The sequence below is a fragment of the Chlorocebus sabaeus genome, chromosome 10 (genome assembly GCF_047675955.1).
Source record: "Chlorocebus sabaeus isolate Y175 chromosome 10, mChlSab1.0.hap1, whole genome shotgun sequence".
Lineage (NCBI taxonomy): Eukaryota > Metazoa > Chordata > Mammalia > Primates > Cercopithecidae > Chlorocebus > Chlorocebus sabaeus.
In genome coordinates, this window is record NC_132913.1 from 98,510,515 (window position 1) to 98,654,693 (window position 144,179).

General features: G+C 35.4%; 1 pseudogene; it reads right to left on the bottom strand.

Moving 5' to 3' along the window:
- Positions 1–7,282: 7,282 nt before the first annotated feature.
- LOC140712650 (uncharacterized) lies at positions 7,283–117,592 on the bottom strand (annotated as a pseudogene).
- Between the last annotated feature and the right edge of the window lie 26,587 nt (positions 117,593–144,179).

Below are 144,179 nucleotides of genomic sequence, written 5' to 3' on the forward strand. Positions count from 1 at the left end.
CAAATTTACATTCCCACTAGCAGTGTATAAGCATTCCCTTTTCTCTGAAACCTCACTAGCATTTGTTATTTTATTTTTTTTTTTATTTTTTAATAATATCCATTCTGACTAGTGTGAGATGGTATCTCATTGTGGTTTTGATTGGTATTTCTCTAATGATTAGTGACCTTGAGCATTTTTTCATATGATTATTGGCCACATGCATGTCTTCTTTGGAAAAGTGTCTTTTCAAGACCTTTGCCCACTTGTTAATGGGGTTGTTTCATGTGTGTTGATTTGTTTAAGTTTCTTATAGATTCTTGATATTAGATCTTTGTCAGATCCATACTTTCCAAACATTTTCTCCCATTCTCTAGGTTGTCTGTTCACTCTGTTGATAGTTTCTTTTGTGGTGCAGAAACTCTTTAGTGTAATTAGGTCCCATTTGTCCATTTATGTTTTTGTCGTAATTGCTTTTGGCATCTTTGTCATGAAATCTTTGCCAGGGCCTATGTCCAGAATAGTATTTCCTGGGTTTTCTTCCAGGGTTTTTGTAGTTTTAGGTTTTACATTTAAATCTTTAATCCATTTTGAGTTGATTTTTATATATGGTGTAAGGAAGGAGTCCAGTTTCAGTCTTCTGCATATGGCTAGTCAGTTATCCCAGTACAATTTATTAAATGGCTCCTTTCTCATTTGCTTATTTTTTACCAGGTTTGTTGAAGATCAGATTGTTGTAGGTGTACAGCACTATTTCTGGTCTCTCTAGTCTGTGTCACTGGTGTATGAGTCTGTTTTTGTACCAGTACCATGCTTTTTTGGTTACTGCGGCCTTAGAGTGTAATTTAAATTTGGGTGTGATAGATTTAAATTAGAGTGTAATTTAAATTTAAATGTGATACACCCAGCTTTGTTCTTTTTGCTTAGGATTGCCTTGGCTGTTAGAGAACACAGGTCCTCTATTCATGCAAAAACCAAAAAATTTGTGTGACTTACTCTATTGAGATATTTGCTTTATTGCAGTGGCCTGGAACTGAACTTCCAATATCTCTGAGATATGCCTGTATTTAGAGGAATGGGCAGGTTACTAGCATTCAAGCACCCCGGCAAAAAAACCATCATTTTTCTAGAGTATTGCTGAGAAATGAGTTCAGGGTTATACTCCATAACAATTGCTTTCTGGAGAGTTATTCTATGTTGGCTGTGGAGCAGATGGTTACTCTGGCCATTGTTAAAGTGGAGGAAATGAAAAGATGAAGCATAACTGCCATTACACACTGACAACATGATTGTGAATGTAAAAAAATACAAAGAAATTTACAAACTATAAGAACTAGTAAGTGAATTCAGCCAGGTCACAGGATACAAGATCAGTTGTATTTTTATAAACTAGCAACAAACAATTATATAATATGAAATTTTTAAATAGTATTTATAATTTAACTGACACCATAAAATATCTAAGAATAAAATTAATAAACTATATGCAAGAGTTTTCCACAAACTATAGTCAAAATGAATATTGCTCAAATAAATCAAATATCTCAATAAATAGAAAAATATGTCATGTTCATAGAATAAAAGGCTCTAAACTGCTAGATTGTATTAGACTGTTCTCATACTGCTATTAAGAAATACCTCAGACTGGGTAATTTATAAAGAAAAGAGGTTTAATTAACTTACAGTGTTTTATGGCTGGTGAGGCCTCAGGAAACTCAAAAATCATGGCATGAGGGGAAGCAGGCATGTCTTACATGGTGGTAGGTGAGAGAAGAGAAAACTAAGGGGGAAGAGCAGCTTATAAAAGCATCAGATCTCATGAGAACTCACTCCTATCATGAGAACAGCATGAGGGAAACTGCCCCTATGATCCAATCACCTTTCTCCCTTGACACATGAGGATTACAATTTGAGATGAGATTTGGGTGGAGACACAAAGACCAACCATATCATAGATGTAAATTTTCTTCAAATAAAGTCCATGTAATCCCAGCAGATTTTTTGTTAAAGTATATAAGGACAATTCCAAAAGTTATATGAGAAGATAAAAGACACAGAGAGGCTACAACCTAACCTCTTAAAACAAACGTCTTATATTTTTGTAAGGAGAAAAGATATATGAAAGGAACAGAAGAGAGTGCAGAAATGGACCTCACGTACACAACCTCTTGATTTACACCAGAAGCACCAATGTAATTCAGAGGGAAAATACATATCTTCAAAATAAATGGTATTGGAGTCATGGGATAGTCATAAAAATTATAAATAAATAAATAAACCCTGTATGCTCCTTCACATTACACAGCAAAATTAAGTTGACTTAATTGTAGTAGTTAAAGGTATAATTTTAGCGTAAAACATAAGAGAATATCTTCATGGAATTAGATTGACAAAGATTTCTTATACAAGGCAACAAAATCCCTAGCTATGAAAAGAAAAAATAACCTGGTAAATTGTAATTTACCCAACTTATACATGTTGTCATCAAAAGATACCATTAAGAAAGTAAAAATGTAAGCATTAGACTGGGGAAAATACATGTTAGACAAAGAACTGCATACATAATATATATTAAACTTACAATATGAAAAAAGACCAAAAATGGCCAAAAGAGAATATCCCAATGGATAATAAACATATGAAAATATGCTTAATATAATTAATCAGGAATATATTAATTAAAAGCATAATATACTACTAAACACCCATCAAAATGGCTCAAAGATGTTTGGATAGCAAATAAACATATTAATAGATGTGCAACGCTATTAGTAGGAAACTGCAAAACAAAAATTACAGTGAGGTACCACTATACACCTGTGAAAATGGGTACAATTAAGATTGGCCATACCAAGTGTTGATAAGGATGTGGAAGAATTGAAACTCTTATACCACAAGTGGTGGAAAAATAAAATGTTACAAGTACTTTAGAATATCATTGGGCAGTTTCTAAGAACATTAAACATATATCTACATTATGACCCAGCTACTGTAATTCTAGGTATATAATGAAGAAAAATAAGTAAAACTGTTTGCGGTCAGTGGCAACATATACTCTGGATTACATGATTACACACACACTTATATACATTTGCTTGTACATATAATATCTCTGTATTTATATAAGGAACTCTTTTACTTCCCTGCATGGGTAGGGGACTGATTGGGAGACAAGATGAGAGAGGAAATATTTTTCCACTGAATATCACTTACCATATTTGAGTTGTGTACTACGTACATGTATTACCCATTTTAAAAATGAACCAATTTTTTTTTTAAACTCAATCAGGTCTACTCCAGCACACATATGGAGTCCTATTTTATTATGGTATATTGTTCTACTATTTTATTATTATTGCCATTTATCTGTTGCTGTTCATAATTTATAAATTAAAGTTTATTATATGTATGTATAGGAAAAAACTATATATAAGGCTTAGGACTATTTATGGTTTCAAGTACCAACTGGAGGTCTTAGAATGTATTTCCTGAAACTATGGGAGGACTACTATAATTCATAACAAAAAAGCCAGTTAGTGGTAAAATACAACAATAGCATTATATCATTAACTTGCTGAGAAGCAAGGTTGAGTAAACTTGGAATGAATATATTAGATTGTATGATGTAATCACCATACATTTAGTTGCACATCTTCTATGCTTCTTCCCACAAGTATTTTTTGCAAGGTTCTCCTCCACCTGTTTCTTCATCAAAGTTTAATTTCTTTTTGTTTAAGAGCCCAAGTTATCATTTTTTGCTTTCTTTCTTTTTGTTTTTTTATATTTGTTTGTAATGTCTATCTCTTCAATACAAACAACCAGAAGTATCACGATATGATACATATTTTTTAGACTAGACAATCTCAGGGATACAGCAGAATACAATTTATAACCATGACTAAAATTATCCTCAGAAAACAAAAGATATTAACATTGCCTTAAGCCACAGCTATTTGTGTTAATTTATCACAAATTACCCTTGCATATTGCACTTGCAAGAAATAAATGAATTATTTTCATTTGTTCAATATATTTATGACTGTACTGAATACTGTGGGCAATTTCAACACAACACTAAGTATTTGTGTATCTAAACATAGAAAAGGTACGGTAAAAATATGGTATTATAATCTTACCACTTTCATGTATGTGGTCTGTCTTTCACCAAAATGGCATTTGGCATATGACTGGACCTATGTTGAGACTATAGATAGCAGCTAGAAAAGTCAGAAGTTTGATTCTGGAATATTGAATTTCCTATTAGAAATGCAAATGGATTGAGTGGAAGTTGAATGGAGATGAAATACAGGTTTAGATTTGAAGGAAAATATCTCTGCTGGTGCTACAAATTTGGGAATCATCAATATATAGAAAGTAGGTTATGTTATGTTAAAGCTATGATACAGGATGAAATCACTAAGAGAATAAGAGTAGGTAGAAAACAGTAGGTCCAAGTACTGCACCCTGAAATGTTAAAACACTGAGAGGCAGTAGACATAAAGAGGAGATTGATAAGAAAAGGCAAAAAGAATATGAATAAAGCCCAGGGAGTTTAGTGTCCCAGAAGCCAAATGGAGAAAATATTTCAAGGAAGAGAGAAGAGTCAACTGTGTCAAATGCTTCTGATAAGCAAGAAAAATGAGGAGCTGGCTATTAGATTTTGCAGTGTGGAAGATACTCATGATAACACTTTAGGTGGAGTAGTTTGAAAATCTGATTCAGGTGGTTTTAAGAGAGAATGAGAAAGAAAAATTGGAGACATCAAGTTTATATAAACTATTCCAAGATAATGACACGAGTATATAATGATAATTTCAATCTCAGATAACAAATTCTTGTTCACAAGAAATAGGCCTTTCCTAATATTCCCTATAATTTAACATAGTATTATGTTGAATTAATACACAAAGTTTATTGAAGCATTGTGTGCAATAGTAAAACATTGAATAAACTTGGCTAACAAGTAATTATTGGTCAAATAAAACATGGTTTGCTGAGTGTGGTGTGTATAGTATGGAGTACTACAAAGCTGTTGGAGAAAAATGGTAAATCCTACATGTTTTGACATTGAAATATCTCCAAGATATTTTTGGTGAACAAAGCTCATGATATAGCATCTATAATACAATTCTTATAGTGTGTGTCTGCGTGTGGTTTAATTACTTAGTTGAACTTGACAGACTGCAGTCATGAAAAAATTATTTTGGTCAATGCTACTATACTACTGAAGTATCAGAATAGTCTGATTTGGGGGTGTTAAAATATTCAGTGTGATCCAAGTCAGAACTTTCATCTCACACCAAATTAAAAGTTGCTCCTGTTCCTCAGCACTCAGCTGCTCAGGGAGGCATGTTCTGCCTTTTCTATTTTTCTCTCTCTCTCTGCCCCACAGCTAGCTGCTGCTTTGACTCCTCCAGCACGGGCATGGAATGGAAAGAAACTCACAAAATCACCCTGGCTGATTCTGTTCTACTTTGGTATCAGTGTTCCAAATGCTGGCCTACTTCCAAATGCTGGCTCTTTTCCTCATAAAATGCTCACGTGGCTTCTTCAAAGACTTACCCATTGTGAATCACATATCGCTGTTCTTTGACATGAGCAAGCACTCACTAGTTGGCCTCTGTAACCCCCGACTTTAGCTTCTGCTCTGACACCCCTGCAGCTTCTCTCTTCTAGTTGACCTCTTTCTGGCAGGACATCATGTTAGGGAGTGTTAAACAAGCCAATGTGGTCATACACAATATTTAAGTTCTTTTTGGTAAACAATGGGTGCATCTCCCAAAGAACTGTGAGAACTATCTCTGCTCTGTCCTGCTCTGCTATATCTACCTCTATCTTACTGTACCCTTGCTGTCAGGTTTTACTGAAAATAAGTCACAGAAAAATTACACTAAACAGATATTTATTAAGCAAATATTCAGAAGCAAGCAACACAAAATAGTTCTTACAAGGTTCTCTGAAAGTTCAATGACGGTCTAGCTCTCTGAACTTTTAAGTGCTCCTAAAAGCATCTTCCTAAAAAGGTGTATTCATGGCAGACAAACTAACATTAAGAAGTAGTTTTCTGTCAATTGTAGAGTGGGCATAAGAGAACTAGAAGCCTTCTTAAACCAATGGTTGGACACAGAACTATTTAGGAATAAAGCCGTGAGAATGATCCCTAGAATAAATGAAGAGTTTCATTGACTATTTTATCTGAATTATTAAGGATGTTTCTAAAATATTTTAGCCAATAAATACACCTTGGTTATCTCTCGAAAGCCTCCTGTACTAGTGGATCTCACAGAACCTGGAGAAACATATCCTAAGAGAGAAAAAGACATTCGTTGTCAGAGCCACCTGGTGGCCCCTGTGAAACAGCTGTTCTTTATCATGGCAGTGCTCTCAGCTTCAGGGACAAAAGGGTGTAGCATGTGGTGGGCTCTGATTGGCACCAGCTCTGCAAATGTGGTTATCATCAAGGAAGACAAACCCAACTTTTTCACTGACCACCACAAGTCTTTCAGAAAATTCAATGAGAAGGGACCACATCATCTGCCTGGAAAAGGGCACCACCTATAGACAGAAGATCGTGCTAGACTTCCTGCACCCGAGGAAATGGCACCCCTCTCCCCATTCTCTACTCTACTCTTTGGAGACCATCACTGCTGTGACCCAGCAGATGTCGAGCTGTGTGAGATCTGCATCATCAACACCCAGTGGTCCCTACACTTCCTGACCAGGCTGCAGGTATTCACCCACCCACCTGCCGGGCTCGTGCAGACCCACTCAGGTGCAGAGCCCCAGCAGGTGCCGGCTGCACAGAGGAAGGAGAGGCAGGAGCTGAGAAGCACTAGCAAGGCTCTGTTAGATGCTCAGTTTGAGAGCATCTGCCTCAGCTTCCACAAACTCCTTACTTCTTATCTCACCCCATGTGCTTCTCTGACCTGTACATGGCCTTGCTCAGTGGCCTTCTCTATGCATGTAGACTTCACCCACTATCTTCACTGCCCATCCCTGCAGTACCAGGCGCCTCGCAATGGCCAAAGTCTGCACCAACTTCATGAAGATGCCCTTCCCTGATGGCAATGGGGGAGCGGGAAGAATAACTACCCTAGGTTTACAAAGTGTAAACTAATGAATGGAAACAAAATGTCACTCAGTCATCCTAACTGGCTAGTGGTTTAAGATGACTCCAACCCAGCTCTCTTGCATAGTGTTGTGAGGAAAGTGTCTCTACCATGTCCTGAAAGCCCGGTCTTCCCCACAACAACTTTCTTGCTCTCTTCTTGCTATCAAAGCAGCTGCAATAAGCCTCTTTCCGTCAGACTTTCCCGGAGTGAGCCATGTGAGTCCACCCACTGGGATCCCTAAGTTCCAGGGTACATTGTTCAAATTCTGCCAAGAAATCTGAAAACTTCTGCTCTGGTTCCATGGCCTGCAGCTTAGCAACTATCCAGCCAGGAGGCTCATCAAGAACTAAGTTCTCCTTTGGCAAAAAAAAAAAAAAAAACACCTCTTGTTTCACTTAGGATTTTCTTGGAGCTCTCTGGGCTTGAGATGAGGGTGGGGCCTGGGAGCTATAGAAGGTGAGGTGGTGGGTGTTGGAAAGCAGGCCCCTCCTCTCTCCAAGGAATGAAAGGGGCAATGGCACAACCCTTCCTAATGAAAAGTAGGCGATTCTCTTGCTCCTGTGTACCCCAAATCCTCCAGATATGAATTGGGGAGCATTTATTGCATGTCCTGAAGATTTCCCAGAACTTTTCTTAGGCATATGAAATTACTGCTCCTATGGGTGTTAGAATTCAAAAAATATTCACATTTAAACTAAAACTCTCAATTAAAATTCAACAAATATATTTTGTGCTAATTTAATAAATACTTATTGGGTGCCTTCTTTATGGCAGTCACTGTTTTTGGCATAGAATGTGTTTAGGATACAGTCTTCAGTGTCCACTAGTTACCCCTAGGGAATGGGTGGTCGTTTCTTTTTTTTTTACCTTTTTCTCTCATACAGTTCTATACTGTGAGAATTTTTTAAACAAAATTCATTTTTTTAAGTTTATAAATTATTTTCAAAATGATAGGAAACCCTTCTGTATTCTTCTCTAAATACATGTTTATAATTTATTTACCCAATATAAAATTCAGTTACTGTATTCTGAAAATTCAGAATGCCAGTCATCTTTCCCTTTAGGTTTATGATATTCTGTGAGCATTGCTTACAAGCTTGAGAGATAAGTTAAAAAAAAAAAAAAAAAGAAAAAGAAAAAAAAATCACTGCTGTCCTAGTGATTTGCTCTATTTAGTAAGTGTAAATGCCCCTTTGTAAAGCAGTGATTAAACTTTAGAACTTAAAAGGTCAGATGTAGATTTATGCAAGATAAGACCACGTCTTACTTGCCAGCTCCTTTAAAAATGACATTTCTACCTACCTTGTCCTTCTTTGTGTCCCTAAAAAGATCTCTTCGGGATTTATAATAACCAATTAGAAACATATATCCCAGATCTCCTGAGAGTCTCACTCATCCAGAGCAATTAAATGTTCACTACATTCCCTGAAATAATTAATAAATAATTACTTAAATTTTGATAGTTGCAGGAAGTGGAAAAGAGAGTTCACATCAAATACTACATTGATATGCTCAACCAAATACTTATGCATTTGTTATATGTTTCTGTGTAACAAATTACTCCAAAACCCAAATAACTACTTTTTCCAAAACTTAAATAACTACTTTTATTTTCTCGTAGTTTTTATGAGTCAGGTATCTGGATATGGCTTACTGCGGTGCCTTTGTTTTGTGATCTCTCATAAGTTTAGAATAAAGATGTTGACTGAGAGAGAGTAATCTCAATGCTCAACCAGGGAAGGGTGTTGGGCTGTGCTTGCACTGCTGTAAAGAAATACCTGAGACTGGGTAATTTATTTAACAAAAGAGGTTGAATTAGCTTATGGTTCTGCAGGCTGCACAGGAAATATGGCGCTGGCATCTGCTGAGCTTCTAGTGAAGCCTCGGGAGCTTTCAGTCACGACAGAAGGTGAAGTGGGAACAGGCAGGTCACATGACAAAAGCAGGAGCAAGAGAGTAGTGGGCAGGTGCCACATGCTTTTAAATAACCAGATTTTGAGAGAATTTACTATTGCAAAGACAGCCCTAAGCCATGGAGGGTTCTACCCCCGTAACTCAAACACCTTACACCAGACTCCACCCCCAGCATTGGGGATTACAATTCTACATGAGATATGGGCAGAGACAAATACTCAAACAATATCAGGAAGGATCTGCTTCCAAGCTTAGTCATGTGGTTGCTGGCAGGTTCTCACTGACCACTGTCCAGATAAATCATTTCTGTGCCATGTAGGTCTCTTCATAGGCCTGTTTACAGCATGCAACTGGATTCCCTAAGTCCAAGAGAAAAGAGGGAGAGGTCCCTCAAAATGAAAGCCACAGTCTTTCCATAACCTAGTCTTGGAATTGATGTCCCATCACTTTATTGTAGTCTGTTAGAAGTGAGTCACTAAATGAGTCCACCTTAAAGGGGAGGAGATTACACAAATGTGTCAATACTAGGAGTCGGAGATCACTTGAGAACATTCTGTAGGTCTGCCTACAACATTTTTAACCTTTCTATTCTCTTCTCCTACCATCCCCACTCTCCCAAGAGTCCTACTCTTAGCCAATAACAGTATACCTCTCCTTCTTTTCTTCTTCCACCAGACTATAATTCCTTCTCCTTCCCATTGTAGAATTTCTCCTCAGTTTGAACACCCCTGTTTAAAGAAAGAAAAACCCATTAAGCAGAATGTAGACACTCCATTGTTTTTTTCGATACGTATCTTAAAGGATCTCAGTAGTATCAATAGAACTATGTAAACTTACTATAATGTTGTACTTAGAATTAATTATTTTATATAATGATATTGCAATTAGGTTTCATTATTATAACATACTTTTAATAGTTTCAGTAATCAAATGTATTAGGAAAGAAGCTGTGTTCAATGAAGTCTATATTATAATATTTATAACAAGACTTCTCTTAATGAATTGTGAGTCTCAAAAATTTTGTTTTTTTTAAAAGACAAATTTTATTCAAAATGTGTGTTTGTTTCCAAAGTCTTGTCTTAATATTTGAGTGCTCAGTACAAGTTCAATTACAGAGAAGAGGAAAACAAATCTTTTGACATTTTGGCCAAGAACAATGTTGGTTATTAAACTCAATCTTACCTTGGAAAAAGCTGCCTTCTCAGAAAAAGTTTTGTTATCTTTTCCTTTTCTGCAGAATCAGTGTCGAATAATGCTGTATAGCCTTGAGTGCTCAGTGAACAAATGATGCCTTTGAAGAGGTTTCATGGCTTAGTGGCTTTTTCTTTTCACTCTTGATACTGTGATTTTTGCTGTTGTTGTTTTTGGTACTAAGTTAAATTTAAACCCTTTCTGAGTTATCCAAAAATTCCAAAGGGAATAAACTTTATGTAATATCTTTGACGCAAGCTTTTAACTATTTTCAACTTTTCTCTCTAAGGTTTGGAGACAGATTCTTCCTGATCTCTGTAAGAAGAGAAATAATCTAATCAGTCCTCTAACCATCTACAACTTGACTTGATCGTTCTAGGATTGTCTTGTCCAGGAAGATGAAATCTCAAATAACTTTCATTGGTTGTTTAAGATCTTTACGAAAGTCCATTTTTCTGAGCATTAGACTACTCAGTCAGCCTTCGTGGAAGGACTCAGGACCATAGCTAGCTCAATCAGACTCATCAAATGACTATTTACTTTTCAAGACAGGGAACGCTGGCCTCACTCTGTCCACAATCCTATATTATTATGTCATTTTTTTTTTTCCGCCAGTACAAACAGGCTTTCACGATGAATGAACTACATTAAGCCAGACACCCAAAATCTCATATTTTGTCTTTGTTCTCTCCCTATCTCCAGACACTATTAAGACTCTATCGATGAAATAATATTCTTTAATTTGGTAAGCAATAATCTTTTACTTTTTCTTCCTTTATCAAAAATATAAGAATATACTCAATTTGCATTATTTACAAATGATGAGAGAACCATGTCAAGGAAAAGTAAGAAAAATGCCTCAAAAAAAGTACATAAAGTTCAGCAATAATATTTAATATTACCTGAGATGAAATATGAGATAATTTGGAAGTCAGGCAAGCAGAGAGTTGGAGGACTGAGAGCTAAAGCTATGTTGTGTGTGTGTGCTCCTTTCATCAGCTATGTAGGAAGAAAGTAACATAGACTTGTAGAGTTGATTTAAAGAGAGTGGCTGGACACGGTGGCTCACACCTGTAATCCTAGCACTTTGGGAGGCCGAGACAGGTGGATCATGAGGTCAGGAGTTTGGGACCCTGGCCAACATGGTGAAACCTTGTCTCTACTAAAAATACAAAAAATTAGCTGGGTGCTGTGGTGGGCACCTGTAATCCCAGCTACTCAGGAGGTCGAGGCAGGAGAATCGCTTGAACCCAGGAGGCAGAGGTTGCAGTGAGCAGAGATCATGCCAGTGCACTGCAGCCTGGGTGACAGAGCAAGACTCCATCTCAAAAAAAAAAAAAAAAAAAGAGCTTCTGCACACATGCAAATTCCATGGTCTACAACGAGGGTGTTTGCTTTGCATTGAATGTGAACCTGAATGATAATAACTTCAGGAAATCTCACCAAAATGTTTGCTATCAGAAAGTTAAAAGCATGAAATGTACCACATTGGCCATATTTGTGTTTATAAAAATCAGTGTGGATACAATATACTGTCCCTTTAAGCATGGCTGTTGAGTACAAAATCCCTTTCCAGATATAGATATGCATTTTCATTGCTGCAGCATCTCTAACAACTCTGATGATCAATTATCTGTCTTCTTCAATTAGAAAAGAAAGATATCACCCCTGTCCTGTTTGCTAAAGTTGTCCTTGAACACCAAGCTACTGCTCTTCAGAGGTGGTCTTACCATCATTGGATACTTGCCACCTTAGTAACCAACACCCTATCCATTCAGCATCGTGGCATGTGTTTAAACCCAGTGAACTTCATTTATGTTCAAAATAGAAGAGCATTCAAAGTTCTTTTTATAAAATTCTTGGCCTTCCTTGACAAGAAAACAAAGCAATGATAGACTGAATCTCAGGTAACATGAAGTGAGGCTTCAGGAAGCAACATAAGCAGCAATTGAGTGGTCTCCTCTTCACATTACAGTAAGAAGTAAAAAGAAGTACTTTTAATATTCTTCCCTTTCATTTTTCTTGTTTTTTGAGGCAGAGTCTTGCTCTGTCGCCCAGTCTGGAGTGTAGTGGTGCCATCTCGGCTCACTGCAAGCTCCGCTTCCTGGGTTCCCGCCATTCTCCTGCCTCAGCCTCCTGAGTAGCTGGGACTACAGGTGCCCACCATCACGCCTGGCTAATTTTTTGTATTTTTAGTAGAGATGGGGTTTCACTGTATTAGCTAGGATGGTCTTCATCTCCTGACCTCATGATCTGCCCGCCTCGGCCTCCCAAAGTGCTGGGATTACAGGCGTGAGTCATCACGCCCAGCCCTATTCTTCCCTTTCTTTTTGTATTATTTTATTTTAATAGAAGACACACAAATAAGGTTATCTACTATTATTTGGTACTATAATATTTAAAGTCCGACTGTGCCATCAATTTGCCATTTTATGAAGTTAAGGAAGTTAAAACATATAACTTGGCAAGTGGGCTGCCAGCAGTCTAGCAACTACCTTTACATCAGCAGTATGAATGTATAGGAATCTTTGTTACAGAATTATGGTAATCTTATCTTTCTGTTTACCATTTTCATTTGGAATAACATAGATTTTTACCTTTTGATGCTAGTTCAGTTCCTAGAGGTGTCAAAACTATTTCCAATTCACACATCCATACCAAATGCAATTTCCACATTAAAATACCCATACCTTCATCTATCATAAGATTTAGAGAGATTAAATAAGTCAAAAGAATGCATGTGCATTTTTAAAAGTTGATTTTTAATCTGAAAAAGACTTACCTATTCTGATTTTAAACTAATTGGTTTTTATTTAATTTGTGCATAGTATACATAGACATTTTTAAAATGTCATAATAATGCAAAAACTATCCTTAATCCCAACATTCCTTTTATGGTACACATAGATATTTCCCATTAGTCTTTTCTGGATATATTTTAGAGAATTACTAAAATACTCACTTCTAAATGAAAATCCTAATGATGTTATTTTCTTGTCAAAGCTGTATCAGTGATCAATTTTCTATTGCTGCATAACAGATCACCCCAAAAATTAGTAGTTAAAAACAATGTATTTGCACATAGGCTCTTCATTTCAGTCTGGGCTCAAGTGTGTGATTCTTTAGCAGAAGTTTCCTGGGTTACCTATATAGCTTCAGTCAGGAGACAGAAAAGCTGATAGCTGGTAGTCCTGAATGACCTCATTCATATGTTGAGAGAATCAGCAGGAATAAGTGAGAATAGCTGGAATGACTCTTCACGTGAAGAAGGCAGCATCCTAGAAGGAAAAAACAAAAACTGCAAGGTTTTTGGTTTTGCTCAGAAGTCATGTGACCTCTTTCTAGGGAACCTGGGTCCAGATAGCTGGATTCCTCATTAGACACAAGAGGTGTCAGTCAGCTCTACTCGGCAAACAGCTGAGAATTGTGGGTGTACCTAAATTTTATTTATTTTTTTATTTTGGGGGGAATACCAAATTTGTTTGAAGGAATGGTACAAATCAAAGAACTTAAGTGTTTGTTTTGATACAATGTATCTTTGCTTTTGTTTAATTGTATCAATCAGTCAAAATCATCTTAGATTCAAGGGGTAGGAAAACATATTCTGTATCTTGATAGAGGAGATTTTCACAATTTGTGGCAGTTTTAAACCCATTACAGGTAGTGTCAACGATATTATATGTAAAATAAGATTAGAACTTCAGTTGAATATTAATAAAAGTGTGTTTTTAAAACTATTTCTTCTAAAAGGAAGAAGCTAACTTTAATATTATAATTTTATTGCTGGTAAAATATTCAACCCAAATGATAATTATTCATATTTTAATTTGCCTGCAGAATGTCTGATCAGGTGTTAAATACATAGATGTCAGAATATTCAGGATTTCTATTAAAAATTTAAGTAGAACACAACAGGTTTTTATTTTTAACTTTTACAGGGGTACAAATTTGGGTTTGTTACATAGGCAAACCTGTGTCATGGGGTTTGTTGTAAAGATTGTTTTATTACCCAGGTATTAAGCCTAGTACCCATTAGTTATTTTTCCTGATCCTCTTTTTTACAAAGTGTTTAAATAGAGTAAAAAATGACTATTGGCATAGATAACTTATTTTAGAATTTATGATAGTGACAGTGAAGCCGAAATCCGAAAAAGTGATACATGAGTATCTCCTTGAATAAGAAATATAATGCAAGAAGTTCAGGTAGCCCAAAGTTCTAAGGCTAAATGCTTGGACTAAAGGAAGTGGATGGAAGTGGAACAGAAAAAAGCAGTGGCTAGCATATGCCTACTCTCCTAAGAAACATGGTTACACTTCTGTGTCAGCAAGCACCCAGGTGCAAATTGGATTATTTTCCCTCAGATAAAGTAAACCCTTTCAGTATGTTATCTCTAGAAGCTATATCAAGTGATCCCAAGTTTTCAATTTCCTCCGACTCACCTTCCCTCAAAATAGAGTTCAATCTTAGGGTTAAATTCACTTTATTCTCTAGTATAAACCAACCTTCCTTTTTTCCTCTTATCTTATTTACTTATTGATTAATTAATTAATTTTATTTGCTTGTCTGCATTCCATTTTAGAAAGGAAATCCTAAAGCTTCAGTGTTCCAAATAAAGTTAATAAACCCTCTGTTTGCCTGGAAATCGTCAGAACATTTCAAACGTCTTTTTGTTACTACTAAGAAGACACAAATGGTTATATAATCTGAGCCAAAGTAAAAGTGAGAAAATTGTTAGTAATCTTCTGTAATTCCTCCAGTAGTCCATGCCTAAGCATTGTACTGAGGACTATTCATTATGAAAAAAATTAAATTCTGTATTTCCCCCCCCCCACTTGAGTTTCAGAGTTGCTGGATTTATTCTCAGATTTTCAGTGAAAGCACTTTAGTGATTTCTGCTTTCTTTGCTGCTGTGACCAGATGGAAGCACTACTTTCTTTTCCAGAAAGTCTATGAACAGGCAGAGTAAAGGTGACAGCTCACATGGAGTAGGGCCAGATGCTCTTGTTTATTCCAGAGAGTTAGGGGATATTTATTGGCATAAGTTCAATGGCTTTTTGGAGGATTTTCAAAAGCATCTCATTTTGGGGGGTGAAAAATCTGCTTCTGTGTGCAGCCCAATAAGGGAAACATAGTTTGCCCACTAGACTTGGCTTCGTTTTCTTGGCTTACATTCTTCCCCCAAAAGACAAGAAGGTTTTTTTTTTTTATTATTATTATTGTTATTCCAAGAGTATTCATTTCATGGGAATTCAACATTATTGTCTACATGCTCTCCTTAAGAAAATAGGAAATTGGTACCCAAAGCTGTCAATTTGCCATATTTTAGTTTTCCTCCTTAGTTTCTAAAACTAAGTCATAATTATGTTGAATGAAAGTAAATGTTACCAAAAATACTGAATGCATGATCATAAATGCCAAGCCTGTTTATTTTACCATAAACTCAAGCTGTGCGAAGACCGGGAAGCATATCTATTCCAGCTTGTTGAATCAGCAAGTGTGTTATACTACCATGGAAAAGGCAGTATTGTTAGTTCTTAAGAGCATGGGCTCTGGGTTCCAGTTTCTCAAGCTTATAAGTAATATCACCCTGGCAAAGTTATTTAACTTCTCTATGCCTCGATTTTCTCCTGTGTGAGATCATCATTGTAATGGTACCCATCTTATAGGACCATTGGGAAGGCTAAGTGAAGTTTTGCATCAAACGTATTTAGAAAAGTGCATGACACATAAGTACTCAATAAATGTTAGTTTACTATTGTGTCCGCTGTCATTATTACTCTCCAATCACTTTATTTTCATCCATTACATTATGAAATGTATATTCTTCTTTCTTGGGCAATTGCAGCTGGTGTTAGGGAAAAATGTGTCAAAATATTGTATTAGAGATGACAAGAAACTGAAAAGATTATCTATCCAAACTCAGCTTTCACAAATAAGCCAAAGACAAAATGAATAGAGTTTGTTTGTTTGGGAGCTTTCCCAGGAAACTGACACTAGTGTTTCCTTTTTGTCGTTTTTTAATTGTTAATTTTTAATCACCCTTATAAGCAATAAAACTCATATCTAATTTTATGATTTTGTACGTATATAGTTTTTCTCATGGCACTATTCACTAATAAGTATCTTTCTACAAAGTTAAAAATGATTTTTTTAAAATGAGAAGACTTTTTGTCCATATTTACATATTGCATTAAATTATAAATTTATTTCCTCATACAAGTATCCCTTCACTTTGGAGTAAAACAGCTTGAGACATACACACATAGCTATATATAAAATAAGATACTTCATCAGATAAACTATTTTTAAAATATCTCTGTCTCTTAATTCCCAAAGTGTGGGTTTCAAATCCCAGATGACAGTAGAACAAGATCAATGTAATATTTTAAAAGCTAAAATTTAGTTAACCATAGAGCTATTGGTGATATTGGAATTTGCCTAAGTTGGGGTACTTTGTCAAAATGAATCAGATTTTGAATATTTAGAATACTTGTATTACATGAAGGGAACCAATTGATTCATAAATGGTAAAACACAGTTGTTAAAAATGTAGTACACTTGGCTGCAAATTGCAATCTGAAAGTATGTGATGCAATCAATTGCTTATATGTAAATCACATTTTTTACTCTCATTAACTGTTTTGGGACAATAATAAGTACATCTTGAAAGAATAAACTCAAGAGCATTTGGAGAGAATCTTCAGATCTCAGGTGTAGTGACTGCAATTATTGATGGTTCCCCTTCTGCATAACTGAATGCGTAAGTCACACCCACATTTGTTCCCAGCTCTGGCCATATGGCAATTCTTCCTGAATGATTTGGCTTCTCCCTTGTCTTTCTCTATCATTACATTATTATGGCTTGATTCTCTTCAACTCTTGCCAGCTGGGAAACAAAAAGTATTATTTTTGCCTCATTTATTATTGATGCCGTTTTGAATATCCACAGTCACCTTAAATATGAACTTCATACTGTTTATATTTACAATTTAAATAATTCAGTTTGAAGAATCTGTCCTATTACATGAATTTAAGAATCTACATTTCTCTAATACATTCAACTTATCAAATGTTTTTAAGGTGGAGGCTGAGGAGTGGAGATTTAAATTCCTTGGGGTACAAATAATTGTGTGTGTGTGTGTGTGTATATATATATAAATATAAATACATATATAAATATATATACATATATATATAAAAATAAAAAACCTAGAAAACTGTCAATGTCTACTTTAAAGGGCAGTCTTCTGACTATAAATCACATTTGGGTTGGCTCTTCATTGCCAAAATAATATTCCTATTATGGATGTTTGTGACTCGGTTTCTTTTTACAGCCACATGTAGAAATATATGCCAAAAGATTAGGCATATTGAATATTATAACCTACTTCAGGAAAGGTAATACATACATTTTGCATTTTGCATTTTGTAAATATGAAAGTTTTTTTTTTTTTCTGAAAATTTTAACCTGAACCCAGAAGCAGGAGACTGATGGCTCCCATTGTGAGAGTAAAAAGTCTCTGCTTGTTCATCACAACCAACCCAGCCTTAAATAAACACATTCACATCAGAGAGAACCTTGTGAATACTTTGGGGGAAGGACTTGGAGTGATTCACAGTTTACTGCACTTGGGTCACCTGGATATTACTGATATTTTATCACACAAGGCTGCAGTTGTTCTAGAGTCTTATCCTCCCACAATCATGTATGAATTCATTTTAAGTTCTCAAATGTGTTCTTTGAAAATAACACCTATTTAAAATAATGACAGGCTCAGGTTTTTAATTTTTGTTTGGGGAATAAGGAAGAGAACGATATTGATTTAGGAAAAAGGAATGCATAAGAAATTATCTTGATTGTCATAAAATATAAATTATGTCATAATTTATTTATCCAAGGGTTCAAAAAAGGAATATTTTTTCTTGGTAATTGAGTCTATACTTATAGAGGTATTTATTTAATAGCTGATTTAGTATAATATTTGTAATATTCTGCCAAAGCCACAGGAAGTCTTTGAATATTCTAATCTATTTCTAAATAGTCTGCAATCAAGAAATGCTTATGGGATAAAATATTGTACTCTTGAAGGATATGTTGAATAAATGTTCTGTGGTAAACCATGGCTTGTCAATAAAGATGTGCACAAAAATAGGTAATCACTATCCTAGATTTTTCAATTATCAAAGCATCTTAACCACTTGAAATAGAAATAAAATGAAAGGACCTACATTTCTATGGTTATCTCATCTAGTAAATGCATGTTTTGTTGTCTAGATTGTAACTTCATGCAAATTGTCAATCTCATCTAAATTTTCACATAATCTGACAGATTGGTAACAATGACAAAGCTCATTATGTAAGTACATATAGCCTTAGCTAGTTGGGCTGATTTTGAGTATATGATATTTTTATTTTTTCATTTTGAGAATTCAAAACACTTTCTTATGTACGAAATGTAACTATAATACTTTAATTTTATAACGTTTTTATAATTGAAGGCTAAGTGTGGCTTCTATTTAAAATATGACTTCCTAAATTCTGACATTTTGTTTCTCTTAATTAGGTAACATACAAAACTAGTTATTAGATTTAATCTATAAATAGAATACTGGGCCATAACTGTCTATATATCTCTTTTTCTTCATCTTTAAAATTAAAATTATAATAGCTAACTTGCAATCTGTTTTAAAGATTAAATGCAATGTGTTATATCTGTTTACATAAAGTACATACCAGAATGCCTAGTGCATGGAGGTGGTTGTTATAGTTGTCACCACTGATAAAGATCATAGAAAATATTTTTTAAAACCTGATTAATATTTATTTTGTATTAATCAGAGATGCAGGAAACAAGTGGTCCAAATGGTCTTTAAGTATGTTTCTTTTTTCTTGTTAGGATCCTTTTGTTTGAAAAAAGAAAAATTCCACTCAAATGGCTTAAGAGCCTTCATTATTTCATCAAGCTGATACATTCAACGGAAGTACTGGCTTTAGGCATGACTTATTGCAGGAGCTTCAACATTGTCCCTCAACCCTATTATCTCTTATTTCTCTTGACTCACTCTCTTCCATGTTGTCTTCATTCTCATTTCCCATACACTAATAAGGCAGCTGCCAACAACACTAGATCGATCTCTTTGTCAGGTTCAAATGATATGAAAAAGAAGGGATACTTCTCTATGTATGTTGCATTGGCCACGATTGGACCATTTGTTCAACCTTTAATCATTTATAATGTCTAGAGGAATGTGATACTCAACTGGCCAGGTATGTTTGCAACCTTAGGGACCCAAGGTAAATGGAATGATAGTAAAGCAAGAATGGGTCTTTAGATAAATGTTGTGGTAAGCTTACTCAAAGGAAAAATACATAGATTCAGACCATGTATACAACATGCTGAAAAAATTAGAATGCATTCAAAGAATGCTGCTGACTATTTTTTTTCTATTTTGCCAGGTGTCTTTTCTTTTTACCTTTTTGGACATGGGTATATCCCATATCTAGATTTGTTCTCCTGTGTGCACACTTCTCTCTCTCTCTGATATTTCAGTGGCACTTTTCAGTCTGTCATCTAAGTAGACTCATAAATGTATTTTGAGCTCCATTTTTAGTATCAGTTAGCTTTTATTGTACAACATACCCCTCTTAATGATTCTGAAGGCTGGCAACTTTGGCTGGACTCAGCTAATAAGATCCTCTGGTCTTGGCTAAGGTCAATCATACATCTCAGTCAACTTCCACTCTGGTTAAGCTGAAGTACTTTACAGAACACATAAGAGGAGTCACAAATTATTATGGTTGCCACTGATAATATTTTTTTCCAAATGACAAAAGGAGTTTCTCTTTCTTTGTCTAAGTACAACTCTCTTTATAAAAGCAAAAGCTTTAAGTATTTTTTCTGTAGCAACACTATAAATACGTAACACCAGTTTCATTACTATAAATATCCTAATAAACTGTGTAATCTAGGGCTACATTGGAATATCATTAACAATATCTTATATTTACTTGCTATGACTATTGCTACTGCCTATGCTACTGCTAGTTAAACACTACATGTTAATCATATCAATATTTTTCAACTATGTGTTGTGTCCTCTGGAAAACACTCAGAACATCTAATACTGCCCAGATGACCAATGTTTTAGATGTTTAAATGTCTGCTTGTAAAAAGACTTCTTTCAGAATATATTTGATTTAGTTCCCCATTCCCAACCATTCTTGGCTATATTTGATCTCAACTTTAACAGTGAACATTATATTAGTGCTATGATTTGAGTGTTTGTCTTTTTCAAAACTCATGTTGAAACTTAATCCTCTATGAGACAGTGTTGAGAGGTAGAACCCTTATGAGGTGATTAAACCATGGGGGTTCTGCCTTCATGAGTGGATTAATACATTCATGGATTAATGAATTAATAGATTAATAGATTAGTGAGTTAGCAGGGAGTGGGACTGGTGGCTTCATAAGAAGAGGAACAGAGACCTGAGTTAGTACACTCAGCCCCCTCTCCATAAGATAACCTGAGCTCTTTTGGGACTCTGTAGAGAGTCCATGCCATCAGATGACACTCCTCAATCTTAGATTTTCTGTCCTCCAGAATGTAAAAAATAATATTTTTTTTCTTTCTATGTTACCCAGTTTCAAGTATTCTGTTATAAGCAACAGAAAATGAATACACACACACACACACACACACACACACACACAGAGAGAGAGGGAAATGGAGAGAGAGATAGAGGTATGATGAGACAATATTGCTAACTCAAAGACTGAAATAATTGGGGAGGAGTTCCAATTCTGGGTTTATTTTTTGCTCTTACAAGAAAGATTCTGGTTAGTAAATGTATAGGCTAAATGTGAAAGACTAAGTTATCATGTGAATTAAAATCATGCATTATAATCAAATATTTTATCATGGAATTATTCCTTACCACCATCTTCTCTTCCTATGAAAAAAAGCAAAAATTAAAATGTTTCTAAAACATGAAAATTATAGCCACAAACTATATGCGTATTAAGGAATGTAGCAAAGTCATTGAATAAAAAATGATACTGCTATATAGACAGTGTCATATTCTTCTTTCTGGTGTATATGTAAAGACTTCTATCATATTCTTTGATACATTTTCTATCTGTAGTCTTGGTTATTAGCTGTAAATGGAGCCATGTCCACCAGTCTAAAGGCATACATTTATGTTCTTTCCATTTTTGTGGGTATCACTTGGGTGTCTAAAATTTGAAGTTGTTCTCTGGTATTATCTGGAATCCTGTTCTAATATGTGACCAAAATAACTGCCTCAAAATTATGATTCAGGAAAAAATTCATCAATTATGATTGAGGAACTGTTAGAAATCTAGAGGTGAGTTGTAAATGAATGTTAATTATAGAAAGTATAGTTGGAATATGTCTATCTTTGTAGCCCTTCATAACTTTATAATCACTAGCATAAGTAAATAATACTCTTCGTTGAATGAATGAATGAGTCAATGGATTAATTGATTAACATTGACCAACCATATTATTTTCTAGAAAATTTAAGTTTATGACAAACTACCTCCCCACCATATACCAATCATATAACGTCCGAGGAAGCAGATTTCCACTTTAAAGATTCAGAAAATAGACAGTTAATTTTAACCATGCAAAGGATATTTGAAGAACATCAAGAAGGCCAGTATAGTTGGGATAAAAGGGAGTTAGAGAGGTAAGGAGCATCTAGATTAAGTGCCTTTCAGGGTATGAAAATGTCTAATGAGTTATTGGAGGTATTGAGAAAAGGAGTGACATAATCTGATCCATGTAATTTTATGACTTTTCAAAGAATATTCTGGCTGTGAGGAGAAAATGAAAGGGGAGGGGAGCAACACTTGAATAGAGGGATAAGTTGTCAGTGGGGGCCAAGTATTGTCCAGGAAAGAGATGCTAATGGCTTAAAATAGGGCAGAGGCAGTGGAGGTGGTTTAAAGGAGTCAAGTCAGTAATTTTTTCAAAAAAGAGAATAAACTAGTCTTGACCAACAGATTCAATGTTGATTGTGCAAGAAAGAGATGAGTCAAGGATGATCAACTAGGATCTTTTTAAAGAAATGGAGAAGACTGGAGAGGATCAAGTTTAAAGAACTTGATCATATATATAACTTCAACAGTTATATTTTGAACCCACTAAATTTGAGAGCCCTATGATAAATAAGATTGGGGCTCTAAGTTTGGGCTATTTCTTCCTAGCTGAGTAAGCAACCTGACATTTTTGTATCTCATTTATATCCTCTACTAAATAGAATTATAATAATAAGATCTACCTCCTAAGGTTCTCATGAGGATTAAATTAGTTAATCCATATAAAAATCTTAGAATAGTTTCCAGCACATTGTAAGCATTTATTGTTATCATTCTAGTAGAAATGTAGCTTGTTATGTGAGTGTGGAACTCATTGATAAGCCAGAATTAAAGCTATAGATAGGATGTAAAGCCATGAGGCAGATAAGCCCGTATGTGAGCACATATAGGGCAAAGAAAAACACCAGAAACAGAGCCCTGGGATAGTCTTCCAGGTCGGGAAGAGGAAAAAGAGTTAGCAAAGGAGACTCAGAAAGATTGGCTAGGGCAGTTAGAGGAGAACCAGGAGTGTGTGATGTTCTACAAGCCAAGGAAAAGTGTTGTTATAATGAAGGAATAATCATGTCTGTCGGATGGAAATTAATAAATGAACATTGGATTGACTAAGAAGGAAGTTGTTGGCAACCTTGTCCCCATCCTTTAGTACAGTTGTTAAAATAGAAACATGAATATACTGACTTAATGTGAAAATGACTGAAAAAAATGAGTTAGAATAAATTCTTTTTTAGAAGTTTTGCTTTTTGTGGAGCAGATAAGTGTGATAGGATACTGGAGGTGAATGGAGATTGAGGGTGAATTATGATTCAGATGGGAGATATTTCAGCATGTTTGCAGGTTGATGGGAATAATCTTACCATAGACATTAAGGGAATTCTCTTAGTCTCATTTGTACCGCAACAAATTTGAAATGGAATGAAGGTGCATTCGGATAAAGCAAAAATTATCTACCTGCCTCCAAACAGAGAAGCAGCAATTTCCCCCATAGAGAGTAAAAATAAGATTTTGATTATACTACTTTCCATAGTCTATTTGTGTAAACATAAAAAAGACCCCTTTTATTTTAACATAGAGAATATAGGACGGATACTCTAAGGAGAAGTTTTGTGGTATTACTAAATTGGTTTTTGTCTTTTACAAAAGAGACATATTGATCTTTTATTACTAAATTAAAAATAATTTTATTCTCAATTGGGATAAAATAATGTCATGAAGCATATGGGATATCTACATATCATATTACTAATATTGTTCCTAAGCTCCAAACAGTTAAATTTTTAATGTATTATGATAGCCGTAAGTTGGTCCATTTATTTCAGGTTCCCCATTCTGTTCCTTCAGTCAAGCTAGGTCCAATCTTTCACTGAATATTTATGCATCTTGCTTCCTCTAGACTGAGTTCTCTTTATAGAAGTGATAACTTTCCAGGATCCTTGCAGCCTAAGAATGTATGACTTTACTATCGCTCCAATATCCTTTCCATTTTACATAAAATTAGGTCAAATAAAATTTTTAATGCTTTCCTGACAACTAACTTTTTTCAAATGTGTTTCCGGGCTGGGCGTGGTGGCTCATTCCTGTAATCCCAGTACTTTGGGAGGCCAAGGCTGGCAGATCACAAGGTCAGGAGATCGAGACCATCCTGGCTAACATGGTGAAACCCCATCTCTACTGAAAATACAAAAAATTAGCCAGGTGTGGTGACAGGTGCCTGTAGTCCCAGCTACTTGGGAGGCTGAGGCAGGAGGATGGCATGAACCGGGGAGGCGGAGCTTGCAGTGAGCCGAGACGGCACCACTGCACTCCAGCCTGGGCAACGGAGCAAGACTCCGTCTCAAAAAAAAAAAAAAGAGAAGTGTTTCCTAAGTTAGTATTAGTCTGTTCTGAGCATTTGTCTTTGCTCCATATTTTCTAATCATTTGCATTTGCAGTAATAAATTTGAGCATTTAATATATGTTAATGGGCTCTTTCTAAGAGCTATATGTTGCTTTCTTATAAATAAATAAATGATTGACTCAAATATCGCCAGAGTAGAGACTCCCCATGTTAAGTTGGTGTTGCTGGTTTATAGGCACAAAATATCTAGAGGGTCCCCATCGTCTAAATTTTTGGACAGAATGCTGTCTTGGGAAGTAGCTTTTTATTAAAAGGAGAATTAAGTAAAGATTAAGGATGGCTGTGACCATTATTACCACTGGTAAAAAAAAATCCTCAAGAATAATTACTACTTTCAAAGAGCGGCACCCTTCCCATCATTGTGACCACATTCACTCATGTGTTCAGTATTTATTGACCACCTACTGTATTAACACCATGTGGGATGCTCAATAAAAAAATTGAAAATTGGAAAACAGTCATGGCTACCAGAAAATTGTCGAATGAAAAATAAACACATTGTGCATCTTCGCAGCACTGGTTGATAAGTCCTATAATAATGATGTAAAGTGTTCAATGGGAACAAAAAAGGATGGAGCTTTACATTGTAATAGTTATAATGAGTAATCAGGAAAGCAAGCCTTCTTAAGAAAGTTACTATTTTCTCAATTTTGAGGAATTAGATGTTAGTTAGAAAACAAAATAAATCAGAAAGTGAAATCCCTCTATGAGTAATTTTATATTAGATTTAATACAAACGTGTGTATGTGCACGTGTGCATGTGGGAGTGTTTGGTGCTTATGTGTGCATATGTATGTGTGCCTGGGTGTGTGTTTAGTGTGAGGAGAGGCAAGCATGCTGGAGAGGAGGGGAGTGAAAGAAGTAGGAGAGGATTTTTAGAAGGGGACTTATGTATTGAGCTAAACTATGTGCATTCCATACTGAATATTATGGGGAAGGTACCTAAGAATTTTAAAGAGGGTCTGTAGAATCATATTTGCATCTCTGAATGTAGCAGTGGAGGCTACTTTTAAGAAGGTTAGGCGTGCATCCGGCACACTGTGGGCCTACAGTATTGTCAGACATGCAAGCATGAGGGCCTACATTAAGGCAGTTAAAGGGAACCAGGCATTGTCTATAACACATGCAATTTTTAAATGAATCTTTGCCCTTAGGAGTATAAAAACAAATTGCCTTCTTAATTAAAAAAAAAAAAAAAAAAAAGAGGTCTTCCCTCTCTTCTTTTATAAACTTTATAGTTTTTTTTTGTTGTTGTTGTAACTAGTAGGAAGAACAACATACAACTATTATTTTACAGTTCTGGATGTCAGAAGTCTGAAATGGATATTCCGGGGTAAAACCAAGGTGTCCACGGAGCTGTGTGCCTTCTGGAACTGCTAAGGGACACTCTGTTTCCTTGCCTTTTCCAATTTCTAGAGACTGTATTCCTTGCCATATGGCTCCTCCTTTTATTGTCTAAATGCTGCTTCTGGCATCCTATCTTCTGTCTCTGACTTAACCCTCTTGTCTCCCTCTTATAAGAATCCTTGTGATTACAATGGCCCATTTGATTTTTGTTATTGTTGTCGCAAAAAACAAAACAAAACAAACAAAAAAAACACCTTAGACTGGGTAATTTATAAGCAATAGAAATTTATTTCTCACAGTTCTGGAGGCTGGAAAGTCCAATATCAAGGTGCCAGCAGACTCAGTGTCTGGTGAAGGCTGCTCTCTGCTTCCAAGATGGTGCTTTCTTGCTGTGTCCTCACATGATGGAAGAGGCAGAAAGACAAAAAAAGGGACTAAATCTCTCTCTCAAGGCCCTTTAGAACAGCACTAATCCATCCATGAGGGTGAAGCTCTCCTGACCTAATCACCTCCTCAGGGCCCCACCTCTTAATACCACCACGTTGGAAGTTAAACTTACAACATGTGAATTTTGGAAGAATGCACACATTCAAATCATAGCAGCCCCACCCATATAATTAAGCGTAACCTCCCCATTTCACAATTTTTGATCATATCCACGAAGTCCTTTTTTCCATGTAATGTATTTATAGGTTCCCCAAATTAAGATACGTAAATCTCAGAAGAGCTTTTATTCTGACTGCCACATAAAATATCTGTTAACCATTGTTTAACTCCTACCTAGCTGTGAAATAGTTCAGTTTCTTTGTGTATACAGGACTGAGAAATCACTAGAATCTTACTTCTGCCCCTCTTTAGCCCTATGATATGCCCCTCTTTAGCCCCTCTTTAGCCTATAATCATTCATTGGTTTAGCATAAGTGAAGAAAAGGCAAAAGCTATTTTTGCTACTATAAATACTCTTAACCTCCTTTTTCCACTCCATGGTAAATATGAGTTGCTGGGTCAGAATATGTTTTATATGAGCAGCTCTCACTTGTATGTATTAGGCAAGTGAAAGATTGGGGTCAAAAGGGGTTTGTTTAAAATATCCTCTTATTGAAATTTGCTCTGCAGATAGTTTCAAATTTAAATTCATGCCAATAAGTGACAATAGATACCAGAAAATGATTCCATTTTTTTCTCATTTTTAAAATAAATTCATATTTAAAGAAAACTTTAAAATTATTATTATTGCACAATTCTCTCAAGAATGCAGTGAGAATATTCATGTTCTTTATTATCTTCACCTTCTAGATAATAGAGGAATTGAAAAATTGAGATTTTGCCAATTTCAAAATATACACAGAATCAGTGCTAACAGCATGCTGTTTCTTCTGCTAGTGTTCTGCTTTTAATGTGTGTGAATCTTTTTTATTCCTTTTTTATTTAACCCCCTCAAAAAAATGTTCTGTACAATCTGATTATGCTGTGTTTACTCCTGACAAATAATCAGAAAGGATTACTTGGACTTTCTTAACCATGAAAGGAAACAAACATTAGCAGTACCCAAAGACATTCACAATCCTACTGAAGAAAAATTACAGATTTGGGCCATAGCCATTCAAAGTCATTTCTCTCCCTGAGCTCATGTTTATCCAAAAATGAATACAGTTTGGGCATGTTGTCTATGATAAATATGCAACATGTTGTCAGTGATGTTTCAAGGCACACACTGGTTATGTTTTGGCTTCTCTCAGCGTCTTCCTATTTACTAAAAAAGAAACTCAAATATTTAGGTGCATTGCATGCTTTTGGTTGTTATTGTTTGTTTCTGGTTTTTATGGGTGTTTTTTTAAGAGAGAAATTGAAGTTTATCATTTTCATACTTGTTGAATAAGAACATTGGATTTATTTTTTGAATTTACCCTTTTGGTAAGCCCTCCTTTCAGTACACCTAGGTGAACTGATTTTTAAGATATACAGTAAATTTTTTGAATGCTGCGGCCTAGTGTTGAAGTCCATTAGATCCTAAAATCAGGAAACGTACATCTGTCATTGGCTTTGAGGAGAGTTTAAAGCATGTTTCTTGGCAAATCATAATTACACATAACTGCTTATTTCATGCAAATTCTGACACATGTGGGACTATTAATGTGGTAATGCCCTCAATGAAATTCTACAGCTGCTACTAAAGGGCAAAACTGGGAAAGATGCAATGTATTTTAATAATCTATGTGGACAAGTCAGTGAAGGGAATGATCCTATAGCACTCGTTCAGTTTCACAAAAAAAAAACAGAAGTTCATCTAATCAAAACCCTGACATTTTATTACTTTTTATTTGGAATGAATTACGAATACCTTTAAGCAAACAATTCCGATTTTAAATGTGTTTCACAAAGGTTTTAGAATGCTTATCTCTGGAGCTCTGATTTAATTAACAAACCTTTCTACATTTCTATAGTCGTTGTGGCACTATGGTGAAATTAACACTGGTTTCCGTGTTATATTGTGCTTTCTGAAACATTTATCTACAATCAGAGTAGTTGCATCTAAACTTGTCTATCACTGTATTTTTACTTTATGGTTGCTGCCTTAGCATTAGAACAAAAAAGATCACGTGTGTGTGTGTGTGTGTGTGTGTGTGTTTAAACATGTTCAAATACTGTAGTTTTAAGTTTGCCAAGTTAGTCCACTGCTAAGATGATAACTAGAATAACTGCTGTAGATAAGACAGAAATACATTTCTCTTTCAGTAACTGTCCAAACTGAAGCAGTGCATGGCTGGATTGGTAGCTGCAATGCTGGCGACCTAAGTTCTTTTTCTCTTGTTCTGCCATCCTCAACATGCAGCTTCCATTTTGTGGTTAAAATGGCTTCTCTAGGCAGTAACAGCAAAGAGAGAAAAGGGTCAGTGGAGGGCGCAAAATTTCCTTTTAAAACGCATGGCCAAGAAGTTGCTCGTATCATTTACTCTTGCCTCCCATTAACAAGAAGTTAATCCTTTGACCACATCTAACTACAAGGAAGACTGGGAAAGACTGGGAAATTCTAAAATTAGAATTTCTAATACTAAAGAAGGGAAGAATGGGTATTGGTATTCAATCAGCAGCCTCTGCCATACACTCTAGCATTGCTTTGGAGTGCTTTCAAAATTACTATATATAGGAGATTCAAAGACATAGTAGCACACCAGTGAACATTTTTTTCATTGCTAAATGGGGCTGCTTTTCTTCCTTGTTGCCTTTCTTCCTTCTTTTTCCTCTCCTTCCTCCAATTCATTTCCGGTATTTCGTTCTTTTAGCAGCTTCTATGTGTCAGAGATTGTCCTATGCACTAAAGTTCAGAATTGAAAAAGGCGTTTTCTCTCTCTCTCACTTAATCATATAGGGGAAAGCAAGATACCAGCAAGATGGTGAGTGCTATTTTAACAGTGTGCTGTAGGGACAGAAAAGAAAATTGTCCTAGGTAGGTCAGGAAGTCACCAATAGGGTGACATTTGAATTTGATCTTCAGAATGCTTCTCGATGCTTTGACCTGTTCCTTCTCTTTGTTTTGTTCAGCTCCAATCGTATCTAAAGAATTTATTGAAGGCCAGGCATGGTGCCTCAAACCTGTAATCCCAGAATTTTGGGAGGCCAAGGCAGGCGGATCACAAGGTCCAGAGTTCAAGACCAGCCTGGCCAGTATGGTAAAACCCCGTCTCTACTAAAAATACAAAAATTAGCTGGATGTGGTGGCGGGTGCCTGTAATCCCAGCTACTTGGGAGGCTGAGACAGGAGAATCGCTTGAACCTGGGAGGCGGAGGTTGCAGTGAGCTAAGATTGCGCCACTGCACTCCAGCTTGGGTGACAGAGTAAAACTCCATCTCAGAAAAAAAAAAAAAAAAAAGAGCGACTTTGTTGATAGCTAGGGTGCCGAAGTCTGGTATTGTAGACACTAAGACTGCTCACCATTATTTCCAATTCATCTCCTTCCATGCATAAACTAAGAGTGCACTTATTCACTCAAAGTTAGAAGTAGCCATGTGACTTGCTTTGGCTAAAGATACGTGAGCACAGTGAGAAATATTACTTATGAGTGAATGCATTTAAAAGTTGGTGTGCTAGCCTTCATCGTATCTCTCTTTCCAGCTGCAATGATAGTGGAAGCATAGTTTGATATGGAGATACAGAACTGAGCTATCACATGCAGATCAGCTATACTGGAGAACTGCCCAGACCTGAAGTACACTCCCAGAAAGATAAATTTTTGCTGCTTTAAGACATAGAGATTTGTGAGCTATTTGTTAAGCAAAAAAATCTAGCTTCCTGTTAACTATATAATAACTAATTCTTCCTTCAGTCCACTCCTCTCACATGCTCTTTCTTTCATATTCACACTCTCATCCAAGAACAAAATGATAGTGATGATGTATGATCAAGGGTAGAACATTAGAAAATTCTGAATTTTCCTCAATGAAATTAATTCCTAATTATTTTTAGATAGTATTGTTATTAAACATTTTTTCTTTGTACACTTCATTGGGGTGCATTTTAGATTGGTAGAGTTTGATTTATCCTCTTTAAAAAGACCCCAAAAATTATCAGTTCAATAAGAAAGCAAAATACTGGGAATTCACTGAAAACACAAGCTTTTATAATAACAAATAACAAAATAGATCCATTTTATTTTTTGCTAAAATAGGCATCTCTGTATTTATACAATTTAATATAATCAATTCATAATAAAAATCTATTGAGATTTAATATCTTTTGCAATTTTCATCCTGTATGGCATAGTTTTCTCTTTTACCTGCATAGAGTCTAAGATATTAGAACATATAATTATCAAAACATGGCCTAGCAGAAATATATATCAGGCAGGGAACAGTAGGGAAACGTGCCCTTGGTAATTGACCATGAGAAACTGATCCAACTTCACCTGATGTATTAGTAAGCCTTGAGGAATGTGCTAGAGCTATTACCAGTGTGAGCATGCAGAGACTAAAGGAATCTCAAAATCAGTCAGAGAAGTCAGGAGGCTATTAATGATAAAAGAGCAGAGAGAATGGTAAAGAGGACTTGAAGGGGTCTTCACCAAGTCGATATGTATCATGGGATGCTCTGTAGGGATTTAGCTAATGATGCTTGTCCCTCTCAAAGAATACAGCTCTCTTGTTTTCTACAGTCATGCTCAGAGTTAAATATTTATCTGTTTTTCTTACATTAAAAGTACTTGTGTGATTTTCTTGTATTTGTTGGTATGTTTTAATCACCATTCACACTACTTAACATTACCTTCACAAAGTCGCATATTACAAAAGTCAGCAAACCTATATAAAATTGAATGTATGGAAACTTATCCTTTTTAAATATTAGGTGTGTGCATATAATACTACAAATTTAAACACATAAATTGTCTACCCAATTTACTAAAAGTATTTAACTTATAAAAACTAAAATATGTATGTCTGTCATTGTTGTTATTGGTTTAAAATGTTCACAGTTAAGCAATGCAAAAGGATAAACTATGAAAATTCACCAGTGAAACAGTATATATAAAATTTAGGATAGTGTTTGATTTAGGATGGGATATGGTAGAAAAGGAGATGTGATTAGGGAGAAGGATTTTCTATTTTCTTTTTTTTTTTTTTTTTTTTTTTTTTTGAGACGGAGTCTTGCCCTGTTCCCCAGGCTGGAGTGCAGTGGCGCGATCTCGGCTCACTGCAAGCTCCGCCTCCTGGGTTTAGGCCATTCTCCTGCCTCAGCCTCCCGAGTAGCTGGGACTACAGGCGCCCGCCACCTCGCCCGGCTAGTTTTTTGTATTTTTAGTAGAGACGGGGTTTCACCGTGTTAGCCAGGATGGTCTCGATCTCCTGACCTTGTGATCCGCCCGCCTCGGCCTCCCAAAGTGCTGGGATTACAGGCTTGAGCCACCGCGCCCGGCCCAGGATTTTCTATTTTCATAAAGTTTTATTTCTCAAGCTGGACTGAGGATTGATTGGTACATGGGTTTTGTCATAACATTTACACAATTTTGAGTGTCTGAAATATTTTATAATAATTTTTCAAATGTCATACTCTCTCAAACCCCCTTTCCCTATTTCATTTTTCCAAAAGTTACAGGAGTTTTAAAAAATGAAGATAATAAATCTCTTTTTAAAAATATTTGTTCCAATCATTCATTTTCTTTGCTCTGATTGAATCCATGTGTTCCCTCATGGTTTCAGCTACTTCTGAACCCATTTGATGACTTTTGACATAAATGCATTAGCACACTTGTATAAATACATTTCTTGTTGACTATCAAGAACATTTCTTTATTTTGATATAGTAAAATTAAAAGACAAGTTACAGAATTATACTGATATAATTATATATATGTTATATAATATATATAATTAATATAATATAAATGGCTTGCACTTGGGATTTTAGATTTTAGACTAAGTTTTATATAATATACATTCCAATAAAAATTAGAATGATTATAATTCTATATTATATAGAATTATGTATTATAATCTATATTATATAATATCAGTATTATATAATATATAAAATTATATATATAAGATTGTACATTTTTCCTTTTTACAGGTAATTTTGGAAGAAAGTAGTGATATGAGGTTTGGGGGCCTGAATTTTCCAAATAAATGCAATAACTGCATTTTACTTTGCCATTATAGATCTAAACAATGATATCACTAGTTGAGGAGGATGTAGTTTTGATTTTCATTTTATTGTTTTTATCTGTTCATCTGCTTTCGTCAACTGAGAAGCCATATAATAGGTTATGTTTTCTGATGACAGAGATTACCTCAGTTAAGTGTTTCCTGTGGGCTAAGATAAATGGGTCATGTTTTGAATATTTATGAAAAATCTGTGCAGACAGTGGATATTTTAAGTGTATTTTCTTGTATTAAATTGTGATTTATAACGTCTTATTAATATGGAAAAGTGATCTGTTATTTCCATCGAACCATGTTTGTTTCTCAGGTGCTGCCCTGACTTGCTCTGTTTACAGATTTTTGTACCCTCAGTGTGTGTACCTCTCTAACTTCAGGGCTTTCTTTGTAAAAGAAGGGTCAGAACTTGTCACAGAGTCACAAAACATGTCAGATTTCAGGCCATTTCTCTGAGCTTGTGTGGGTGCAAAGCATGCACATTTGCATGGTGACCTTTGCAAAACCAAACAGAGAAGGTGATGTGAGGGTCATTTCCTAAGCCCAGCTAATGAACTGATTATCCCCAAATGCCTGGTAGTCTGCATAACAATGAAGAGTGGAAAGTTCACTTCAAATCCAGAGGGACACAATAAATCTCGGAAGTAGAATTTTTAATAAACCAATTGTATATTAGCATCAGTATTTTAATTATTTGCTACTGAACCACCCAATACCTAGAGATCAAATTGTTTACTAGAAAGAGATATTGTCTTGCTTTCCAATACACTTTAATCTCTAATTTTTAATTATTTTGTTGTCCCTGAAGTATTGTTCTTTAAAAAGTCCCCTTTTTTATGGATGAAGGTGGGGTATGATTAACAAACATTTTCCAGAACATTTCTAGAAAGAAAATTTGCAGGCATTTTCGGTTAAGCTTTATTTTTTCTCTAGGGCTAATTGGTATATAAACAAATTACGGATATGTTTATTATTATTCTCTCCCCATATGTATAATTTCTACACAAGCATGTGGTATAATATTTCCAAATAGGTATCATTGTTATAATTAGTTACAATGGAAATGATGTTAACAATATTTCATTAGGTAAATCTTCCCTGTCAGAGCAGTTTTTAAAAGAGGAGAAATGGCTTACACTTGGGATTTTAGATTTTACACTTCAAGTTTTAAACTTGTGTGGCCTCAATATTTGTTAAAGGTAATGTCTGAACCAGAGATACGAATATGTAATAGAGGGGACACCATTTTATATCCATGGCTACTTGATGTTGATGTTCACTGACTGATTAATGTTGAATAATGTTAACATTAACAGATTTTCCATTTATTTTCCAGGCAACTTTTTTCCACCACTTTCTCCATTAACTAGCTGTTTCATTCAAATATCAGTCAGTCTGGCCTAGTTGTAGCATTATTGATAAAGAGTTCGTGTATTTGCTATCTGTGTTCTAAATCTTATTCTTTGAAAAATCAGTAAATAAAAGGGCATGGCACTCAGGGCCCCCTAGTATTATATTTATTTAGTATTTAAGCATATGGAGGAGATGACAATAGTCTTACAACTTTGAGAAAGTGGACTTATTCTCCTTTTAAAAACTTTGCTGATACCTAGTCTGTATTTCCCTGAATCTCTTCTCTATGGCGTCTGGTCTATGTCCTCTTTCTCTGCCTGCATCTTGAATTTCAGTGTTCAATGAAATTGTCTCCATGATACCCCTTTTTTTCTTCCCAGTTTGCATTATCTTTGGGCATTCTCATCTACTCCTCTTTCTTCAACTGATATCACCCATATATATATCACAACCCTGTCTTTCAAATGTTGACCAATGTTTTAAATTCTATTAGCTACTTCCAACTATCACAGGTATTCTAAATTCATGTGTCTAAAACTGGGTCCATTATGTTCATTCTCAGAGCCTCTTCTCCTTTTATTCTTTTATTCTAATGGAATAGTCAATACTCACCTAGTAAATTAGGTAGAAAATTGTCTCTATCTTTCTTTACCACTTCCCCAGGATCCTATAAGTCATCAAGTATTGGTTATTCAACCCAAGAAACAGCACCTGAATTTGTATTCCATTCTGCATTTAATAACCACTAAATTAATTTTCTCCCTCATTATTTCTAAGTATGTTATCTTAAGGACATCCTCTGTAGTCTATCCTTTAAATCCATCCTTAATTGATGTAAAACAGAAATAGATTTCTGTTTATTTCAGATTGCTTATATCACTTCTTTTTCGTAATTAAATACCATTGATAATTCACATTAAATCCTTGGCCAATGAGAAAAATTCCAAACTCCTTAGCTTGCTCAAACTATCACATCATGCATTTCCAGACTCATTCCGTGTGACTTTCCCCACTCATCTATGCTGGTCACCTAGACAATACAACTTTGACAAAGAACAGTTTCTGCATAAAATACTTCCCAAGCTGCATTTCGTGAGCAGAATGATCTTTTTCTCAATGCTCCATTGTCTTTTGGACAATATATAGTTCAGTACACTTGCCTAATTAAAGATTTAGAACTCTAAATTTCCCATTAAACATGGCTCTAAGAGCATATCACAAGTTATGATGTTACATTTTTATTATCTTTTGATAAAAATATTTTTAATCTTCCATTGTGATTACTTTTGACACATGCATTATTTAGAATTGTGGAAATACTACATACCTGGTAAATATTTAAGAATTTTCAATTACATATTTTAGAATTAATTCCTAGCTTAGCTCTCCTGGGGTCAGGGAAAGTACTTTGAGTAACTTAAGTTTTTGTGGTCAAATATTTTAATAGGCAATTCTGGTAAATATTTTATGTGATCTTGGAAAGAGTGCATATTCCTATGATGTTAGTCATACCATTTTAGACATTTTAGACATTAATTGTGCTATTCATATCTTCATATACTTACTGATTGTTTTATCTGTTTATCTCATCAGTTTCAGGAAGAGGTGTATTAAAATGACATTCTGTGTTTGTGTATATCAATTTGTCATTTTAGATCTATCAGTTTTTGCTTTATTTTGAGGCTAGATTAAATAGAACATACAAATATATTTCTTAGAAATGTTTCTTGCCTTAAAATTGATGTGTTCTTATATTAGTACAGCACCTCCAGATTGCTTTTGGTTTGTGTTTACAAGGTATATCTTTTTCTAATCTTTTACATTCAAGGTATCTATGTCCTTACATTAAGGGATGTCTATTTGGAAGTAGCGTATAGTTGAATCATCTTTTGAACTCCAACCTGAAAATTGTTGTATCTTAATTGAAATGTTTTTACTGTGTACCTTTATTATACCATGGATGTATCTGTTTATATCTACCATCTCACTATTTGCTCTCCACTGGTTCCACCTGTTCTAGTCTTCTTTTTCTTTACTCTTTTGAGCCTTCTTGTGGATTAATCAATTATTTTCAGCTATCACAAATGTTTCCTCTATTAGCTTGTATTTACGTTTTCTTCTCTTTAACTATTAACCTAGAAATCACAGCATATTTTTTCCTTAAAATAGAGTATATTTACAATTTTCCAGATAATGTTAGACTCTTAGTAGAGTTCCATCTTTTTAAATTCTTCTTCCTTTGATATTATTTTTGTCATACATTTAATTCTACCTATAATTTAATCCCATAAGATATTATTATATTGTTTTTATAGTCAAGATTTATTTAAATGTATCTACATATTTATTGGTACTTTCTATTGCTTTTCATTCTTTCTCCATTTCTTATTTTTTATATATAGTTCATTTTCCTTTTAAAGTAAAGAACTACAATCCCCTTGATATTGTTTATATTGGAGGTCTCCTAGTTCAAATTATCTCATTTTTCTGAAAATGTCTATATTTTGCTTTTTGGCTACTGCAATGGTTAATACTGAATGTCAACTTGATTGGATTGTAATATGCAAAGTATTAATCCTGGGTGTGTCTGTTAGAGTATTACCAAAGGAGATTAACATTTGAGTCAGTGGGTTGGGGAAGGCAGACTCACCCTTAATCTGGATGGACACCATCTAATCAACTGCCAGCAAATATAAAACAGGCAGGAAGAAATATGAAGAGGCTAGACTGGCTTAGTCTCCCAGTCTACATTTTTTTTTTTTCCCATGCTGGATGCTTCCTGCCCTCAAACATGAGTGGGACTTCTTGGACTGGCTTCCTTGTTCCTCAGCTTGCAGCTGGCCTACTGTGTGATGTTGTGATCTTGTGAGTTAATACTACTTAATAAACTACCCCTTATATTTATATCCCCTTTATGTATTATATATAAAGGGGAGTTTACATATAAAGGGTTCTCTAGAGGGACAGAACTAATAAGATATATTATATATATTATGTTATATATAAAATATATAATGTGTTATATATAAAATAACATATATAATGTATATCTTTTATGTTATATATAAAATAAGATATATAACTTATATGTTATGTATAAGATATTATATGTCTTATTATATATAATAAGATATATATTATATATCTTATATATTATATATAAAATAAAATATATATCTTATATAGATAATATATCTTATGTAGATATATGTTATATATAATTATTATATACAAGATATATAAGATATATAATTATATACTATATATCTTATATAAAATAAAATATATATCCTATATATTATATATAAAATAAGATATATATCTTATCTATTATATATAAAATAAGATATATTATATAGCTTATCTATTATATATAAAATAAGATATATATATAATATATAATATATATATGACCCACAACCCACACTGCCATCAACCTTTCCACCTTTGTCTGAGGAGATAAACCTTCGCTGCCTGAGGCAACAGTTATGACCTGCCTGAGGCAGTTGCCAGGCAAGATAACGCTGATTCTTCTCAGGAGCCACCCACAACACCCCTGTTTGCTTCTAGACCTGTAACTACACTAAAGTCCCTATGGGCCCCTAGAGGCAAGTTTCAGAATGTGACCCATGTGGAGGTGTGCTACATTCCAAAAGAACTGCCTGAATTTTCTAATTTACAGAAACAGAAATCTGGAGAACAGGCACGGGAATGGATACTAAGGATGTGAGATAATGGTGGAAGGAACATAAATTTGAGTTAGGCTGAATGTATTGATTTAGACCCACTAAGTAGGGATTCTGCATTTAATGTTGCAGCTTGGGAAATTAAAAAAGGTTCTAATAATGTATTTGCTTGGTTAGCTGAAATATAGATTAAAAGATGGCCCACTGTGACCAACCTGGAAATGCCTGATCTCCCTTGGGTTAATGTGGAAGAAAGGATCCAAAACCTTAAGGAGATAGGGATAGTGAAGTAGATTATTCACTTTAGACCTACTCATCCCAGCTGGGAGGGTCCAGAAGATATACCCATGACCAATGCTTTGTGAAATAGATTTGTGAGGGTAGCACCTATATTTTTTAAGAGCTCTATAATTGCTCTTTTCTATACATCAGATCTAACAGTGGAAACCACAGTCACTCAACTACAAAACTTAAATACAGTGAGAATAATTAGTTTCCTAAGTTTTCATAGATTAATTAGCTGTAAATCTAAATTCCACTATTACATGGAGAAAATGCTATGGCTTAAAAATTCTGATAGAAGAATACTTTCCTTATCTCGAGCCAAGGCTTTTGATAGTGACAGGAGGCAGACACATCCTAGGCAGACAGGGACAGGTTCCTGGTAAAACCCCACCATCAAGCTGAAGACAGTTGAAAACCTAGCTTCAAGTCCTGGGGTAAATCCATGGACTGGATTGACAATGTCTCTTCCTGTTTGGCACACTTTCCTCTGATGGATACCCACCCTTCACCTATTTTACATATACCTACTCTTTCCTGATTGTTTTGTTACACTGTCATGTCAACCTTTGAGTGGAGCCTTTGTTTTAGCCTTTTTTTTTGCATACTCACAAACCAAGCAACACACACCCCCCATTCTGAGCACATAAAAGTACCAGACTCAGCCACACTGTGGGAAGAAACCAATCGACTTCAGGTGGTAGACAACCCTCATGTCCCCTCTCCACTGAGAGTTCAATAGAATTCTTCTCTGCTTTTCTCACCCTTCAGTTGTCAGTGTATCCTCATTCTTCTTGGATGTGGAACAAGAACTTGAGACCCACTGAACATGAGTACAAAGAAAGCAGTAACACTGTGGCCCTCTGATCTCTGCGAGTGGAGGGCAGCTGCCCTGTATGATGGGAAGCAGCAGTAGGGCCGAGCCAGCCCCAGAGCTGTGGCCCACAGAAGGGTAACGGGGCTGACAGAGCTGTTAACACACTGTCATCTGCCTGGGCAGGGGCATTGACAGACAGAGGTCTCTGGCTGGCAAAGTGACTGAGAAAAATCCTTCATCATTTCAATAGTAAGTTTTCTGGTCACCTTTTGGAAAGCAAGTAATTTTAATTTTTTAAAACTTTTTACTAAAAGAAGCTCTTTAACAGATTCAGATATATTCAGTGGTCTTGGTTTCAACTTTGCAACTAATATAGATAGTTCTCATTCCCCTAGCCTACGCCTATGTGTTACTCACATCAGCAAATGTCCTCAAGGCAGATGCCTTGGAAAACTAATCCTAATCACTGTTGTTTCCCGTTACGTTTTCATGTATTTGTTTCCATATTATTAAAATATCAGATATACATTTCAAAAAATATTTGGAAGGCCTGATGTGGTATTTCCAGGTGCTTATTATAAAAGAATTTTTCAGGATATCTAATCTACCACATTATAAAAATAGATTGATTTCCAACATTTCACATGGATATTTTTATCTGTTTACAGATCTGTCTTTTCTAGAGGGATAATAAATTTCCTGAAGGCAGAAAGGGTATGGTATTCATTGTTACATATCCTGAACCTAGCATGTGTCTGATTAATATATAGTAAATGCTAAATAAATGATTGTTGAATTAATGTCTCCTTTCTTAAGATAGATATCTCTTTAACCTAATATCAAGTTAGGTTACATCTATTGTCATATTTACCCAAATTCTGTTATAAATTATGTCATAATATATTAAGAATGAAAGCCTATATAGTTACATTTTGATGATTGATGTCATTATTTTTATCTAACAGCTGTTAGATAATCAATATAGATTTATTCTTCTATCATTTCATGTTAACATCATACTTTTTAAATATCAGTGATTATATCTTGTATATCATAATCATTAATATTTTATGTCAATCACAGTAAAACACATGAGTAATTCTATATGTCAAAACTAAAGCAAATCAATGGTACAAATTTAATCATTCTCAGTTATTTCAATTCTCCAGTTTCTTTGAAAGAAACAATTATCTATGGAGCATTTATCTAAGTACCTTGCCACTGTAATTAAACATACATTTAAAAAATATTTTTAATAATAGAAAAAAAGGCTAATCTTCCTCATATAAAGTGAAGAATTATGGAAATATAAAAACATTTAATAAATAATATAGTTTTTATAGTCATGATGGAACATTTACAAAGGAAAGAAAACTAAGTATAGAGAATGGACTACACGTCATTATTAGTGGGGTTCTTTTTTATAGTCTATTCCTTTGCACGGTTTTGGACATTTTTCTAAATTTTTCTATTTTATTTATGAAATTGGGAAGATCTTTCTTGAAGAAAGATGCAAAAGACAACAAATAGAATTATCATTAAACAAAATACCGAGGCTACACCAGTGCCTACTGGAATACAGTATAACTAATTTTAGATTTAACTCCCCTCTAAATTCTACAAATTTGGGCAGATTTTTAATATGCCTCAAAGTTCTCTTTTTGTTGAGTAATATCAAGTTAGGTTACATCTATTGTCATGATAGACTCACTGAGATTATTGGTTCTCTTTAATTATAAAGTCCCCTTAGAGGGGAAAACAGAAATTTAGGTGAATTATCAGTGTCTGAAGTGTTGGGTACAACAATAATACAAAATGACATGCTCAGGACTGTTGATTCATTTCAAAGAATGTTTGGCATTTTTTCTCTGCAATTGAAATTTGAAAGTAATTAATCACTTAGGCTAGAAATAGAGATTCCAATTATTCAAAAATCCTTATTGGGCACATGCTGTGTTCTTGGTCCATAACACAGACCATAACAAACAACTTCCACTCAAATGTACAAACAATTCTATTTTGTCATTGGAACCCAGGCATATATAAATAGGCATATTTGCTGGGCCCCAAAGAAAGTGAATTATGAATGGAAATAGTCCTATGAGAAGAAATTGATCATATGTGAAAAGTGGAACACAAGGTCTGTTATAATGAGTTAAATTGATGCAGAGAATAAATTACTTCAGTGAAAGTAACCGGATCCGGGTAAAGCATGACTTTTATCAGGCAAAATCCTTTGTGGTTTGGAAACTAAAATAGCATGTGGCACCTGAAATAAAAGGAGCTGTCTTACTAAACTTTAAAACGTTTTAGGAGTCTGAACCCCTCCTCACACCAGTAACTGTGAATAACAAATAGAAGGGAGGAAGTCATTCATCTTCTTCCCAAGATACTGCAAAACTTATGTATCAGTTTAATATTTGAAAACATTGGTACCTCTAGTAATAGTTCCTTAAATAAAACCAAAGTCAGTGGAAGTAATGATGGTGGTTCTGAGTCGGGTCATCAGCAAATGGCAGCATGTGTTGATTTGTATATGCAAATAAGATATCCTTTCCAGGAAACTTGAAAAACCTAGCGCAGACAATGAAGTTGATAATAAACAATTTGTTGTTATGCATTTAAAGCCTAGGAACAATGGTAATGTGGACATCGAGTTATAAGAGGCTTCATATTTACCCAAATTCTGTTAAGGCCAGGATATATTTGAATTGCATATATGACCTGCCTGATTTTCATCTCACTCCTAATGATGAACATCTATTGCACACAATAGTTGGTTATAAAATAATCCTTTGCATACAGCACCAAAGTATTCCTATAGCTATATCAAAAGAGCCGAATCAAAGTACTCTCTATGTAAGGATATTGCAGCGATATATTCAGCCTTGGTATGCATAAGAAGATGCTTCATAGGAAACATGACATTGAGCAATCTTTCGAAAAATACGAGCATTCTTACTACTTCCTTTTATCCAAGAAAAAGTCAAGTTTTATTAAAGAGACAGTATAATGTGCAAGCTGTGTGTGTGTGTGTGTGTGTATATATGTGACGCTATGCTATGCAAGATATATATATACACACACATATATATACACTCACATATATAAAACAGGTTAAGACTACGTTGGCATATTACTTTAGAATAAAAACTGAGGAAGACACAATTTACGGTAAACCCAATCACATATACAAATTAATGAACATATTAAACACCAATTTTGATAAATATGGTTTTCTCATAATTGTTTGGCATATACATCAGTGATACTGGTGTTTGTTTTTTGATGGTTTCCTAAATACATCAAAAAATGAGACTACTGTGCTTCCCCGTTTGCCACCTAGAGTAAAATACTATCTTACAAATAAAGGTCTGCAAAATTGACAGTGGTGTGCAAATCCTCCTTTAGCTATTGTATCCATGAGTGTTAATTAAAGATTCTCTTAGAAAGAGGTTCAAGATTAAAATATTATTATCTTTTCAAATTAAATTTTTCAAATACAAAAAGACAAAATTGTATAAATAGCCATAAAGGAAAAATATTTACTCTTAGTCTAGTCTAGCATTCCATACCCTGGCACTATTGACATTTATGTCTAGAGGCCATTTTCTTGTTGAGGGACTAGCTACCCTTTGCATTTCTAATATGTTTTGCCGCATCAATGGCCTCAACCAACTAAATACCAATAGCATTCTTTCCCCATTTGTGACCAACAAAACTGTCTCCAGACATTGTGAAATGTCCCGAGGGAAATATTGCTTCTAATTAAGAGCCCTTATTTAGTTTTACCTTTCCCACCCACCAATTGACAGTGCCCTCAAAAAATTAGCTCTATTAATTCTGAGTATGCTTCTAGAGTTTCTTCATGTAAAAATCTTTTTTTTCTTTTTCTTTTACATGTTCTCATCCTTGTTTTGTCATTTAAAGATTTCTGGCACATTTTACAAATTTAGGGAATTATAATTTTTAATCTTTTAATGAACACTTGGATTGCTTCCAATTCTTTTGTTATAGATGTCTTAAAATGGATAAATTTATGTCTCCATCATTTATATGTGTACAAGTAATAGTAAAATAAATTCATAGTAGTGTATATATATACACACACTATTTATATACTATTTAATACTATATATTTACACTGTCGTCAACATTATAGTTTCACTAAAAATAGTATTTGTATGTTAGCTGTAATTCTTGTTCTCTATTTTGCTTTGCTTGATTGGCAGGATAAAAAGGCTTAAGATATTGAACTACACTACTGTCATATTCATACTATAGTTTCTTTTATAAAATTTAAACTTGGTGGGCCAGGCGTGGTGGCTCACACCTGTAATCCCAGCACTTTGGGAGGCTGAGGTGGGCAGATCACGAGATCAGGAGTTCGAGACCAGCCTGGCCAACATAGTGAAACCCTGTCTCTAGTAAAAGATACAAAAAGTTAGCCGGGCGTGATGGTGCGTGCCTGTAATCCCAGCTACTCAGGAGACAGAGACAAGAGAATTGCTTGAACCTGGGAGGCAGAGTTTGCAGTGAGCCGAAATTGCGCCACTGCACTCCAGCCTGGATGACAGAGTGAGACACTGTCTCAAGAAAAAAAAAAAAAAAGTGGAAACCAATTAAAGTGATAGTAAAACTTTAGTGAGGTAATTTAGAAAAACAATTATTTTTTAGAGAGACAGAGGAAAGTGATAAAGTCTAATGTGCTAACGTCATTGGCCTCTAGAGATGTAGATAAAATACTCTTATATTCTGTATATCCATCAAGAAAGGGTGATAATCCCACTGGTCCTAAGCATTATTAACTACAAGAACAGTTTAAGTATGGAATTTCAGAGTCATAAAGCTATTAAGAATTTCACTGGCTTTCTTAAGCAAGATTAGGGTAATAGAAACTTCTGTGGAGAAGGAAGAAAACCCTGCATGATCATTTTCAATATAAATATGGAACTCGATAGGTGACATCTGTGATACTTTTGGATAAAGTTTAATGAGTCAACAGTATTCATCTACTTAGAGAGGTGATACATATTATCTTTCATTACCCCTATTGTTTTTAAGTATGATTTTTAAAATGAGCCTAACTGGTCGCCATCTGCCCTCATTCAATGAAAATCTACTCATTATAGAAACTGCATACAGACCGCTTCCCTTTATTCATTTGATGCAGAAAAAAGATCATCATGTAGGGGCATCATTTTGAATCTTAATTAACCAAAGATTTAATTTTGTTCAGAAAATGTGAACTCATCAGGTATACTTAAGTGATGCTTGTTAACATCTAGTGCTTTGCCTATTAGAATAAAAGCCATTCTCCTTGTATTTGAATTCAATTATTTACTATGGATGATTTGAAAGGTTTATAATATTGTACCTACTGGAACTCACAGCACCAAAGTATTCATTTTCATGTCTGTAAAATGCAATTCTTTATATATGATTATGCTCTTTCAAATATCTTCTCCCAGCCAAGACAATATTAAAGTCATCAGGTAGTCAACACTGATGGCATATGAGGAGCTCTAAAACTATGAACATGACAGAGTACTTTTTATGTCTATAAATCTGAAACTACTTAGAAGACTCTCGAATTTATGACTACTTTAGGTATTATAAATTTTTATCAAGTGTGGCCTTTAAAACTAAAGTTTTTATTCATGTTAGATGAGATTTTTACACAGTTTATCTTGCCTAAAACCAACTTTCCATATGAACATTGATTGCCAGATACCAGCTTATTTGATAATCATATGTCCTAAAAAGCCATCGCTTTGAGCTTAGTTCAAGAATAAGTGGAATTAATTAGTAATCACTTGCTAAATGACTCCCATGGGAGAGGAGAAAGAAAAGATGCGGCAACTTAAGATCTTTTCCTCTCTGAACCTCGATGGCTTTAACTTTCAGTATGTCTCTCCAAATCGATTCCCTCTGAGATAACATTGTTGGAACACCTTCCTCTTCCAGGAAAGTAGAAACAAAGTAGAGTTGACCTGATGGATAAAAAATTGACCTTTATTAAACAAAAAAAAAATTGTATAAATTTTGCTTTATGCATCCTGCTGTATTTTGGCTAGGTCCTGGGGAATCTTCTTGGCATAGTTTACTTCCTCTCTTAGAAGACACAGCACTTCCTAAATTATGTTTGAATTTAATGTCATTTGTTTATCTATTGTTCAGGAATGGGGAAAGATCTTGAGGGGGCTCGTTTTTTTCTAGTAAAGCAGAGTCCTCCACCTTCTCTCCAAACAAAAAGAAATAAGCACACACCTTGTACCAAGAGAAGAAACACCTCCACATGTCCAAGGGTTCAGGGAGGCCTGTAAATCCACAAAGGTTGAGTGCATGCCCCCATCTCATGTCTGTAAGTCCCACTCTCTAACAATCAGAGACCTCCTTTAATACATAGTCCTGATACAGCCAATTTTCTAGTGTTGATAATTTTATCTTCTCTGAAGCTCTGCTATTATTTACATCAGTTCTAGTTCTGATCCTTAGCTTTTCTTGCCTTCTGGATGTCCGACATGATAGTCTATTTCTATGCTCCCAAATTTATCCTTTCTTAGTTTTTATAATATATTCATCCTTAAAATGATGATTAACGGGCCAGGCGCAGGGGCTCACACCTGTAATCCCAGCACTTTGGGAGGCCGAGGCGGGTGGATCACAAGGTCAAGAGATCAAGACCCTCGTGGCCAACATGGTGAAACTCTGTCTCTACTAAAAATACAAAAACTAGCTGAGCATGGCGGTATGTGCCTGTAATCCCAGCTACTCAGGAGGCTGAGGCAGGAGAATCACTTGAATCCAGGAGCCGGAGGTTGCAGTCAGCAGAGATTGTGCCACTGCACTCCAGCCTGGCCACAGAGTGAGACTGCATCTAAAAGAAAGAAAAAAAAAAAAGAAAAGAAAAAAAGACGATTAACCTACCTCAGTCTTTCATTGCCCTTAAACAATGCACCCATTTTTCAGAGTAGGGGCCATCTGATTTCATAATTTTTATAATTATAACTTCATTCTGATCTCTCAAAAAGCAGAGAGAGTGTGCCTTCCAGCACATTTCCTTTAACTTCTATGCTAGTTAACCACAAATACGAGACTGAACAGTTGCACTGTTACCTTGTGCAAGGGTCTGGTGCTCCTTCGACCACTGGTAATAGTTCCTCCCCTGTCAGCAGTCAGAAGGTGAATCTAACTTCAGAATCCGTCTTAGATTCTACATCCTAGGTAGGATACTCCTGGTATCAAATATCCTAAGTTGGGTTTCCTGGCAAACAGGATCTGAGACAGAGATTTGCATACAAGCATTATATTGAATAGTGTTCTTAGGAATAACACTTGTGAGGAAGTGAGGGAAGCAGGATTAGAAGGAGGAACAAATGAAACTGTTAAATAGTATCAACTGAGAACTCAGCTGATCACACTGGGACCTTTGGAGCTGGTATTTCTTTCTCTCTCTCTCTCTCACAGACACACACACACACACTGTTATGCACACACACATAAGCACACACAAATGCAAACATATTTATGTTCTAAAACTTTCTTGTATTTAAAAAACCTAAGAGTCAGAGTCATATTGACTTGTTATTACATGTCTGTCTTTGTCCAAGTTATTCAAAGGAGACTGTCTTTGAGTCTATGTTTTGTATTTGAAAATTGAAGAGACAGTACATCTCTCATGGAGTAATTGTCAGAAATTGGTGAGACAATGTAAAACACTGGCCTAGAGTGGGATCTCATATATAATACTTGCTTTTTAAAATATTATGATTTTTCCCACTCTTTCCTCATTTTGCTGTTAATTCGCAGGTCTAGAGATTATTTCCTGTCTACAGTTATTTCTATGCTAGTTTTTTTTTTTTTTTTTTCTTTGGAGACTGTGTCTTGCTCTGTCACCCAGGCTGGAGTGCAGTGGTGCGATCTCGGCTCACTGCAAGCTCCGCCTCCCGGGTTCGCGCCATTCTCCCGCCTCAGCCTCCAGAGTAGCTGGGACTACAGGCACCCGCCACCACGCCCGGATAATTTTTTGTATTTTTAGTAGAGACGGGGTTTCACAGTGTTAGCCAGGATGGTCTTGATCTCCTGACCTCGTGATCCACCCGCCTTGGATTCCCAAAGTGCTGGGATTACAGGCGTGAACCACCGCGCCCTACCTCTATGCTAGTTTTGATAAAGAATATATATTTGATTTGACAGCTATAAAGTTATATAGCTTTTATTAGTAATATAGCAGCAATTTGAATTAGGTTTTTTGAAAAAAACTAGTCAATAGCTGATCTTGGAAAGTGCATAATTATAATAGCACTTACATATCATTTGATGAAAAGACAGGTATGCACCTTAACTCTTAAATGAGTAACTGGGAAGTAAACAACCATATCTCAAATAAAAATTACAATACAGAATGACTATTGCTCTTATGTCGAGCAAACAGTCCTCAATTCTTACTATTTCTGGAGCATTTTCCCCATGACAAATCTATTTTGTGCAATTTGAGAGGGCTACCTCACAGCCTCCTCTCCCCATCTAATCCCTCCACAGCAGTAAATGTGTAACCCAGGGACAGCCAGTCAGATCCTTCTTTCCCAAGTGAGTGGTTGAGGGACGGTCCATAGCAGGACAAATTAGAGCTTCCTCTAAGATTTATGGTGCTGAAAGAGAAAATGTATCTTATTCTTGGCTCACAAAGCAATAGAAATGTAAACTTGAGGCTATCAGCGACCTCCTTTTCTGCCATGCAGAATAAGCCTATGCAAAGAGCAAATCTATTCAAAGAGGAAAGCATCCATTGTGGAGATGGAAAAAGACTCTGAAAACAATATTTAACATTAAGCTATGACCTACCAGATCCATCTTTGGACTTTTCAGTCGTATGAGCGAAATTCTTCTCCCTTTTAAAAATTATTTTTTTATTTTTTTAATTGACAAATAATAATTGTATATGTTTATGGGGTACACAATGATGTTTTGATACATATAATGTATAATGATTAGGTCAGGGTAATTAATATATATATCATCTCAAGCATTTATTATTTCTTGGTGTTAGAAATGTTCAATAGCCTCCTTTTAGAAATTTTAAACTAATACATTACTGTTAACTGTAGACATCTTACAGTGGTACAGGACACTATAACTTATTCCTCCTGTCTGGATGTAAGAACCATTTTAAGTAAGATTTCTGTTACTTTCAACCAAACAAGTCATAATAAAAAATATACAAACTATTAATTATTTTTGAAGCACTATTGACTATATTGGAGAACTTAACTTCTGATTATAAATCATCTGTGTTGCATCTTCATTGCCTAGAATTACGCCTAGCATAGCATAGGCATTCAACAGGCATTAGCGGAATTCATAAACCAAAAATTGACCTCAAAATGTGTCACATAATAGTGCTAACGGAAGAGAAAGATGAGAGTCTGTGTGTGTGTGTGTGTGTATATTCATTGGGAGAAAAACTACAGTAAGGTATAACCATTGTCCCTCTTTTTTAAAGTTCATAGCTACTTTCTCTTTCCTGAAGCAATTTAAATTTTAAAATTTTAAAGAAATGAAAATGTTCAGGATGTGATTACTTAGTTTCATTTCTGGCTCTACCAATGTTTTGATAAATATCTCAAATCTCAGTTTCCATACTTTATCAAGAATAGTTGTTTTTGATATTCTTGCCTGAACTATGCATTTCAGGTTGAATTTAAATAATTTCTGTTCTTTTATAACAATTTCCAATTCTAAATTTTTAATTCAAAAATAATTTTTGGAAATTGAAAGTCATATACTTTGGGGAACAGTGTGGATGGCCACAGGGAATAAGTGAGAAGCGTACTAGCTAGCATCTCTAGAGGCATTAGCAAAGCACTTGAGGAATGAAAGTAGCAGTTTTTCTGTAAATATCTAGAATATCTTCATACAAACAAATTTTTTTTTTTTTTTTTTTTTGAGATGGAGTCTTACTCTGTCACCCAGGCTGGAGTGCAGTGGCATGGTCTCGACTCACTGCAACCTCCGCCTCCAGGGTTCAAGCAATTCTCCTGCCTCAGCCTCCCAAGTAGCTGGGATTACAGGCATAGATCTCCATGCCTGGCTAATTTTTTGTATTTTCATAGAGACGGGGTTTCTGTGTTGCCCAGGCTGGTCGCTAACATTTGAGCTCAGGCAATCCTCCCGCCTCGGCCTCCTGTGTTGCATATCTGTAAGGTGAAGATTTATTCACTCAAAGATACTTTGTTAGTCATTTAATATAATTACACACTCAAAATATAAATTATTTCAAAAGCAATAATTTTTTTAATGCTTTTAAAGGCTAAGTAAATGTTTTGAGAAATACTCAGATGAGTCCCGCTTGAAAAACTGTATTTATTGTACTTACTACAAAACAACATATGCTTTTAAATAACTTGTTTATTAGGAAAAGCAACTGGTGACTCTCCAGCTCATTCAGAACACTTTTAGGAAAACGGACAGTAATTTGATAAAGAGAGCCCTTGCCACACACTGAACTGGGAATGGGATTGAAAACTGGAATGGGATTTGCAGACTTGGCAATTGTGATTCCATGCACCACTGATAAGTTTTGCATCCATCCCATTTTTCCTTGGTCTTTTCTTTTGCTTTCTCATTTTTTGGTACCTGAAAAGGTCTTTCATTTTCATATAATAAAGAATGGTTGATATAATAGCACCTAAAATTTTCAGATTCATCTTAGAGTCTCTCATTAATTTTTTTATTTATTTGACCTTAAGCACAAATAAATATTTTCTGAGAAGATTTTCTTCTCTTAAGCAGTAATCATGAGAGCTGCTTGAATGTATTGAGGCAACCTACACTGAGGTGATTCTATCCCAATGTAATTGCTGTTTAGTAATCACTTAAAATTTAGTTTTGAGTTACTATAAGAATTTGGGCTTGTATTATTAAAACCTAAGTAATGGTATGATAATTGGATAATATCTGAATTAAAACTTAATTCTTATGCATATATCAAATTTGCTAATATAATTAATTTATAGTTCATAGTTCATTGATCTTTCATAGGTGAGAACAGGAAAAGAGTTTCCATCAAATAAATACTTAACAAGATTATTTAGATAATTTGAAAAATGAATCCTGGTTATTTTTAACATCTCTGCCAGAAGATGGCCAGAAATTAAGAATTGGTTTGTTTCTAGCTTATTTCTACTAATTAATTTGTACTACAAACCCAATGTAATAGAAAAGCAAGGCCTGCCCCCAAAGTGGAATATATGTTCTATTTTCACCTAGGATAATGTCCAATGTGTGCTATCTGTATTTTTTAGAAATCTAGCAAAATAATATTGACTAATGATATTTTACCTAAGAACTTTGTCTTCCTTTATCAAAATAAAGCACTTGAATCAATATTTATCTCAATATGTGATTCCATATCTCACTCAGTAATTTTGTATTGCTTTTTAACTTTTCAGTTGAAATCATCTACTAAAATGTAGCAATGATATAGTAATGATATCCTGGGTTTCTTTTTTCCATAGAAGCAATTGTTTTTAGTTGCTGATTATATCAAAATCTCATTTTTGAATGCCAGTAGCACTAGTTAATAGCATGGTAAACTTAATAAAAATTTAGCTGTATTACTCAGTAAGAATAACTGAATCCGTTATGCCTTTAGAAATAATATATTTAGGTAAGCAAGCATGCATTTGATTCCAGAGTTGGGTGAATTAGTTTTAATATGGATGACTGCAATGTAACTCCTTTAGGAAATTTCTGTTCATTGTCTTTAGATATGATAACTAAGAAGCATATAATAATTTATTAACCTGAATAACATAGAGTAGCGTTTCTGTTTCTTCATAAATTTTGGGTTTGATATTAGTTATGAAATATTACATTAGATAGAGTATAGCAGTTTAAAAATTACACTTTGATTACCTGTGTGGGACACTATTTTGTTTGTTATATTTGCAATAAACATATGTCTGGAGGTATGCAAGGATGACTTCAACTTCAAATAATCTCACTGCTCTCATGAACAACTGATTATTGTGGAAATACTTGTCTTTCTTAGTTTAGGCCGCTGAGTATCTTTCTCCACATCCCTGAGAAGTGTGTCCAGCACCACCTTTCATGCCCAACTAAAAGTCACAATGGATGTTTTCAACATTTGTTCTAGACAAATTGCGTTTAATCAATGCATACTTCCCTCTTTTCCTTCATTTCCTTTTTTGTGGAATCTGATGCCCAATATTATTAACCTAATTTATCAACTGACTACTTTCTAGGCTTTGGGATCTGGCTCTGTTTCTTAACTTCTGTACTTATCTAAGCCCTATATCATTGAGTCTTTGCAAATGATGCCCTTGTTTGGAATAACTTTAGGGCTCAGTGGTGACTTATCTGAACTGAGGTTTGAGAAAAACTGAAAATACAAAAGGACAAGAATCTTGACAAGGACCACTAAAACAGAAACATTAACCTAGATACACATTGCTTAAGTTGTATCAAAATATTAAGAACAAACTGGTAGTTACTTCTAGAACTACACTATAGTTATATGTATATATTTTTTAAAACATAGTACTATGTTTATATTTTATCATAGTTAATAAATTACATATAATAATCATAGAGTATAAGCTTAATCTCTTCACCTAAATTTTGGTTTTGCTTAAAGAGTCACTGGTTATAAAGGTCACATTTTGGTATTTCAAAGGAGAGTTACTAGAACAGGAACTTACAACAAACATTTGCCTTGGTTATTCCATTTTCTTCATTAGAAAATACAAATTAAGTATATTTCTTAAATATCTTAAAAATAATGGTCATAAAAAATTATATTGTGTATTGGGATAAGCAAAATGCAAAGGAGACTTAAACCCGTTAAGTTCCAACATTTGGAAAAGAGTACATTGTTACAGCTTCCTTTCAAAGACTTGGTAGTTTCTAGTAAAGGTACCACACACTTCTAAGGTTAATACTGAAGCAGTACACTCTCTATCGCCCCCTGGTGGCAACTACTTTGCTTGACAGTACCTCTGTCATGGAGGCTATTAAACCTTTTGGATGTCACTCCTATGATCAAAAAAGTCCACTTCTTGGTCCATGTTCTCTTACATGTATATTTAGGGACATATATTCAAGGATGCTCATTGCAATAATTATAATGTCAGAAATCACAATTGAGGGCATTTTACAAACATCAGTAGGCGTAAGAAAAAGGAAAGATTTTGATGGAGGCAATTATGTTGCATACATTTTGATTGGAAACTGGAATATTAGTTATAAAGTTCTGTTATCAAGAGCTACTAGAAATGAAGGATGCCTGGCTGGCCCACTGCTTCAGGGAAGGCTTTACCCATGGTGTTGTTACAATTTGATCTCCAGCCTTTAGGTATGCAACCTGAGGACCCCAAGCTGTCAGCCCTCTTAGATGTGATTATGCTCAGAAGAGCTGATTTTCAGTGGCTAATATCACAAAAGAAAGGGACAGATAAACAAGAATGCTGATTTATACACCCACAATGATGGAGACATCTAACTGAATAACTAGCACCTGCCATTTCCCCAGATTCTCCCTCCTCAAGTAAATCAACCTAAGGCAACCAAATAAGAGATTAGGTTAGTCTGTGTGAACTGGGTTAGAACAAAGAGTCATATATTTAGGGATATTTCAATATATGACTCAGAACTAGTTGAACTTACTTTTTCCTGCTTAAAAGATATTGTCACCTAAGTAATTGATAATAGTTTTTAAAGTTAGCCATCTTTTCCCTTTTCTAAACTAAAGAAACATTTGCATATTGTATTTGCTTTTTAAAAACAAAAAAACAAAATACAAAGTCATGCAGATGACTTCTCTCCTTCTCTTGCTACTTAAAGTTACTATGTATTTATATATTTGAAATTATTCAGCTTTTTCTTTAGCACGGGGTGGGGGGATACAGTTGGCTTCAGGACGTACTCTCAACAATTTGACTATGCTTGGGAGTAATCTGTAGGCCCATTCAAGCTTCATTTAAAAAACGTATATTCCCAGTCATACTAGGCTTTGACAAGACAAAAACACCCAGTTCTGACTTTCAAAATACACCGTTCAGGGAAAAGAAGGGTAAGCACACAACATTTCTAATTTCCAATGGTAATTGAGATAGGCATTAATATACAATGGTATAGTAAAAATCAAACAGAAGAAAACAAAACCCCGAAACAGCTGATATTTGGAAAAATATTTCTAGAGAATACAGAATTTGAGTTGATCTGAAGAAATAGTAGGAATAAGTTCTTTGACTACCAAAAGGAATGTGCAGTTAAGATAATGTACAAGGGTACACTGTCTTGATTTACGAGAAACCCTGGTTTTCTTGATTAGAACTTAGAGACATCCTACTCTTGGTTGCCTCTCAATTCGAAACCTCTTAAGCAAACCTGTTTGTTGAGATGATGAATGCCGTCTTTCATATTTACTAATTTTAATATCAGAGAAGAATTTTTTCAGCTTCATAGGATAATTTTGAAGGTTAACCTGATTTGGAGTTTTAGTCTATAGTGGAATCATCATAACTAGAATAGCCCATATCTGAATCTCACTGGTTAATTGGGGAGTTTGATATAATTTGGATTCTTAGTTTATTGCCCTATCAAAGCAAATCCTGTATCGTTGGTAACACTGGCCTTCAGGCTATGAAAACTAGAAAAACCCATCATTGGTTTATTCAGTGTTGAGTGTGCATATTTGAAATTTTAATAAAAGTGCCACGTTTCTACTGTTTCAAAATCCTTCACTACTAGGGTCGGGGTATTACTTATTTTATGTTTTCTAACATTTTAATGTTGAGCCATGCACAGTATCTCCCTTTCCTTTATCTTCAATTGCCAACTGCAACAACAAAGCCTACTTTTATCATTAGCCTTTTCCCCAAAGTGATTTAATGCAGCTTCAAGGAAAAGCATAAATCCTCGTGATGAAAAGACATTATGCAACTGAGCCTATATCATTCGGCCATATTCTAAATAATACTCATGTCAGAAATTGGTGATGATAAGAATTATAGTCCTTTAGCAAGAAGGGCCTCCCTAAACCAAATATTGCACTGGCCAGGTCACAAAAAAATGGGAAGCGGTGCAACAGATTCAGTTCAGCATTCTTTGAAAAGTGCTTGCCACCAATGTTTTGCAGAAAATTTTTAGAAATCTTGGCGTCCCAATAACAGTTTGACTTAAGGACTGTTTCTGTGCCATCATTTATTCTACTTTTATCTGCTGCCATCAGGAAAATTCTTACCTAAGAGAAATTTAACAAGGCCAAGAATCTAGGGTAACCTAGTGCTCAGTTAAATGTCTAGACCATAGTAATACTGTAACAAAAATTTTCTTTTTCCCTCCTGAGCACCACCAAATGCCATACTTGTTTAATTACTCAATGCACATGAAAGGGAGATAATAGTGAGTTCAGTAGAAACAGCAACTACTGACTAAAAATATCACAAAAACATCTTTTGTCAGTTTCGTTCCCCACCCTGCTCTCTCCACCACACTAATCCACACTAATAAGAACAGACATAATAATACCTAAGACTTATTGAGCCCTTATTATGTGGCAACATATTTGTAGACAGTTGGCTGGGTAGCCACCTCATGCAATACTTGCAATAATGCTATGAAGTAGGTACTATAATTATCCCACTTTTACAGATGAGGAAATTGAGGCATATGGTGCTAAAGGTCTCAGAACCATGTAGTGGTAGAGCCAGGATTCTAACCCAGTACAGACAGGCTCCTGATTACATGTTTATATCACTTCAGAAAGGAATATCCTGGCCTAAGGGAAGAGTAGAAGGAAAGCAAAGTAGTCAAAGAGTGGAGAAATTAGTAAACTGTGTTGTCTTGGGAAAAAGAAAAGAGAAAACATAAGGACAACTTGGGTGGACCAGGTGATCAAAATATACTGGATTTCACTGTGGATGCCCCAGGATCAAATAAGTTCCTCTTCTATCAATACCATGAAATTATAAAAAAAGCACCTTGTCCGCGGAGACTTAGATGCTACTGTTGGGGAGATTAGTTTTCTGACTCCCACAGTGCTTGATGTAGAAACACAGTTCAATTGTGGAAGAAAAAGAAGCTGCTTATGGTCAATCTGAGTTTGAAGACTTAGTTTTACTTATTTTCTCCTCAGAGCAACATGAGGCACATTTAATAAATTGGCAAACTAAGTCACAGATGATCAAATGGCTTACCTAAGCCCGCTTAGTCCAGTTTTGTGTCCTTTATTATCTTTATCAAACATGATGTGAAAGGAATTTCCAAAATTAATATTTAAAGGGCTTGCATTTTTTCATGTTTAAAAATGTTTCATTTAATATTGTCTGTAATGGTAAAAGTTATTACATATATTTGTTATACAGCATTTAGAAAATGTGAAAAAAGAAAAATAAAAATCATTATCTATAATTTTACCACCTAGACCTATTTTGAGCATCATGTTGAATTTTCTTAGTTTTTATTATTATGTCTTTTATTTATTTTATTTTTTTTTTTGAGATGGAGTCTCGCTCTGTTGCCCAGGCTGGAGTGCAGTGGCGTGATCTCAGCTCATTGCAAGCTCCGTCTCCTGGGTCCATGCCATTCTCCTGCCTCAGCCTCCCAAGTAGCTGGGACTACAGGCGCCCGCCACCTCGCCCGGCTAGTTTTTTGTATTTTTGGTAGAGACGGGGTTTCACCATGTTAGCCAGGATGGTCTGGATCTCCTGACCTCGGCCTCCCAAAGTGCTGGGATTACAGGCGCGAGCCACCGCGCCCAGCCTTTTATTATATTTTTGTGCATATATGTGAATGTGAGTGATTTTATAACTTGTATATGACCTTTTGAAAACATTTTTATTTTTGTCACCAATACATTGTGAGTATAATCCAAAGACTTTAAATAATCTTCAGATATATACTTCATAGCATTACATTGTAGAAAACACTATAATTTATTTAATCTATGTATTTAGATTATTTTCCAGTTAGACTATTACAATAATTAAAATTACAAATCCACAGCTTTAAATAAATTCTTGATTGTTTTTCCAAGAAAAAAAAAAAAAAACTTAGAAGCTGAGTTATCAGATTAGGGGCTTAAGCATATGGAAAGTTCTTGATATAACTTGTCAATTGGCCTCCAAAGAGTCTGTACTAGTTTCCACTGCAGTGGCTTTGAATTAATTAAAAAGCATACAAATAAAATTTGTCTCATTCTGGCCTCATTGAAAATAGGTGTTGGGTTCTCCATTAAATTTTATTCTCTCAGCTCTCAAAAATCATCACACAGCTAACTTTAATTGGAACTGGTGCTATGTGGTTCAGCCAATAAGCAAAAGTCTTGCTTTATTATTTAGATTTTAAGCTGTTTGGGCTATGTTATCCTTGGAGAGCTAAAGTAACTTTTATTTTGTTTCTGATTCCTACATTTAAATCCTATATTTCCACCTGGCTTGCTGAAATGATCTGATTTAAAAAATAAATGAGTAGCCCTTCAGAATTTCTATTAAAAAAATGCAGCAAAATAATGTAAGTTCTCTGTATTTATACCAAACAAAACATATATAATGGTTTTGTTTATGGCCTATTTTACTTTTTGAAACATTTTGATAAATAGGATGCTAATAGAATGAACTGGGGTATATGGTCATAGAACCTGAACATTTATTTTAGCATTTATCTTTGCATTAGCAACAAGAACTAATTTTCCAAATCCTCAATTGTGACGATTAACTCATGATGTTAGGTAGTTCCAATCAGGCTTCTCTATCTTAAATGATTTCCAAGTGTTCTTTCTGTGGATTTTGGAGGCTTTATCAGAAACAGACATAGAAAAGCCTGTTAATTATTTCTGACTCTGTGTGAGTTTGTTTTGTTGAGCACAATTAGAGATGATGTGTGTGACTGAGGAAGAGGTGTGATTTCCCTGTAACAAGCTGACCTTTGAAAGGAAAGTACAAAACCTTGAGTCACAAAATGAATGAAAACAACACACATAAACTTCTAGACATTCTTGCAAAACCACAGTCTATTTTCATTCTCAGAATTTCATGGGAACCTCTTTCAAATTTCCATATATAATTTGCAAGTGTTTTATATCCTAGTGGGCGGTATATTTATTTAGAGGTCAGGCTTTCATTTAGAGGTCAGGCTTTATATCCTAGTGGGTGGTATATTTCTTTAGAGGTCGGTATAAATTTTTATACTTGGTTTGTATTGACTTATATTATTGGCTCTTCATGTTTTTGTGTTAAAATTATTCAGAGTTAGTTTTCACCAATATGAATTTAAATACAACCAAATAAGTCAACAAGACGTATATATAAACATATATATAAACATATATGCCTTGTTGTATATTATAATAGATTATAAATATAAATATATAATGTATATTATTTAAACATATATAAATGTATATGATATATAAACATAATATACAGTATATAAAAACACATAATATATAAAACATATATGTTGTTTATATATTATATATAATATATATTTACATATGTTTATTATATATAATATATTTATATATTATATATACAATATATATTATATATAATAAATATATATTTATATACAGTATATATTTATATACTGTATATATATATAATCTTGATTTTTCACTACTTTAGCTATTGCTTACTATAATATAAACAGCATGAATACAATAGTTCTAAAATCATTACTCTTAATAAGTAAAATGAAGCTTAGATTGTTTAAAATTTACCTCCAAACATACATACAGTAAATGATAGACATGAGATTAACTTCTACATCTATATACTGTAAAGTCTTAACTCTTAACTACAAAAAAAAGTTACATAAAAGCATAAAAATTGCTTCATGGGCTGACAACACTAACAGATCTGCAGATTTTCCAAATGACAATATACGGAAAAAAACAAAACAAAACAACGAAAGATCAATCACATTAGCTCTTTCCCAATAGAGCTATCCATTTGCAAAATTATTAGTGAGCATCTAGATTTGAAACACAGCTTCCTTGAGTTATAATAATATTCTTCCCCTGAGCAATGCCTATAGTCACGAAGCCTTAGTTTATTCTTTATTATTATTATATAAAATCTTATAACTATAATAATGCCCTCAGCATGTTAGAAATAGATCAACTAACTACAAATAAGTGGTAATTTACATCTACATTAAAAATATCATTACCCATATCTTACCTTCATTCAATAAAAATGTGCCAAATAACTTTAAAATATTTAATGGAATTGTGATCAAATATATTTATTTTTGAAATCCTAATTTTCTCAAATGAAAGTAATCAAGGGAATAATAAACTTACAAAGTTAAAATAAAAATTTGCAAGCAAGTAACGCTTACAATGTGAATTTCACGTATTAATAGCAAGCAAAAGTCCTGAAACACTGCCAATTATTCCATGGAAGTATTTTATGTGGAAATATGAATTTTATATTTTCTAATATTTTGTTATGAATACTTTCAAAGGTGCAGAAAAGTTGAATTTTACAGTTAACTTGTGGACTAACCACCCAGATTCTATAATCAATATTTTGATTTTACTTGCTCCATATTTCATCTTTCTCTCTATTCATATATCAATGCATCTTATTTTTTATACATTTCAAAGTAAGTTGTAGACATTAGTATACTTTCTCCCAAATATTTCATTGCACATAGTTAATCATTATTAACTGGAGTTTAATGTTTGTTTATGACTTTTTTCTTTTGAGGTAAAAATTATACACAATAAAGTGCATAAATCTCAAATGTATGACTCAATAAGTTACGACAAATGCATAAGCCCAGGCAACTGAAACCTCTGTCAAAATACTAAACAGCACCACCTCCCAGGAATTTTCTTCACATCCTTTCCCAGTATATCTCTAACCCTTCCCCTCACTACCCAGAGACAATCAGTCTGATTCTTTTTTGCCACAAATGAAATATAATACAGTATGTAATCAATCATTTGTGTGAGACCTCTTTGACCCAACATAACATGTTTGAGATCTATCCATGTTGTTGAATCAGTACTTAATTCCTTCTTATTGCTGAGTAGTTATCTCTGTACAAATATAATAGAATTTATCTATTTTCCTACCAATGAATATCTAGACTGTTTCTAACTTTGAGATATTATAAAACTGCTATGAATATAAATCTTTTTATGGAATTATACACTTTTCATATCTCTTGGAATAAAATTTGAGATTATGCGGTAGTGTGTGTTTGGTTTTATAAGAAACTACCAGAAGGTTTCCCAAAGTTGTTGTATCATTTTACAATCTCAAAGTACCATATGAGACTTCTGATTGCTCCATATCTTTGCAAACATACATTGTCTGTCATTTTAATTGTAGCATTCTGATGAGAGTTTATTGGTATCTCAGTACCACCTGTGAGAATAGCATATTAAATTACATTTCTCTGAAGACAAACCACCTACGGCACTATTATACTTACGTATTGCTATTTGTATATTTTCCTTTTTGAAGTGACTCTTCAAACTTTTATGACTTTTGAAGGGTTGAGTTTTTTTATGACTGAGTTGTAGGACTTACTAAAATATGCTACTTACCAATTCTTTGCCATATAAAGTTTTACAGATATTTTCCCCCTATTTTTTGGCTAGTCTATTCATTTTCTTAATGATGTCTTCTGGTAATCAGAAATGTTCTTTATATAATCTAGTTAATTAATGTTCCTCAAGCATGGTTACTGGTTTCTGCATCTTTTTGTAAAATATCTTTGCCTGCCTCCAAGTAGCAAATATATTTTCCTTTTTTTTTTTTTTTTTTTTTTTTTTAGAGCTTTACGGCTTTAGCTTTTAGATTTAGGTCAAGAATACACACACGCACACACACACAACGTTCTTGTTAAGAATAGCATATCAAATATAGCAAAATATTTAAAGAGTAATAATTTATAATTAAGTATAGTTTAGCCTGAGAGTACAACATTGGGTTAATTTCAATGTGATTTATCACATTAACATACTAAGAGAAAATATCTTATCATTTCAATAATGCAAAAAAAGCATTTGACAAAATCAAACAATTCATAATAAAATAAAACAAACTCTCATCACTCTAGAAATACAAATGGATTTTCTCAATCTGTAAAAAAGCATCTATAAAAAACTTGCAGCTAAATAATATTTTAGGTGATGTATTGAATGTTTTCTATGATTTCCTATTTTATCTCATATATTTAAAAGTGTCATGATGTGCTAAATGCTTCCCAAATTTCTCTTGTTCCTTCTTCAAATTACTTATAATCAAATCAAGAATATAAGCAAATAAAAGAAAGAAAATGAAGCACACACTGTCTCCAAAATAAGTCGTACAGATAGTACAGAAGGGTTTCATGAAGATGATTGATCACTAATGGCATGGATTTTGTAGATAATATAGAAAATGGAAAGAGAGCTGGAAGAATTTCAGAAGTTTCAGAAGGATGGGAGAGAAAGACAATAGGGCTTCGGTAGAGCCTTACAAGGATTTCAGTGGAGGAGAAGAAAAGTGGCCTCAAACTCGGGCTTTTGGGGATGACCAAAATAAATATAAATTAAGAATAAAACGAGATTAGTCCTGATAAACCCAAGTCAGACAGTTGTTAAATTATAAACATTGGATATAAGAAGGACTGACTTTTGAAGACTCCCATTTCACCATTAATGATGAGGCCCTGGGGAAGGGGAGAGGGTAGGGTCTAGGTTTCTTACTTAAGGCCTCTTCCTAAGTCATGATGATGAAGGGTAGGAGAAAATATGAAAGTAAGAAACAAAAATATTTTCAAGTATATAGAAGTTTTAAACAACACAATTTACAAATTGATCTAATTGGAAAGATATTTAAGCATATCTGGGTATAACAAAATTTAGCCATTTAGGATATACACAAATTTCACAGGTTTCAAAGAATAAGTCCACCGTTGACCTCATTTACTGATTATAGTACATTTAATTTACAAAGTCTATGAAATTAAAAATTAAGAACATCTAAAAAATTCCTTCATCAAAGAAGAAATCATAATGAAAATTAGAAATACATAAAACTGAACATAATGAAAGTACCACATATCAGCATTTGCCAGTGTGAGCCAAATAGTGCAAAAGTAAAATTTGTAACTTTATATGTATTGTTTGCAAATAAAGAGACTTTGAATATTAATGTACTAAATACTTTTGGGCTCAGAAAAAGAAAAATCTAAAAAACTTTGTTAAAGTGAAATAAGATATTTTCAAAAAAAATGAAATATAAACTTCAGTTAATACAAATTGAGTCTTAAAAAGCCAAAAGTTATGCCTGTGGACCCAGCTACTTGAGAAGCTGAGGGCGGAGAATTGCTTGAGCCTGGGAAGTAGAGGCTGCAGTGAACTGTGATGGTACCACTGCACTTCAGCCTGGGTAACAGAGCAAGACCGTGTGTGTGTGTGTGTGTGTGTGTGAAAGAGGAAGACAGGCAGGCAGGCAGGAAGGAGATAGAGAGGAAAAGGGAGAAAAGGGGAGAGAGGGAGGAAGGAAGGGAGGGAGGGAAGGAGGAGCCAAAAGTTGGTTTTCTAAAATGACCAAGAAACTTGATGTATCTCTGGAAAGACTGCTCAAGAATATTAAAGAGAAACTATAAATAAGTTAGAAAATAAAGGGGATCATAAATACAGGTATAGCAGATATTGAAAAGAAATTATGAAAAATGTATGCCAATAACATTAAGTAATTTCAAGGCCGAAATAATTTACTAAAACCAACTTAAGAAATAAAAGCTTAAATATTCTGTAACTATGAAGAAATTAAAATCGTAATTAAAAATCTTTAAACTCTTTCACCTCGATTGCTAATGGAAATATAACCACTTTGGAGAAATGTTTGGCAGTGTCTTGTAAATATAAACACATACCTACTCTTTGAACCAGCAATTCCACTCCTAAGTATTCTCTCTCTTGGATGAAAGCATATCCACACAAAGATTTTCACAAAATGTTTATAACAGCTTTACTAATAATGGCAAAAATCTGGAAACAATCCAAAGGTCCAACAACAGGAGAGTAGATAAATTATGTTATATTATGTAATGAAACTCTACTTAGCAATAGAAAAGAATGAACTACAGGCAACATCATGGGTGAATCTCACAGATATTATGTTGAGTTAAAGCAGATGAACACATTAGAGTACCTACTGTATGATTCCATTCATATGACGTTTCAAAGCAGCCAAAACTAATTTTTGGTGAAAAAAATTTAGATTAGCAGCTGTCTCATCTCTGGATGCGAATGAGGCAAGAAAGAACTTTATGGAATGACAAAAATGTTTTTATACATTAATAGATTATATCAATTTATCAAAATTGAACAATTAGGAGTTGTGAAATTCAATGTATTTGAAGATCATATAAAATATTAAAATAATAGTAAGTGAGGGGGCATGTAGGGAAAGGTATAGATGAAGCAAGAATAGCAAAATGTTGATAGTTATTGAACCCGAGTGATGGGAGATTACTGTATTCTTCTGTTGAATTTGTATAAGTTGAAATTCATTTAATATTAGCAACTCTAACTACAAAGAGATCCTATACAATTCTTGAAGGGTTAAAGGTAGAAAACTACGATTACTTTAATATGTATTTTAAAAAGTCCATAAAATTCATCATTGTTCTTGAGAACAATTTTAGTGAATGATAAATAAAAAGGAACTCTGTAACTTAAAGGCATATCTATCAAAATGTACAGAAAGCATCAACAATTTCAATGGTGACTATTTAGAAATATTATCTAAAATGAGAGGCGAAACAGGGATGACCATTATCAACAATTTTACTCAGCAATATATTGAAAGTCTTAACAATACAGGAAGGAAACCCCAAAAGACAACAAAAATTTAATGAAATAAAACTCTAATTATTCAGAGAGATAGTATTATAGTACATATGTTAGATCCAAAATAATACAAAGAAAAAATTTTAGAGTTAAGAGCTGAGCTAAGGTTGGATATAGAATCAATATTTAAAATGTAATTGCAATTTTATAATAACAATAAAGACATGATAATTTTAAAATTCCACTCAGGATGCAACAAAAAATATAAAATACCTAACAATAAATCTAACAAAATATATGTAAAATATTTGTGGAGAAAACTGTACAACCTTATTAAAAGATTATTTAAAGAATTTCTACAAAAGCAAATATTCATAGTGAAATGAAATATATTCATAGTGAAATCAAATATAAAGATATCAACTCACTCAAATTAATCTATGGATTCCATGTAATTCCAATAAAAAGTCAACAGGGATTTTCCTAAAACTTGGCAAAGATTTTTCTAAAATTATTTGGAGAAAAAGGGACAAGATACTCCTAAAAGGTACCCAAATAATGGATTTGCTGTTGTAGAGTTTAAGACCTACCATAAATCTATGGTAATTAAAACCATGTGGTGCTACTACAGTGACAGACAAATAGGCTCATGGAACAAGATATAGAACCCGGAAACAGAGCCATGTTGATATTGAGGCTTGATTCACAATGAAGCAGAATTTTAAAGAAGAGGGAAAAGGATGGAATTAATGGTACTAGAATAGCTGATTTTCAAAAAATCAAAAAGAAAGATGAAATTGGATTCTGCTTGTAGCATAAACAAAATCAATTCAAGGTGTGTATTACATACAAACAAGTAAACAGGTCTTTAGCTATTTTAAAGGAGGATACCTTTATGAGTTCTAGATGAAAAATGTTTTTAAAATGAGACAAAAATGTTTAAGCACAAAAAAATCTAATTACATTAAAATTGAGAGTTTTTATTCATCAAAAGATAGTATTAAAATTCAAAGAAAAAGTATAGAATGGGAGAAGACGTTTGTCATACAGTTAATTGATAAAGAATTAATAACCAGCATGCATATCTAAAATTTCAATAAAAATTAAAGGTTAAAAATATAAACAATCATTTCACAGGGGATAAAACACAAATATCCCTGGCATGTAAGAAAATATCCTTATGAGTATTATTTAGGGAAATCCAGATGGAAACCACAGTAAGATTTCATCATGTGTATAAAGTTTGCACAAAAAGGCTGAGCGATAGGCTAAATAATGCCCTCTCCTGCCACACCCTCATCTCCACAATTTATGAATGTCACCTTATATGGTTAGGGGAAGTTTGGAGAGGTGATTAAGGATTTTGAGATGAAGAGCATATCCTGGGTTATCCAGGTGTTCTCTAAATACAATCACAAGTGTCCTTATAGGAGTGACACAAACAGAGGTTTGACTACAACAGAAAAGGAGGTGATGAGATAACAGAAGCCGAGACTGGAAAGATGCACTTGAAGGTGGAGGAAGGAACCATACACCAGGCACTACAGCCAGCCACTAGAAGCTGAAAAAGATAAGAACATTGATTTTTCCCCCCAAATCCTCCAGAAGAAATGAGTCCTACTAGCATCTTGACTTTAGCCCAGTGAAACTGACTTTGGAATTACAGCCTCCAGAATTCTAAGAGGATATATATGTGTTATTTTAAACCACTAAATTGTGATAATCTGTTACAGCAACAATAGGAAACTAAAAAATACAGTCTGATAATATCATGTGTTGGCAATGATCTAGATCTTTATACCAACGGAGGCAAAGTGAATTGATATTACTACTGTGTATCTGTCTTGTAAATTAAACCTAGATTTACAATATAAGACCCAGGGATTCTAATCTTAAATACTGACCCAGATAAATCCTCAAATATGTGACCCAGTAGACATGTACAAAAAGTTTCAAAGAGTTATTGATTGAATAGAAAATAACTGTAAACAAACAAAATATAAGTAGGAGAATAGATAAAGGAATGCTGGTGTGTTCAAACAATCCAATAGTACCTAGAAGTAAAATAAATAACAATAACTACTCACACCAAAATGTATACATATTTGATGTCTGTTAAGTGAAAAAAAACATACCTGAGAGAAATACAGTGCCACCATTTTTTAAATCTCAAAAGCAATATAAAAGAAAAAAGCAAGAGGATATATTTTTAAATTCAATATGGTGGTTCAGTATTACGATTCTTTGAGAGAGGTAGAAGGACATGAGCAGGGAAGAGCTCTGAGAAAGCTTCAAATATGACAATGTGTTCTTAAGGAGGCTGGGAAATTCATAGATGTGATGGCTTTATTGATGTGGCAACTCTGCTAGGATATAGTCCCTAGTTACTCAAACATTTATCTAGGTGTTGCTGTGGAGGCATTTTGCAGATGTATTTAAAGCCCATAATCAATTGACATAAAGTAAAGAAATATTCCCTCAGGTAATCTGGGCAAACCTCACTGAATCTGCGGGAAGGCCTTAAAAGTAGGTTTGAAGTTTCCCTGGGAGAGAGAGAGAGAGAAAAAAAAAAATATGCCTGTTCTTGTAGAGGTCTGTACTGCTCATTATCTCCCCTTCCTGACTGACTGTCCTGTGGTTTTGGACTGGCTTAGCCAACCCCCATGTCCTGTTAGCCAATTCCTTGTAATAAATAATACATATATCTGTCCTATGAGTTCTATTTCTCTGGCTGAATCCTGACTGATATAATAGATGTTGCTTTACCATTTTCCTATTATGTTATTTACATGTAAGGATCATATTCACTGTTTTGGGGGAAGGGTAAAAGGTCATTCTTTACATACTCTTCATTTTCTTTTATTTTTCTTATTTTTTGGAGGGGTAACCAGATCATGTAAAATGCATTCCTGTTTTAAATGAAGGGCTGAATGTTGTTTGATAAAGACTAAAAGGATTATATTATCTAAATGAATTAAAATCTCATAATTCTGAAAGAATACTTAAACGAGTTATGTTTTAGATCTATAAAGTACTACACAGTAGTCCTTGAAAATAAGGTCTCATTCTGTAAAGGGAATTTGTTTTTAATGCATTTATAACTTACAGGTGTCTGGCCAGTCCAATCTCACAGTCTGTTTAAATAAAATGTAGGAAGACACAAATATCTCAACCGAAAACACACCCACACACAAGCACAAAGTAAACATTTTAAAGTGCATTTTTGTCTGAAGTCACTTCACTGAACCTTCTTCTAATGATTGCTGGGAGCTGCTATAGTGCCTCAGCAGTTACCTGTCACTTGCTCTCAGGAATGTGGCAAAGTAAATGCTTGAAAAATCCTAGTTTGAAAGCACTCAAGAGGCTAGAAAGGATCAGACCACTGTGACACTTTCCCGAGGAGGTGGAGAAAAAGAAGGCTGAGACTTCTTTTTGCAACATGGATTGCACCAAAGGGAGAAGCTGGTCTGTAGAATAGGGAGAGCTAAGTGAATTAATGCTTTAATTAACCAAAATGAAACTGGAGCCAACAGTTAACTTCTGCAGCAGGCAAGCAGAAGGGAGAAGAGGAGCATGAATGGAAGACAGACCAGGCAGAGAAAGTGACTGAGTAGTGATCCCAGCATAGTGTCTGACATTCACTACCTGTATGGCCTTGGAAGGTTACGCTTCTCAGAACTGACCTCCTACTCCACCAGAATGAGTGTGCTAATAGTGCCCACATCATAGGCAATGGTGGCTTGAGACTTTCTACAGAAGAATGGTTTGTATGGCAACCTAATGGAAGTGAAGAAGAAGACGGAGGATTCTCTTAAGGCTATAAAGCAATCATACTGTTTTTACTTAGACTATTTACTGTTGTTTAAGATACAGTACTAATAGAATTGCAGTGATGAATAATGAGATAATGCACACAATGCAGCAGCATGATGCTGGCAAACAAAAGCACTTTATAAATTATAGCAGTAATAATTAATACTAATTATCATACCAAGTGTTCTTTCCTTCTTTCTTATTTATATATATTTGTCAGATGTTCATAACCTAAAAGAAATGACTTTATTTAATTTTAATTTGATTGAAATTTATATTATGCAATATACCTAAATACATGAGACAACTTAATATTTCATTCGTAAAGATTTACTTCTATATTTATAAAAGGTTGACTCCTGGTCTTTCAGAGTGAAAAGCAAAATTCATACAGAGATTCTTTTAAAGCAAAAAAACACCAGGTGTTAAAAAATGAAATTAATAGTGCTTTTAAAAACACTTATAAATCACTTTCATAGTCTCCATTAGATGCATTATGTACACACTAAATTAGTCAATATTGTATGTTAACAAGATTCCTTATATTTATTCTAGGCATGTGGCCATATTTGTGTTGTTTTTTATCTTCAATATGCCCACATGACAATAAATGATCATTTTGTTAATTTAAAGTGTTGCTGTTTCTAACATTTATCATACTTTCAATAAAATAATCAGATGGGCTAGGCCAGAAACATATTACCTCTGGAAAATCATTTCAACAACACACAGGCTCATCGGTGGTATACTAACTAGGGTACTTGCTGAAATAATCACTTAAAACATAGAAATTAAACAAAAATATCCCAAACTGAAAATGCACTCTGTACAGAGAGTTATCGTCATCATCATAATATTAATAATAATCAAAGAACTCATACTTCACATGGAAATGCATATATGTTTTCCATGATTTACATAGGCTGGCTGAATTTAGGTAAACCCATTAACTTGATAGATTAAAAACATCACGGGTAGTGAACTATGAAATGTGGTTCTCATGAAGGCAATCGTGTCAGAAAACTTGATCGTAATGAAACTGCTGCTTCTTGGAAATGCTCTATCAGATTTTTGGACAGACTACGTTAATTGCGAGGAAGAGTTATTGACTGTGATTCTAGAGATCTTATAGCACAGTAATTATTAAAACAAACAAGATGACATTAGTTATTTATCTGTTTTGTCTTATATTCTGAGTTCAAGCTCTGGAATCATAGGCACATTACATAAGAAATGGTCAGGTATATTCCCTGATGCCTAAGGACATCATTAGATTTTCTTAAAACTTAATTTCTCACCTTTTAAACTTTCATCACTCTTACAGATGTCTCATATATTCAGTTTTCTCTCTAGCCTTTCTTTCTCAGGTATTTTATCTTCTTGCTGTACCATTTAAAAATTATAACAACATTGATATAGCATACTTCTGAGTCAGCATTGCTCCAAACTTTTTACATAAACAAATTTGTTTAATCTTAACCACAATCCTAATAGTAAATATTAGTTTGCTATGATCATTTCTATTTTATGAATAATGAACATTGAGGTTAAGACAAAGGCAGTATGTGATTTGTCTGAGATCACACATAGCTGGTATATGGGTAAGTGGCAGATCCAGGATTTTTATTTACTTTTATTTTTTAAATTTTCAATATCAATTTAATACCATTTAACTATCCAATGCTAATTGATAGTTCACATCTATTCTTGTTTGTATATAATTCCATTTCACTTCCTTTCTCAACTGGATTATTTTGAAGCAAATTTCAGACGTATTATTATTTATTTGTAAGTATTCCAGCAAGCATCTCTAAAATATGAGAGCTTCCTTAAACATAGCAACAAAAAACCATTGTCAAACTCAAATTAATAATTATTTCTCAAAATCCAGTCAGTCTTTAAATTCTCATGTTTTTTTTTTTCATAAATGTACTTTTCTATTGGATTGTTTGAATCAAAATCCAAACAGATCCACACAGTCTATATGATTGTTATGTCTTTTAAGCTCCTTTTAATTCCTTCTCTCTCTGTTTTCCCTCTGTGTTGCAAAAAGCAAATTTTGTTCTCTGGAGTTTTCAGAATTTTGAATTTTGCTGATTGATTTAATATGTTCCCCTTCGCTTTGTACTCCCTGTAAACTGGAAATTAAGTCTAGGGGCTTGATACAATTTGCCATTTTGTATGCTTTTGTTGTTATTGTTTTGTGTTTTCAGTTGGCTTGGTTTGGTTTGAAAAACTATGCCATAGGTGTGGATCCTGGGCTTGAAACCAGTCTGGCTTCAGAGTCTGTGCTCTTAATGACCTCACTACATATCCTCATAAATATTCCATGCTCCTTCCATTCTTATTTGTGACTTTGTTGACTCTCTTTCAAGAAGCCTTCCATTATACCAGCAGACTGTCACAGAACCTTAGTCCTCCATTGCCCATAATACCTTACTTACTTTGTATGTCATCTCTTTTGTAGCATTTTTCACATCCCAAGATATTGAAAAATAAAGTGTTAATATATCTCATCACTAGTAATTTGAAACAAAGGAATGTGTTTTCATTTTTGTATTTCTAGTATCCAGCCCATATATGATACATAGTGATAAATAAACGTTCATGAGAGAAGACGTGTAAGTGAATACCTAAGTGTAGGATTGACTGAAATAGAATTGCTTAAACACCATAAATCAGCTAAGCATAGAGGAATTAAGGCTATAAGCTGGAAGATATCCATTGAAAATAACAGCTATCAAAAAAGTCTACAAACCCAGGATTCTAATCCAGAATCCCAAGTTAATCATGAAGTATTTTTGACATGTTAGAAGAAAAGAAAAAAGTAAAAGCTGTCTGTGAGGGTGCCTTTTGTAAACGAAAGAAAAGAACTTTGATTAAGGAAAACAAAGTTCATTACAAATCAAGAGCCCAGAGAAGTAAAAGCAGGGTGGGGGTGGTAGTGTTGGGAAAGAGAAAGCACTGAAGCAGCTCGCTGGGGCTGAGACAGGAACTTCAGTCATCGTGCGGCCACTGGGAAGGAACTAACTCCGGTGCTCTGCTTTCTTGACACCCTGATCCAGATTTGATTTCCAGGGAGGGATCAACCAATCACCCACATTTGATCTTATCCTTGACCTTGGACTGGGGAAGGGGTAGGGCCCCTGACTTGAGGTCCCACTGAACCGTATCCCTTGGAAAATAGACAATTCCTCCAAAGGAAAAGTGGTGCTGTTAAGAAGGAAAAATGAAGTTTAAATTCCTCTATAAAACTCCCAGCACTACCAATATTTCCAAAGTATTTCTGAAGTGCCTATGCTGAGGATACAGCCAAGAACTGGACAAATATGAAACCTGCCTTTATGAAGTTAATAAAAAGCACAAACATGTAACAGTTCCAAAAAGATAAGTGATAAGTGTTGTAGAAACATAACAGGAGTAACTGACTCAACGTGGGTTTTCAGAGAGGCCTCCTTGAAGAATAAACATATGAGCTGGATCCTGAAAGTTGATAAGGGCTACCTAAATAATGGAGGGGTAAAGGGTGTACCTGGGTAAAGGAATAAAATGTGTCAAGTTGCCCAGACAAGACAACAGTGTTCTTTTATTAAACAGAGACAAGCCCAATGTAGATATAGCGCAAAAAACCCCACAAACAAACAACGAACTGAATTGTGCAGCCAGGAACCCAGAGAGGAGCCAGGCTAAGGAGAATCCTGTGAAGATTTTGAATTTCATGTCGGTAACAACGAGGAAATATAATAGGCTTCCAAATGGCTATGTGGTATACAAATTTTACAGCAATCAGTATAGCAGCAGTATAAAGGATAGCTTGGCTAGAACAAGAGTAGAAATAGGAAGATTAATTCAACTAGTGGCAATGGGAATCTAGATAAATGGACTGATTTAAAAAATACTGTTAAGTCAGCATGAACAGAACAGATTAAATGGATGGGGCTAAGTGAGAAGACACTAGTCAAAAGACCCCCATTTCTGGCATGAGCAAAAGGGTAGTGGGTAAGGGTCATTTGTTGAGATAACTTATACTAAAGAAACATCAAGGGTCCCATAAGGAATGTAAAACACTTTGATTCGATTAGTCAAGAACCAAGCAGAGATGCCAAGGAGGGCATCTGGAAATACACACCTGGAGCCCAGGAGAGATGTTTTTGCTGCAAATACAGAGTTAAGACGTCTTAGGCATAGGGATGATAATTTGAGACATGGGAGGGAATGAGTTCACCCAGGGAAGAACATACAAAGGAAAAAGAACTTTGCTCAGAGACATAAAAAACAACAGTTAAAGTATTTGGTTGTACATTTCGGAAGGGGCAAAAAAGACGAAAGAACAAAGACTGAAAAAGAAACCCAAGAGTGTGTTAGGATAGATTGAGGAGAAAAGGTTGAGAGAGGAAACAATTAGAAGTATTGAAGACTACTTGGAAATAAAAAGAAAAAAAAGATTAAAAGTTGTTTGTTGGCCAGGAGTGGTGGCTCACACCTGTAATCCTAGCACTTTGGGAGGCCGAGGCGGGTGGATCATGAGGTCAGGAGATCGACACCATCCTGGCTAACATGGTGAAACCCCGTCTCTACTAAAAATACAAAAAAATTAGCCGGGCGTGGTGGCGGGCGCCTGTAGTCCCAGCTACTCCGGAGACTGAGGCAGGAGAATGGCGTGAACCCGGGAGGTGGAGCTTGCAGTGAGCCAAGATCGTGCCACCGCACTCCAACCTGGGCGGCCGAGGGAGACTCTGTCTCAAAAAAAAAAAAAAAAAAAAAAAAGTTTGTTGGATTTAATCACATAGAAATAATTGTTAATATGAGTGAAACAGATTCAGTAAAGTGTTGGAATGGAAGCCAAATGGGAGAAAGTTAAGGGGTTGGAGGTGATATAAGCAATAAATATTGGCAATTTGTTTAAAAGGTTTGTGAAAAGAAGGCAAGAGTAGTAATAGGTGACGATGAAGAAATTTTAATTTTGTTACCATTGGTAGCTGGAATTTTGAAAGCTATTATTATTGGTGCATTGGAATGTATAAGTTATTACCTTTAAATGAAAAAACTACTTCAATTGAATTACTTTCATATCTTATGATCCATTTTGTTTTACATGCATGATCTTCAAGTTTTGGAACTCAGAAGAGCTGCCCAAAACTAGGATTGCAAATACAATCTTTTGCAACACAATTCTTCAGGCAGCTATTATATAATAGACTTGGCACTTGCGATGATAATAAGGCTGAATCTGGACTCAGCAAGCAAGAGTGCTATGATTGATTAGCCATGTCTGCCATTAGCTCAGACCCAGGGACTGATCCTGCCAAATACTTGCTGACTCCAACCTAGAAGTTTCACGTGGCAATACAGCCCTTCTCAAATAACTGGTTAGGTGATACTTAAGTCAAAATTAGTTTGATATTTATATCAGTGTCTCAAATCCTATTTATGCTCACATAATATGATAGACGTTTATTAACGCGGGGCCTATCTTGGTTTTCATCTAACGATATTGTCTCTTTGTATTTTGACAATATACTTTTGTAGAGCTGTCAATTTATAATTATGTTTTTTAAAACTCTGTACATTTACATAGTGGTTGAAACATTTCATATACAACAATTCTATTAACTTTTCCATGTTAGCACATAAATTACTCAAATTACACATTACTCAAATAAATATGTCCCTCTGAAAAATAGCTGATTGCAACGTGTTACATCTTTGAGAAAAATGTCTTTTTGCAGTTCAGTTGAGATTCACACGTGAATACAGACCCCGCCTAAACTACAGATTACATCCACCTCATTGTCAATGCTGCAAGAGGTTCTGAATGTGTTGCTTTTATCTCCCTATAGGTGAATAATTATGGCAGCCAAAGAAAGGCAACTGAGAAATAAGCACAGCATCAATTTTAAGAGAAAGCATTCAATCTGAGTGTAAAATCTGAAAGGACAGAGCCAGAAAAGAAGGAAAAGATGTAGGGAGAAGGCCCAGACTATTAATTATTTGTGTTGAAATTTTCCTTTGCCTTAACAGACATACTTCAGAGGTCATGTTCAATCACCCCAAGAACACTACAGTTGGACCTCATTGACAAGATAACTAATAGACAATTAGGGCACAATGGGGGTCATTTATTTGCCTAACATGTCTCTAATTTGCCAGTCAGTTGAATCTTTAGAGGAATGAGCTCACTGTTTAGTGGGTCTTTTTGATAGCTGTACTGTAGAACCTAATATTTTAGATTATGAAAAACAGATGAAGTAGACAGTGAACTTTTTAAAGAAGACATATTATTAAATTAATTAGAGGCATAAACTGCTACTTAATCCAAATGCTATTAGAAAATTTTCATAAAAGAATATTTCACTTAGAGATGTTACTGTCTCTAAGAGCATCTTTTTGTGATTTGGTTTTGTTTGGATTTTAAAAACTGGACATTGAACAAGATGAGGCTAATTTAAATGTGTGGTGAAACAAGGCTCCAGGAAAAATGACTTATCCCATGGATGAAAACAACAAGGTTTTGTTTTCAAGGTTGCATTGAAATTTGAAGGACCTAATTATTTTAATGGGATAGTGTTATCCGTGATTATAGGTCTAAGTAAAACTGATTTCACTCATAATCTGCTGTTGATATTTTTATGATTGGTTTCAAAGGCACAGTCATAATGATAAACCAGTACCTTGAGTCCTATGAGCTGAGCCACTTAATAGAAACCTATAAATAAATAGGATTCATAAAGATTTCTGTCTGCACATATGAGATTATTGGATTTGAGATCAATGAACTTTTTTCCACCACACTCACAAGTCATTTGTAACCACTGGGAAACTTATTTTACTAAAGAAGATCAATATTTTCTAGAAATGTAAGAGGCGCCCATGTTGATGTAAAAAAAGGAAATAACTGAGAAAATAGAGTTCTTAGGAGAAATGCAATGACCAACTTTATAGAAGTTCAAATAAGCAATAAACATTGGCAATTTGTTTAAAAGGTTTGTGAAAAGAAGGCAAGAGGAATAGGTGACGATGAAGAAATATTAATTTTGTTAGGATTGGTAACATTAGTAACAAAATTAAAGTTGCGTTTCTATTCTAAAGGAGAATTTGCCTTGAGAGAATCATAAGACCAAGTAACCACTGGAGATGATAACTTCTCCTAATTTCAAGATCTGCTTTATTTTAAAAAGTTTATTTCATTATATATTTCATATTAACTTACCATTTTGTAGGAAAGTAGGGGAAGATGGTTTGTTCTCCTAAATGTCCAGTACAGAGAACTATCAGAAACATTTTACGCCAAAGAAAAGTTTGTAGTGTGCTTTTCTAGCCCAGTGCCTACATATTTCAAACACTTTTTCTAATAGCAGAAAAAATGAATGCAATTGTCACCATAAAGATGCTATTATGGAAGACATATTTTTTTAAAAGGAATTATAAAAGGAATTTTCCTTTAAAATAGATTAAAATTACATATTATTTATATTTATATATTATTTTTAGTTATGGCAACCACCTGATTTGTCAAACTTCTCAGACAAGGGTTATTAATCCTTTCATTTTGGTATGCCTAATTCTGTAGTATCCTAGTATTCTGTGCTTTGTCTTTGAGCTGTAAATTATCAGAAAAAAATATTTATTTTCTCTCTTAAAAGTCCAGTTGTAGAATCATTGTGTGATATGGCATGGAGTCACTAAACAATTGCAATACAAATCAGTTCAGTGATTTTTATAATTAACAAGTTCTCTTTACATTCTATTTTCATAAAATGTTTATATACATTTTTTAAGCACAAAATATGTTTTCGTGTTTTGAGCAGAAAGGCAAAAAGTCTGAATTTTTTAAATAATCGGTCAAAGTAAGAATAAAAAGAGATTAAGTCACAGGTGTCTTTTGAATCTTGAGTCTTTTGAACCATGAGTAACTTATGGTTAAATATTAATGATAATTATATATTTTTAAACAATCTGGCCCTGCTCACAATACCCCGTGAAAACAAACAGGTATCAATGTCACTTCCTTCTTATTGTAAATGCAGAAAGAAGCAAATGCTGAAATCTCACAACACTATTCTTGAGTTTGTCCCCAGGGATTACTTTATGTAAAAGAAATACTGATGCTAAAAGTAAAAATAAAAAGAAAAGAAAATAAAACCTGCCAACATGCATGCAGCCAGATGGGGGCAATACATTTGAATATAGGTCCTAAAATCACATCCTAAAAACCCATTCTCTTCCCTCTGTGTCATGCTTGATATCTCCTTTGCTTTTTCTCACCTTGAACACCACTGCCATATTCCTTGCTATGACTCTATGGAAGATTCTAGCCCCAGGCTCAACATTTCCATGGGAACTTTAATATAAACTGAAAGGAGAGAAAAAGCAAATTCAAGAAGCAAAAAAGAAAATACTCAATTTTATAAAAATGGAGATGCCTGGTTCCATCTTTGACTATTTCTTGTTTGTTTTCTACGATCCATTTAATCTAATTCCTAACCCCAATGTTATCCTGTTTTATATCTTATGCGTTTCTATTCTAAAGGAGAATTTGCCTTGAGAGAATCATAAGACCAAGTAACCACTGGAGATGATAACTTGTCCTAGTTTCAAGATCTACTTTATTTTAAAAAGTTTATTTCATAATATATAAATTTAATTATGATTGCGTGCCACACTTGGACTTCCTTCCATGTGTGTCTGAGAATATATATACACACACACATACTGCAGGAAGAGGGAGAGCAAGAGAGAAAACAACATGAACAAAACCACTTTTCATTATTATTATAGTCAGAGAAACATCTTTATTGCCTCTTTCTCAAAGTTTTTGAACCTTGATGCTCTTAGGGAAACAATTTGGGAAAAGAAATTATAAGTTTTTTCTTTCCAGGAAGAAAAGAAACACAATTATGTCCCTGGTTTTGTTTTATTGTACCATTTCTCACATACTACATTCGATCATAATTGTAGAACTTTTATCTTCCCTTACCTGGTTTTGAAAATTAGCATAAAATGTCTTACTATTTTTCTTTAATATGTGATAATTCCTAGAAGAGGGTGTGATGCATACTAAGTATTTGTCAAATAAAAGACCTGGATGTATCACAAGTTAGGTTTGTGTTTCTCCTATGTGATTGAAATAAATCGTGATTGAAATAAATACTGAGTTGATACTGGCCATCGCCAGTCTCAACTTGGAAAGAGGTCTCTAAATTTGGAAATGGGCATTCCTAGAGTAGTAGAATGAACCTGAGGCTGGTTAAAGAGGGACTTCCTGGGAGAATTAGGTTCCTGAAAGCGTTCGAAGCCAAGCTGTGTAGAAACCAAAAGTGAATTACCATTGTTTTAAAGAGTACATACACATATTCAAGGCCAGGATACTAAAGTGGGTTAAACCTGGAGTGAGCTGCCACTATCTCCATGTCAGGGTGCAGGAGTCAGGGCACCTGGCCACATGGAAGGCCATGAATGTCTGAAGTCATAAGTAGAGGAGGGTGGGTGCAGCATCTGACTGAACGTGCTGGATGCTGGGAATTACCCCACTGGCCATTATTCCTACCTTTCCAGGTAAAGGCTTCTGCCCCAGAACAATCTGAAAAAAGTACCTTACAGTTTCTAACAATGATAAATAATTGCATTGCTTAAATGACTTGCTTTGAAATAGATACATTAATTATGCAATTCTAATATAAAAAATTAATTGGGTGAAACTAAAAAAGGAGAGAGTTTCAACAGAAGATTAGCATTCTAATGATCAGAATTGGAGAAAGGAGAGATCTTCATCGGAAAACTTCTAAGAAAAACAGCGGGTGTTGGTGAATGCTCTGTCTTATCCCATCTCTCTCTCTCTCTTTTTTTTTTTTTTTTTTTTTTAACATATTGAGAGAATGAATTCTAGAAAATCCACAAAGTAAGTTAAATCTGAAATTTATATATACAAATAGAAGGTAATATTTATGTAAAGCAAACTACTTTTCATTTTGGTGGTAAAATACAAAGCTCAATTTTGCTCATTAGTCAAAAGACAACTGGGAAACAAAGACATAAAATCAGTTTTATCAAACTCAATACAATTGTATTTTGTTTTATATAGAGATGCTTATGAAAATATTTTCTTCATCTATGAAGTTAAGCAAATAAAAAATTAAAATTGTATCGTGAAGGCAGCATACAAGTTAACCTCAGCAGTAGCCCTTTTCGAAAAATCATAAAACTGTGTCACTGAAAGGAATGGAGTTCTATTACAATAAAAACATAATGATATTTGAGGAAACTAAAGAGCTCTAAAACAACCATGTAGACATCATAACATATATTGTATGAATAACCAGTTAATTTATCAATAATATGTAATCTTACAGAATATAGTTTTTAGATTTATATAGTATGAAAAGAGAACACCTTTAACTGATTTATCTTTCAAATGGAAAGTGAAAATTCAGCCAAGTGGGGTATAATGTTGCATACAGGAGAAAAATAGCAGATATTTTTATACCTTCCAACTCTGTGATTCTTATATGATATGGGGAAAAATACTCAACCAAAAGTGATTTACCATTTATTAGAAATTGTTTGGATATTTGAGGGTTATATTATTCTTTAGTGTGTATTTCTAAATTATTAATTCACTATACTTTGGCCTTAAGTTAATTTAATAATTCGAGGTCACTGACACATTTGCAAACCTTCTATTCCCAGAAAAATGCAGATGTGTGCATGCAAAAGACATTGTATTTCAAAGGTTTCTTGGAGGTTTAGGTTTAGAATCTCTGGATTAAGCCCTAATTTAAATATGTCACCACTTGAAGTAGAAATATTTATCAAGCAGCTTTTTAAAATGTTGTTTTGTTTTTTTGTTTTCTTATAAGATGATTTAAAGCAGATAAAAAGACAATATTGCATTTTGCTCTTCAGTGTGGTAAATAAGCAACATTATGCAGATTATACTCTATATAAAAGCTTTTAGCAGTGGGGGTGAAGATGGGTGAGGGTTAAAATCAGCAAACCATGAACCCTGTAACTAAGCTGGAGAAAACAGTACTTTTCTTTCCTATTTGCCCACAAGGTCTCCTTTTCCGCCAAGCTTGTGTTAGTTGCTGGCCTGCAACTAGATTCTCTAATTTGGCTATTTTTGTAAAACAGGCATAGAAAAAAGTTACATGTATACAAATTATTGTCCGTATACATACACAACACACACACACAATGAGATATTTTGGAAATTAAAAATTAAAAACTCATTACTCTGGGAGTAGTTTTCATTCATTCCCTCCAAATGCATTTTCATTCTTAGGGAGACGGTACTTTCTTTGTTTATATTTTCGACTTGCTGTTGATGATCAAGATATGACAAAGAGAAATTTTCCAAAACAAATTCTCTTTCTTCATAGCAAACATAGTCTAACAGTGAGAGGTCATTTTTAGTTAGGAGGAAAAAATAGTTTGTATTCAACACAGCTCTGTACACCGACTACTCTTTATAACCTAAGAGAAAAGAGACTTGAGATCCCTTAAGGGGGAAGAGAATTTTCTTTTAACTCTTGCCTATCTGTGTGTGTGTGTAGGTTTTGCTTCTCTTGCCCACAGGGATTTGGATATTTAGTCTACATCCTGCTCTTCAATTTGATTAGCTCTCCTGGATCAGTGCTTATTGGAATAATGTTTGACATCCCTGGAAGCTAAACCTTCCTCACGTAGGAAAGCACATCTGTTCCTTGAATCCATGTCCCCTGACTCAGTAACCATTCTCTGGTGGTTACTATAAAACCGAATCCTTACAAGACCAAACAACATCACTTTGCCACCTTAGTTAGGATATCTACCCAAGCAGAGAGCCCTAGTTAATTGGGAACGTGCTGCTGGATTTACAGAAGACCAAGATCCTCACATAAAAAGGAAACCTTTCTTTCTGTGACTTCAAGAGGTTTTCCTTTAACCACAAAGACCCTGGATGCTGTTAGGCTCTGAAGTTTTTGATTATATAAGCAGCTGTTTATCATTTCTTTAGGGAAGAATTCTGCCATGTATCTTTAATATGCATTGTCTAAATCAGAAGTTTTTTTAATACTCTACTACAAATTCAGCTTTGCTACCATGTGCTCACTAAACATGCAATAAACATTTATTGCTGCTGATGAGTTCAGGAACTGGAATTTGCTGAAGCCCACTGTGATCGACAGCTGCCGAAGAACTGAATGTAGTCATTGTCTAGCACAAGCTCCCATGTGCTGCAAAAATCTGGAGAGGCTATCGGAATGACTGGTGTATGGCTCTCTGCCCTCAAATACCAGGTGTCATAGGTTAAGCCTCCCTTGTCCCAGTCCAGCCCAGACTATGTGAAGCAGAGGTACCGTTTTTGCACATGCTCTTGATTCAAATGCATGCTGAGCTCTCCCTGATCAGCTTGTTCCTTTGGGCGATACCACAATTTCATCTTGTTCAAGCTGTCTACATTCCTGTTTACTTAGGTTTGCAAATAGAACGTTAGCACTCAAATTAGTACTGACAGAACAACCTGCAAGTGTTCTAAATCCTCATTTGCCTTCATTTCAAGGGGCAGCACTATTTTCAAAGCAATATTGTTTTATATCAAAATTGTCCTCGTGGCTTGAAAACATAATGACACGGAAATGCACAGCATGAAAACCCTGCATTCCTAATTTCAAATGCAGTCATCTAGGTGTTAAAATGGACACCAAAGGGCATCTAACTCCTTGACCAACACTGCAGTTTCTTTCTTTTGAACTGTCTGTTTTTCTCACAGGGCACAGAGGTATGTGTAAACAACAGAAAAAAATATTTTAAGGTAGTAATTCAGTAGTGCGTAGGAGTGATTTTTTTCCCTTAATATATAAACAACTCTGACCTACAAAATTCTTTTCTGCTAGTGCTCTGGTTCAATTGCCTGGAGACTCAGTGTCATGATTAGCTGAGAAAAAGTTCCACTGCCTCTAATTGGCAGGACTGGAGGCAGGATGGCCAATGAAAAGAAATCCTAAGGGGAGTGAACTGCTTCTTATCCTAACTCAGTTTTATTCGATGGGAAGTCTTGGGTAAGGTCACTAAATCATAGCCCGCTTCCATTTCTAAACAATGGTCAATATGTAAGAGAGCAGCAGTTCTCACCCCTGACTACATGTCAGAATCACCTCAGGAGCTTTTACAAAGTAATATACCTTGGTACCATCCAGATTAAGTTAAATCAGAATTTCTGGACGCGGAGCCTGGATGTTGGTATGATTTAAATGCCCCGTGGGACCCTGCAGTTCACTAGATGAGCAGAATCTAACATTCTATTTATGCAGACATACAAACAACCCTCACAAAGGCTGTCAGGGTTAAGTGGTGCCTCCAGTTCTTAAGACTTTGGGATACTCCATCATGAATAGGCTTGTTTCTCATTGGAGTTTTCTTTGCACTCACTTGGTGTTCACCTTTCTCTTCTCTGCAAACTTCCATCCACTTTCTGGCTTTTAAAAATTAGTTTTCATCTCTTACCTGCTCTTATGTCCTCATTTGAAGGATTTCTATTTCTTTCTTTCTCTCTCTCTTTTTTTAAATACTTTACTGACATTTTAATGGTGTCTTGAGGAAGAGCAGAGATCTGAGTGTTCAATCCACTGTGTTTAGCCAGATATATTTCCTTCTCTAAGTATCCGTTTGAATTTCTCATTTGTTTGGAGAGGCTTGGTTCAATGTTCTATTTTTTTCTGATATGCCAAATCTCTAGCATCACTCCAAAGCTCAGTTGCCACCCATCTGAGAAAAATATATGATGCATCTTTCACCCTGATTTTCCTTAGAGTCAGCAACTCGCCTGTTGGATGATCTTAGTCTCTCTACACTTTCAGGGAGGAGGAACTTGCCACATTCTTCCAGAAGCATTCTTCTCTCTTTTTACCTCTGCCATCTCCCTAAATATGTCATTGCCCTCTCTTTTGTGTGCTCTTCACAAATCTTACTCCTGATCTTCCTCATGACAGGTCTTGCAAAATCCCTACATATAATCTGTGTTATAACTAGTTTAAGGGAGAAATAATAACAATTCAAAAATATTTAAGAAAGCAATTACGTTTTTTAGGAAGAGGTTTCTTTTAAATGGTTCCAGAAAAATTCTTCTCTATCTTAAACGAATATTGTAAAGATGAAAAAGAAGAAGGACCTAGAGTCCTCCATGAGTTTTTAATAAATGAAAGCAATGATACATGGCCAAAAAATGTAGAGTTTAGAAAGATACAACATGAAATTTGAAAGTTTCCATCACTACCTACAAGCCTCTGCCCTAAGATTAATTACTATTAACTAAATGTTTACATTTTATTTCTTAGCATATTCATGTATGTGTAAATATATACGTCTATATATCTATATTAATAGCAGTATCAATCTTTGTTACATAAAAGGGGTTGTACTACTCGCTCTACTTTGCAGCTTCCCTTTTTCATTTAATAGAGTGGAAGTCTAGAAATAACTAAAGCCTGAATGTTTCATGCCTAGAAATGTCTACAGGAAGGGGACTTATAAGAAAATCTACAATATGTAACCAATGTGATTTTGTCTTTGAAAATCTGAAAGCCTTTATGAAAAGAAAACTTTTGAATAAAATTATAAACTTCTTTCTCAAGTCATGTCTCAATGTTGGTTTAATTATAATTTTAATTACAATTTTCTGACTTTTTTGCAATGTTAGCAGTAATGAAAATTCAGATGGATGACTGATGCCACCCCTAGAGATATACCTGAATGCAGCTCAAAACAAAATCATCCTGATCAGTAAACACTTTATTAAACTCACTGAAGCTTAACGACTTCAATTGTTTTTATCACATATGTCATTAAAAGCATTCTAATTTCATAACTTTAACAAAAGTAATTATTTTCAACTTCAACATTTTGAAGCTCTGACAGTACCAAAAAATAAAAACAAGCTAAAGACAATCTACTTGCTTAATCATATTATAAGAGATTCAGAATTCTGTCCTGTAGTTAGCAATTTACTACTATTTTATGCTATATTTGTGTGTGTATGTGATGTGTGTGTTAGTCATGGTTCTCCAGAGAGACAGAAAGACTATGAATTGGCTCATGTGAAATCTGATTGCTGGGAAGTCCAAAGATCTGCAGCTAGCAATCTGGAGAACACAGAAGGCCAGTGGTGTAGTTCCAGCCCAGATCCAATGTCTGACAACCAGGGTAGCTGATGATGTGAGTTCCAGTTCGAGTGTGAGTCTAAAAACAGAAGACCTATGTCCCAGCTTACCGTCAGGCAGAGAGAAAGAGGGGATTATCTTTTTCCCCTTGTCCTATTCAGGCCTTCAACAGATAGATGAAACCCACTTATATCGGGGAATGAAATATCCTTTCTTAGTCTGTAGATTCAAATGTTAATCACATCCAACAACATCCTCAAAAATACGCGAAGAATAATATTTAAATGTACGGGTACCCTACAGACACACAAAATTAATCATCATAACATATTTATGTATATTTGTATACAAATACATATACCATATAGCACTTCCTTATTAGATATATACATTTGTGTATAAGTTTGTTTTTTGTTCTTTGTAGAGAAATAAAAGTGGAAAATATCAGAGTCAGCTTATCTTTTTAAGATATTCTCTTATTAGTCATGCAATTTTTCCTGTTTCAAAAAATCAATGTATTTTAGAATTTTAAAAACATATATATGATTCTATTAAATCAGTGATTTAAACAGTAGATCTGTATAAACTCAGAGGAGTGGATGCCAACCAGATATCTCATTATGGTGGATGTGGAGACCTACTTTCATCCTGTTTGTGAATTTTTTTTTAATGTGTAACTACTTCATATGTAAAAATCTATTAAGCCTGCTTGACTGGAATGTCCACTCAAATACATAAACAAGAAGTTTTGATTTTAATAAAATACTACAGAGGCATACCCTTTTCATTTAAAATTGTAAAGAAAAATATTCAAACTATTAGACACCGGGAAACATAGAATTCTTTCTCGCTAAGTCAGAATTGGATTTTGGTCATCCACAATCAGAGACAAAAAAGAGATTTTACTGATCATATTATAGAAATTTAACATCTCTGAGGTTAAATAACTTTAAAACTGTTAAACAGTTCAATTCATCAGTTAACTCTTGAGCACCCATACTATGCCTAAGACATGGCTAAATTTGCTGGGGTAAGCTAAATAAAAGGGTGCTCTCCTATTCTTTGCAATCTGAGCTGATTGCAGAAATTAGATTTAATTGTATTAAGAGGAACATTAAAATTGCAATTTTTTTTTTTTTTTATCTATGCCAATAGACCAGCACAAAGAGCAAAAACAGACAAGGTGCCTATCCTTGCAGAATTGATAGTCTTATTCTCTCTTATCTCCTCTCCTTTTCCTACTCCAAGACTTGGTCATCACAGCTCTGTTTCCTTCCTGGACTCTACCCATACAGCTACAATCTGTCTCCCTTTTAATGAAGAGCAATCCTCTAAAGTCATGTGGAAAGTCATCTCTAAGCCTTGTAAATGTGGGAAGGGACTGTAATAAATAGGGATTTTTCCCCCTTTCTCTCCTTGCCTCTCTTAAATTCTGTTTCTATACTGTGTGTATATGTAATGAATATATTCCAAAAGCCTTAATATGAATCCCTTGCTTCTGGGCCATTGATTGAAAGTTATATGCATATAGGTAGAGATTATAAAATGTAGACCCTTATTTTTAGGTTTCTAAAGTCCAAAGGGTAATCAAAATATGTGATAACTTTAAAATTTTCAAAGAAAGTAGGATAGAATTGAAAAGCTGTGGTTATGAGAGTCTATGGTCATAACTGAGTTTCTAACTATATTGGAACACAACATATTAACAAAGTAAGAATGAAGGCTTGGCAAAGAAATATCCCTTCCTCATCACTAAATGTGTAGGAGTGATACGCCTTGATTTGCACATATGACTTGGCTGTGTTGTTTCTGGTTGGTGCTGTGCTTGCAACGATATCAGCTGTGATTAATTAACTCCATTAGGAAACTCAAGTATGAAATATTTCAAATCAACTCTAAGTGCATATTTGAAAATTGTAAATGGTTTTAAACTTTAAAGCCAATCCATCATCGTTTCCAGAACTAGGTTTCCTGCAGTATTAATGTTGCTTCCAATTATGCACATTTTTGCACATGACTATTAACTACATATTTTACAAGGTAAAGGCTCAGGTTCACATTTGCAGTTTTAGGATGATTTATCCTCCATTTCTCTTCACAGAAATATTATAGGCATAATACACAGAACTTACTGTCTGTGGGTTCGGTACCACCATTTTTTCTAGTTTCTCTCATGTTTCTATGATCTGCCTGTCAGGTCTTCAAGAAACCTTGCTTATGGAAGCGAAGACAACGGACAGTCCTAGCTGCTGCCCCTTTGAATTCATGACTGCATTTCCACAAAGGTCATACTTTCCTTGGACTGTTCCCAGTTAATGACTGAGAATGGTACCAGTGACCACCCATTCCTGCCTGCACAGGACACATCCAAAGTTCCTGTGCTCAGGGACTTCCCATTAGTCTGGTCTAAAGTTTTTGAGAAGGGCACTGCAGTGTGAGATTCTTCCTATCTAATTCTTCCTTATCTTTTCTCTTTCATAGGTGTCAGATTCATATCTTCTTGTGAAGTCTCTGCCTCCTAGTACTTCTCACTTCCCCCTTTATCCTTTACAGATATATTCCTTAGCAAATATCTTTAGCCTTTAATTCAACCTGCTTCTTGGAGGACCCTAATTAGCACGGTCTTCTTTGTAGAAGTTTGTTCAACTGCCTCTTAAATGTTGATGTTTCCCAGTGTTCTAGCCTCTGTTCTTTCTCTTTCATACCATAATTCATTTTGGTTACTCCAATATAGACAACATGGCATTTATCTGTTAGTATTTTTCAGATCTTTATTTCCATACCACATCACTTTCTGGACAACCAGAACTGTCTATACATCTCACAACTAGATATATTCACTCAAAAGAACTACAGGCATCATAAAACCAACGTATTATAAAGTGAGTGCATAATTATTCTTGAACTCACCAAACCCGCTCTTTCTGTTGTATTATCTACTCAGTAAATTTTATCATCATCTGCTGGGAAACAGTTACCCAAATTAGATAACTGATATTCATTCCTGACATATTTATTCCTCCATCCTGCCATCCAGTCATTATAGTCTGTCAGTCCTTCCCTATTAGTACCTCATGGCTCTATTCTTCTCATGCCATGTCCCAGTCAGCTATTAAGTTAATGTTTGCAGAGAAGAGGAAGCTAAATACAAAGTGACTGCAAGGAGGACTCCAATGACAAGCAAGCCTAACCATGATGCAGAATTTCAGAAACTCTCAAGAATTGGAGGTACCTTTCATCTCTGACATTTCATGTGAGGCATGGGATGAAAACAGATTCTTTGTCTGTAGAAGGAACTTTAGATCATGAGCAACCATACAATAGCTGGAGCCTGAAAGATTCCTCTGAAGGTATACTGAACCAGAGCAGAATGAGATTTAGGGAGTCAACACAATAGAGGACTGGGAAAGGCTCAGTATTGAGAAGTGGAAGTCTACATGTTGAATGGGAAGATGCCTTATCCCTGCTGCTTGGCTCCAGTAATGATGGCTGTCAGACATAAAATCACCATTTTACCCCTAAGACTCCACAAGAAGATAGATACATATGTATATTGACAGAGAGAGAGAGAGAGAGAGAGAGAGAGACTGATTTTGGAGGGCTCTCTAGTAACACAACTGGGTTTCTGCTTGTTGGAATCCTCTCATGGTAAAACCCATCAGTGGACAAGTTCCATTATAAATACAAGACTTTCATTCTATTTTTAGATATTTGTCTTAAAAATGAAAAAATCAACAACCAAAAAACCCAACTCTGATGTGTAAGAGTAGAATACAATAATTTCCCGTAAACAAGTTTCAAAAATGTCAACTTATATTTATCTTTTATCAAGGAGGAGAAAGAAGGTAGAAAGGAGTTAAGAGAAAGTGAGAGTGGATGCAGGGCAAATGAGATCCACACAGAGGAGAGGATAAAGGCCAGTCTGGACAGAGGGTCTGTCTAAGATTTAGAAAATCATCCACCCAGTAGAAGCCAAAGGGATCCAGCAGGAAAGCTTCATTTGGATGCCTGGGGCACAAGTTGACCTAGAGCAAAATAGTGTTTAGACTAATTTTACAACTCTGTTAGATGGTTGGGGAAGAATTGCTAATGGCACACAGGAAATAAAGCAAATGAAAAGGCAATAATTAACTCCAGGAAATCTTAGAAAGTGTAATCATAAAACATGGCTTAAAAGAGAACAATGTGAATATAATCACAATAAGATAAAAGTTGAGTATTGCTTTCACTAACACATATGATATTAAAAATTAAAGGATACATGAAACTAAACCTTATTAAAACATTTGTACAGGTATCTTAAAGGGAAAGGAAGATGACTCTTTAACAGAGCAAATGTTCTCAAACATTAGTGAGCATCAAAATCACCTAGAGAGTTTGTTGAAACAGAGATTACTGGGCCCCATCCTCTGTAGATCTGGAGTGGGGCCCAGAAATTTGCATTTCTAGCAGGTCACCAGGTGGTGATGCTGCTTTTAGTTTGTAAACTATGTTTTGACAAATACTTCTATAGGATGTTTCACCTGCTGCGAGATCAACTGGGCCTTCCCCTGCAACTGGGATTATTTGAAATAAATCTTTAATAAAGATGCTTGGGATGCAACAAACATTATTAAAATGTGATAATCACAGCCTTCCCTTCTCCTGCTCCCTCCCACAAAAGAGAGTCTGTATTTGCTCACTCTTTGCTTCTCTTCAGAGAAAAACTCTTACCTAATGAAAAAGGGGCCCAGTTATTCTATATAGTAAGAAATGGTTTTTGGGAAAGACCATAAAAAGTAGTAGTTCTTATATCTGTGAGTGATTTGATACATGCAAAAAGAGAAGTGAATTCCAATTACTGTATTAATGTTAGTTCCTGAATCATTATTTTAGCATGCATGACGGTTTGGGGACCTATACATGTAGATTCCTCAAACTAATATTATGTACTTAGGAAATAACAAGAGAGTACATGAAAAAATCCTACTAGCCTGAGTTATCCAACAGGTGCCCCCCCCCAAAAAAAACAAAGTTCTAAGCTGGAAGAGTGGGCTGTTCTGTTTTTCTGAGAAACGGGAGTTTTAACTATTATCTAAGAGTAAAAATTCAGAAATGAATATGTAGAGCCAGCAAAGAAAGGCCTGGTGTGAATTCATCTGTGATTAATTTCTAAACCCATAGGTGCAGTCTTAGAACACTCAGCCAGATGTAAATAGAATTAACCTGTATTAATCTCTGTCCTCCAAAGGGAAAAATTGAATTCCTAAATACCTAAAATTAAAAATCATTGAGAAAATAAATTTAGGTAATCCTGCCAAAATATGCTAATTCTTAATTATATTACTTATTACTCTTAAATTATCCCCACGTAGGCACTCTTCCGTATTGCATTTTATTGCTACCTGCTTTATGCACATAAAATGTTATGCAGCATTTTGAGAGGGGGTTAGAGGAATTGCTTCCATCATAAACCTTCATATTTTTCTAGTGTTTTATCTACTTTTTCAAAGCATTGTCACATCTGTTATACTTAATTTTACTTTTAGAGCTGAGCAAGAAAACCTTGTTTTGGTTTCTTGGGGAATCCCTGACTTACTGTATTTCCTAAAGCAGTGTATATTCATTGAGAGATATGTCTCCAGTTCCTCCTCCCAGCCTAGTTACTTAAGTACAGACTGTAAGGCTACTCTTTTCTAGCACTTAGCTCTCCCTTGAGGGAACTGCACAGGAGGTAGGAAATGAGCATGTCCAAGCTCCTTCACTATGCAATGATGAACAAATTGGCAACCTTCTTCTCCCACTTGTGCCGAGCAGTAAAAGAGTAGAGGCTCTTATATGGTACAGTGAATACGTGGTTTAATTTAAGGGATTTTTTTGCTATTTTTTCCAATAGATATATTTGGAAGACAAAATGTCTTCATTTTTCTAAAATTTTCTTCATATTCTAAATAAGGTACAAGTGATCTTTTTATTATTATTATTATTAGTAGTAGTAGTAGTAGTAGTATACTTTAAGTTCTAGGGTACATGTGCATAATGTGCAGGTTTGTTACATATGTATACTTGGGCCATGTTGGTGTGCTGCACCCATCAACTTATCAGCACCCATCAACTCATCATTTACATCAGGTATAACGCCCAATGCAATCCCTCCCCGCTCCCCCCTCCCCATAATAGGCCCTGGTGTGTGATGTTCCCCTTCCTGAGTCCAAGTGATCTCATTGTTCAGTTCCCACTATGAGTGAGAATATACAGTGTTTGGTTTTCTGTTCTTGTGATAGTTTGCTGAGAATGATGGTTTCCAGCTGTATCCATGTCCCTACAAGGGACACAAACTCATCCTTTTTATGGCTGCATAGCATTCCATGGTGTATATGTGCCACATTTTCTTTATCCAGTCTGTCACTGATGGACATTTGGGTTGATTCCAAGTCTTTGCTATTGTGAATAGTGCCGCAGTGAACATATGTGTGCATGTGTCTTTATAGCAGCATGATTTATAATCCTTTGGGTATATACCCAGTAGTGGGATGGCTGGGTCATATGGTACTTCTAGTTCTAGATCCTTGAGGAATCGCCATACTGTTTTCCATAATGGTTGAACTAGTTTACAATCCCACCATTGCTCATAACTGTGGTAGGAAAAAATTAATTTATGACATAGTCCTGGCTTATCCTTCTTAGTTTGTAATTTAGTTTGTTTAAACATAAACCCTCATTATTTTTAAAAAGCGTTATTGGAGTGTAATTGACATACAATAAATTGCTATAAAAGTGTAAAATTGCTATAAAGTGTACAACTTGATAGATTTTGACATAGGCATATACATGTGAATCTGTTACCACAATCAAGATAATGACCTTGCCCATCACCCTCAGAAGTTTCCTTGGCTCTGTTATAATCTTTTCATGGGTACCTGGTCTCTACCACCAGGAAGTCACTGATTTGTCCTCTGTCACTAGGAGTTAGTTCATATTTTCCAGAATTTTATATCAATGAAACCATGCAATTTATAGTCATTTTTGTCTGGTTTATTTCCCTCACTATATTTTATTCACCCATGTTGTAATGTATATAAATAGTTCATTCTTTATTTTGCTGAGAGTATTTTATTGTGTGAGTGTGACGTAATTGGCTTATCCATTTACCTATTGATGAACATTGGATTATATGTAGTTTTGGCTCTTACAAATAAAATTGCTGTGAATATTCATGTAAAAAAAAAAGAGTAGAGGCTAAACTTGAGTCCTTTGTGATTTTGCATGGAGATGATTCAAGGAACTGTGGAAATAAATGAGTAGATTCTTGTCAGTACCCTCTCAAAAGAGGCAGCCTCCTTTTACAGATATACTCCTGGGGAACTGCCTCCCAGAAAGTGTAAATCTCAAAGTAGTGGTAAATGGTAGAATACTGTGTCAATTTATAACTTTTTTTTTTTTTTTTTACTTTTTCATAGCTCTTCAAACATAAAACAGAAACATGTTCACTGCTTAGTGTCTGGGGACTCATACTTTTTACTTCCTTCTAATAGATGCAATATGCGTACAGTAGTTATTAGCCTTCTTTATTTGTTTTATTCGTTTTACTTTTTGGTCGCAGTCCTTTTAAAAATCTGATGATATTCACAGATTGCTCCCATAAATAAATCACATCCAAACTTATAAACAACATTTTGCATATTATTTCAAGAGATATATAAACACCTTGAAGTTCCTTTCTGAAATTTAGTTTACTAATTCCTGATAGTGAAATATGCACTAGTTTTGAACTTAAAATAGATTCAAGTCTTAGCCATGTTACTCTTTGGCCTTGTGCATTTATGTTTCCAAGTTTTCAGTTTCTCCATTTGTAAAATTGAAAACATAATGTGTGTCCTGCCTTCTTCACAGAATAAAGCTAGCAATATTTTAATTGTTGGGTATTTTGGTTGTCATAACAGCCACACAATAGAAGAAACAGCACACTGATTTTCCTGTAGGGATATATTCTTCTCACCATAGAAATAATCTTGGTGACACAGTCAATCATGATGCCCCAAACTCTGACCAAGTGGTGGACATGAGGCAAAATGTTGCACCTCAGATGTTCCCTTGAACTTTGAAAGTAGTGACATAAAAAATGAAAATGTTTGTATGTACTTTATTCTAACTCTGATTATAATACTCTAATTATAATCTCCTCTAATTGTTTTATTCAAGACTGCGGTTAAAAACTGGTAGTCAATTTGAAACAAAGTAAGTGGGGTTTTTAAATCTTTGATAATGTTTCATAGTTATAAATGCATAGAAAAGCAAGGATTCATAGATTTGATAAATCTAATGCTCCCTGCTGTACTGTTGACTCCAGGAGAACAGGTACATAATGATGCCTGTCTTTTTACTCTTGGATGCTCAGTATACATTGAAGAGTGTCTGGCATACAGCTGGTAGTCAGCAAACAGTTATAGAAAGAAAAGAAGAATAGATTGAGATCAGTGAGATAATCAGGGGCTAGATTACGGAGGACATCATAAATCATAGTAAAATGAGTGGATTTAATTATTTCTAACCACTAAACAGTTTTAATCATGGGTGATATGATCATTGCCTAAAATTGAACTCAAGGTGAATTTCTCATACATTTCGGATCCCATGATTGACTTATAGAAGGCACAGAATATATAAGTCACCAAAATACAAGTCTAAAAATTAGAACATAAGAAATTGTAGATAGAGATAAAAGACAGAGGAAAAAGCTATAACTTTAAAGATACTACATGTTTATTATATTTATTTCTCTGAAATACTGCATATCTTTGTAAAAACATTGCTATTAAGAGAATTTCAAAAGGAAAATGTCATTTTCCATAGTGAATTGAGTTGCAGACATCTTCCCTGCCAGACTTCTGTGCTTACAGCATTAAAGTTACAAAGTCCCTGAGGTTAGAGGTATTGTCCATTCCATCTGGTAACTACAAGGATAGGAGGAAAATATTATTAAGTTTTAGATTCTTTCCCTCAAATAACCTATCAGTGTAATACGATGCCAATGATATCTGTTATCATTTCGAGGGCTACACAAAATAATTGCAATGTTCATGACAAAACAATTCATACAGACACAATCTAAGAGTTCTGAAAAAATAGTAATAGCGACATGTGCTCCAGAAATTAAAATAAGGCTACAAAATTTTAATTTTTTATCTTGAAATAATCATAGATTCAGCAGAATGTCCAAAGACAGTAAGATGTTCCATGTACTCTTTACCTAGTTTACCCCAATAGTCATGTCTTATTTAATTATAATACACTGTCAAAACTAGGAAATTAACATTTGTACAATGTACATACACAGTTCTGTGTCATTTTATTACATGTATTAATTTATGTTAATACCACTGAAGTCAAGAAATGGAACTATTCTATCTCCACAAAGATCTCTTTTGTGATACTCCTTTACAGTTTTGGTTTGGTTCATGTACATCAGCATCTTGAGTCTGGTCATTGACACCCTAACCTGAAGAAGCTAAAGCCTCAATCAATTATGAGAACTCCAACTGACCAAACCTGGCCTTTCTGGAGTATACCTTTGGTATCAAACTTTGAAATCAAAAATTAGAATTGTGAATAAAAATATGGAGGTCTAACCAATTATTTGGAAATAAAATGTTGAATTATAAATGAAATATACTCAGGAATATGTTGTTTTCTAGAATCCAATGAATTGAGTTTTACTGAATGCAAAAAATCAGACCTATGTTTTCTTTAAAAGTTGTTTTATATTAAAGCTTCAGTTTGCTGAACTTATCATTTTATGAGTTCTGTTTAGACAGTATAGTATAGTGGGTGATCTCAGTACCTTATAGCATTTGAGCAAACTTGTTATTTTTCACTGTTTTGATATTTCATCTATCTTAGCATTTATATGTTATGTTAAGCTAAAATGTATTAAAACATCATTTGTATGTATGTTTAGAGTAACTTTACAATTCTGTTAGATGGTTTGGGAAGAATTGTTAATGGCACATAGGAAATGAAGCAAATGGAAAGGCAATAATTAACTCCAGGAAATTTTATAAAAAGAAAATGTAATCATAAAACATGGCTTTAGAACAACATGAATATAATCACAATAGCATAAAAGTTGAATATTACTTCCACTAAATCTCAAAACATGTTGGGATAAAACACAAGGAGGCAAGGAAAGTAAAACAGATAAATAAGAGGAGACAAACAGAAAATAAATAATATCATACCCTAACATATCAATATTTTCTTTATATGTAAGTAATCCATACCAATTAAAAGGTAGAGTTGATTTTTTTTTCTTTCCTTTTTTTTTTTTTGTTTTTTTTTTGTTTGTTTGTTTGTTTGTTTTGAGATGGAGTCTTGCTCTGTCACCCAGGCTGGAGTGCAGTGGTGCAATCTCGGCTCACTGCAAGCTCTGCCTCCTGGGTTCACACCATTCTGCTGCCTCAGCCTCCCATGTAGTTGGGACTACAGGTGCCCACCACTATGCCTGGCTAATTTTTTATATTTTTAGTAGAGATGGGGTTTCACTGTAGCCAGGATGATCTCGATCTTCTGACCTCATGATCCTCCCACCTCGGCCTCCCAAAGTGCTAGGATTACAGGCATGAGCCACCATGCCTAGCCAATAGAGTTGATTTTATAAAAGACATGAATCAACTGTAATTGATTCCTATTGTTCATGGTATCTATGTTCTATAAAGTTGACACAAACACTAATTTATTGCTCCTAGTAGAAATACAGGGCCAGGTTCCTGCAAGCTTCTGGTCACAACATATTCATTGATTGATTAATGTATAACCACATATTATATGTGTTTCTGTTAAAGGACACTTATTTAATATATATTGCAATTAACATTGAATTCATGGCCAACAATATCATAACTCATGCCTGAATGAAGCTTATGTTACATGTAATTTCTTCATAAGGCACATGATAGCCTTCTTGTACTACGGAATACTGGACAACCCTTTAGCACTATGCTTAGGGGTCATAATAAACAGTGAAATCACCAATTGAAAGTACAAAAATATGAAACTATGGCATTAACTAGATCACATAAAGGACACTTGCTTCCAGCATAAGAACAGAAACAAGAGAAAGTGTCACCTTGATTGACTTCAGCTAAGAATGTATATATTCGTTGACAGTTTTTTTGCCATTCTGTATATGTCATGAATGATGGCAAAAATACTGTATTTATTTTGAGTTATGAATAAATTTTAGTAAGTAGACTATTTGAAAATATGGATTTGCAAATATTGAGAATTGACTATGTATGTAATTTATAAGAAACTCACTTGAAATTTATTGAAATAGGTAAATTGAAAGTAAAAGAATAAAAATTAGTTTTCATATGCAAATACTGATTTTTAAAAGATGTGTGTATGCATAGTTATATTAATATCAGTTACAATAGACTTCAGAGTGAAGAAAATTAGTAACAACAAGGAGGGATATTATATGATGCTAAAAGATTCATCCACCAGGTAGATATAATGATACTAAATGTGTATCCACCAACAAACAGAGCCTCAAAATTTGTGAGGCAAAAATTGGTAGAAATAAAAGGAGAAATTAACAAGTATGCAATTTTAATTGTGAACTTTAATATAAATTATAGATTTTTTAATTAAAAAATCAGCAAGAATATAGAAGATCTAAATAACCCAATTAACCAACAGTATCTAATCAATATGTATACACTAACTGACATAATATTCCAGCCAATAACAATAGAATACTTATTTTCTCAATTATTCATTAAATATTTATCAAAATAGACCATATCCCGGCCATAACAAACCCTAAAAAATTTAAACTACTTGAAATTATACAGGGTGTGTTTTCTGACCATAATGAAATTAAAGTAGAAATCATTAACAGGTAATAGTAAAACTCTCTAAGAAATTTAGAAACATGCTTCTAAATAGTTCAAGGGTAAAAGAAGATGTCTCAAAGGAAGTAAGATATTTAGAGAACTGAATGAAAATGGAAATAAAGTTAATCAAAACACATGATTTTGCAGCTGAACAATGCTGATATGCTTATAAATACTTACGTTGGAAAAGATGAATAGTCTTAAATCAATAGTCTAACTTCTTATCTCAAGAAACTAGGAAAAGTGGAGCAAAGTAAACCTAAAGCATAAAATGGAAGAATTTAATAAAGATAGTAGCAGAAATCAATGAAATTCAAAATAAGAAATAATACAGAAATTCAATAAAGCAGAAAGTTTTCTTCAGGAAAAAAATCAATAAGAATGATAATCTAGTAAAACTGGCAAAAAATAAAAAAGAGAACAACATAATTAATATTAGCAATGAAAGAGAAGTATCACCACTGCTCCCACAGCCTGTAAAAAGATAATAAGGCAATAGAGAAAATAAACATATACTCATATATATTTAAATGTAGAAGACATAGACTAATTTCTTTAAAACCACAGACTACTAACACTCAACCAAAATGAAACAGATAGCCTATACAGACCTATAATAGTTTTCAAAAATTAAATTGGGATTAAAAAGCTTTCCAAAAGTAATCTCAGGCCAGATTGTTTCACTGGGGAACTCTATAAATATTTAAAGAAGAATTAACACTAACTTTACAGAACATCTTACAAAAAAATAGAAGATGAAACATTTTCTAACTCGTTTTATGAAGCCAGATTTATCCAAAATCAGACAGTGTCCATCACCCCAAAAAGAAGAAAAAGGAAAAAAGAAAACTAGAAATATTTTATTAGCAAATTGAACAAAGCAATATATAAAAATAATTATAACCATGTGAGATTTATTCCAGTTATGTAAGACTGGTTTAACATTCAAAAGTCAAACATTGTAACTCACCATCTCAACAGTCTATAAAGGAAAAAATCATAGGATTATATTATTTGTTACAGAAAAAGCACTTGATAAACTCCATAGCCATTCATAATAAAAGCTATCAGCATGTTATGAATAGATAGGAATTATGGTATTGAAAAATTTGATCTTCAGCCCATTTCTTGACATACAACTCCTAAAATCCATAGAATTTCCAAAGAAATGTCTTTTTGTATGCTACTGAGTTGACTGGTGGCTGGCAGTGCCTAGGTAGCTTCCAAATGAAGGCTGTTCATCAGAAAGACCAAGGCATAATTACAGTGATGAGACTTTCACATACACCCTCCAACCTATGGGGAGAGGAAAGGTGCTGAAGTCAAACTGATTATCAGTGGGCAATGGCTAAATCATGCCTACATAGTTAAGCCTGTATGAACACTCCAAAAGACTAGGTTCAGAGAGCTGAACATGTGGAGGCTTACAAGCAGGTGAACAAGAACTCATCCTTGTACCAGGAGGGTAGCACACCCCAACTCTATGGGGACAGAAGCTTTTATGCTCAGGATCCTTCTAGACCTCACCCTATGTATCTCTTCATCTGGCTGTTTATTTGTATCCCTTAAAATATTATTTCAGTCAGGTCCAGTGGCTCACACCTGTAATCTCAGCACTTTGGGAGGCCAAAGTTGATGGATTGCTTGGGCCCAGGAGTCTGAGACCAGCCTGGGCAAAATGGTGAAACCCTGTCTCTACTAAAAATACAAAAATTAGCTGGGCATGGTGGCACATGCCTATAATCTCAGCTACTCAGGAGGCTGCAGCAGGAGAATTACTTGAACCTGGGAGGTGGAGGTTGCAGTGAGCTAAGATGATGCCACTGCAATCCAGCCTGGGCAACAGAGTCAGACTGTCTCAAAAAAATAAAATAAAATAAAAATAAAATGAAAATAATAAAAGAAAGTAAAATAAAAATTACTTGTAACAAACCAGTAAATTTAAGTGTTTTCCTGAATTTTGTGAGCAAGTCTAGAAAATTCATCAAACCCAAAGAGGTATTCATGGAAACCCCAACTTGAAGCCAGCTGATCAGAAGTTTTGGAGGCCTGAACTTGTGTCTGGTGAGAAAGAGAGGACAGTCTTATGGGACTGACACCTCAACCTGTGGTGTCTGAGGCTAGCTCCAGGTAGATCATGTCAGAATTGAATTGAATTAGAGGACACCTAGCTGGCGTTCACTGCAGAACTGATTGCTTGCTTGGTGTGTGGCAAGAAATCCCCACACATTTGGTCACAGAAGTTTTGTGAGTTGATTGTTGTGAGAACAGAGGAAAAAAAACAGTTTGAGTTGGTTTTTTGTCACAGGAATTCTACCATCTTGATAAAGAGCATCTACAACAAATCTAATACTATTACAAAATCATACTTCATTGTGAAAGACTGAATGCTTTGCTCATAAGATTGGTAATGAGGCAAGTGCGGTCACTCTCATCACCCCTATTCAATGGAGGACTGACAGTTCTAGCCACTGAAATAAGGCCAGAAAATAAATAAATAAATAAAAAGCATAAAGATTGGAATGAAAGAGAAACTACCCAATTTGCAGATGGCATAATTGTCTACATTTTTTTAAAAAATCCCAAGTAACCTACAAAAGAAAACTTTCTAGAACTATTAAGTTCAGCCAAGTTGCAGAGTACAAGATCAACACATGAAAATGAATCATATTTCTATACAGTAACAAAGAACACATGGAAACCAAAATTAAAAACTCAATACCAAAGGCTGTGTCCTTGACCAAACTCATTAGGCTCCTCTGAGCCCTCTTCTCAACTAGATCTCAATCCTGGCCTGCCTTAAGATAAGAATTCTGCCAAGTCAGATTTGCAAGAATCATTCTACCTTTGATAACTAATCCCCCTTTATATCTGATCAAGTATCTCATTCCCCACCCTTTATGTATAAGTCCTTCACCTGCCTTTAGCAAGAATCTTCCTACTGTGACGTCTCCTCTCAGTAATTTTCCACACGCTGATCTCCTTGTTCTGATAGTTGGCTATAAATTCCCACTTGTCCTTACTTTATTTGGAGTTGAATGCAAATATCTCCCCTATTGCAATAGAATTAACCTCTACTGTAGTTGTCTTAAAGTCTCCCTTACCATTTTCACAAGTCTCAGAATAATTTCTCTTTTACACAATAATTCTAAATACAATAAAATACTTAAGTATCCACTTAGTAAAACATGTACAGGATCTGTATGCTAAACATTTTTATTTATAGTGTGATTCTGAAAATTGCTTTGTTATCTTACTACGGCATTTTGCCAGTACTCCATGCATTTCTTGGAGGAGGAAGAATGATAGTATTGTAGATGGAGGTGTTGCTGGATTAGTTACAACAAAACTATACACATGAGTTTTTGTTTGCAAAAATTACGAGAAATATACCATTACAGATATTCTGTTCTCTCAGCTTCTCCCCCATGCCCCATTTAATGATTAGACTTAAAAGAAATTGGGTGAAAACAGGCTGTAGCTTTAGTATTCTTAAGAATGCATTTGGGAAAAAAAAGTTTTCACCTGCATTGGACCATGAAACATATTCATACATTGAATAGAAGTCATTGCCATTATGCAATGCAACTAAAGCAAAAAGATTTTAATCAGTGATTGTTCCACAGAACAAGTCATAACAAACCTGTAATTATACTGAAAATTAAATATTAGAGAGCTCTGATTAATGGCTTTATCCACATGCCAGATATACTTTATGTTTTCTGATTTTAAGTAATAAGTTCCTTTTCTTGGACTTTTAAAAACTCACATTTACCATCTGAGATTCTGAAATATTTAAAAAGAAAACTAAAGGAACATACATTCTAATTTATTTCATAGTTCTGCCAAAATCTCTATATGGCTGCAAAATAAATCTGAATTCTTTAGTGTTTCCTATATAATGCAAGATTTAAAATATCCCCTATCAATAGGCTGAGTTGATATATATGATTTTTTTCTGTGTGCCATCATTTGAAAGTACCGTGTATCTTCCAGTAGAATTTTCTGGGTAATAGAGGCTTCTACAAGATTGTATTAAACCAACAAATGAAAGAAAGAAAGGGTCTGGTAAGTTTGGCATTATAGGAGGCAGGATGATGGGTTGATAGGTGCAGCAAACCACCATGGCACATGTATACTTATGTAACAAACCCGCAAGTTCTGCACATGTATCCCAGAACTTAAGGTGAAATTGAAAAAAAAAAATTATCTCTTAGGGAATAAATTATCTCAGAAAGAATTTATAGATGATGATAATTAAGGTTATCTTGGTTAACTTTAAAATTATGTAATTTCACCATAGCAAATATATTTTCAGTGCCATCCCTCGTTTTCTTGTTGGCTTCTCCTTCTTCCCCAAGCCCTATTGCCTTAACACACACACACAGACACACACACACACACACCACACAACGATGAAAGTTTGCTACTTAATAGTTTCCTAGTTCAATAAATTAAAATCTATAGGTCTAAATATGGAGATGAAATTTTATGTTTTGCCTTATAATCTTATATATTATTTTATCCCTAGGATTTAGTTAGTATACAGAAAGAAATTATAATGCCTAATAAATTTATTTTCACTTTCCTGGACCATGACAGAAAAAAGTTTAATGAAAATGAAGTTTGATCTGCCTAGAAAAGGGTGTTCAAAGACTACAAATAATCATGGAGGCAAGAAATAGTACTAAGAATGATAAAGACTGGGCAACGTAGACTGTCTGAAGTTTACTTTTTTTCTTCTTTTTAAATTATTATTATACTTTAAGTTCTGGAATACATGTGCAGAACTTGCAGTTTTGTTACACAGGTATACATGTGCCATGGTGGTTTGCTGCACCCATCAAGTCGTCATCTACATTAGGTATTTCTCCCAATGCTATCCCTCCCCTAGACCCCCACCCCCTGACAGGCCCTGGTGTATGATGTTCCCCTCCGTGTGTCCATGTGTTCTCAGTGTTCCTGAAGTTTACTATTCTAGCAAATACAAAAAGGATCCTACCAGGAAGATCAGTGCTGACTTCCTTTACCCTAAATTCATCTAAAAAGTCACTTTATTTCTTTCTGCTGTTCTAAGAATTAACTTTGCCCCTCTCTTTATATACTTATTCTCATTCTGATGAGCAGTGCAGCAATATTTCCAGTTTCATGGGTCCTCCCCTTTCTAAAATTCCGTTACTTGTGATATATGGGAAAAAACATTTTGTTTCTTCTAAAACCTGTAAATACTGTTTATTGTGACTCTATTTATGAACAAGAAACATATATTAAAAGTAGTGATTTTCAACAGACTATGGAGAAAGATAATATCTAGATCAGTTGGCAGCATTTCCTAACCACAGAAAATCACCCTTAAAGATTCTGATGGCCATTTGGCTATAAGCAACAAGTAAACAAGGATCTTCCCTCTCTTGATTATTTTTTTGCCCAGAAATGTAACTGGCATATGGTAGGTAGAGAGAAGAAGTACATATAACACCTCCCAGATCACAAAATACCACTGTCAGGCCAGACACAGTTGCTCATGCCTGTAATACCAGAATTTTGAGAGGCCAAGGTGAGAAGATCTCTTGAGCTCAGGAGTTCGAGACCAGCTTGGGCAACATAGTGAGACCTCATCTCAACTAAAAAATAAAATAAAATATAAAATAAAATAAATAAAATAAAATAAAATAAAATAAAATAGTATCCGGGTACAGTGGCACAGGCCTGTAGTCCCAGCTATTCTGAAGGGATTGAGGTTGCAGTGAGCCATGATTGTGTCACCGTGCTTCAGCCTCAATGACAGAGCAAGACTCTATCAAAGAAAGAAAAGAAAGAAAAAGAGAAAGAGAAGAAAGAGAAGAAAAGAAAGGAAAAGGAAAATAAAAGAAAAGAAATTCCACTGTTATGACTCAATGTTTTGAAATGCACCCTATTCTCAGATGTATTGGGGAACAAGCAAGACTGAGAAATATTGCTGTGCCTACAACAAACCAAATTACCACTTTACATGCTGGTCATCATAAGTAATATTACTACAAATATAATATGAACCCACTGTTCAAATATAATATGAACCCGCTGTCTTCAGAGTTGCTTTAGAAGTTAGGCTATGTCATTTCTAATCTCCACATTACTCAGAGTTCTCAACTCAAGGGTTTTCAAGAGAAAATAATAAATATACATTGAAATAAACCAAATAATAATTAGAATGACTATTCTCTCTGAAGAAAGATGGCTGTTATAAATGTGTTTGTGCTTTTATTTCTCAATCAAATCACAAGAATCCTTCTAATTTTTGAACACAATTTTAAAGAATGTGGAGTTTCTGACAAGAATTCAAATTCTTAATACTCAAATTATGTGTGACTCTAGAAAATCTAGTTAAGCCTCTAATAGAAAATCTATTTCCTCATCAGTAAAATTAAAATAATTATTTTAAAATGCTTATCACAGCAACTGTATAAATTAGGCACTCAATAAATGGTAGCTATCATTATATGAAATTAACTTTGTGGGAAATTGACCAAAAAGTCAATATATATTTAAATATCTGTTTAATCCAAAGAAAAGTTGTTGATTTTATTATAAAGTTAATTCAAGATCAAACACACACAAATACTTATAATTGAGATATTTTATAATTATTTATAGATCATTCTAGGTTTGTTGCTAAAGATAGCTTAAACTAAATGATAAAGAAATTAATTCTGATTAATTATGAATTTCTTGTGATGTTTGAGCACTTTGTCATGAGATAAAAAGAATAAAACATTCACCTCTGCCCACTAAGAACTTATAATTTAATTCAGTGATTGCATTCAAATCTGTTGGATTTGTATTTAATTTTCTTGAGGGGAAATGTGTCAGCATATCATGGGAGTCAAATAACATTAACAACTACCACTTTCTCCAAAATACTAAGTTTATAAAATGCTTGTTTATTTCAGAGAAGAAAAGAAAGGCAAGTCTAAAAAGCTAAAAGGAGACAAATATGAAAAAAAAAAAAAAAACTTATCCAGAGAAAGTAAAAATCTATTTTTTGAAACTATGAAGAAAACACAAGCTGATGTCTTGGAAGAATGCTATTGCCATCCCCTCACTAGTCTTGTTCCTTCAAAATATGTGGTACAAAGAGAAGGAAAAGCGTAACTGCTCTTTGACTTCCAAGGAATCTTAATCAGAGACTCAAAGATTGAGTCCTAGGTACTCTGAAGAATTTCTATTCTTATCCTCAAAACACTCTAAGAACTCAAATTGCTTCCAGTGGTTTAGCTGAATCCAGAGTGAAAAGAAAATAAAGTACATTTTATAAGAAAATTTCATTTTTCTGCTAGATAAAATTCTCAAAATAGCAATTTCGAGCCAAAATCTACAGAATGTTCTATTTTGAGTGTCTTTACTTTTAAAACAATTTTAGAAATAGTAGTGGCATAGGAACATTATGTCTTACTGTGTTTCTACTTATAAGTGAGTGATCATGAAATAAACACATGTGACTTGCATGTGTGTGACTGTTTATTGATAATAATATTAAAACAACCAAAGTTCAATGCCTCCAACTGAGCTTTAGAGTAGAGGTAAAAATTAAGGAAAGAAAAGTAGTACTGTTTGAATGAAAGGGTGATCTACATTATTTAACTGTTTTTAAATATGATTCCTCAAAAATGATTTTTCTAAAGACCAGAGGAAATTATGCAGTTAAGAATTAGGTAGGCTTCAAGGATCTTGGGTTGTTTTAGTTTTATTTGAATAAACCTTAGAATCTCTAAATTGAATGAATTCTCAGTTTTATTATTTTTGATATTATTTGTTCTCTTGCTCTTGAGAGAAAATGAAAATTCATTTTTTCAGCTAAGACACAAGATAGACAACTCTAGTACTAACAGTCTGTTATAGGAAAAAAAGTTGATCAAGTATTGTAAAACATGTGAATTTAAACTTTTTTTACAATTTAAATAAAAGGACAACAAGAGCAGAAAATAATCTCTCCAAACACATTTCCAAACTTTTGTCTCCCTCAATTTGGGTATGAAATTTTACATTTTCATAATTTCTTGATAATTTACTGCCTATATTCAAAATAGAAGTGACCTGAATTAGACGTCAGGAGACCTGGGAGCCCTTTCTTGGCTACTAAGATGGCATAAGACTTGGGAACGAAGCACTTTTATAAAACATCATAAAACTTTCATGTCTAATGTCTGGACTGTGGCCAGAATTACTAAGTAGGCATAGGAAAATAACTGGTGTTTCAGATGGGTTCCATACCAAAAACTAAACAAAATCTGTTTTACTCTGGGTGCCACATTTTCAATTTTCATTTCCTTTCCACCCATACACATAGACAAGCTCTTCAGATAGCACCCCACCGCTGCTCTGATTTAAAAATAACCAGAGCAGATGATTTCATATCTTACTTTTAGCCACTGAAGCCACACAGCTGCATTAGCCTATGTTTTCTTTTTCTGGAAGAATAAAACTGATCTTAAATGATAGTTATGCCATGCCTACGTTCCTTAGACATGTAACTGCAGAAACAGCTCTTGGTCTCTGTATGTTTTGAGGGATGGAGTATCTATAGTCCTGGGTAGCTGAGCACCATTTTTTTAATGACCTAAAAGGTAATGGGTACCTCAGTTTTGATTAGATCTCCCCAACTGTTGATAGTCTTTACTGTGTATCCCTTTCACCACCAGTAAATGACAATACTCATCATTATATCTTTCTTGCCAGCCCTTTCTTTCTGAGCATCAGGTAATTGTTAAGCCTTTCCTTAAATGTCTTTCTCAGTGCTTGTTGCTATAATCGTTTTCTTGAACTGTGTTTCGGCTTATAACAGTAATCTCGGCTGCATTTCTCCCGGCCTCTGGGGGCTCTTCATAACTTCCTTAAAAGTAGATCTATTCTAGACAGCCTCTTTCTTATCAGAAACTAATTTTCACCTTTGACCTGCTTTTTCCTAGACAGCAAGACTGTATAGGAATTGCTTCATAAAGATTAGAGGGATCAATCACCTACAGAGGCCTAGATTCCTCTTGAGATGACAAATATCTGTTATGATGAGAATCCCCCAGCTTCACAAGAACTCTCATTATAGTTTTGGGCAGTCTTAGTTGATGGGAAGATTTTCCTTTTTATTGTGTCAAAATTTGCTTCTGTGTAACTCCTTCCCATTGGTCCTAATTATGCTTTCGGTATCCAACTCGAAATAAATCTCTCCTATAGGTCAGGAGAGCCAGCAAGCACTAATGTCCCATTTGGATCCAAAGAAGAAAAGAGTGACATGCAAGGGCTGCAAAATAAAGCTACATATGCAGGTTATTTGATTTACTTCATTCATTATTTAACAAAGACATGCTGAAGTATCTGATTCATTGTTTATAGTGGGGACTGACTGAAATACAACCAGAGTAGAAGAACTGTATTTGTCTGCTAGGGCTGCCATAACTAAGTTCAACAAACTGGGTCCTCAAACAACAGAAATTAATTGTCTCACAGTTTTTGAGATGAGAAGTCTGAGATCAAGGTGTCAGCAGGGTGAGTTCCTTCTGAAGGTGTGAGGGTGAATCTCTCCCATGTTTATCTCCAGCTTCTGGTGGCTTCTTGGCAATCTTTGTCATTTGGTTTATAGATTCATCACCTCAGTTTTTGCCTTCATGTTCACACAGTATTCTCCTTGCGTGTATGTCCATCCTATGTCCATATTTTTCTTGTTTACAGGGATACCAGTTTTATTTGTACTAGGCCCCAGCACAATGACATCACTTTAACCTGACCATTTGCCAAGACCCTGTTTCCAAATAAGGTCACATTCTGAGATACTGAGGGTTAGGACTTCAGCATATGAATTTGGGGAGGATATAAGTTAACCCATAATAGTAATCAAATTTACAGGCTTATTAACTATGACTTTGAAGATATTACATACTTTGTCTTATTCTCCTGTTCTATAAAATGGCAATAAAAATAGGACTTAACTTTCCAGAATTGTGGTGAAATCAAATGAGTTAGCATAGGTAAAATGTTAGATCAGTGTCTAATAGTAGATACTTGATAAATATATTTGTTATTGTTTTTATTATTACTCATAATTAGCTAGGTTAATATCATATAACCATTTGTGACTGACAAGGTCCTCTGATTATCTGCAGTAATGTGGACTGCCATTCCCCTGGCTGTAGAACTCCAGACACATTCTCTGGCAAGTACTAGCAGGTCCCAAGCCTCAGGTAGGAAGAGCTTGACACCCAAGCAGAGGAATATAAAATGCAGAACTTTCTCTGAAAAGGGATGGGCAGCTTGAGTATATAGGAACTAGAATTCACCTGTCCAAACTACTAATCATTAATTCATTTGTAAGTAAGAGTCACTTCCATAAAATATATTTCTAGTTGCCCAGTCAACTGGAAAGTAGCCCTTCTACTTTCTCAGCCTCATGTCCAGGTTAACAACCCAAATAGTTCCAGTAGTTCCTTATATGGTATGGCTTATTTCTCATCAGCAGCAAGTTGCTCTTTTCTGCACATGATCCATTTCACTATAATTCTTTTAAAAGAAGGTCCCTGGATTTGAAAACAAGACTTAAGTACAGTGCTGACAATATTTTTTCATGACATAATTCTTAATGCTTATCTGTTACTATTTTGTTGTTGTTTTTGTTGTTTAGTAGATATATAACAATGAATTCATAACATTCTCTGATGCTTGCTCAAAAGTGACCTTTGTTCATGATGATGAAGCTGTATATGCCAGTAAAACAGAACTTGTAGAAGATAGATAGGTAGGTAGGTAGATTAGGTAGGTAGGTAGGTAGGTAGGTAGGTAGATAGATAAATTTCAAGGAATTTGCTTAGAACTGGCCAGACAAATCTGAAGTCCATAGGGTGAGTCATCAGGAAGGGGAGAACAGAAACATTGAAGGAGCTGAATTCCAAAAGTTGAATTACTTCAGGGAAACCTTAATTCCATTCATAATGTCTCTCAGCTGATTGGCTCATGTCCCTCTAGATTATCCAAAATAATCTCCTTTACAAAACTCAACGGATTGAGTTATAATGTTAATCATATTCACAAAATACTTTCACAGCAACATCTACATTGTGTTTGATTGAGTGATTGGGTAGTATAGCCAAGCCAAGTGGATACATACAACTTACCATCACAGAGCTCATTCCCACTCTGAAAAATTATTAATGGCTGCCTGAAATGCCATTTTTAGAAGGATTCTGAGGCTGTTTCTAGTCTCAGAATAAGAGTACTTAGCAGTATCTGCCTAGTAGTTTCTCCATATTCAAGAGATATACAAATACAAATATTTTCTTGTACAAGGAAAAAAAGTGAATGATCTAGTCACAGGAAAGCTTGAGATAGTTCCTGAGATTTTAACAAGATGGCTTATTTCTCATCATCAGCAAGTTGCTCTTCTCTGCACATGATCCATTTCACCATAATTCTTTTAAAAGAAGGTTCCTGGATTTGAAAACAAGACTTTAAGTACAGTGCTGACAATATTTTTTCATGACATGATAATTATTAATGTTTATCAGTTACTATTTTGTTGTTTAGCAGATACATCACAATGAATTCGTAGGTAGATAAGGTAGGTAGGTAGGTAGATGGGTCAAAGGGGAAGTTTAAAGGGCTACACAAATGGAATTTACTATTTCTAATCTAATAACAGAAACTGACAAACATAAATGTAAATAATATGACCACTGTAATTAGTATAAGAGTCTCAAAAATAGTATGATACTATCAAAGAAATGCAGTGGTATATCACGATGTGAACACAATTTCTCCAGGCCAATGGTATATGCCTACAAATTTTTCAGTTGCCATTTTCTATGTAGAATATATAATTTGGTACATTCATTGGACAATAAAAGTAATATCTAAAGACATATAAGATGGATTGCATTTTCCTTCTTGGGAATTTAAGTCATTCAAGTGTTGGTAACATATATCCGACGCATTAGATGTATAGTATGCTGTGTAGTGAGAGTAAGTGGGGGAAAACTGCCGAAGTCAGAAAAGAGATTTCACTACCTCTTTTGAATATTTAGAAAAACACTTGAAAATCCAATAAATGTTTTAATCCTTTGTGTTTGGTAAGGGTTTTTTTTTTTTTTTTTTTTTTTTTTTTTTTAGACATAACTCTTAGACATGACATTTAAACTGCAGTTCACCCTCTAGACACAGTTGTTTTCAAATACTGACTTGTACCTTCAATATCTTTGAAACCCATATTTTCTCATTCAGTTAGGTGATGTTTCTCATTTCCTGTTTTAAAATCTCTAATTGTAGGTGAAATAATAACTATCATTTATTATCATAAAGCTTTCTTCATGCAGAGAGGCAGTGAAACTAATTAAAATCATCACAAAAGCATGATTGCATAAAAATATTTTTTAAATAAGAGGGAAAAGAAAAATATTTTCTCTATATGCAATAAAAAATAGTGAATAATCTAGTCACAGGAAAGGCTAAGTTTCTGAGGTCATCAGTGTGCTGCAAGATGGATATAATAACACAAAACTTCATACTTACCTTTTGCTTACCTTGTACTCAGAACGTATACTCAAAGCAATTGTGTAAGAAACTTTTTCCAGAACAGTGTTTCATGAAGAGCAAAAGCACAAGAAGGTGTCACTGACTCCACGTTTAGTGAGATTCCTAACACCACAGAGGATTCTGCAGGCTTGCCCGGCCATCTTCCCAATCAGTGCACACATCCTCAATGTCTTCTGATCCTAAACTCACCTCTTCATTTCTCTTCTTTAAGATCTATAATGGACATTACTTTGTACCTTATATGTAACTCCTTACCAAAAACCCTATAGTGTTCAAGGCCCCTTCTAATACTCAAGACTCTCAGGGTCTCCAGAAGCCCTACCTATATCAACTAGAGAGCCCTTTTTTCTCTGCTAATCAAGTACCAGTTCTAGCCACAGAAAAATCTTGTTGGGCCCAACTTTTTAGGTCCTGCCCAGGCTGCTTAGAATTTTATACTGATAGATCTTCTTTAACTTTCTTGCTTTCCTCTTATTCCAATGTCCCAGAAACCCCCAAGCTTGGTCCCTCTTTTGTGGTTAGTTTACTTAACTAATCATACATATTAAATACTACTAAGTGCATAACTAGAGAGAACTCATGGGAAAATACTTTATTGTCTTATGTTTCTCAAACCATTAGCATCTTTCCAATTCCACATCTCTTTTACCCCATAAATTCTCTAAACTTAATGTCAACATTTGCCTTAAATAGATTTAATTAGTATAATAAGACACCAATCTAACCAATGTTTTGAGTTAGAGACAAGCTTGGAGAAGGTAAAGCAGTGGTTCTCAACCATGGGATTCCATGGCCCACAATGGACATTTTTAAAATGTCTCAGGCGTATTTGGTTGTCACAGCTGGAGGGATGGATGCAACACACATTTAACAGACAGATACCAAGAATGCTGTTAGACATCTTACAAAACAGAGAACAGCCTTCTTGCAGAACAAAGAAGTGCCCATTCCAAAATGTTAGTAGTGCAGAGGAGTAGTAGCCCTGACATAAAACTACTTTTTGGTATGGATGAGTAATAAAGATGTGGGTGAATTATGAATGTCTATATTTACCAGAAAGAAAATAAGCTTCAATTTCTGAGGTATATTGTTTAGCTAAAAGAAGAACTTTATGATTCTAAATTGTTTCAGCAAATGTCCAGAGTATGTAGACATTTTTCTTGAATGGTTTCAGTATATTCCTGCCTAAAGGCAGCAGAGAAAATGTGGAAACATTTCAGAAAGTTTGCAATATTATTGGCACTCTGGGAATAACAAGTATCACTCAACCGAAGAAGAAAAAAAAAAAAAAAAAAACAACTCAGAAGACACCGCTCTGGGACTTACTCCTGATTTTTTCATTTACTATTGTCAATTATGAAATCATCATCTTCCTATAATAATATTATATCTTCAGTCTCATCACTGCAGGTTATATTAGATACTATTAACAAAATAGTCTAATGATTAAGACAAAAAATTTCATCTCATGGCTTCAAGATCCATATTGGTGTTACTTCAATTGCAATGTTAATTATTTGTGTTCAACTATTTGGAGTTGATTTGCGTTCTTACACATTTAAACTGTAAGTTGTGTTTTCAATTGATAGCTGTTTTCAGCACAAGATAAACATGAATGCATTCTCATAAGAGTTCTTGTGGGTGCCGGCTCCCTCCCATTTTTGAAAAACTGAGAGCTCATTCCCTGGCTGTTTTTGTCTTTGCTTGTTTGTACTGAAAACAGCATTAAAAAAATAATTTTAAATAGAAGTTTTTGGTAATTTACACTTGATGAAAGAGAATAATTTTTATAACTTATATTTTTAATTAAATTATAGAAAGTTCCTGCATCAAATGATATGATGTCACTGCTTGCCTATTTAAAGCAGCCATTTTGAGTGGCTTTGAAAGATTCTATTTTTTCCTAGTATTAGTAATTTCTCCTTCTACTACTTACCTTGCTTCGGGAGAGCATGTCTCTTTCTACCTTGGATTATAGTTAATGTGTGTACATGTCTTCTATTTTCTTTCAGATTACAAACTGTTTACAAAGAGGAAATAAGCCCTTCTCAACCTTCTATCTCCTGGCACACTCTATTTCTATAGTAAAGTGAAACTGAATTGATACTCTAATTTGAGTCAAATTCCTAAAAATTAGAGGTTCATATATACCTGTATAAACAAAGGTGTGTATCTTCTGTATCTATAGTAAAGTGAAACTGAATTGATACTGTATTGTAACAAAAAGCTCAGGAGTAAAAGTGTTTGATATGGCTCTGGCATTCATGAGCATCAAGTCTAATAGCCTAGGTCTGATTTTTAAAATAGTCCACCCAAATTTGAAATTAACAATAAACTCTGTTCCCATTTTCTCTCAGAGATGGGTAGAAATAAAAATCCTTTATTCTGGCAAAAATGTCTGCTGATGCTAGCCTTAATAAGATAGTCTTAAAGTCATGGTCTACTGGCAGCTGCTATTGTAAGTGGAGAACCTAACTGATGGCAGCTACTACTGTTGGAAGCCTCCAGCAGTTACAGCTTAACAGCTCTTTTCAATAGAGTCCCCAGTGTCAATTTCTTTTCCGCTGAGTGTTTAACCTGGAATATGGCTAGGGCTCATTATACCTAGGCAAGTAGGCCAGTGACCAGAACATGTCCAGATAGGTAAAAGATAAAAATGTTGCCCAGTCAAGCTGATAGAAAATCTAGGTGTAATTAGTAATGAACCTACTGTTCAACTCCATATCCACTCTTCTTTGCTCTGCTTTGTGATCCTGGAACTGACACTGTGTAAAACACACTTCTCTATCCAGTGACTCCCTGTTAAGCTCTGCCAGTAGGGAGGTGAGAGGAACACTGTTAAGTGGAGGAGAGAAAAGGAAGTTGCTCTTTCCTGTTTATTTTCCCTAACATACATCACTATGGCTGCAACATCTGGCCCAGTGTCCAATTTCTTTCCTATATCCTCAGTAGCAACCTCATTGTACCCCTCAAGATTATCAGCCCAGCGGGGATACTCCCTTTTCAGAAGCCTTAGGATGAGCTCCAGAGTGCCCCTTCTCCTATATTCTATGTTCTCATTTATTCTTTTGTTTCCCCAGTTTAAGCTGTGGTAGCTGTTCCTTAGATAGAGTTGCTGTCTCTGTGTTACTTTGACCATATTTTTTACATTTAAAGCCCTCCAATACTTATGTAACCAAATCCTTATATTAAATGAAAAAATGTCCTGGCAGGATTACAACTAATACACCAGTTACATTCAAATATCCAAGCAGGTAGATGCACAAAGCCATTAGCCAACAATGGAAATCTAAGCTCATGACTGGGATTTGAAGGTGGGACTCTGGTTCCATGACCGGTGTATACAATTGTGCATGTGTGTACACATAGCGTGATGAGCAGGAAGGATCCAGTTAGTACAAAGAGATTGGGAAATCAAAGCAATTACTAATATAGGTTTAAGGATTCTTAAGTTGGCAAAATAGCCCAGCTTCTGACTTCATCCTGCAACATCAACTCTTAACTATAGCAGTAAAAAATAATCTTGGAGTTTACTAGCAAGATAAAATAATAAAATAAAAATTATAACATACATGGCAAGAATCAAAGCTGCCTTGATCTGATATGTTTGTGAGATGCAAAGGCGCGAAATGAAAGGTAACCGCAGGCAAGAGTAGAAGGAAAGAGTTTTAATTTATGCTCTAGCATCTATCCTCCATGCCATTGTTGTCGTTGGACAAACAATGCCTCCCCCTTCACCTCAAATATTGACAGAAACAGTCAGACTACAAGGGCCTTTACATGATATCCTAGGGAAATAAAAACTCCCTGCTCATGGGAGAAGTAGAAGAAAATAGATATGGACTGAGTGGCCACCTTCCGGCATTGATTTTCCACTGTCTTCTTTTAACCTAAGGCCTGATGAATTACAAATCTCAAGAGATTGCCTTCTCCCCCGGCTGCTGTTTTGAAAAGAAAAAAGTAAAGAAGAAAATTTGAGGAGACTATGCCTGGAGAGGTGGTTGCAAATAGATATAATGAACAAGGGTTCTGTCATCCTGGGACCCTCTCTCCTAGGAAACAGGTGGAACAAATCAAAAGATGTATACTAACTGAAGAATATATAGCTATCAGACAGAATAATTTCCCCGGAAACAGCAGCAAAGAAAAAGAAAGTGTAAAAGAAATATATAAAGTGTAAAAGATTAGACAACAGTTAGAAATAACAGCCTCAGAAGTTTTAGTGTACAAAGACCCACACTGAATATGCTTTTGGAGAAAGAAGCAAGTTTAACCATTTAAGAGTTGCTACAAAAGACTATGGAAAGTAAAACAGTCAAAGACTTGGTCAGCTTACCGTGGTCTTAGGGAAAAGAAAAAGCTAACACAAAGGAAAATGAAAAGTATATCCTTAGTAATGTCATATTAAAATTTTAGACAATATCAGGTCATTTAAAAACTCAATACATTCTAAAATATAAAAATCATGTATATTGTTTTTGTTTATAATTCATTAAAATTAGGAATTAATAACAAAAATCCAATACACAGAAACTGAATAATAGCTCATGGAATAATCATTGTATTTAAAGGGAAATTAAGAATTATTTAAAGCTGAACAGTAACTAGAATACTGTGTGGTAAATTTGTGGGACACAGCTATGCTGTAGTTAGAGGGAAATTTAGAACTTTAAATACATGTACCTTTAAATTCTTCATTTAGATACTAGTTTGGTCTAAGACAGTGACTGAGCACACAAGGTGGGAAGTACTGAGTTAGTATCTGTTTGGTGTTATTAGAGTTCTGGAGATGCACATACGTAAGTGTAAATTTCATGTCAGCCACTAGCTATATAATCTTGAGCAAAATATTTTACCTCGTATATTCACTTTCCGTCTCTATAAAATAAGTCTGATAGAAGTACCTCTCAGGGTAGATGCAAGGAACAAATTTAAAAATCTATTTGTTGTAAGTGTTAGCTATTATTACTTTTAGCAAGAAAAAAATGAGGACAAAGGTATAACACTACCAGTGAGTCCAACTTTTAGTGGCAACTACTTTGCATTACCAGTTTTTATCAAAGATTATTCCATGTATGCATATCTTTATAGAGTGTTGAAGCCAGACATTCACAAACTCCACATTGTAAAATCCTAACTTAAAGCCAGACATTCCCAAACTCCACATCATAAAATCCAAGCTTACGCTACCTCGAAGCCCGTCTGTTTTTCTCTGAGGCCTGGGAGAGGGATAGTGACATTACATTGGCCCAATTTTGATTTTTTCCCCTCAAGATGTAACACTTCCTGTGTCCTCCACCACAACCATTCTGTCTTACTAAGTAAAGCCTGTCACTCATTTGGGTACAAGGACTTTGGGGTGATAGTTTGGTTCTCAATATGGTTATCATCTTGAGAAGTAAACTGTCAACCCAAAGTCCTTCTTGTATCTTTCCGAAAACCGAAAACACAACAAGTGCATAAGTGCACACATGGAAATGCCTGCTGCTCCCAAGTAAGACGTGCAAACTTAACTTAAATAACTAGTAGTACCATGATAACTTCTCATTTGCAAACAAACAAACAAAAAAACTATGAACATGTCAAATTTTAAGTAGTAAAATCATTTGTGCTGTGGGTAGATTCCTTTGAAGAAAGAGCTCAGTCTGCAGAATTTCTAGGATGTTTGCTTCAAGATCAGATCAACACACTTAGGTTCGACAATTAAAGTTTCCCTGTCATCTTTTGGATATGTGACTTCTCCAGTTGTTTGAATAAAATGAATAACTTCTTTGAAACCATGTCATTAGTTTCAGTATACACTGAAAGTTTGATGCTGATTGTCTTACTTAATCAGCAGACCAGTCCTTTGTGATTATTTTAGCTCCATTTTACAGGCAAAAAAAATTAAGCTTTAGAGATTAAGTAGTTAATTCAAAATCATACAATTACAAAGAGGTGGTTCAAGACAAGTATTATGAGGGTTCATAGATAATAGAGATCATATCCAATAGCGGACAATTAGCATTAGTTACCCAGATGACTACACGTATCTCTTAACCTCTTACCACTAAATTAATCTTCTGAAGATCCTAGCCTATAGTAGTTTGTGCATGTGTTATGGCTGGCTACCCTTTATTAGTAACTTTGTTTAGCTTGGAATATTTTCATTAGTTTACATTTTTCTGGTTTATTCCTGTAAGAGAGCATTTTACTGGAAGAAGGTAAAGAATATGGCTCCATTTAATTAGGGTCAAGGCAGTGCAAAGGAATCATCTCCACAAAAGCTGACATCTGAATGAAGTAGTCCTTTGAAACTGGCTGAGGAAATGAACTTTAAAGTAAATTTGAAGGAACTTAGTTGAGAACTACCAGGGCAAAGAAGCCCAGACCATTTGAGCCTGTCTGAATAAAATGTGGCCTTGGTCAGCAAGAATAAGAATAAAATTTTAATTTCATTCATCACAAGAGACCTAAGAAAATGGAAAGGATATTTTTTAAATTTGAAACTTGCATGCAAATTGTAATACATAAGTGATGGGACCTCAAAAGAGTAAGGAAGGAAGTTCTGAGAGCAGAGAACTTGTTTCTGCAGAATCCTGCTCATGGAAGACAAAGCCTTGCATTCTGCTTGGGTTTCACCTTAAAGAAGTTTACTTCAGTTGACTATTTGTGCCCTGTGTCAATCAGGAATGTTATAAAGTCAAACAAAGCATTGTACAATGGCTTGCTGAGAAAAGAGGGCGTAGTGCATTACAGAATTCATTTCTGTAAGTTATGATTTGAACAGAAGCCCTCAAGTTCTTGAGCATAAGGATTTCGAACAGAGGAAACTATAATAGCTTGCCTGATTTTTTCTATTCATCCAGAAAATTTGCACTCTTTGGCAGAATACAAAACTATGAATAAGCTTTAGGAAAATGCTATTGTTCTCTTACAGTTCTTATTTAAATAGTCTTTTAAAATAATTGCTATTTTTTATCATTATAAAAGTAGTAAGAAAGCTTGTTTTATAAATTTAAAAATAAATGTGTTTATTAAATAAGTTAAGCCTCTTCAAGATTTGGTGGAACATGCTATTCAGATCTTTGTTTAAAATGGCATACACACACAAACTTGCACATTTTGAGTCTTAAAAGCATTGCTTCCTGTTGCATTGGCAAAAAAATTAATTAACTATTAATTAATATTTTTATTTTTATGTGGGCTAATACCTAGGCTTTATTCTGAAGAGTTTTATTTTTTACTCCTTTATGGCTCTATGCTCCAATAGTACTTTGATGAATTATAAAGATTTGCTTTGTAATTGGTTATAAAATGTCATCTTTTATTTAAGTTTTTCTCTCACAAAACATGGTGCTTTATTTTGCATATTATTCATGCAGCACAAAGACAAATTCCATGATCCTCATTGAATTACACATTTAATGACTGATAAGATCAGCTTGCCAATCATTTATTACCGTGCATCCCACTCAGTGTAATATTCCCAACTGTAACCTAAAAAAAAAAAAAAAAAGAGGAGATATAATAGTAAAACAAATCAACTTATGTGATGTGGGCAAATGAGAATGGAATAAGCAAGGTAGAATGGTAGAATGCTCCACCATGGCAAAAATACTTCGAGGCACAAGCAAAAGCAACCGTGGATTGCATTTAATTACTACACAATAATTGTTTTACTAAACTTAGTATGTGGTTGTAATTCACAACTCTTGTTGCACATTTCACTCACCAGAGAGAGGTTTTAACCAGTATCACCCTAATGCCAAAACCAGGAAAGGACAAAAAAACCCAAAAAACTACAGACCAGTATCTCTGATTAACATAGACGCAAAAATCCCCCCCAAAATACTAGCTAACTGAATTCCACAGCATATCAAAACGATAATTCACCATGATCAAGTGGGTTTCGTACCAGGGATGCAGGTATGGTTTAACACCACAAGTTAATAAATGTGATACACCACATAAAGAGGATTAAAAATGAAAATCACATGATCATCTCAATAGATGCAGAAAAAGCATTTGACAAAATCCAACATCCCTTTATGATTAAAATCCTCAGCAAAATTGACATAGAAGGGACATAGCTTAACGTAAAAAAAGCCATCTATGACAAATCCACAGCCAACATTATGCCAAATGTGGAGAAGTTAGAAGCATTCTCACTGAGAACTGGAACAAAACAAGGATACCTACTTTCACCACTTCTATTAAACATAGTATCAGAAGTCTTACCCAGAGCAATCAGACAAGAGAAAGAAATAAAGGGTGTCCAAATCAGTAAAGAGGAAGTCAAACTATCACTGTTTGCTGATGATATGATCATATACCTAGAAAACCCTCAAGACTCCTCCAAAAAGCTCCTAGAACTGATAAATGACTTCAGCAAAGTTTCAGGATACAAAATCCATTTACACAAATCAGTCTCACTGCTATACACCAACAGTGATTAAGTTGATAAATCAAAACGTAACCCTTTTTACAAGAGCTGCAAATAAATAAATAAATAATAAAATACTTAGAAATATACCTAGGAGATGAAAGACCTCTACAAGGAGATGAGAGACCTCTACAAGGAAAACTGCAAAACACTGAGGAATGAAATCATAGATGACACAGACAAATAGAAACACGTTCCATGCTCATAGATGGGTAGAATCAATACTGTGAAAATGACCATATTGCAAAAGCAATCTACCAATTCCATGCAATACCATCAAAATACCACCATGATTCTTCACAGAACTAGAAAAAAAATCCTAAAATTCATATGGAATCAAAGAAGGGCCTGCATAATGAAGGCAAGACTATGCAAAAAGAACAATTTGGAGGCATCACATTACCTAGATTTAAAAACTACACTATAAAGCCATAGTCACCAAAACAGCATGGTACTGGTATAAAAAATAGGCACATAGACCTATGGAACAGAATAGAGAACTTTTAGGCCTCTGAGCACGAGCTAAGCCACCATGTCCGCTGTGGCCCGCTCGTATATATCCAGATAGCCTGAAGCAAGTGAAGAATTACAAAAGAAGTGAAAATGGCTGGTTCCTGCCTTAACTGATGACATTACCTTGTGACATTCCTTCTCCTGGCTCAGAAGCTCCCCAACTGAGTACCTTGTGACCCCCGCCCATGCCTACCTTAGAACAAGCCCCTTCGACTGTAATTTTCCACCACCTACTCAAATCCTATAAAACTGCCCCACCCCACCCCTATCTCCCTTTGCTGACTCTTTTTGGACTCAACCTGCCTGCACCCAGGTGATTAAAAAGCTTTACTGCTCACACAAAACCTGTTTGGTGGTCTCTTCACATGGACATGTGTGACATTTGGTGCTGAAACCCGGGACAGGAGGACTCCTTCGGGAGACCAGCCCCCTGTCCTCACCCTCACTACGTGAGGAGATCCACTACAACCTTGGGTCCTCAGACCAGACAGCCCAAGGAACATCTCACCAATTTCAAATCAGGTAAGCAGTCTTTTCACTCTCTTCTCCAGCCTCTCTCACTACCCTTCAATCTCCCTCTCTTGCTGCACTTCAATCTCCCTGTCCTTCCAATTCTAATTCTTTTTTCCTCTCTAGTAGAGACAAGGAGACACATTTTATCCATGGACCCAAAACTCCGGCACCAGTCATGGACTAAGGAAGACAGTTTTTCCTTGGTGTTTAATCACTGCAGGGACCCCTCCTGATTATTCACCCACACTTCATTGGTGTCTGGTCACTGGGGGGATGCCTGCCTTGGTCATTCACCCACATTCCCTTGGTGGCAAGTCAATTGCAGGGATGCCTGCTTTGGCTGCTCAGGCACATTGCAGCCCAGGGCTGCTCACCACCCCCCTTCTCCGTGTCTCTACCCTGTCTTTCCTCTGGGCTTGCCTCCTTCACTATGGACAACCTTCCACCCTCCTTCTTTTCCCTTAACCTGTGTTCTCAAGAACTTAAAACCTCTTCAACTCACACCTGACCTAAAACCTAAGCCTCTTGTTTCCTTCTGCAACACCACTTGGCCCTAATACAAACTTGATAATGTCTCTAAATGGCCAGAAAACCACACTTTCGATTTCTTCATGCTACAAGACCTAGGTAATTTTGTCGAAAAATAGGCAAATGGTCTGAGGTGCCAGATGTCCAGGCATTCTTTTACACATTGGTTCCTCCCTAGTCTCTACCCACAATGCGACTCCTCCCAAATCTTTCTTCTTTCTCTCCTGTCCGTTCCTTCAGTCTGTACCCCAAACTCTGAGTTCTTTGAATTCTCCTTTCCTAAGGACTCATCTGACCTCTCCCCTCCTCCCCAGGCTGCTCCTCACCAGGGCGAGCCAGGTCCCAATTCTTCCTCAACCTTTGCTCCCCTACCCTGTAATCCTCCTATCACCTCCCCTCTTCACACCTGGTCCAGCTTACAGTTTCGTTCAGCGACTAGCCCTCCCTGACCTGCCCAACAATTTCCTCTTAAAGAGGTGGCTGGAGCTAAAGGCATAGTCAAGGTTAATGCTCCTTTTTTCTTTATCCGACCTATCCCAAATCAGTTAGAATTTAGGCTCTTTTTCATTAAATATAAAAACCCAGCCCAGTTCATGGCTGGCCTTTTTGGCAACAACCGTTAGACACTTTACTGCCCTAGACCCAGAAGGGCCAGAAGGTCGTCTTATTCTCAATATGCATTTTATTCCCCAATCCACTCCCGACATTAGAAAAACGCTGCAAAAATCAAATTCCGGCCCTCAAATCCCACAACAGGACTTAATTAGCCTTGCCTTCAAGGTGTACAATAATAAAGAGGAGTTGCAGTTACTTGCCTCTGCTGTGAGAGAAACCCCAGCCACATCTCCAGCACACAAGAACTTCAAAACGCCTAAGCCACAGTGGTCAGGCATTCCTTCATGACCTCCTCCCCCAGGATCTGGCTTCAAGTGCCTGAAATCTGGCCACTGGGCAAAGGAATGGCCGCAGCCTGGGATTCCTCCTAAGTCATGTCCCAACTGTGTGGGACCCCACTGGAAATTGGACTCTCCAACTTTCCCAGCAGCCACTCTCAGAGCCCCTGGAACTCTGGCCCAAGGATCTCTGACTGACTCCTTCCCAGATCTTCTCAGCTTAGCAGCTGAAGACTGATGCTGCCCGATTGCCTCGGAAGCCTCCTGGACCATTACAGATGGTTTGGGTAACTCCCAGTGGAAGATAAGTCTGTCCCCTTCTTAATTAATATGGAGGTTACCCACTCCACATTACCTTCTTTTCAAGGATGTGTTTCCCTTGCCTCCATAACTGTCATGGGTATTGATGGCCAGGCTTCTAAACCTCTTAAAACTCCCCAACTCTGATGCCAACTTGGACAACATTCTTTTATGCACTTCTTTTTAGTTATTCCCACCTGCCCAGCTCCCTTATTAGATCGAGACATTTTAACTAAATTATCTACTTCCCTGACTATTCCTAGGCTACAGCCACACCTCGTTGCTGCCCTTTTCCCCAGTTCAAAGTCTCCTTCTTATCTTCCCCTTGTATCTCCCCACCTTAATCCACAAGTATGGGACATATCTACTCCCTCTTTGGTGACCGATCATGTACCCCTTACCATCCCATTAAAACCTAATCACCCTTACCCTGCTCAACCCAATATCTCATCCCACAGCATGCTTTAAAAGGATTAAAGCCCGTTATCACTCACCTGTTACAGCACAGCCTTTTAAAGCCTATAAATTGTCCCTATAATTACCCATTTTAACTGTCCAAAAAACTGGACAAGTCTTACAAGTTAATTAAGGATCTGCACCTCATCAACCAAATGGTTTTGCCTATCCACCGTGTGGTGCCCAACCTGTACACTGTTTTGTCCTCAATACCTTCCTCCACAACTCACTATTCTGTTCTTGAGTTTAAAGATGCTTTTTTCACTATTCCCCTTCACCTGTCATCCCGGCCTCTCTTTGCTTTCACTTGGACTGACCCTGACACCCATTAGGTTCAGCAAATTACCTGGGCTATACTGCCGCAAGGCTTCAGGGACAGCCCTCATTACTTCAGCCAAGCTCTTTCTCATGATTCACTTTTTTCCACTTCTCTCCTTCTCACCTTATTCAATATATTGATGACCTTCTACTTTGTAGCCCCTCCTTTGAGTCTTCTCAACAAGATACCTTCTTGCTCCTTCAACATTTATTCTCCAAGGGATATCAGGTATCCCCTTCCAAAGCTCAAATTTATTATCCATCTGTTACCTACCTCAGCATATTTCTTCATGAAAACACATGTGTTCTCCCTGCCAATCGTGTCTGACTGATCGCTCAAACCCCAACCCCTTCCACAAAACAACAACTCCTTTCCTTCCTGGACATGGTTAAATACTTTTGCCTTTGGATACCTGGTTTTGCCATCCTAACAAAACCATTATATAAACTCACAAAAGGAAACCTAGCTGACCCCATAGATCCTAAATCCTTTCCCCACTTCCCTTTCCATTCCTTAAAAAACAACCCTAAAAGCTGCTTCCACACTAGCTCTCCCTAACTCTTCCCAGCCCTTTTTACATTACACACAGCCAAAGTGCAGGGTTGTGCGGTCGGAATTCTTACACAAGGGCTGGGACCATGCCCTGTAGCCTTTCTGTCCAAACAACTTGACCTTACTGTTGTAAGTTAGCCCCCACATTATTCCTGATACCATACCTGGCCCTCATGACTGTATCTCTCTCATCCACCTGGCATTCACTCCATTTCCCCATATTTCTTTCTTTCCTGTTCCTCACCCTGATCACACTTGTCTTACTGATGGCAGTTCCACCAGGCCTAATTGCCACTCACGAGCAAAGGCAGGCTATGCTATAGTATCTTCCACATCTATCATTGAGGCTACCACTCTGCCCCCCTCCACTACCTATCAGCAAGCCAAACTCATTGCCACAATGCAGTCCCTCACTCTTGCAAAGGGACTACGCATCGATATTTATCCTGACTCTAAATATGCCTTCCATATCCTGCACCACCACGCTGTTATATAGGCTGAAAAACGTTTCCTCACTACACAAGGGTCCTCCATCATTAATGCCTCTTTAATAAAAACTCTTCTCAAGGCTGCTTTACTTCCAAAGGAAGCTGGAGCCATTCACTGCAAAGGCCAACAAAAGGCATCAGATCCCATCGCTCTGGGATGGATAACACTTATGCTGATAAGGTAGCTAAAAAAGCAGCTAGTGTTCCAAGTTCTGTCCCTCACGGCAGTTTTCCTCCTCCTCATCAGTCACTCCCACCTACTCTCCCACTGAAACTTCCACCTATCAATCTCTTCCCACACAAGGCAAATGGTTCTTGGACCAAGGAAAATATATCTCCTTCTAGCCTTATAGGTCCATTCTATTCTGTCATCATTTCATAAGCCACTAGCCCATCTCTTAAAACCTCTAATTTCATTTCCACCATGGAAATCTATCCTCAAGAGAATCACTTCTCCGTATTCCATCTGCTATTCTACTACTCTTCAGAGATTGTTCAGGCCCCCTCCCTTCCCTACACATCAACCTCGGGCATTTGCCACCTGCCCAGAACTGGCAAATTTACTTTACTCACATGCCCCAAGTAAGGAAACTAAAATACCTCTTGGTCTAGGTAGACACTTCACTGGATGGGTAGAGGCCTTTTCCCCAGGGTCTGAGAAGACCACCACGGTCATTTCTTCCCTTCTGTCAGACATAATTCTTTGGTTTGGCCTTCCCACTTCTACACAATCTGATAATGGACTGATCTTTATTGGTCAAATCACCCAAGCCATTTCTCAGGCTCTTGGTTTTCGGTGGAACCTTCATACCCCTTACCATCCTCAATCTTCGGGAAAGGTAAAACAGACTAATGGTATTTTAAAAGCCTACCTCACCAAGCTCATCCTCCAACTTAAAAAAGAGGACTCTGTCAAGGATAGAGCCCAAAAAACTCACCAACCAAGCAAGTAATTATGCTGAACCCCCTTGGGCACTCTCTAATTGGATGTCCTGGGTCCTCCCAATTATTAGTCCTTTAATACCTATTTTCCTCCTCCTTTTATTGAGAACTTGTGTCTTCCGTTTAGTTTCTCAATTCATACCAAACCATATGCAGGCCATCAGCAATCATTCTATGCAACAAATGTTTCTTCTAACAACCCCACAATATCACCCCTTACCACAAAATCTTCCTTCAGCTTAATCTCTCCCACGCTAGGTTCCCACACTGCCCTTAATCCTGCTTGAAGCAGCCCTGAGAAACATCACCTGTTATGTCTCCATACCACCACCCCAAAATTTTTGCTGCTCCAACACTTTACTATTTTATGTTATTTTTCTTATTAATATAAGAAGACAGGAATGTCAGGCCTCTGAGCCCAAGCTAAGCCATCATATCCCCTGTGACCTACAGGTATACATCCAGATGTCCTGAAGCAAGTGAAGAATCACAAAAGAAGTAAAAATGGCATGTCCCTGCCTTAACTGATGACATTACCTTGTGAAATCCCTTCTCCTGACTCAGAAGCTCCCACACTGAGCATCTTGTGACCCCTGCCCCTGCCCACCAGAGAACAAGCCCCTTCAACTGTAATTTTCCACTACCTACCCAAATCCTATAAAACCGCCCCACTGCTATCTCCCTTTGCTGACTCTCTTTTTGGACTCAGCCCGCTTGCACCCAGGTGATTGAAAAGCTTTATTGCTCACACAAAGTCTGTTTGGTGGTCTCCTCATGTGGACTTGCATGACAAGAACCAAGAAACAAAGCCAAATACTTACAGCCAACTGATCTTTGACAAAGCAAACAAAAACATAAAGTGGGGAAAGGACACCCTATTGAATAAATCGTGCTGAGATTATTGGCAAGCAACATGTAGGAGAATGAAGCTGGATCCCCACCTCTCACCTTATACAAAAATCAACTCAAGATGGAAAAAAGACATAAATCTAATACCTGAAACCATAAAAATTCTAGAAGATACCATTGGAAAAACCCTTCTAGCTATTGGCGTTGCCAAAGACTTCATGGCCAAAAACCTAAAAGCAAATGCAATAAAAACAAAGATAAATAGATGGGACTTAATTAAACTTAAAAGCGTCTGCACAGCAAAAGAAACAATCAGCAGAGTAAACAGACAACCTACTGAGTGGGAGAAAATTTTTGCAATCTATACATCTGACAAAGGACTAATATCTAGAATCTACAAGGAACTCAAGCATATCAGCAAGAAAAAAAGCAGTCCCATCAAACAGTGGGCTAAGGATATGTATAGACAGTTTTCAAAAGAAGATATGCAAATTGCCAACAAACATGTGAAAAAATGTTCAACATCACTAATGGTCAAGGAAATGCAAACAAAACCATTCTGCGATACCACCTTACTCCTGCAAAAATGGCCATTATCAAAAAATCAAAAAATAATAGATATTGGCGGGGAGGTGGTGAAAAGGGAACACTTTTACACTGCTCGTGGGAATGTAAACTAGTAAAACCACAATGGAAACAGTGTGGATATTCCTTGAAGAACTAAAAGTAGAACTACCATTTGATACAGCAATCCCACTACTAGGTTTCTACCCAGAGGAAAACAAGTCCTTATACGAAAAAGATACTTGCACACCCACGTTTAAGCAGTACAATTAGCAATCGCAAAAACATGTAACCAGCCCAAATGCCCATCAATCAATGAGTGGATAAAGAAATAGTTGTGTAGACACACACACACACACACACACACCCACCCACCCACCCACCATGGAATACTACTCAGCCATAAAAAAGGAATGAAATAATGACATTTGCAGCAACCTGGATGGAAATGGAGACCATTATTCTAAGTGAAATAACTCAAGAATAGAAAACCAAACATCGTATGTTCTCTCTCATAAGTGGGAACTAAGCTATGAGAATGCAGAGAATGAGAACCACTAGAGTTTTAGAAAATCAATAGCAACATATCCATGTTGCATGTCACTTCAGGAACAAATAAGAGATATATTCAAGAATCAGAGAGATAAAAAACCAAAATACCATCTTTATTACTAATAAATTGGCCTTATTACTAATAACTGAATAAGGCCAAATTATTAGTAATTAGCAGATTTACTCTACTCCTCCAATTACTGATATAGTTAGAGGAGGATAGGCCTTGCCCTAAAGGGACAGGCTCCTAACAGCAGCAGGCAAGATCATAAGCCTGTGTAAACTTCGGCAGGAAATTACAATCAAAAGGAGAAAGAGGAAGTAGCTGACATTAACATGTCCAGTTCCTTCTTCTAAAGTCATAAAGGAGGTACATTCTTTCTTGTCTTTTGGGGAAGATAAGTGAAGAAGCAGAGCACAGGGATGTAATTCTAGTAGAAGTTCCCACAGAAACATGAAGAATGAGGCACAAGAGTTTTCCCCTAAAATGGACAATAATCAAAGTGATATCACAAATCTTCAATCTCGGTCATTCAACTCAAATTTATTGGGCACTTACTCTTTCAGGAATTATGTGAATATGATATGGGATATAAGAATGGGAAGTTAAAAATGGTGGTACCTATGGATACATTTGAGAATTGTGTTTATCCATGGCCAAGATTTGTACTTTAAATGCAACTGAAATTTTTGTTTTGATTTAGATTCAAAAGTTTAACTTAGTGTTTGAGAAGTTAATGCAATATGATTATATAAGCAAAATAGATATTCCCAAAAAGTTTTGTCCATCAAAGGATAATTAAAATATTCCATTGATAAAGAATTCATATTGTGTCTGGACAGTCTACCTGTGGTCACTTTTTTACCTTATCTCTCAAGAGCATAGCTCCAAATAATTCCCAATAGAAAGTCCAAGGCAGGATCCTTTTGAAGGATGACACATAAATAAAGGGAATTACTATCGGAAGGGTGAATGAGGTAAACAAGAGCAAGACCACACGTGCAAATCCAAACAACAAATTTCAATATCTTTCCAAAAGCCAAAAATATTCATACAGATGAAAATAAATGTTAATGCAAAAATAAACTTTGCAAGTTGACAATAAATCACTTGCTATTTATAGTAAAGACAGGAGTTTTTAAAGCTAAAGAGAAAATTGCTCTTCCAGCACTAAAAGATGCTTATCAGAATGTGACAGGACAGGGGTTACACATTCAAATGTAACAAGATTAGACTTTGAATTCCCAAAGTAGAAAGAATGTGTTCAGCAGAAATGGTTTTTATGTTGCCTGTTGGGCTTCTTTTGAATCAATTCTATTTATCTTTGGCATCAGCTGTGGTTCTGTGACTGGAGATATTTAGTTAGAGAAAAAAATCAGGAATACTGAGAGTTTTCTTGCTGGTAAAATGCAATGCAAAATAATTATTTTATTATACACAGGTTTGACCTAACTTTAACTTCAATATAATTATAAGACATGACTTTTAAACTTGATTTTTAAGGTTTGTGCTAAGTGAGAAAAACTCTATAAATATATTAATTTATACTTAAATCATTTATTATAGAAAAAACATCTATTTTATTCTACATTCACATCACAATATTTAATACTTAGTTTTTGTTTAGTAAAAGAAACTTAAGAGAGATTCTAAAATCTGAGTGCCCTTTTGTTTATATTTTCCTGACAAGATTCGATGTGTGAGAAAAATAAAATTTCAATGACATAGTAATACTGCATTTTATCAAGCAAAACATGTAAATGTAAATGTATAAACTGAATATGAGCATACATGCTAAGGTCATAGTTCTTTCTTAATTTTATCAAGTTTCCCAAATGTTCTAGTTCCCCTTGAAATAATCTGTTTTGTAAACTAATAGCACCAAAAGCGGTCTCTGTTTTATCCTTAAAATTATATATCATCTCTACAGAAACTCCATTTTATTAAAGTTTGATATATGGAGTGTTTCTATATACATATGTACATTTATGTGTGTGTGTTTTAAAGTGTGTCAGGATATCATATACATTATCACACAACATTTATTATTCTCTGTAATAAATATTTTATGAAATGATGATACAATGTAAATAATGTAAAACTGCCAGATTATAAAACAAGTCCTTTTGTGTCTGGCTTCTCATACTTGATACAGGGTTTTCAAAATTCAGCCGTGTTGTAGCATCTATCAGACCTTTACTTTTCATGGTTGAATTCATTGTATATATGTACTATATTTGGATTATCCATTTACCTTTTGATGGACACTTGAGTTGTTTCTGTCTTTTGGTTATTGCAAATAATTCTGCTATCAACTTTTGCATACAAGTACCTGTTTGAGTCTCCCTTTTAATTCTTCTGGTATAGTCTGAGGAGTAGAATTGCTGGGTTAAATGGTAATTCCATGTTTTGCCTTTTAAGGAGCTGCCAAACTGTTTTCTACAGTTGCTATATCATTTTACATTTCCACCAGCAAAGTTCTATGGGTCCACTTTTTCCACATTCTCACCAATACTTGCTGTTTTCCACTTTTGTTGATTATAGCTATCCTAGTAGGTGTGAAGTGCTATCTCCTTGTGGTTTTCATTTATGTTTCCCAAATGACCAAAATCTTTTCGTTTGCTTATTGATCATTTGTACATCTTTGTTGGAGAAATGTCTATTCAAATCTTTTGCCCATTTTTTCATTTGATTATTTGTCTTTTTGTTGTTGAGTTGTAGGAGTTCTTTACATATTTTGGATACTAAACCCTTATCAGATATATAATTTCAAAATATATTATCTCGTTCTATAGTTTGTCTTTTCATTCTTCAATAATGTCCTTTGATACACTAAAGTTACCAATTTTGATGACGCCTACCTTAATTTTACTGTAGTTGTTCATGCTTTTGGTGTCAAATATCTCATACAGGAAAATTTATAGGAACATAAGGTAGATTAAAGGTTAACAGAAACTCTAAAGAGTGGAGAATGGGGAGTTAGTGCTTAATGTTTAGAGTTTCTGCTTGGGCTGATGAAAACGCTATGGAAATAGATGATGCTGATCATTGCACAACATGGTGAATATAAAATTGTCACTGAATTGTGAACTTAAAAATAGTAAAATGGAGGAGGAGATGGAGCAAGATAGCTGATTAAACTGCTCCAGTGATCTTTGCCTCCCATGGAGGAACACCAAATTAAACGACTGTCTACACAAGAAAGCACTTTCGTACGAACTAAAAATCAGGTGAGCGATCGCAGTACCTGGTTTTAACATCATATCAAGGAAACAGACACTGAAAAGCAAAGGAAAGACAGTCTTGAATTGCTGAGACCACCCTTCCCCAGGCCCCAGCAGTAGCCACCTGGCACAGACAGAATCTCTGTGCTTGATGGTCGGGGAGCGCAGTGATTGGTAATTGTGGACTTTTTACTGGAACCCAGTGCTGCCTGTCACAGCAGAAAGCAGCACAGCAGAATTCAGCCAGCACCACAAAAGGAATATTTCTACTTGCCCTAGCCAGAGGGGAGTCACCCATCCCAGCAGTTAGAATTTGAATTTTGGCTAGCTCCACCACAGTGAGCTAAAGTGCTCTAAGGTGTTAAATAAACGTGAAAGGCAGTCTAGGTCACAAGGACAAGTTCCTGGGCAAGTCTCAGTTCTGTGCTGGGTTCAGAGCTGGTGGACTTGAGCACATGACCCAGTAAGACACTAGCTGGGGCAGCTAAGGGAGGGCTTGCATCATCCCTTCTCGAACCCCAGGTAGCACAGCACACGACTCTGGGAGAGATTCCTTCCTCCTGCTTGAGGACACTAGAGAGGAGAGTAAAGAGGACTTTGTTTTGCAACATGGATACCAGCTCAGCCACTGTAAAATTTGGTGCCAGGCAGAGGCCTAAGGTTGATTCCAGGCCCTAGCTCCCAGATGACATTTCTAGACATACCCTGAGCCAGATAGGAAACTACTGCCTTGAAGGAAAGGGCCCATTTCTGGCAGGATTCATCCTATGCTGACTAAAAGAGCCTGTAGACTTTGAAAAACATCAGCAGTGCCCAGAGAGTACATGCCATGAGCCTTGGGTAAAACCCTGAGCCATGCTGGCTTCAGGTATCACTCAGCACGTTTCCAGTTCTGGTGGCCACAGGGAGAAACTCGTCTTGCTTGAGGCAAGGAGAGGGAAGAGTAAAGGGAACTTGGTCTTGCAGCTTGGTCACCAGATTGGCCACAATGAGATAGAGCACCAAGCAGGCTCCTAGGGCCTTTGATTTCAGGCCTTGGTTCCTGTAAAGCATTTCTGGACCTGCCCTGGGCCACAGGGGAGCCCGCTGCTCTGAAGGGAGACACCCAGGCTTGGCAGTATTTACCACAAGCTGACTGAAGGGACCTTGGACTTTGAGTGAACTTTGGTGGTAGTCAGGCAGTCCTCACCGCAGGCCTGGGTGGTGGTGGCACAAGAAGAGACTCCTTCTGCATGAGGAAAGGAAGGGAAGAGGGAAAAGGACTTTGTCTTGCAGTCTGAGTGCCAGCTCAGCCCCGGTAGAATAGTGCACCAAATACATTCCTAAGGTTCCCAACTCCAGGCCCTGGCTCTCAGATTTCTGGTCCTGCCCTGCACCAAAGGAGAGCATACCATCCTGAAAGGAAGAACACAAGTCTGGCTGGGATTCACCACCTGCTGACTGAAGAGCGCTTGGGTGACTACAGTCAACAATAATTTACTGTACATTTTTAAATAAAGAGTCTAATCAGAATGCTTGTAACATAAAGAAATTATAAATGCTTGAAGTAATAGATACCCTTTATACCCTGATGTGATTATTATATATTCCATGCCTGTATCAAAAGAGCTCATGTATCTCATAAATATATACACCTAGTATGTACCCACAAAAATTAAAAAAATAGTTAAAATGGTAAAATTTATGTCAAGTATATTTTATGATGTTAAAAACAGTTTAAAAATTGCCAAAAGATGGAGTCTCGCTCTGTCGCCCAGGCTGGAGTGCAGTGGCACTATCTCGGCTCACTGCAACCTCCGTCCACCTCCTGTGTTCAAGAGATTCCCCTGCCTCAGCCTGCTGGGTAGCTGGGATTACAGGCACGCACCACCACACCTGGCTAATTTTCTGTATTTTAATAGAGATGGTGTTTCACCATGTTGGCCAGGATGGTCTTGATCTCCTGACTTCATGATCTGCCTGCCTTGGCCTCTCAAAGTGCTGGGAGGAAGTTTTCAATTAAAAAATTTAAAAAAATTAGAATAATGATAACTAGATAGCCAAAGTATTCTTAAATTCAAGGAATAAGTATTCTAACTATATGAAAGAAGGAAAAAAACAAAATTAGAAGTATTTGTCTGTTAACTACATATTTAGTGATTATTTGGAAATTGAAAAGTGGCAAATGTCTAAAGCATCTTCTTAATATCTTTCTTGGGGCATTCTATACAGTTTGAACTGAAAGATCTCAACTTTATAATATCACAAAAATTATATAAATTAAAATAAGAAGATTCCTTCTTAATATAAAAAGTTTTGTTTGTTTGTTTTTCCTCCTGGGTGGAAAAAAAAAAAAATGATATTCTGAACACGACTTGGAAGTGCTGAAATAAGGTAATAACCAGTTCTTGCCCAGGAAGATTTTCTAAGATCGTTGTGAGAATGTTCTGTCTTTATTGGTCCTCCTAAGAAAATTAAAAGCTTTGGTGTTCTGCTGAAAATAGCTGCTGGGATGACCATGGGGTGTCCCTTTACACTCTCAGTGCCCTCCACACTGAGCTACCGTAGTGCCTAATGCACCATTTCCCTCCCTCTAACCTGTGCCGCAGCTCTCCTTGGATTAGGCATACATTCTCCTTCTAGCACCCTCATCCTTTTGTCCCCTTTATCTAATTCTTTCTCATCCTTAAGGTCTCATGTTAGAATTTGTAGCCGAGTATGTCTCTTTTCCCCAGTTTGATTAGGTGTCTCTCTGTGCATTCTTATCACATTTAAACTACTTGCTTCACTATGTTATAATTCATTTTTAAAACTTGCTTATTTCCACAATGCATCAAGCTTAAAATAGATTTTTAAGATAAATTTATAAAATAGACTACTGGACATTTCTTAGGCATGCGTCTCTTCATTGTTGTGTCAATGAAGCAAATAATTTTATTTTGTCTAAATTTCAACAGGGGGTCATTTAGTCCAAGGGTCTATATTCTTTTCATGATATTATGCTACCTAATGAATGAATGAGTAAACAAATGAACAAATGCACAAGAAATAAACTGTACTAAAATTTATAATATAGACAGCCTCTCTCATATCAAAGAATATGATTCAAAATGTAAAGGATCCCCAAATCCTTTAAATTTTTCTAAATTGTCCACCCACATGTTGAAGGCACATTACTCTCCAAATGTGTCCTGCTAGCAAGATCCTACTTTTTGTCAGGTGGCAATGGGGACAAAGAGAGTTCCTTCTTCCAAGTAGAAGGTCAGATGGTTTTAGAGTCTATCAAAAATAAACCTACGTAGAAAAAAACAAATAAGGCTGAGCACAGTGGCTCAGGCCTGTAATCCCAGCACTCTGGTAGTCTGAAGTGGGTGGATAGGCAGGCAGATTGCTGGAGCCCAGGAGTTGGAGACCAGCCTAGGCAATGTGACAAAACACCATCTCTACAAAATACAACAACAAAAAAATAGCGGGGCATAGTGGTCAATGCCTGTAGTCCCAGCTACGCAGGAGGCTGAGATGGGAGAAAGACGTGAGCTGGAGGAGGTTGAGGCTGCAGTGAGCTGTGATTTCACCACTGTACTCCAGTCTAGGCAACAGTGGGACCCTATCTCTAAATAAATAAATAAATGCCAAAAACCTAATGAATCTCCCTTACTATTTGCAATGAGGGCAACTTCTGAGAGTGTGTTATTACCTGTCTCTTTTGTTGTTTTTCATTTTAAGGTTTCTACTGTGTTCTAACAGTGTTACCACTATTTTCCAGAATATAAGCTGGCTTTTTCACTGTTTTCCAAATGGAGACCCTATAATGTATAGTTCTGAGTCTATAAGTTAATAGTAAAATCAGTGATGAAATAATCTTAGCTCATGGATGACCTTGGAATATGAAGGTATAGAAAGGGTATGTTGTTAGAGTTTGATTTTTATTTTTATTTGTTGCCATATCAATCCTGCTAGGTATTGCTTGATACCCTGCATTCTTTAAAAATGCAGAGCCACACAATCAACTTTAGATTCTAGCCAATAAAGTCCTCAAATCCCTTCATTTCTGATATAAAACTTCCTATTTGAAAAATAGCATCTGCTTTCCCATGTCACCAGTGTCATGACGTAGATCCCCATGGAGAGGATCCTGTGGAGATGACACCAGGAGGTGGGAGCTGTTGTGAAAGAGCAGTAGGGGACAGTGACAGAGACAGTATTAAAAGTAGAATGCCGCTGACTTGAATCCCAATCTATGTTGGAGCAAATGGTCCCCTTAGGGTAAATCAACAGAGTAAATGTCTATTCATGCTGAATATGTGAAGAGAAAGAGGACAGGAAATTTTATTTTTCAAAGTAGAAATTGACAAAGTAGAAGAATTATTATCTATCTTCTTTCAAAAATACCACTAGAGGATTGATGCTTGTTTGTGCTAATCATCCTTGATTTTTCTTGTTTGAATTGGATTTAGAAATAACACTAAGGATGATTTGCACTTTTATCTTCTTACAGGAATTGCCCAAATTCCTTAGTCTGGCATTCAAAGGACCTTTATAATCTTGTGGCAATGTATGTTTGATTTTGACCTCTTCTTACTCTCTACGTAAACTCTTTTACTGTCTGGGGTAGCTGCCTTGCTGCTCTTAAAGCTTTCTTCATATTATTGCACCAACTGAATTGCTATCCTTTTCCCGGCTCATAGGAGCCCATCCATTTTTCAGGGTAAGGACTGTGGTTGGTCACTGTTATACATACAAATGGATCCACACTATGGGCCCAGTATATAGTTGTTGAACAGATGAATACTTGCTGAATACTCTTGGAGTTCAGATTCATTCCTTATGTCTAGAATATTATGGAGTGCAGTCAAAGGCATCAGAATCCTATGGATCCTTTCAAGGGAATTAAGGCACAGTATTTTATTAAAAGAATATTGCCATAGTCTCCTTATGCACTAATTTTCCACTTAATAGTGATACAGACCTTCAGAAAAATATCCTAGTCTATTCAAAAAGTGGATGAGAAGAGCTATACTGAGCTAGGGAACTTTCTAATTGATGAGAAGGCCAGTTTACCTTGGGCTACTTAGATTCTTTGTATTAGGGAACTCTATGATAGAGCATTGACTTTGGAATCAGGCAGACCTGATGTGTGCTGTGCTACCTTCCAGGTATGTGACCCTGGTGAGTGACTCAATGGCTCTGAGTCTCATTTTTCCATCTCTGAGATATAGTTGCTGTGAGTATTCTGGAAATAATGTTAGTAAAATTGTTTAGCACGTTGTCTAACACATAATAGGTATTCAGCAAATGTCTGTGGCTCCTGCTTTCTAGGGACACAGAGTAAAGTGTCTGTTTTAAACATTGTGTTAACACTGTATTATGGTTATGTATTAGTCTATTTCATACTGCCATAAATAACTGCCTGAGACTGGGCAATTACGTGGTAATTTACAAAGAAAAGAGGTTTAATTGACTCACAGTTTAGCATATCTGGGGAGGCCTCAGGAAATTTAAAATCATGGTAGAAGGTGAAGGGGAAGCAAGACATCTTCACAGGGCAGCAGGAAGGAGAAGTGCCAAGTGAAGGGAGAAGAGCCCCACATAAATCCATCAAATCTTGTGAGAACTCACTATCATGCCAACAGCACTGGGGAAACTGCTCCAATGATTCAATTACCTCCTCCTAGTCTCTCCCTTGACACATGGGGATTATAAGGATTATGGGGATTACACTTCTAGGTGAGATTTGGGTGGGGACACAAAGCCTAAGCATATCAGTGATATAATTATATAATATATTTAATGTCTAAAATGTAAACCTTTAAAGAACATAGAAATTCTATAACCCAACAACTGAATCCTATACATAAGAAGGCTTAGAGTGTTGAAGTAACAGATTAATCTGTGGCAGTCTATTGTGATATGTCATATTTCATTTTATTTTATCTTTTATTGTACACTTGAAAAGTACACACACACAGTTTTTGACTCAGAGTAAACCTCAATGAAACTGCACAAAAATTCTTTTTAGGAATATTTGTTTAAAGGTATCTATGGTATTTGACTTAAAGCTTAGTAGACTATTTTAGATCTTATATTATCAAAGATGAAATGTGGTTATAACTTAAAACAGGAATAAACCAGAATAGATTCCCTAGTTGTCTATAAATATTGGAAAGAGAGCTCATAGAAAAAAAATTAATGGAACTACAGTGGATGTTGGCCAATTTTGATTGATTCTGGTGTCTAGGGTTTTAAAAATTTTTCGGAACAACTAAAATGTAAGTGGAATGGAATTTAAAGGTTTGCCCAGTTAAAACTTCTGATAACAGAATTTTCTTACCACCTCTTAAAGGCCAAACCTTTCCGATTATGGCTAACCCAGAGAAGTTAGAAAATATGATTTGTGACCTCATGTGACCATAAGCCATATTGCAATAGGTGATGGAAATTTCAGCCCTAGCTCAGATGGGTAAAATTAGAGCAAAATCTGTACACATTTAAAAATTGGAAAGTTGTAATAACTACGATAGCTAGTGCTTACAGAGTATTTTTTTTTTCTGACAAATTATTTTATTTAAGCTCCACAACAATCCCAATGAGGTAGCATTATCATTCCCATCTTATACATGTAGAAATTTAGGCCCCAGAACTTAAGTTGCTCAAGGTCTTACAGCTAATGAGAGATGGAACCAGTGCTTGAACCAGGCACTCTGACTCTAGAATCTGAACTCAGCTCTTTTATGAAACTAAACCACATCATACGTCCCTTCCAATGCATGTCTCTTCTCATATCACTATAGCAATTAGCACCTCATGACAAACAGCAAGGGGCATGAGTAGGAGAGACCAGAGTCCTGACTGCTAATGTGCTGTTTGATCCATCACAGTTTGGATAATTGTCCTGAAAGGCCTCATTTTATCTTTTCATTTTATATGCTTGGTGCCCATGAGCACCAGTAGAAGTATGAAGGTAGGTACAAAAAGTATTATTGGTTATTTCACCCATTTCCACTGCAATAGATCATAAAAACACTAAAATCAAATGATACCACATTTTATTTGAGGGATTTGAGGGGAGGGGTATTGAAGAGAGAAAGTAGCATACATAGCATATATTAAGACAAAGTGAAGTGTTGATTTTTACAGTGATACTATGTAACTGTTAGGCAATGCAGAATAAGAGTTACATAAACCTTGCTGGATGGTTTGCAGATGGCCTTGGCCAACTCAGGCCTTCCTCTGTCTTCCTACTTATAGTTCTCAGAATAACTGTAGAATGAGCTGGAAATATAACAACCTGAGATAAGGGGAAACTGTCAGGGATAGTCTAGGAAGCTCTGTTTCTGTCTCTCCTAGAAAAAGATGTGCTATAAGACTTTAGCTCAGCAAATCATGGTGCCGCTGGGTATAAACCCAGTGCAATCGGCTCTCAGGGTCCCTCAGCTCCAGTACCACAAGAGACATGCACAGATGAAATTCCCTCTGCCCTGGGCAGCTTTCATGAGCCTTTGGGAACCAGCTCTCCACAAATCCTAGGTTTTTGTTGTCCCTTGCTGCCTATCTGTAAGTAATAAAGCTGCTTCATCTAACTTGTTGTGTGAGCATTCTGTCTCACCCAACTCGTGCAAGTGGACTGATGCCCCTGCTTGATATCGGCAAGGTGTTTAGAGTTTTTTCCTGTGGTAGATACTGGTGTATGGCAGACCTTCTTCACAAGCCAGAAGATCTAGTAATCAGATCTCTTTTATGTAACAAGGGAATGCATAAAAGCAATCCTAATTCCAATGAAAACCAGAATTATTGTAGGAAGGTCAATAAGTGTTTATTAACATTGGGAGAAAATAAGTAGGACAAGAAAGATGCGCCCCGAAAGATAAACCCCAATGAGTGAATAGGAAGTCCCCTCGTAAACACTTAGTGTAGAGATTGGTAGGGGGAATAAAAGGTTTTCACCTGTTAAGAAAAGGTATATAAGGATAAAACTGGAGACACTGAAGACATCCAACTAATGTTCTGTTAATACGGCCCCTAGAATGGTGTTCTTAATGTTTTTCAAGGGAAGAAGTCAGTTTTCAATTTCCTTAGGCACAATCCAGGACCTAGTTTGCTGAGGCCACATAAGATTATGCAATTGTGAACAGTGGATTTAGAGGGAAAAGGAATAGCTCATATGAATACAATTAGGTGAATTAAACTTCCTAATGAATGGTATCCAGTAAGCGCAGCTAGGTAGTCCAGAATAGAGTATCCTATGATAAATCATGTTTAGCTTGGGTTCATAAAGACAACACATAGGCATAGGGAAACCCATTCTCCTGGAATATCCTGCTTTCACTTTGAGTTATTCCCCTGTGTCCCTGGAGACAGCCTGTGAGCATGGAGTCAGAGCGGGGCTGTGATTTTTGATTTGTCATTCAAAGTAAGCCTCTAGCAATGATTGGAAAATATTGGAAACAGGAGGTAAAAGTCAAGCAGTATTTTTAGTTGTAATGAGATGGCTGGAGTTCAGAAAATGATGCCTACTTAGTGGTTAAAAGGAGGAGCCACATATATTATAGGATAGTGGTTAAGTATCCAGTATCTAGAATAAGATTTCATCGTTCAAATTCTTACTCAGTCACTTGTTATGTGAGTTACCTTAGTCAAGTTAGTTTTTTTTTTATTTTCAAAACATGAATAATGATAGTACTTACCTCACAGGGGTATTGTGAGAGTTATGTAAGTGATTACATGTACAGTTCTCAGAACTATTCCTTGTACATCAAATATCAGCTTTTCTTATTATATAGGCTACCCAAGTCAACCATGGATGGCGGAAAGACTTTTAAATCAGAACATCTGTAAAAACACTAGGCAAGAAGGGTATCGTAAATTATTTCACTGGGAAATGACATGAATCTAGGTTTCCTTGCCAGGCTGCAGAGAGATGAGCAGACCATTCTGTCCCAAGCCTTGGGGCTAAGTCTTCTGCTATGAGTTTTACTTCTCAATGTGTTTTCCCCATTGCAGTTAGAGAAATAATTTTACAAAATCCAAATTTGATTATATCACTCCTTTGGTTAAACCATCTAGTGACTCGTGATTTATTTTTATAAAAATAACCAAAAGCATAATATTATCTGTAAGTAGATTATATAATTTATCACTCAAAGCAGGACACTTTACGAGTTAAAGGGGCACAATTATTACTTATACCAGGACAATAACTATAACCCAGGACTACCCACAAGTAAAGAGGGTCATCTGTTCATCCTATCTACAAGTCCCTGTGTGAATGTATGATCTGGTCCGTGCCTTTTTTATGCCAACCTCGTTTCGTATCACTTTCCTTCTTGAGCCTTGGTTTCCAGCCACACTATTTTTCTTTCAGTTTCTTTCAATATTCTTCTTCCTGCCTTTGCATATGTTTTTTTTATCCCACCCAACTTCCCCTTTGCTTGGCTAACTCCTTTTTCTGTAAATTTCTTCTCATTTCCCTTTGTTAGAGAAGCTTCCCTGACTCTCACAGACTAGATAAGGTTTCAAGAAGAATGCTCTCTTTTCTTTGCTTATTTGTCCTTCATATTTCATATAACAGTTTTAAATATTATGTTTGGATCTTTATTCAATCATTATTTGTTTATTCTGGCTAAGTTATGAGCTCCTATCTGCTTTGCTCACTCTGCTTTGTACCCCAGTGTGGTATCCAGCACAATGTAAGTGTGCAATGTTGAATGGAAGCATATTATGTTTGCCTCAGTAACTAAAGTGGAGCAAAACTGGAATGTAACTGTCATCCTTAGATTCAACTCTGCAGAGCCAGGACAGAGGCAAAGGATTACTTAGAGTTAAAGTTAAAGTAGCGACTCTCCACAGCTAGGTATGAGGTCTGGGTAGTGGCAACTGCTTCTCTTATTAAAACATGGTGGCAGCTGATGGCCATGTGACAAACTATGATGGGCTAATGTCATTGTATTGTACTTGCCAATATTCACGTATACTCTGTCTTCTGAGAAACTCAAACTGAATACATTATAATAGAAAATACATTGAGTCTACAATATGCATTGTTACCTTTCTCTGTTATTAAACATGCTTTCTCCTGCTTTGCCATAGTGTATCATTTGTCTGCTTTTCTAGTACATTTCTCAGTTGAGAAACCAGTTAGAGCTGATGAATACTTCCCCATAGGGAAATTGCAAGTTAAATCATTATAGGGAAGCTGTTATACATTAACCTAAAATTATTTCATCTTTTAAGGAAATTGAGCCCTAAAATTATTAGTTTGCTTTGTGTTGACTGCAGAGAATGCCTTTTATTTAATTCTATCTTAAGCGGGTTTGTTCTTTAAATTCTAATATCATTCTTGTTATGTGGGGAAAAAAGAAGCACTTCCAGTACTACTCACAGAAATCCTGTGTATTTTACTAAGAAATCAAGCCAAGAAAATTACTTCACTTTTTATTTTTTTGGTCACTAAAAAGTGAAAGTTGAATGCTACCACACAATACTGCAAATGTAATATTTCTAGGAAGCCTGATGGGAGTTATTTACAAAACTATTTACCTTGTCTTCTGGGAGACTATTTCTTCCCTTGATTATTTTTGACTTCTCACCTATTACACTTTAAACTTCCTCAGAGGGTAGCAGTTGAATGACACGTTCTCTTTGGAAATCACAATGTGAGTAGAACATGTGAAGAAAAAACAAAACAAAACAACAACAACAACAACAAAATCAAAAACAAGAAAACCACCACCACTTTGCTAAGGCAGCTAAGTTTTCAAATGCTGGGGGGAACAGTTGTGAAACTACAGTACTCACTGAATTAGGTCCAGTTATTTCAGAACAAAGGAAAGTAATCAGTTATGCTTGGGGACTGTACACTTGGTCTACTTTCTTTTCTTATAGATTTCATGTTATTGTCTCAAACAGTTACACCATTCTCAAGAGTCACCTCCCAGAATGCACAAATCTTATTTCAGATGGTAGCTGCCTTTTGCAGCCAGAACTTTTATTAAAAAATAAAACAAAACAAAACTGATTTTTTTTGTTTAAATGTATAACTGGATCTACTTACATCTTAAATGCCACATCTCTGCCTTATAGGTCTTTTTCATTGAATTCCAAGTTCTTTCTCACAACAGGAAAAAGTAGGCGCATGATAGTATTTCCATATGTCAGAAATATAGTACTATATATAATGTTTTTTTTTAAATAAATTCTAAATTATTGATACATTTAGCTAATTCCAATGTTTCCATGCTAGTTTTATTATAAGGACTAAATATAGTCTTCTACTAAAAAACACATTTATTTGGAAACATTGATGTAAATTGGAGAGAAAAATAATTCATCCTATACTTTCTATATCACTGTCCCTTATTAATGCATAAATTAATCAGAATCATGACTGATTCTGTAACTTTATCAATAGTGCCACCAGCACTCTGTACATTGACAACAGTATCACCCAATTCATAACTGAATGAAAAATGGACTTTCAGTGCCCATCAAAGTCTCTCGTGCATTCTCTCTTTCTTGGAGATTAGAACAATTCTATTTGTTGACATTATGTAAAATGCATAAAATCTATGTATTTGGTAGTTGAATATAGATTTATTTAAAATTCAACTCATAAATAAATTCACGTAAATCTTTTCATTTACCTATAAGAGAAATCTATTCTGGGTTGAGCAATACTACAAATTGCTAAAACTGGTGCAGTTTTTCCTAAGCTATAAAGATTTTTCACAGACAATCGCACACTTATTATCATCTTCATAATTTTCATAATCATAACTTGTATCAGTGTAGGCTTACGATGTAAGTAGCCTTGTTTTAAGCAGTTTACATGAGTTAACATGTTTAATTCCTCAACAACACCACAAATTGAGTTCTAATACTTTTCTTTTAAAAGCAAGGTATCTGAGACACAGAAAGAGTAAACTAATGTTCTAAGATGACTCAGTTTAGATTAATGATCGAGCCTTTTTAATAACTTTCCAGTTGAGAAGGTGGAAATGGTAGAAACTAAAAGACTTCCAACTCTGAGGAAATTGTGGTAGAAATGGAAGCAGAATAACCTATGATTGAACTTAACCGATGTAGGTGATTGAGGTTGTATTTGAAGAGACACAATGCTTAAAGAAATAAAAGAAACCCAGACATAAAAACTGAAGCTTTTGTGGAGATACATAAATACATAGGTCCTTGGAAAACAAATGAAGTAATATAACTGCATATAATTTGTTAACATATATAAAACATAGGAAAATGGAAATACAGTGTGTACCTAAGTGTACATTTCTCCAGTGAAATTTATTGTGTGCTTTTACTTTACATAATCTGTGGAAAGTATAGAACACGATCGCTACCCTAGAGGGATAATGAGGGGTAACTTTATACTTCAGGGAAGAGACTATAAACACTATGAATGTCTTATACTTGCATGAACTTGCATGAAACTACGTATCTTCAGAGATGTTTCATAAATTATTTCACATTAAGTTTGTTTAATAGCTATATAAAAATCCTTCCTTTTCCCAGCACTTTGGGAGGCTGAGGCAGGCGGATCACGAGGTCAGGAGATCGAGACCATCCTGGCTAACATGGTGAAACTCCGTCTCTACTAAAAATACAAAAAATTAGGCGGGCATGGTGGTGGGCGCCTGTAGTCCCAGCTACTCGGGAGGCTGAGGCAGGAGAATGGCGTGAACCCAGGAAACAGCTTGCAGTGAGTCCAGATCATACCACTGCACTCCTGCCTGGGTGACAGAGCGAGACTCCATCTCAAAAAAAAAAAAAAAAAAAAAAAAAAAAGGTCCTTCTTTTACAGATGAGTAAACAACGGCTGGAAGAGGTGATATGACTCACCCAAATCGACAGTTAGTAACAAATATATTAAGGAGAAGAAAATAAAGATAACAAAAGAGGTATGAACAGGATGCTTTGTGACTATCAAAAGGTGAAGATGGAGACATTGGAGAAGCCTTCATGGAAGAGGTGATAGTTAAATTGACCATTGCAGGATTCATTGCTATAGGGAGAGAAGGAACATGAGCATTGAAATTTTAGGGAACAGTAAGAGTAGGACAGATGAGGCCAGAAACTGTCAATATATTTGCAAAGCAACAATCAGTGTAACTTTACTAAAATTTTGGTAAAGACTAAAGAATGGGAGAAGATATAATCAGCAGAATAAAACCAGACTGTGGAGAACTTAGAATGTTTCAGAATGTAAGTTCTAACAAAAATCGCTGGAAGATTTTTTTTTCTTTTCCTTTCTTTCTTTCTTTCTTTTTTTTTTTTTATTTTTTCTTGAGAAGGAGTCTTGCTCTGTCACTCAGTCTGGAGTGCAGTGGTATAATCTCAGCTCACTGCAACGTCTGCCTCCTGGATCCAAGTGATTTTCGTGCCTCGGCCTCCTGTGTAGCTGAGATTGTAGGCACGAACCACCACGTCCAGCTAATTTTTTGTATTTTTCGTAGTGACGGGGTTTCACCATGTTGGTCAGGCTCCTCTTGAACTCCTGACCTCAAGTGATCCACCCACCTGGGCCTCTGAAAGAGATTTTTCTTTAATCAGAAATATGACATGAAAATAATTTTAAATTGAAAAATTAACCTGGGACTCTTGAATAGTATAAACTAGAAAAGAGGAAACTGGAGTCCAAATTCATCTTCAGCCAACCCAAGTTAGTTGCTTCTCAAATGTTAATGTTCATATGATTTACCTGAAGATGTAGTTAAAAATGCAGATTCGAATCAGCAGGTCTCTGATGAGGGCTGAAATTCTAAATTCCTAACAAGCTCACAGCTGGTGTAATGCTTTTGCTGCTGACCTGCAGGAGTTAAGTGGCAAGGAGGTAGATCATTTCCTGTTCATCTCTCTGAAAATAGAGTGTAGAGAGCTTTCTTTTCTCTGTAGAGTGAATTGAGTCTTACACCTCCAATTCCTAAGGATGTTTCTCTGACTTGAAGCTTGAGTCTTGAAAGCTAATTTTTTAATTAAAATCTTCACAGAAAGAGACAAAAATAATAGAGATTTAACTTACAAATCTAAGCTCAGAAGGTACTCTATGGATCAGAAGAGACTTATGTTGTGGAATAGACACAGAGGCCTTTAGATGTCAATGCACCCCACAACCAACAGAGGTTCATACTACCGTCCCCAATTTCCTGTCCTCCCAGTAGACTGCACGTGCCTCAGGGTCAACCATTATAACCTGTTATTCAGGTCCTGACCCAGCCCATTCTTCCTACCTTCTTGATTCATCAGCCCAGGTTCATAGTAGACAATAAGATAAAAATCATTATCATCAAACTATCATCCATACCAGCTCTCCATACATGTAACATTTTCTATCCTAGTCATTGAACCTCCATATTTCTGATAAAGAAGGCAATATATTTCTCCTCCAAAATATGAACCTGTGATGCCACACCAAAGACATTTTAATAATCATGCTTTGTGTCTTCTGGTTACAATGTTTGTCATTCTCTTTTCTTACTCAAATATATGTTCCTTGAATTCATCTCTCTTTTTAAACAACATTAGATCTGTCCATACCAAACTAAAACAAGGGCAGAAATTGAAACAGAGCATTCTAAGGCCCGGAAGAAAAATGTAACAATATCCCATTGAATCTAAGAGGGTCACTATGGCACACCACAATTCTTCTAAAATTTTAACATTCATAAGAATCACCTGGGATCCTTTTAATAATACAAATTGCTAGACCATACCCCAGAGATTCCAATTCACTCTGTATCTTAAGTATCTCCTCCGCTTACTCTAAGTCTTGTGGTCTTAGGTTTTCCACTAAAAAGTACAGATACAGTCTAAATAATCCAGAGATGTGTGTACGTATTTGATCTCAATCACGAATTAGCCAAGTAACATTGGACAAGGCCTTTGATGTATTTGGGTCATAACTTAACATCTAATTGATTTTTAAATATCTATTTCAGCTGTTTTTTATGATTGTAGAAAGATCTATTAACCTACCATATATTGAATGCCAAAGGAAGGAAAGCATTCCAAATGTAGTAGAATAAATATAATGCATAGTAGAAAAAATAATTCTCCAATTGGAGAATTAGGGAGTAAACAGAGAGACAAAGATGGAGGGATAAAAAAAAACTCTCTCATTCATAAGTCAAGGTTATATTCAGCATCCTGAACACTTAATGTAACTGCTTTTTGTTACTTCCTTTTGTAGAACTGAGCTATCAGGTGTTTTTCATACTATTTGATATTCTTTTTTCCAATGTGTTCCTGGATGTAGGAGCCAGTGTGCTACAGGGGAAGAATGGTCTCATGCACAGTCCAAGGTCAGATCATTTGTATTGGTTAATTCCAGCTCAGGAAGAGTTAGGGTTGTTTCTTTGGGGTGAGAGATTCCTTTGGCAGAACAGGTTAAATTTTGCTGCAGTAAATTATCATATGCTCTCATCAGTACGCCTTCTTCCTTGGTAACTTTCATAGTATGTAGAAGTAGCCTCTGAATTATGCTAATGAATTATTACCTCCTGCCCAGAACTACATGCACACGTCTTCAATGCAGCTGCTTGCATGCAGTGGAAATGAGAAAATTTTATGAAATAATTATCTTCAGAATAAGTTTGAAAATTTATGAAATTAAATGCTATTTATTCATTAACATTTGAAAAACCAGAAATATCTTTCCATCTGCTTTTGATGAAATCAGCCCTTTATTCAGTTCAATATTACCACAAATTAGTCTGCTTGCTTTCATAGCCTTTTCACACTCTCCATTTCCTTCAACTCTTAGAAGTGATGCTCACTATAGCTTAAAGACAATGCTCTCTGCTGATGAAACAACTGCAAATTACAGATACACAATACAGGACCATTTAATAAGCTGAATAGAAGGATTTACAATATGCATCTATGCATGGCTGTCTGAACACTTCTGCTTAGATTTCATATTTTACTTTCTATGGCTGGTTTGATAGAAGTCTTAAGAGAATAATACCATTCTGTAGCTTTTCATGATTACTATTGTACTCTGTTACAAACTGTATATTCTTCATTGAGATATGCTAAACAATTTTTTCTTTTTTAATAATGGCGAAAATCTCCTTTTATACAGTGTTCAGAATGAAAATTAATATTAATATTGTTCTCCTCTGGGTTAGTAAAATGAATTTCAATAACTTCAACCAACTGTGGAAGAGAAAAGATTTTGAAATAAATGGATAAGATTTGGGCATAGGTTCTAAAAGTGTTTAGCTGGTAATGATTTACACTGAAGGTACTTTTATTATAAAAAAAAGAAATTGGTGAAATCAAGTGAGTTTAGTTACTTCTATTAACTTTGTTATATTAAAATGGGAATTGCTCACATAACAGTGGAATTTATTCTCACATATTAAAAAGTGTTTGAGAAACCATCCTGGCTAACATGGTGAAACCCCGTCTCTACTACAAATACAAAAAATTAGCCAGGCATGGTGGCGCATGCCTGTAGTCCAAGCTACTCGGGAGGCTGAGGCAGGAGAAAGGCCTGAACCTGGGAGTTGGAGCTTGCAGTGAGTGGAGATCATGACACTGCCCTCCAACCTGGGCGACAGGGCAAGACTCCGTCAAACAAACAAACAAAAAAAGTGTTTGAATAAGAATGAACTTCCATCGAGGCAGTTCTTCATTTTTTGAATGGGACAGAGTTGATTTCATTTCCCATATTTTGTTTCTTTTTTTTTTCTAACCAATTAATGTCAAGACAACTACGGTTGGTACATCTTTCATTGTTTGCTTTTGTTTTTTTCTCTGTATGCCAGTTGTAAGAGTTTAATATTTTAGCAACATATTCAGCTAAATATAAGACTCTTAAGCAATCATAATAGTTGGTAGTTTTTCATCTTAACAAAAGATTAGTTCTGAAAAAGTTATTCAATATCCTGGAATTATGTAGTTATTCTGTCCAAGACTTTGAACATGCATGTTATAGAAGTCATTTTCATTCTGTTCGGCATGTCTACCACATACCCTTATTTTCATGAGCTTTGTCATATAACCTGTGTGTAATATGTATGTGTAATGACCAATAACAATGAATCCCTTATAATCTCCAATGATGTGAACCAGCAATCATACATATATATATACACACACACACACACAGAGAACCAGAGTATTATCTATCTATCTATCTATCTATCTATCTATCTATCTATCTATCTACCTACCTACCTACCTATCTATAGTTGTTGTTCTGTTGATTATACTCTGGTTCTCTGAGTATATTTTATTATCCTCACAGTAAACTTTTCTGACTTGATGTTTCCCTTTTGTAACCTACTTCGGCACAATGCTGCTACTTACTAATTGTCCCAAGTCCCTGCTGGTTAGGTTGGCAGTGACCATGGCTGATAGTTCAATCCTCAGCAGGTAGCACTGCCTGAGCTTCTAAAGGCGACAGTGTTTGGGTTTTTGTTCAATAATTTTTTATTCTCTTATTGATACATGATCTCACTATGTTGCCCAAGCTGGTCTTGATCTCCTGGCCTCAAGTGATCCTCCTGCCTTGGCCTCACAAAGTACTAGAATTACAGGTGTGAGTCACCATGCCCAGCCATCAGTGTTTGTTAAGTGAATGGGTAAAGGATTGTTCTTCATGGCTTAAAAAAAAATCAGTGGTTTCACATTTCTTATGGAATATAATTCAAATTCATTACCATGACCTCAAGGTCTTTTTCAACTGGCTACACAACCTGTCTCATTCATCTCTCACTGATCTTTCCTCACATCTTACAAACAATATACATCAGAGACTTTCAACTTACTTTTCTCCAACAACACACATGACAGTTGATATTCATGGGCATGGCACACTTCTGTAAGCACAACCTCTGACACAGACAGAAAGCACGATTTACAGAACACGACTCATAACATCACCTTTACGTCTCTCAGATATCTTATTAGAATGCCAATGAGTTAAATGGGCATTATTTTAGTGAGCACTTTAAACTCACTCTAATTTATTTTATTTAAAAATTAAGAAAATTCAGTGTACTTTAATTATTACTTTTAAGATATTGTTGTTGAAATATCATTCCATTGAGACTCCATGTTTGAGAACTCTTTTTAATAATAATAGTTAACATGGTTTGCTTACCTTCCAAACATTGGGATTTTGTTAGGTATTTTATATGTATTAAGTTTTCCAAAAATCTGTGATGTAAATAACACTATTATTCTCATTTTATAGAAGGTAACATTTAAGTGCAAGGAGCCTACATAATTTACTCAAGGTTACACTTCTATTCAGTTTATGTTTTTCAAGTAAATATTTGTTTTAAAGTACTAAAGATGTTTCTCAAAAATTCAGGAAACAACAGATGCTGGAGAGGATGTGGAGAAATAGGAATGCTTTTACACTGTTGGTGAGAGTGTAAATTAGTTCAATCATTGTGGAAGACTGTGTGGCGATTCCTCAAGGATCTAGAACCAGAAATACCATTTGACCCAGCAATCCCATTACTGGGTATATACCCAAAGGATTATAACTCATTCTACTATAAAGACACATGCATACATATGTTTATTGCAGCACTCTTCACAATAGCAAAGACTTGGAACCAACCCAAATGCCCATCAATGATAGACTGGATAAAGAAAATGTGGCACATATACACAATGGAATACTATGCAGCCATAAAAAAGAATGAATTCATGTCCATTGCAGGGACATGGATAAAGGTGGAAACCATCATTCTCAGCAAACAGGAACAGGAACAGAAAACCAAACACGACATGTTTTCACTCATAAGTGGAAGTTGAACAATGAGAACACATGGAGACAGGGAGGGGAACATCACACACCAGGGTCTGTTGGGGGTCGGGGAGAGAGAGCATTAGGACAAATACCTAATGCACGTGGAGCTTAAAACCTTAGGTGATGGGTTGATAGGTGCAGCAAACCACCATGGCACATGTGTACCTATGTAACAAACCTGCACATTCTGCACATGTATCCCAGAACTATAAAATAAAATAAAAAATAAAATAAATAAAATAAAATAAAATATGTTTGTCAAACTACTTCCATTCCCTGTCTTCCATTTTATAACTTGAGGCTGACACATAACATACATAGTCACATTTATACACACATATGCACTCACACTAAATTTTAGGGCCTTTGGTACAAACTATTTAAGAGTTCTATGATATTGTTATAAATAAGAAAAAAAATTTAAAAGTACTTCTTGGCTGGGCGTGGTGGCTTAAGTCTGTAATCTCAGCATCTTGGGAGTCTGAGGTGGAAGGATCACTTGAGTCCAGGAGTGCAAAACCAGCATGGACAACAGAGTGACACCCTGTCTCTACAACAAATAAAAAAAATGAAAATAAAGTATTTCTTTAGTAGAGTAGATATGATTATATAGGTAAGTATGTAACAGGCATACTTGAACCTAACACAGGAGAGTTTGGTTTAGATGTCATTTTTGCTAATAATGCTTTAAGCATTGCCTTATGCCAAGGCTCAAAGGGAGCATCCCATTTTTAAAAATTTAATATCAAATT